Source organism: Colius striatus, chromosome 7 (assembly GCF_028858725.1).
Source record: "Colius striatus isolate bColStr4 chromosome 7, bColStr4.1.hap1, whole genome shotgun sequence".
Lineage (NCBI taxonomy): Eukaryota > Metazoa > Chordata > Aves > Coliiformes > Coliidae > Colius > Colius striatus.
Window position 1 is genome coordinate 30,562,250 of NC_084765.1, and position 125,017 is coordinate 30,687,266.

At 48.4% G+C, this 125,017-nt stretch overlaps 9 protein-coding genes across 14 annotated transcripts in view; 3 read left to right on the forward strand and 6 right to left on the reverse strand.

Annotated features, from left to right (window-relative positions):
• The window catches only part of CILP (cartilage intermediate layer protein), a 9,449-nt gene extending 46 nt beyond the window's left edge, over nt 1-9,403 (forward strand). Inside the window, exons 1-8 of the mRNA XM_061999030.1 lie at nt 1-25; nt 1,218-1,301; nt 2,232-2,285; nt 3,575-3,760; nt 4,750-5,064; nt 5,174-5,282; nt 6,204-6,361; nt 6,983-9,403. The exon at nt 1-25 is cut by the window's left edge and continues 46 nt beyond it. Of these exons, the coding sequence (XP_061855014.1) occupies nt 1-25; nt 1,218-1,301; nt 2,232-2,285; nt 3,575-3,760; nt 4,750-5,064; nt 5,174-5,282; nt 6,204-6,361; nt 6,983-9,324 (3,273 nt within the window). The 3' untranslated portion in view covers nt 9,325-9,403. The remainder of the gene's footprint in view (nt 26-1,217; nt 1,302-2,231; nt 2,286-3,574; nt 3,761-4,749; nt 5,065-5,173; nt 5,283-6,203; nt 6,362-6,982) is intronic.
• Nucleotides 9,404-15,906: 6,503 nt separating this feature from the next.
• MTFMT (mitochondrial methionyl-tRNA formyltransferase) lies at nt 15,907-23,317 on the reverse strand. The gene is made up of 9 exons (XM_062000429.1): nt 23,169-23,317; nt 22,013-22,225; nt 21,506-21,628; nt 20,341-20,443; nt 19,696-19,771; nt 18,057-18,148; nt 17,438-17,519; nt 16,737-16,819; nt 15,907-16,435 (listed from the first exon to the last, which is right to left on the reverse strand). The coding sequence occupies exons 1-9, from the start codon at nt 23,315-23,317 to the stop codon at nt 16,235-16,237; spliced, it is 1,122 nt and encodes a 373-aa protein (XP_061856413.1). The 3' UTR covers nt 15,907-16,234.
• A 10,301-nt stretch (nt 23,318-33,618) lies between these two features.
• RASL12 (RAS like family 12) lies at nt 33,619-46,897 on the reverse strand. 3 transcript variants are annotated; one of them, XM_061999025.1, is made up of 6 exons: nt 46,869-46,897; nt 38,330-38,446; nt 38,159-38,215; nt 36,151-36,224; nt 35,879-36,069; nt 33,619-35,119 (listed from the first exon to the last, which is right to left on the reverse strand). In XM_061999025.1, the coding sequence occupies exons 2-6, from the start codon at nt 38,436-38,438 to the stop codon at nt 34,723-34,725; spliced, it is 828 nt and encodes a 275-aa protein (XP_061855009.1). In that variant the 5' UTR covers nt 38,439-38,446; nt 46,869-46,897; the 3' UTR covers nt 33,619-34,722. The 3 variants fall into 3 exon arrangements, with proteins under 3 accessions (XP_061855009.1, XP_061855007.1, XP_061855008.1); XM_061999023.1 differs by lacking the exon at nt 46,869-46,897 and adding an exon at nt 39,675-39,744; XM_061999024.1 differs by lacking the exon at nt 46,869-46,897 and adding an exon at nt 39,154-39,223.
• On the forward strand, nt 40,692-42,095 carry KBTBD13 (kelch repeat and BTB domain containing 13). Its single transcript, XM_010203365.2, has one exon. The coding sequence runs from the start codon at nt 40,692-40,694 to the stop codon at nt 42,093-42,095; it is 1,404 nt and encodes a 467-aa protein (XP_010201667.2).
• UBAP1L (ubiquitin associated protein 1 like) lies at nt 44,771-57,139 on the reverse strand. Its single transcript, XM_061999011.1, has 6 exons — nt 57,089-57,139; nt 55,100-55,251; nt 52,292-53,032; nt 51,032-51,241; nt 46,869-46,970; nt 44,771-45,694 (listed from the first exon to the last, which is right to left on the reverse strand). The coding sequence occupies exons 1-6, from the start codon at nt 57,102-57,104 to the stop codon at nt 45,560-45,562; spliced, it is 1,356 nt and encodes a 451-aa protein (XP_061854995.1). The 5' UTR covers nt 57,105-57,139; the 3' UTR covers nt 44,771-45,559.
• Nucleotides 57,140-58,690: 1,551 nt separating this feature from the next.
• PDCD7 (programmed cell death 7) lies at nt 58,691-63,103 on the reverse strand. Its single transcript, XM_061999013.1, has 5 exons — nt 62,339-63,103; nt 61,553-61,691; nt 60,285-60,521; nt 59,598-59,685; nt 58,691-59,245 (listed from the first exon to the last, which is right to left on the reverse strand). Exons 1-5 carry the CDS (start codon nt 63,092-63,094, stop codon nt 59,128-59,130), a joined length of 1,338 nt encoding a protein of 445 aa, XP_061854997.1. The 5' UTR covers nt 63,095-63,103; the 3' UTR covers nt 58,691-59,127.
• Nucleotides 63,104-63,276: 173 nt separating this feature from the next.
• Nucleotides 63,277-85,275, reverse strand: CLPX (caseinolytic mitochondrial matrix peptidase chaperone subunit X). 2 transcript variants are annotated; one of them, XM_061998995.1, is made up of 14 exons: nt 85,138-85,275; nt 80,862-81,022; nt 79,280-79,388; nt 74,643-74,797; nt 73,680-73,839; nt 72,425-72,466; nt 71,114-71,290; nt 70,087-70,251; nt 69,702-69,790; nt 68,987-69,151; nt 67,744-68,043; nt 67,170-67,262; nt 66,178-66,284; nt 63,277-65,131 (listed from the first exon to the last, which is right to left on the reverse strand). In XM_061998995.1, the coding sequence occupies exons 1-14, from the start codon at nt 85,205-85,207 to the stop codon at nt 65,041-65,043; spliced, it is 1,884 nt and encodes a 627-aa protein (XP_061854979.1). In that variant the 5' UTR covers nt 85,208-85,275; the 3' UTR covers nt 63,277-65,040. The 2 variants fall into 2 exon arrangements, with proteins under 2 accessions (XP_061854979.1, XP_061854980.1); XM_061998996.1 differs by lacking the exon at nt 72,425-72,466.
• Nucleotides 85,276-87,204: 1,929 nt separating this feature from the next.
• Nucleotides 87,205-99,069, forward strand: SPG21 (SPG21 abhydrolase domain containing, maspardin). 3 transcript variants are annotated; one of them, XM_061999019.1, is made up of 10 exons: nt 87,205-87,298; nt 89,171-89,338; nt 90,542-90,637; nt 94,659-94,820; nt 95,650-95,730; nt 96,354-96,499; nt 96,964-97,072; nt 97,548-97,655; nt 98,043-98,183; nt 98,493-99,069. In XM_061999019.1, exons 3-10 carry the CDS (start codon nt 90,575-90,577, stop codon nt 98,613-98,615), a joined length of 933 nt encoding a protein of 310 aa, XP_061855003.1. In that variant the 5' UTR covers nt 87,205-87,298; nt 89,171-89,338; nt 90,542-90,574; the 3' UTR covers nt 98,616-99,069. The 3 variants fall into 3 exon arrangements, with proteins under 3 accessions (XP_061855003.1, XP_061855002.1, XP_061855004.1); XM_061999018.1 differs by lacking the exon at nt 89,171-89,338; XM_061999020.1 differs by lacking the exons at nt 89,171-89,338; nt 94,659-94,820.
• Nucleotides 99,070-99,693: 624 nt separating this feature from the next.
• Nucleotides 99,694-112,055, reverse strand: ANKDD1A (ankyrin repeat and death domain containing 1A). Its single transcript, XM_010210666.2, has 15 exons — nt 111,997-112,055; nt 109,438-109,541; nt 108,687-108,785; nt 108,028-108,126; nt 107,475-107,579; nt 107,252-107,350; nt 106,729-106,827; nt 105,563-105,661; nt 105,117-105,215; nt 104,782-104,880; nt 103,731-103,829; nt 102,396-102,491; nt 101,114-101,315; nt 100,360-100,491; nt 99,694-100,144 (listed from the first exon to the last, which is right to left on the reverse strand). The coding sequence occupies exons 1-15, from the start codon at nt 112,028-112,030 to the stop codon at nt 100,083-100,085; spliced, it is 1,527 nt and encodes a 508-aa protein (XP_010208968.2). The 5' UTR covers nt 112,031-112,055; the 3' UTR covers nt 99,694-100,082.
• Nucleotides 112,056-125,017: the final 12,962 nt, after the last annotated feature.

A 125,017-nucleotide genomic window follows, 5' to 3' on the forward strand; every position in this document is an offset into this window, starting at 1 on the left:
CTCCTGGGAGTCACATCCATTTTAGGTGAAGGTTAAATGTTTCTATTCCCATCCCAACGCTGTCCCCTGCCCTTGGGCATGCTGGCATGAAGGCACATCCGCCAGCAGCTGCTGAGCCAGCACACATGGGTTCGACACCCATGCCAGGCACTGCTCTGGGTCAGCATGGCCTTCACTCAGCCAGACGGCTTCTAGACAAGGGCTGGAGCGTGGGCAAAGCCCATCTGTGAGCCAGACAGCCTCTGGTCAGCCAGGGATGAGCCCCACTGCCCCTCAGCCATGCTGAGACCCTATCTGCCCACCATCCCTGAGCCCCCACAGCCTGCTCCTCAGCTTCCACCTTCTCTGCTCTGAGCAGACCCACCCTGGCCAGTGCCTCATCCAGCACCTGAGCACAAACCAAGCCCATCCTCTCCCCTAAGCCCTCAGGAGGCAGTGAGGTCTCTCTGCAGGACAAGTAGCTCAGGACCAGCCAGGTCTGTCTGCTGCTGGCTCCAGCAGGTCGCACACACCAAAGCACTGAGTGATAAGCAACCTGCTCCTCTGCCCTGGATCTGCACAGAAAACCTGTTTGCAGTCTCTTTGGATTTATTTTACAGGGCTATAGAGGAATTTTGCCCTGAAGTGCTCTGGCCAGATGCCCAGAGATAAGAACAGGGAGAGTCCATTTGTCACTGGGGAGGTGCCCAGACCCCTTCTGAGCCCCTGGGAACCGGGCACAGGCAAGAGCTGGTGGTGGGCAGCTTCAGACTTAGCATCCCAGTTTAAATGGGACTGGTCCCAGTGAGTACCTCAGGAACCATCCACCACCAGCAGCCATCTTTGGTCATACAGAAGTGCAGAAGATGGTTTGTGTCCCATAGCGACAACCAAACTCATCCAGCTCAGGTTCATTTCTCCCTGCACAGAGAGAGGCAGGATATAATTTAGATATATTTCAGATCTCCAGCTATAAAAGAATGACTTGATCTGAGCTGCTTTCTGTGTTTCCAACACAGAAAGAGAAAATAAGTTTTTCTTAGGTGACAGGAGCAATGGGTCAAATTTGATGATGCTGTGGGACATCTCCATCACACCCCTCACTTGGCATCTCCTGCCAGATGCATCCCACAGGAACTCTATCCATCCCACAACCTAAAGGGGAAACTGTAAAACCTCCCTTGAGTCTAATTGTTTAATTATTAATCTAATTTAACCTCTAATTGATTTGCTCTTAGGCCAGAGGCTTCTGAAACCAGCTCTCAGCAGGATCCAGATAGGACAGAGAACCTTCAGCCCGTTGGTAATGCTCAGCTTGGACAGTAAGTTATTTCCCATGTCAGTAATCAAATTAAACAGCCTTAAGTTACCACCAAAACAATATGATGTGAGTAGATGAGGACATTTAGGCAATGGAATAAATGTTAATCATCCACAACCTCTTGTAGGGTTTTGGCTGTTGCTGACACACTCTGTTGGCTCCTCTCCTGGAAAAGTGAAGGTCAAGTGTGTGACCACAAACCCGACTCCTGCGGGAGGCACACAAGGGTGAGGAGAGCCCAGGGGTGGGCAAGCACAGCCTCCCACCTGCCTCTCCCCTCTCCCCACCCCAGTGTGGTTTGTGACACCACTGCTTGATAATTAAAGCCCATAGGGGATTAATTACCTACAGAACCTGGTGTAGGTAATCCCCAGGAGATGCCCCAACCCCTCGAGCTTTGCCGCCCAGGCCTTGGGATTTAAATTCCAACAGGGATTGAAGGGCCCAGATGAGCTGATGCCACAGCCCAGGGGGGATTAGCCCAGCCTTCCATCCTGCTCCCAGCAGCTCTCTCAGCTTCTGGGGAGAATCAAAGCATGGAAAACCCTGAGAGAGAGGTTCTCTTCCACCTTCTGAGAGGTGTTTCTTTGAAAACTGACAGGGAAGTTGTTTCCCCCTCCAAGTTTACAGCACAAGGCAGTGATGCTGAGGCTGGGGCTCAGGTTGCCAGAGCAGGGGGTGACTCCTGCTTCTCTAGAGAGAAATAAAGCAAAATCATGAGGTTCTGACCCATGCAATTGGAAACTAAAGCGTCTGTCCTTGACAGCAAGAGCTGCAAACAGTTTTTACCTCCAGGAGAGGGTGTGCCAGAGCTGGCTGAGTTGGGCAGTGCAGGGGGAGGTTGTGCTGCTGGGCCAGGGCACAGGGAAACCCTGCCCCAAACCTCCCCCTCCATCCCCCTGCCTCAGTCAGCCCCATCCTCTGGCCACAGGTACCAGGAGCAGCTCTCGCCGAGGAGACCCGACCTTCGTCTACGCCAGACGCAGTACGTTCCTGTGATCCTTCCCCATGTCCTTGCCAGCCCTCCAGCCCCTCTGCTCCTCCCTGTCCTTCTCTTTCTGCTTCTTCTGCTGTTGAGGTGCTGCCCAAAGCTCTGTTTTCCTCTGCAATACTCTCCTCCTCCTTTCTTATCACCAGCCCTGCAGATTAAAGCAGCCGATCCCAAACAAGCTCAGAATCTCACCTTCACAGTGTGTCTCACCACTTCCCCATGCCCACCTCCTCCTGCATCCCCCAAATTGCTAGATGAGGTCTCTGGAAGTGCCACTCAGGTTGCTGAACTGGAGATGGCAACGTGCCAAGAGACTAAGAACTCACCCATCTAAGCCAGGCACTCTCTCCAACCAGACGTGACACTCCCGGGGCTGCTCTCATTTCAATGGTCTTTTTTCTAGCCCCCTGCTTTTGTAAGCTGGGGTTTCAGTTTTGACCATCACTCTTGGAGCAGAGAAGCCTCTTGCCCGTCTGTCTTTCTAGGAAATAACCCAACCTGGTTTATTGCAGCTGGGGTGTAGGTGTGGGAGATACCGCGGCACACAGCTCCAGTTAACCTTATTTTTAGCCACTTCAGTCATAAGCACGTCCTCATAAACATGATGAGAACATTGTCTTTTAAAAATAACCCCAAACCACAGACTTGGGAGTGGATCTCATCCATTCCAAGCAGCTTAAATTAATACCATCCAGTAGCCCAGTTAAAGACATTCCTTTTAAAACCTAACCACATATTAAACCCTCAATAAACCCTCTTTGTGCTTTAGGAATCAACCGGCCCCCAACATGCTTGTTTTGCACAGTAAAACTGCTGCTTGCAATGAGACACACACTTCCCTTATAAAGAACATATGTTGAAGTATGGTTAAAGACATTCAAGATGACCATAGCAACAAGTTTACTCCTTTTGTGTGGGTGGTTTATTATTCAACCACATGTGAAAGGCTGGTGTTGCCCTGCAGGCAGCATGAAAAGGACAACGTGTGTTTGATTTCCTTTAAGCCAAAGTTATTCAACACTAAGCATGAGCTCTGTGCACGTGAGTTTACCTGAATCATCCTGAAGTTGGTAGCCCACGGAGAATTAAGTCAAAAGGCTTCAGGCACCTTCTTGTGCTTTATTTCCAAGCTGCCTGAATATGCTTTGAGTTCGTTTGATCCTGGTGGGGTGGAATATCCAGATGTATCATCCCAGCTGTATAGAAGCTGCAAAGAAAACAACTGCCTGGTTTTGGGCAGCTGTACTGTGCATCTCAGTAACACCTCACTGATATTATTCAAGGTCCTCTGGTGCAAGATTCCAAAAGGTATTTGTCTCCGTGGTCAAAGTGGAGCGAGTGCTCGGCCCAGTGTGGCCAAACCGGGGTGCAGAAGCGCACCAGGTCCTGCGTGGCTGAGCGTCTCTGGGGCGTGCACTGCAACGAAGCGACGGAGGAAGGGAGGCTCTGCATCGGACACATGTGCTCAGGTCTTCCTCTCCTCTCACCTTCAGGCAGGGAATGATGTCCTGATCTCCCCGCTGCAGAGCTGTTGCGCTCCCTTTGCTGAGATTTTACTGTGTTTCTCTCCCTTGCATGAGTTTTGTGATGCCTGTGCCTTCCTGACCAAAGTTTGGGAGCACAGCACGGAGAGTTTATAGCCAAGATTGGGGGGGGGGGGGGATCCAGATATAGGGAATCATCAGGAACCCATAAAGATCCTGGGGATATGGGAAAAAAACCTCATTGAGTTTATTATAAGAGCAGTTCTCAAGGTGGAGTCAGAAATTGCAGGCAGCTGCCTCCATACACTGTCCAGGAGGGAAAGGATTGGGAATATGAGATTGTCACAGATCCTGCCGAAAGGCCTCGAAATTAAGCATTTTATTCTTATAATCCCCTTTTAACCAAATCATCTGGAAACAGGCTGTGGGGTTGTTTTGTTCCAGGAAAAACATTTCAGGTTTTTCCTGATTTCTTCCATTTATTTCCAGCTCTAAAAGCAATTGTCAGGTACCTGCTGTACAGAGATGCCCTGTGACTGTAAAAGGGAGGGGAGACAGGTTTTTAGACAGACATAAGTCAAGACTTTTGGATACAAGTTGGTAACAGACACCTACAAAATTTAAGGCATTTGGCTTTGTGATTTTGCCAGGGTTGAGCTAAGAGCCCAGATGCTGACCTGGATTCAAATTTCCCTGAAATTCAGCCCTTTGGGGAAGGCAAGGAACAGAGTGGAGCAATAATTACATCCACGTGGCTGCTCTCTACTAATTGTGATGTTCCAAATGCCACCGGCCCCGTGTTTCTAACACACAGCTGTTGATAATCAGGGAAGATATGGTTTGGATACAATTTGTTCCTTACGCAGTTATCTGCCTTAACTGCAATGTAAATGAAAAGCAGACAGGAGATGGTGCCCTGGGGTTTGTGGGGACTGAGAGGGGCTGTTTTCTGACCTTCTCTCCCTCTCCTCCAGCCTGTAACCTCACCTGCCCCATGGGCCGTGTCAATGCCGACTGCGACTCCTGCATGTGCGAGGACGTGACCCTGCATGGGAAGGTCTCTCTGGAGGATGGGTCTCCTGCTGCTGAGGCCAGGGTCTACCTGCAAGCCAAGAAACTCAAGCTGTTGACCACAGTCGATAGCAAGGGAACATTTAGGATCCCAGGGATTTGTCCTGATGGCAAAAACACCCTTAAAATAAAGAAAGCCAAATACGCGACGGCAACCGTCACCGTGCCTGAGAGCAACAGGAGGAACCTGGCGATCCAAGTGCAGCTGCAAAGATCAGGTAGCCCCAAAAAAGGTGGAGGGGGAAGCAGGAGGCTTTATGCAATAATCAGAAGTGAGTCATGATTTTAGGAGAGGACTAAGCAAGTGGCTTTTTCCTCATCTCACAGGCAAACCCTACATTACCAGGAGCCCCGAGGACAAAGCGAGGAGAGTGGGACAGAGCGTGTCACTGTGCTGCGATGCCCTGGGCAGCCCGGCCCCCGACCAGTACCTCTGGTAAGGAACACGAGTTTCATCAGGCAGAAGTCGGGTTCTGGGCTCTCCAGCTCAAGAGGGATACAGGGAACTGCCAGAGAGAGGGCAGTACAGGGCTACCAAGATGATCAGGGGACTGGAACATCTTTTATGTGAGGAAAGGCGGTGGGACCTGGGGCTGTTCAGCCTGGAGAAGGCTGAGGGGGGCCCTCAGCAACACCTGTAAGTACCTAAAGAGGGGGTGTCAGGAGGATGGGGCCACACTTGTTTCTGTAGTGCCAGGACAAGGGGTAATGGGCATAAGGTGGAACAGGAAAAGTGCCACTGAAACACAAGGAACAAGTCTTTTGGTGCTGAGGTGAGAGAGCCCTGGCCCAGGCTGCTCAGGGAGGGTGTGGAGGCTCCTTCTCAGGAGGCTTCCAAACCCACCTGGACACGTTCCTGTGTGACCTGATCGAGAGGAACCTGCTTTAGCAGGGGCTTGAGCTGGATGAGCTCTGCAGGGCCCTTCCAACCCCCACCATTCTATGATTCTAAGTCTTAGCTGTTTTTATCTCTCTACTATCTCAATAGAGGTGGGGTTTTAGCTGTAAACCATCTAAACAAACCAAGAACAGCTTGCTGGAAATGATGGTTTCCTTGAGATGTGCAGAACTGGGAATGTCATCTGTAGAGGAACTCACTGGCAAAAAAAAAGTACAAAGAGCTTGAAAATCTTTCAGCAGGCACAACTGGCAGCTCTGGCTGTCTGGCAGCTGCCTGGCAGCACCATCTCAGTGCTGCCAGGGGAAGGGAAATAACTTTTAGGTGGTGCCACCTCACCAGGATGCAAATGGGGAAACTGAGGCAAGAGGTCTGCCAAAATCTCCAGAACAGGATGCAGGATTAGGCCATGGCAGTCAGTTTCTGTGTCCACCTTAACTGCCTGCCTGTTCCCCACAGGTATCACAATGGCTCTCTGCTGGATCCCTCCTTATACAAATATAAAAACAACCTTATTCTGAAGAACTTGAACAGAGACCATTCTGGAGAGTATTTCTGCAAGGCCAGCAGCCCCGGGGGCTCAGCCAAGTCCCAGCCTGCCAAACTTGCTGTCATAGGTGAGAGAAAATGGGCTCAAAGCAGCTGGGGAGGTGGTGGTGGGGCACAGAAACCAGAAACTGTGACACATGTGGGAAAGAAAAGTGGCGGGAGAACTCTCTGGGGTTTATTTCAGGCCTCTGTCAGCAGAGAAGCTTGTGTGAGCTGCTTAGGAACCAGAAGCTCTCTACAAACTGGAGCTCTGGATTGCAGGTGACCCACCAAGCTCAAGCTGCTGATTTCAGCAGATTCCTCACGGTATTTGCTGCCTGACACGTGGATATTTCTGTTTGTTTCGGGTTTTTTAAAACCTTGGGTCACATTTTAGCCTGTCCCTAGGCAAAAAGCCAGGTAGCTGCAGAACATCCAGCTGAGAGGGGTGTTGGATGGCAGCAGTTGGTAGGCAGGAGCTGGGACACTCCTGCAAAGGACACTGCTCTTAATCAGATACCTAAAATTGAAGCTGAGCACTCGCTTCAGCGAAACCGAGGCCAAATGAACCCAGCTAACCAAACCCCTCCAAACCATCAGTGCAAATCTCACTGTTCCTGGAGGCAACGTTTAGCTCTGAGGGTTTGAGCCCCCATGGTGATGACTGTACAGTCACATCCCACTGCTCATTACAAAATCCCCTTCAACAGGAAGACAAGAGGCACCCTGCAACTCCCAGCCCCAAAGCCACCTCATCCGCCTTCCTCACGACTGCTTCCAAAGAGCAACCAACTCCTTCTACTACAACGTGGGCAAGTGCCCAACGAAGACCTGCGCTGGGAAGCTGGACAAGGGACTCCGGTGTAAGGACAACATCGCCTACTGCTGCGGGGTGTCCAGGATGGAAACCAGAGACATCTCCTGCGATGGCTACACGCTCCCCACCAGAGTTGTCGTGGAATGCGGCTGCAAAAAATGCACCGAGACCAAAATAACAGTTAGAGGCAGAGCCACGGCGGCAGACAACGGGGAGCCACTGAGGTTTGGCCACATCTACATGGGCAACAAGAGAGTGAGTATGACGGGCTACAAGGGAACCTTCTCCATCCACATCCCAGCAGACACGGAGAGGCTGGTTCTGACTTTCGTGGACCGGCTGCAGAAGTTTGTGAACACAACCAAAGTTCTGCCCTTCAAGGAAAACGGAGGTGCTGTGTTTCACGAGATCAAGCTCCTGAGAAAGCGAGCCCCCATTACGCTGGAATCCAGCGAGACCAACGTGATTTCTCTGGGAGAGATGGAAGAAGAAGATCCAATTGCCGAACTAGAAATCCCTCCCAACGCTTTTTACAGGAAAAACGGAGAAGCCTACAGAGGCAAAGTGAAAGCCAGCGTGACGTTTCTGGACCCGAGGAACATCTCAACAGCCTCTGTGACACCGAGCGACCTCAACTTTGTAGATGAGGAAGGAGACATCTTTCCTCTCCGCACCTACGGCATGTTCTCAGTGGACTTCACCGACGAGAAGGGCACCGAGTCTCTTAACGCGGAAGAGGTGAAGGTTCACTTGGATGCCGCTCAGGTCAAGATGCCGGAGCACCTGCAAGAGATGAAGCTTTGGTCCCTGAACCCGGAGACAGGATTATGGGAGGAAGAAGGGGACTTCAACCTGGAGAAAAGCAGACGTCGCAAAAGGGAGGAGAGGACTTTTTTGGTCGGGAACATGGAGATCAAAGAGAGGCGGCTTTTTAACCTGGACGTCCCAGAGAGCAGACGGTGCTACGTCAAAGTCCGAGCCTACAGGAGCGAGAGGTTTCTGCAGAGCGAGCAGATCCAAGGGGTCGTGATTTCCATCATAAACACGGAGCCGGAACCGGGCTTCTCCTCCAACCCCCGAGCGTGGGGCCGCTTCGACAGTGTGGTCACTGGCCCCAACGGCGCCTGCGTGCCCGCCTTCTGCGACGAGCAAAACCCCGAGGCCTACGCGGCTTATATCTTGGCGAGCCTGGGGGGAGAAGAGCTCGAGGCCGTGTCCTCTGCTCCCAAACTCAACCCTAACGCCATCGGGGTCCCGCAGCCCTACCTCAACAAGCTCAACTACAGGAGAACAGACCACGAGGACTCCAATACCAAGAAAACGGCGTTCAGCATCAACATGGCCAAGCCGAGCCCCAACTCCCCAGAGGAGAACAACGGCCCTATTTATGCCTACGAGAACCTCCGGGAATGCGAGGAGGCTCCACCCAGCGCTGCCCACTTCAGGTTCTACAGGATAGAGGGAGATCGCTACGACTACAACACCGTCCCCTTCAGCGAAGACGACCTCATGAGCTGGACCGACGACTACCTGGCATGGTGGCCCAAGCCCATGGAATTTAGAGCCTGTTACATCAAAGTGAAAATAAACGGGCCGCAAGAGGTGAACGTGAGATCACGGAACATGGGCGGGACGCACCCGCGGACCATCGGCAAGCTCTACGGCATCAGGGACGTGCGCAGCACACGCGACCCGGCGCAGCGGGACGTGTCGGCCGCCTGCCTGGAGTTCAAGTGCAGCGGGATGCTCTTCGACCAGGACCGTGTGGACCGCACGCTCGTGAAGGTGATCCCCCAAGGCAGCTGCCGCCGAGACAGTGTCAACCCCATGCTCCACGAGTACCTGGTGAACCACCTGCCCATGGCCACCAACAACGACTCCAGCGAGTACACCATGCTGGCTCCTCTCGACCCGCTGGGGCACAACTATGGCATCTACACCGTCACCGACCAAGACCCGAGGATCGCCAAGGAAATCGCTCTGGGCAGGTGTTTCGACGGCACCTCTGACGGCACCTCCAGAACCATGAAGAGTAACGTGGGCGTTGGGTTGACTTTCACCTGCTCAGAGAGGAGCACGGCGGAGCAAAGCATCTTCCAGTCCCAGAGGAACTCGGGCCAGCAGACCATCCTGGTTCTGCCAGGGGAGAGCCCGGCGTACCGACGGCAGCCGGCGAGCCGCCGGATCACCCAAGGCAGGATCCCCACCAGACGCCAACGTTCTCCCTCGTATTAAACCTGCAGGGTCCTGACAAGAGCTCAACATTCTCCCACACACTAAACCTGCAGCAGAGCCTTGGTAAAAGCTGCTCACACTCAAATAAGAATTCAAAAGCAACATCTACCTGACAACAACCTAATTTGAAGCTGGTAGGTGTCATCATTTTTGAGACATAACTAAGGTTATAATTAAGGTGCACTTTTTTTGTTGTGGGTTTTTTTTTACCCCCCCACCAGAAAGACATAAATCAAAACTTCATGTGAGTTCATGCCTTATTCAAATGCACCCATAAAAACCTCCTTTCTGCCTGACATTAAACAGCTTCACACGGTAGCCTCGAGGGAAGACTAAAACACACGATTCAACTGAAGCCGCGTACACGAAAGCTTCTTGTTCTGCACCTGCAGGCTTTGCCAGCCCCAACACCTCTACAGTAGCTGATAACATGAAAAGGAATAAACTGATTTCCTCCTCCTGAATTCAACTGCAAGGTTTTGTACTTGAAATGTAAGTATTTTATTTATTTCTAGCTTGGTTTAGAATGACTCTGTTGAAGCTCAGCTACCAGCAGCTGCATTTCTGAGAACTCACCTGCTCCAAAGCAAGGAGAAGCCACGTAGATTTGTAGGCTCCACGTGGATACATCTACGGTTTTCTTTTGCTTCTTGCATGATTTGACATGAAAATCCACACTCTCTGATAGGGTAGGTCAATAAAAAGCCACTTTGTAACTCCAATGATGCTGTGATGCTTTTTGTGTTTGAAATGAACAAGTAAATAAAGCACCTGCAGAGCTGGCCAACGAATAACCTGCACAATTTCACCTCACAACCAGGGCACAGCTTTATCAATGTGAGACCAACCCTGGGGATGGGTGAGGGGTCTAGGGGGGGACAGCTGGACCTCCCCCAGGCCCAGGGCTTGGCAATGACGTGTTGCTGTGAGGGAATCTGTGCCCGGCCTGAGACACGGAGAGTCGGTAACAGTGCTGGGAGAAGAGGAGCAGCAGGTCTGAGCAAGGAGTGAACTAAGGAGGCAGCAGTAGGGTCCCAGCAGCAGGATGTGGCTGGGCGAGAAGGTACAGATAGCCACAGAGGGGATCAAACAGACTGTAAACCATCTCCAAGTGACCTATTTAGTTGCCTCATCAGACCCTCACTACTTCTAGAGCAGAATCAAGGGCCTCAACAGCACAGAAAACATCCTATGTTTACCCTCAAACCCTGGCAATAAGTTTTAGGGGTGCGGGCAAGCCAACAAGCCTCTGATACAGAAACTTCCACCGAGAGGGACCACAAAAAGGTGAATGACAATTGGAATTCAAACACACACCACAGCATGGACTTCCCTCTCCTAGCCAACCCCCTCCTCTGGCCATGAAGCTGGCTCTAAGTCTGTGCTGTCTCACCTACAGCCTACCAAAGGCATGGACAGCATTTAGGAAGCTTCAGAACAGGTTCTCAGGTCTGACACGGCGAATCCCAGGCATTAAACAGAGTGCCTGAACCTGTGCAGCCTGAATTATGGCAGACTCTAAACAGAGTGCCTGTGCAGCCTGAATTATGCTTAAAAAGGTTTTAAAAAGCCCTTCAATAATCCATGTTTTTTATGCAAATTGGCAGTTATCAAAGAGAAGCAGAAGAGGAAGAGTTGTGGAACACTCTGGCACGTCCTCTTCATACCGATGAATTTAGACTCTGTGTTTTCTTTTTTGTCTAGTCTGCTGCAAGGGCTTGGCAGGAGCTGGGGCCGAGACAGCCAGTGGGGAGCATGAGCTTGGACCTTCCCACAGAGCTCTTGGCTGGTGCTGCAGACTTGCAGAGAAACGTCTCTTCCCTCTCCTCCCCTCCTTCTCTGCAGACAGAAAGCCAAATCCCAAGCTTAGTTTCATCACTTCAAGGGTGAAGTAACACAAATTACTTCTACAGACCAACCCCAGGAGGTACAGGGATGAAAGCAGGCTCGAGATCTGGTCCCTGTGCTGCAGGCACAGCAGAGTACAGGGCTCTTCCTTTTGGGGAGAAATGTCTGTTTGACGGGAATGAAATGGTCACAGTCCCACAGCCTGACCCAGCAGGAAGTTCTCCAAGTTTCCCCAAACTGTCCCCCACTGCAGCTTAACTCCAACTTGGAGGAAAAAACTAATCTCTGCACTGACCAAGTCCCTGAGCTCTCTGAGGGGCTGCTGGCAGAGTACACTGGACACAGAGCAAGACAGAGTGGTTTCAAACACAGCTGCCTAAGCACTATCAACAGCAAAGAACCCTGGCCCAACCACCACCAGTGCTAACACTTCACCAGCCACCACATCAAACACATTCAGGAGAAGAGCTACAGCAGGCCCTGTCATCCACCACTGGCACAAGGTTTACACTGCAGTTCAATGGCAGTTCTGCCTCCTCCAGCTTGTGTTTACTGTCAGCATACAGCAATGACATCTCTGCAATCTGAAACCTAACCCAAACTCCCACTTAGCAAAGGAGAGCATTAGCTGGAGGAATGCACCAGGACTACAGCTCAGCTCCTCCCTCAGCCCTCGCCTTCAGCCCACCAACCTTGAGGAGCAGCCTGAAGCAGCAAACCTGGCTCCCAAACATCAGCAGTTTTGAGGCTAATGGCAAAGCATCTTCCCTTAAGGTCACTTAGTTTCCAACCCTCAGATAAATGTGGTGACCTATCCTTCCCTCCTGTTTTTAAGAAAGGGAAAATATTGCTTCCCAGCAGGGATCAGCAGTTAGGATAAACAAAAGGAGAGATATTTTTGTCTAGCTTCAACCTCCAAATTGTTGCTTTGTAACCAACCTTTTTAAAAGACTCGAATACCCCTGTGATTAGTCACTTACACTTTTTATTTACTTATCTTTTATCCAGCAGAAAACAGGAATAAAGAGGTTTCCTAGGAAGCAGGGGGAGTCGTAATGTTTCAGATCACGAAACAGATGCATCTAACTGCGAGTCACCAGCATCCCAGGAAACATCACTCCCTCTAACATTTATTTGAGATCCAAGATGAAATCATCCCTATCCAACACCAGAACTCTTCTGGTGCCCAAATGTTTTGCAGTTCTACCAGTAACTTGGCTTCAGTGACCTTAAACCGAGTCTGTGAACACCTCTACCGCTCCCCTCATCCCATCTGAGAGGAAGACAACTGCTTCGTTCTGCCAGGACCACTTTGCCTTTGCCAGGGTGGCTGTGCTTGACCTCAGTGGTGCTACTGGGGATTGAATCACTAGGTCTATGTTCCAGAGTCAACCCTGACATGCTATTCCACACCTCATCAGTGAATGCCCTGTTTTAGTTTTGTCTGTTCTGCAAAAGTAATCAGGTTTTCATTACCTACTGAGTTAAATCCCTACAGAGCTAGGTGAAAGCAAAGTTTCCAAAGAGACATTTTTGTGCTAACAGCTGCCTGGGGAACACCAATTCCCTTTAAAGCATCTCTACCACGCCAAAAAGAACATGCCAAAGAATCTCCCCATAACAAAAATAACTGCATTTTGCTCTCTTTTCCTCCATAGAGCAACTAGGTTAAAGCTGTGCCTAGTCAGAGCCTGGGACATTAACTGTTAAACAACTGTCTAATGTTTGATAACCCCTTGCACAGAAAGCAATTCTGAGATGCCTTAAAGCAAACTCTGCACAGATTAAAGATTAAGTTACAGGTGTAGGCGTCCTGGCTACAACATGGTTTAGAGAGGTTCTGCACCAGATCTTCACAATCTTCTGCACAGCTGACCTTGGTTTCCCCTAAAAGAGACACAGCGAGCACCATCTACAGGGTTTTGGAGCATGTCACCTCCAGCTCCCCCAAAGCCACTGGGAAACTCTTCAAACTGCAACTACCACCTGACAGCCATGACTAACAGCAAGAGATCTCACACATGGTGCAACTTAAAGCTGTCAGCAAAAAAAAAGAGATATTCCAATTGCCCTACAAGTTCACCCTGACACAAAGATCCAAAGTAGACATTGCTGGCTGGAAGTTAACAGCAGCACTACTGCCATCCAGCAAGAGCAGTACTTTGCTCCCTGTCATTTTGGAGACACAAAAGGGTAGAAACACAGTTCCTTTTCATTAGCAACTTCCTGATGCCAGAGCAGATTCCAAAAAAAGCAGAGGAGGCTAAGCAACATTCAAAGAATCTTCCTCAAAAATCATTCCTAGGAACAAAGCAGTGGATTTCAGAGTTTGTTCGCCTCAAAACTTTCTAACGTTAAATTGCCTGTGCTTCTGGTCCTGTACTGATAGAGTCCCAGCTCACTGTTCATTTCCTCAGGCCTCAACAAGCCACAATCCATTTGCCACTGTCTGGGGATGTAGAACATCAGAAAAGTTGGCTCCACTGACAGATAACTAAAATACTTCACTTCTCCCAAGTTCAAAGTTATCATTTGTGCTTAAAATGATCTATAAATCGTGGAGGGGGGATTTTGGGTGAGGGGTTTTTATTCTATACTCATTTTTCTGATAAGTCAACCTCTGATCAACCCCTGCTTGAGGCTCAAAACCTACCCTGCAGCTGATTTATGTCAAAAACCCCACTGTCTATGGGGGAAAGGGCTTTAGAGAAAACATCCTTATCCTCAGCAAACACTGAATATCTGAATTCCAACGATGCCTACAAATGTTCTTCAAAAATAACTGGTGAAAAACTCCCAGAAACTCCATCAGGGAAACCACAAGGCAAGCAGCCACACAGCCGAGGCCAGTGATGTAACAAAACCCAAACCACATCCCAAATCCATCCACCATCCCCACACACACACACACACAAAATCCCTCACCCGCCATCCTTTCTATTGGCATAAGGCAGTAACTGACCTTTCCCAGACTGATTTGGACAGAACAAAACCAAAATGACTTCACCACCTTTACTCGCAAGCAGTAGGTGGGAGCAAAACAGAAAAATACATCAAGTGCTTGGAAACAAACTTGCTGGTTTTGTAACTTCGAGCTGCAGGCTCCGGCGTGTGGTCAGAGCTGAATTCTCTACAGAAGCCTCACTTCCACCTTGCTGTTGTTTCCAGTTTTTGACTCTGATTCATAGGCTTGGATGTCTTAGAGGATCATGTGTTCTGGAAAACCTGTCAGAGGCAGATTAATTGTGGGATCAATGGCAATTAAAGAAAAACACTGTAGCATCTGCTTTAACAGATGCTTCTGCAGAAACATTTTAATCCATGTGATGCAATGTATTCTTCTGGGTATTGTTTTTTGCTTTCTTACACTCAGCCAGTCACACTCCAGCACAAGTGCCTGTCAGCATGGTACAAGTGCCATGAATTCAACACCTGACTTGAGCTTTAAGTCCCAGACATCACTGCTTGAAAAGATATGAATGAGTTGGAGAGCCTAAAGAGCCAAACGGAGTTATGGAAGAGGATGTGAGGGCATTTATTGAGGAGCATGAGGAAAACAGAAAAACTGTAACACTAAGCCTCCAGAACTCCTGCCAATTTTTTTCCTTTTGAGGTTTCCAAAGCTTCAGTGATAATGCTGTAAATAGCAACCGACAGAAGTGCTTCTCCAAGTCTCAGAGGCTCTGCTTTCACTCCAGCAGGCTTCAGAAAAAGGAGGAGTTACGTTGAGCAAGTTAACACTAGAGGAGCTCCTGAGATGTGGCTGGCTCTTGTTTTGTTGTTGCCTTCACAGTGCTACACTACTTCTAAGGCAAGAAAGTAACAGAGTTATCAGTCTGAAGGTTCCTCACATGAAATGCTCCTTTCTTATATATGCCATTAACCAAAGGCAAAGCTTGGATTAGATTAACAACTCCTTTAAGATAAAAAAACTCAGAAAGTACCAGAGAACACAAATGTGGTAAATGGATGGCACACAAATAAAAAAGGGGATATGCTCTAGGATCTGAAAGCAAAAAGGAGAAGGAAGAGGTGACAATCACTATGATCAAATAGGAAAGGTTAAGAAAACAATGACGAAAGCTAAAGAAACTAGAGAAAAATATCTACTGGACAAGGTGAAGGTCAAGTTTATAGAGAGAATCAGTGACATTCACACAAGTCACTGGTACTGAAAAGCAAATACACACAGAAAAGCTTTCTGTTCTCAATTTTGAAGGAAACAAAATGATGTGCTGATGTGCAGGTGATTAAAACCAAACAACTGGCATTCATGGATGATATTAAACAGCATTTTCAGAGTCAGGAGGCCCAGATAAACATCATGATGGCTCTAAGAGGACTGGGTGAGATCTCAGACTGGAAGAGATTCAGAATATTCTGTTTAGAAAGTGAATAAATCGAACATTTATTGAAACTGAAAGCCAGCACATGGGAAGTAGACACCTGTAGACTGAGACTACACCAAAAGGATAAGGAGGAAGACACAGGTAATGAAGCAGCTGGTGAGGACTGCATCTAGCTGCTCAGAAGACCTCACCTGGCAAACCCCAGCAAAGGCATCTGATCACCAGGACAGCTCTAGGTATGGCATTACATACAGGTGTGGCATCAAAATCCTGTGAGGAATAAGGATGTTTTGTGTTTAGTTGACTCTAAAAGAATAAAAAACCAACATATCATAGACAGGAAAAGATTCTCTAGGTGTTCCCAGCTAAGGCTCAAACACAAGACTTTAATATTTCTAGATTCCAGTAACTCTGCATGACTTGTGCTTAAAGAAAATGATACCCAAAGACCTCAAAAAGAAACTGAAAACATGGTATAAAAATAAATTTATTACTCATCAGTGGCAACAGGGATTTATTCACTATCTTCAGCACTCAGGAGAGGTGAAGAAGGAACAAGTATCATCATGAACCCACAATGAAAGCATGCACATGAGAGTCAGGTCAGTTCCTTTGGGAGCAAATCCCTTAACAACGTTGAATGTCACAGGTGGGCACTGAAATATCTGATATTACTATTCACTTGCAGGCATCTTCCACATTTTAAACTCCATCTATTGTTTTACATCCTCTGCCAATATTTCCCTCTCCTTCAGAGTCTTTTTTGCAGTGCTAGGTTTGAGTGTTTGAAACCTGCATTCCTCATGAACTGCTCTTGAGTTGTGCTGGAACCAGGAGTGCATGTATCCGTTGTAGAAGTCAATTGCCGTAAGCTTCTTCTTTAACACAACTGTTTTGATTCCAACACAGCCTTCCTGAAAAGAAACCCCCAAAAACGGCAGTGAGTTTCTTCCACGTTTTGAAACCACCTTTGGCTCTCACTAGGCTGGCTCACAGAGCACAACTAATTTCATGTAATGTTTTGCAAGTGAGGATTTGACTTGTAAGTGAAAAGCCTCAAAGTGGAAATTAAAAGTTCTTCAGGGCATCAAAGAAAAAGGTTGTTGCTAATCTAATTCAGTTAATAACAATGGACAGTTACGACAAAAGTTATGTAACATACAAATACTAAAAACATCATCTTTAAGGCAGTGAATATAAGTGGAGAAAACTTACCTTGCAACGAGCTACCAGTGTCTGAGATGCTTTATGGTAGAGTAGTGAACCAGGAACAGCTCCACAGTCATTTGATGTTTGATCTAAAAGGCAAAGCAAGACTGTCTCACATTTTTATGCCTACAAGTAAAGAAGTTTTGAAACACTTGGACATATCTGTTTTTGAAGGATGATGGTCATCTCGAGTCAGTACTTTGCTCAAAGACATCTTTCATCATTCTGTGGTTTATTATACCCAAACAAGCAGGGGAGAATTACAGCTGTCACTCTGGCACTGCTCCCTGCCTGATTCACAAACCACTCTGCCCACAAGGCTCTGACCCACAGATTGCTGCAGAAAATGGTTAAGGGACAGTACACAGGGACAGGTTTCCTCATGAGATCCCCAGACAAGGGCATTAGAAGAGGATCTCCTAACTAAAGGACTCAAATCCACCAGTCCCAAGATTCACAAGATTATATCTGCTGCACTCTCAACAGCACCACAAAGCTGGAATGTCACTACAACCCATTTTATGCTCATCTCTGGGCACAGAAACTTATTGCACTCTGAGCATAGGTGAGACTGGCTTTGTTCTAGTTCTTAGTTTCAGAAAGCAGCACTCAAAGCCACTGCTCAGTACAATTGGTTACTACCTTCAAGTCAACATTTGAAAAGACAGGAAAACGTCACTTCACACATTAATTGAAGAAGCAAATACCAGTAAAACCAGGGATGCTATCCACTTCCACAAAATCCAGAAGCTTAACAGTAGTACCCTTCCAGAGTGTCTGCAGAGGAAACTGCAAACAGAAGAGATGACACATTGAGAATATTTTCATGATTTCCAGGCAACTGTCTAGTTTTTGCCCTTATGCAAGATACCTGTGATGACAATACAAGGAGAAAAATTTGAGTGTATGTCCAGATAAGAGACTTTCCTTATTAAATCTAGTTTTCCTTGCTCTTCCTCATCTCACTGAGAAGCAAACCATTAGGGCATGTACTAATGAGTTAAGCAACTAGCTGCAATAGCTGTTTACTGTCAGGCAAAGATGTCATTATGTCCTTCTGAAACCTTCTCAAATGCATCAGTGGAAGTCTCAGAGCTAAGGAAATACCACAGAACTACTGAGCTGATGCTGGGATCAAGTTCCAGAGAGTTCTCCTCCACTCTAGATCCACTTCTAATGCTAAACCATGCTGGGATTTTAAAACACGTGCGAGGCTTTAGAGGCCAAAACAACTCAACTGCAGTTTTAGTCATCAGTTAAAACACCTACAACACCAAACTCAGACATGCTAGAGGACAGAAAAGGATTAAATAAGAATCCACTCACCATACTTCCTATTGCACGATGCAGCTGAATGACTTCTGCAGCTGTTTGCTCTTCCCATTTTATACAGCTTCTGGCTATAGATATTTTAGGAGCTGGGGGGAAAAAAAAACAAAGACTTCATATTTTGATTTGCACCTTTTTTGCAAACCAACAGCTGTACTATTTTATCCTGCTGCACAGCTGATTTTATCCTGGTTTTGGTAAAAGTCTCAATTTGGATGATTTATACTGCATTCTCAGTTGGCCTCTTACCCCTGACACTGCAAACTGACAACATATTCGCAATCACAGTGGTAACACTTCTGTCTGTGTTACAACCATGAGAAATAACAAACTCAGGTTTTGTGACACCACTGGAGATTTTGGTATTATGTGAGCAACTGGAATTAAAAAGAATTTGGAAGCATTTTAGAATCATAGAATTATTTGGGCTGGCAGAGATCTTTCAGCTCATGGAGCACAGCCTTTGTCCCAGCCCTATCAATCACCAGCCCATTGTCCTCAGTGCAACACCCACCCAGGTCTGAAACCCCTCCAGGGACAGTCACTCCAGCACCTCCCTGGGCAGCTGTTCCAATGCCTGACAGCCCTGTCAGCAAAGAAATTCCTCCTCAGATCCAGTCTGAACCTCCTCTGGTGCAATTTGAGGCTGTTTCCTCTTGTTCTATTGCTTGTTACCAGGGAGAACAGACCCACTCCTGCCTGGCTACAGCTTCCTTTCAGGTAGTTGTAGAGAGTAAGAAGGTCTCCCCTGAGCCTTCTTTTCTCCAGGCTGAACAGCCCGAGATCCCTCAGCCCTTCCTCAGCTGAGATGTGCTCCAAATCCTTTCCTAGCTTGGTACCCGCCTCTGGATCCTCTCCAGCACCTCAACGTCCTTCTTGTAGACAGAGGCCCAAAACTGGACACAGTATTGGAGGTGCAGCCTCACCTCCATGCTTCTGCTGACAACACTGTTCCTGACACAGGCCAGGATGTCCTTGGCCTTCTTGCCCACCTGCGCACACTGCTGGCTCATGTTCAACCAACACCGCCAGGTCCCTCTGCCTGGCAGCTGTCCAGCCACTCCTCCCCAAGCCTGTAACACTGCTGGGGACTGTTGTGGCCCAAGTGCAGGACCTAGCACTTGGCCTTATTGAAACTCATGGTGTTGGCCTTGGCCCAGAAATCCAGCCTATCTAGATCTCTCTGTAGAGCTTCCCTACTCTCAAGCAGATTGACACTTCCACCCAGCTTGGTGTTATCTGCAAACTTATTCAGAGTGCACTCTATCCCCTCATCCAGATCATTAATAAAGATGTTAAACAGGAGTGGCCCCAGCACTGAGCCCTGGGGGACACCACTCGTGACTGACCACCAACTGGATTTAACTCCATTGACCATCACTCTTTGGACACGACCACCTAACCAGTTTTTCACCCAGGAAAGTGTCTGCCCATCCAAGCCAAGAACAGCCCATTTCCCTGAGAGAATGCTGTGGGAAACTGTCAAATGCCTTCCTAAAGTCAAGGTAGACAAGGTAGACATTTTCCCTCTGTATGAAGCCACAGAAGGCAGCAAAGAGACCACACTGAGAAAATTATTTTCCCAGCTAATAAAAGCAAAAAGGAACAAGTTGCATGACATATGATGAGCACCTACCAAAGGTTACTCCTTCTTTTGGTTGCTCTTTTTTATTCTTCAGACTTTCAGGCAAGTTTTTCAGAACTGCTATCAGCTGCAAAATTCAATTTGGTACAGAAAATGAGCAAACTGAGAGGCTATTTATTAACTGTAACAGTAAATCCAAGGCACCCAAATACAGTGCTTAAGTTTTAACCAGTGAAACTTTCTTGGGAGCTTTTAGAAAACAGAATGAGTGTATTCAGAAGACTTGTACCATACAAACACACTAAAAGCATCCTCCCCACTGAATCGTAATTCAAAATAACAAATACTCTCTTATGGATCCTCTCCTCTCTGATTGCAATTGTGGAACAGGACTAAAGCTGATTATCAGGACAAAAAAAAAGCAGATACTAACTTTAATGAAAGGTGTAACTGCACCATTTCCACACTAAGTGCTTGAGTTCTTCACTGTGTTGAAACAGAATGGCAATGCACAGGACCAACCCTGACAGCTTATCTCATACCACTCAGCTTTCCTCTCAGCAAGGAGGAAAGTCTCACTTGGAACACTCTTCTCTTAACAGTAGCAGTCAACTCAGAACAAGATTAAAAGGAACCATTTACATGTGTTACAAGCAAAGTAGTGATCAGCAGAGACACCAGCTTGCCTGACTTTACCATGTTTGCACCCATCTTCGATAAGATCACCTCCAGCTCCTTTGCAGTACAGCGGGGAGGAACAGCAAACTCTTCCTGCTTAATAATTGGACCTACATCAAATCTATAAGGCAGAAAACATACAAGCTTATTGGAGGAGCAGCTGGAACTCAATTAGCAGTTCAAAAGCCTACATTCAATACATTAATTCAGTAACTACCCTTTTCCTCTGAAGCTTTCTTTTTCACACACCATCAAATAATGTTTGGCTCACAGAGAAAATGCCGTTGGATATACTTTGTCAGGCAAGATTCCCCTCAGCATGCAGAGAATGACATGAATGCACGATTTACAGCTCAGAAGCATAAAATGTCCAAAGAAACAACCTGAGGTATTCAGAATAAGTTTGTTTCATAGCATCATAGAACTCTTTGGTTGGAAAAGATGTTTAAGATCATGGAGTCCAATCCCTCACCTCATACTGCCAAACCCGTCATTAACCCATGGCCCTCAACACCTCAGCTACATGACTTAAATATCTCCGGGGATGGGGACTCCACCTCCCTGGGCAGCCTGGGACAGTGTCTAACAACCCTCCCAGTAAAAGAGTTCTTCAAAATCTCCAATCTAAACATCCTCTGGTGTAACTCGAGGGCAATTCCCCCTGTCCTTGCTTCACACTTTCCTGAGATCTATTATCGGACAAGCACCTAAGAAAGAAAAAAAAACTGTGACAACATGTTTTCACAGGCCTTTGAAGCCAGAGTTTGTGTTGAAACTAAAACATATCATCTCTCATTCCTAGATAGGAAATTGCTTGTCCTCTGTTTCATTCACAGGCAGTTACAGGCAACTCCAAAGTCTGCTCTGTCACATCACACCAAGTCCACCCATTTATCTCTGTGACTGTTCTCTGTCTGCTCCCTGCACTGATGCTCAGAATTAGTAAACAGCCCTAGAGTCTAGAGGGAAAACTATCCAGTCACTAAAACACTGTATTTGTGGGTCTCACGTGGTCAGGTGAATGTTTCTAATATTAACATTAGAAGCATTTAAACACATACACATCTGAAATAAAATAGTGATGACATGGAATGATTTGAAATGATGACTCAAATGGTAAAAATCTGAAGTCCTGAGAGGCAAGAGAAGCAGCAAGTTGTTTGGGGAAGCACATCTAACCCACCTTTTTGGTCTTATTTCCATAATCGTCACCCCCGTGACTCGATCCCCGTGAAGCACCGTGTGGACGATGGGTGCAGGACCGCGCCATCGTGGGAGACAGCTGGGATGGACATTCAGCACACCACTGGGTTGAAATGTGTTCAAGTCAGAAAAGGAACAGCAACCTGAAGCTGAACCCATTTGTAAATGGGTGTGCAATGTTTATTACACTTTAAGAATTAACTCCTTGGGCCTTCTGAAGTGTTACCGGTTTAAAGGAAAATTCACACTACGTAACCTTCAGTTTTTCAGTGAACATACAAAAAGAGATGAGAAAAGGTAAAGACATCAGGGTGAACACTTGCATAGATCTCCATCAGCATATTAAAGGACATCAGTTAACCTGACAGCAACAGAAGGAGGGCTCAGACTACGTCAATGAACCGAGGGAAGAAGACAACTTCACAAGTGTCACAAGAGCAGAGCCTGCCTTTGCAAATGAAGCAGCCTGTTCCGTCAGCTCACTTACTATGGGAACTGTTGAATAAGGTCCTCACTGAGGAGACGTCCAAATGATGCCACCACAGCCACATCAAACTGCCCCACGGGTCCCGTGTGTGGCCACTCGTGAAGAGGCAGCTGGAGCTCCCGGGCACAGCTCTGCACAGGCAGCTCCCTGAGCAGCCGGGAGGGCAAGGTCACCACCTCCAGCCTGGACACAAGCGAGGCCTCGCTGGGCTCCCTGTAGGGGGACAAGGCAACCGCCAGGTCACTTCCAAACCTCACTGTGCTCCTGTGCCCTTCCACATCACCTGCCCCTGCAATCCTATCCCTACTTGGTCCCCAGTCTCCCCTTACTGACCCAAGGCTCCAACCCCTTCACCATCCCTGGCTTCTCTCTTTCAAACCCAGACTCCTCTTCACTCATTTCCCAGTCTCTGCCGCGCTCCAAGTTCTGACCACCTCCCCGTGATTCCTCTCCACTGACTCACTCATGATGCCACAGTCTCTATCCCATCCTAAGGTCCCTGCCAACCCAACGCATGGTCCTCACCCCTGCAACCCCAGCTCACCCTCCTACAGCCCCTCAACCCCATCACGGACCCTCATCTTCTTCATTGTAGCACAGTGCTACCAAGATGATGAGGGGACTCAAAGGTCTTCCTTATGAGGAAAGGCTGTGAGCCCTGGGGCTGTTCAGCCTGGAGAAGAGAAGGCTGAGGGAGGACCTTATCAACACTTACAAATGCCTAAAAGGTGGGTGTCAGGACGATGGGGTCACATTTTTTTCTGTAGTGTCCAGTGCCAGGACAAGGGGTGATGGACATAAGCTGGAGCATGAAAGGTTCCACTGAACACAAGGAACAACTCCTTTGGTGCTGAGGTGAGGGAGCCCTGGCCCAGGCTGCACAGGGAGGCTGTGGAGGCTCCTTCTCGGGAGGTTTCCAAACCCACTTGGACACGTTCCTGTGCCCCCTGAGCGAGGGGAACCTGCTTGAGCAGGGGTTGGGCTGGATGAGCTCTGCAGGGCCCTTCACACCCCCATCTGTGATTCTGTGATCTCCTACTCTCAGTGCACAGCCCTCCCTCACCGTCCCCAGTCCCTCCCTCCACAGCTCCCGTCCCCTCAGTCTCCACACACCCCACACGTCCGCCTCGGCCCGTGCCCGGGTCGCGTGCGGTACCTGGCCGCCTCCAAGGCCCGCAGGGCGGTGACGGCGAAGCGGTCGGTGCCGAAGAAGAGCACCCGCCATGGCGGCGGCCCCGCGCGCCCCGCCGCGCCGCGCGCCGCCTTCAGCGCCTCGCGCCAGACCCGCAGCAGCCGGCCCCGCATCGCGCCGGCGCCGCCTGATGACGGCAACGGGAGCGACAACGGGAACGGGAACGCGGGGCGGGGCGGGACGAGCCGTGTGCCGCGGCCGCTCCTCCCCTCGGGCTGAGGCGGCGCCGCCGCCGCCATCTGGGTGCCGGGCAGCACCGGCGTGGTTCGGGTTCGAGGCGCGCCTCAGCGGTAACGCGTCCCGAGTGCGAGGCGGTAGCACCGCGCTGAGGGAGAAACCAAGCGGTCTCAGCCCCGGTATCAGTCTCCAGCTCTGCCTCCTGTCTCTCCACAGCGTCAGTGCTGCCCGAGGCGCTGGCCCCGTTAGCCTCCCGGCCGTGAACTGCCCGCGCTGCCTCAGCGCAGTGATGAGGCGGAAAAACATGAGGGGCAGAAACGGGCCTTGACACCACAGGCGCTGATTATCCGCCGGCTCCGATGTGAAACGCTCGTTTATTGCCTCTGCGGACAGCTTTTTTGTTTTTAACAGTGACGATACTAAAAACAATGCTTTCGTATAAACTATGGGGTCAGTTGAAAGAACTGCCTTCTCCCATAAGGAGAGAAAACATTTCATCATTCTGCTGAGAACGTTCTTTTCCCCCGTGGGAATGGTTTGTGTGGCTTTTCATTTAATGTACATCACATACACACGTTCCCTACGTGTCTAAATGACAGCATGTCCTGAGGTCTTTGGCACTAGGAACTGCTAAAAACACAGAATGTGAGAATCTGGAAACATTTCCTAAGTGCCAGTGAAATATATGTAAATGACTTGGCAAATGGATTGACAGAGTTTGTCAGATGGATACACGAGGGAAGGGTGGTTAAGGAAAGTGGAATTTTGTGCTTTGCTGTGTGGCGTTGTGGATATTCCCTTATTCACGTCTGTTTTGTCCATCACTGGGGCTTCCCCATCTCCAGCAGTAGAGACAAAGGAAGGCTTAATTCTCTCTTACTTGGAGACCCCCATGAAAATCCTCAGTTTAGTCCCATTCAGGACACCCTGTGCAGTTCCAGCTGCCTCATCTCCAGGTGTGTGGTCAAAAGGATCAAGTGGGGAAGAAAAACAGAAACAAAAGGGGAACAGGGATGAGAGGAAGGATGAAGGAATGGCTTCTGCTTGAGGAGAGATGAAAGCAGCCAGTCTGTCGAGCTCTCTGTGGTATCATAAATAGGATGGAGTTGGTAAACTCAAACTAAACTAAACTAAAGCAATTAGTCATTGCACAATAACTAAGTGATTACAGGCACTTAGGGGTGTCAGGCCCCAGAAGAGCAATGTTCACACAGGATGTGATTTGGCCACTTATCTCAGCTGCTGAAAAAATAGGGTTTCCAGAAGCAGACAGCACAGTAAGGCAGGCTGAAAGGAAATGTCCCATGAATACCAGCTCTCTGGGATCTTAGCTGAAAGCCTGGATTTATCAGCAGCACTTCAGAAAGCCTAGGGAGGTGCCATGTGTATCTGGATGGCCCAAACGCTGTCCAAGATCTGAGGATTCGCACCTGGCATCCAGCTGCTGCTCTGTGTTGATTCCCAGCCATCAGATCCCAGCACAGGAGGCTCTGAACATGTCAGCACTTCACCTGATGCTCCTCGGGGGCTTAAACCCGCTGAGGATTCTCAGTTAAGGCTCCTGAACACACCAAAACTCCATGCTGAGTTCTTGCCAGACATGAAGTAATTAATGTTGCAGTGAGTTTCTGAAGTAGACTAAATTCACTCCTGTGTACTTGCTCCCAAGTAATTCTTCCGCATCTCTGATTTGACTGTACAGTCCAAACAGCTAATGGCTGGTTAGTATTATGTCTTGGCCACAGTGTACATGGATTTAAACTGCAGATTTGATGTAAATTTCTCCAACAGAATGAAAACAACGTAATTTTATTATTTCACAAAAAAAAAACAAGCTGACAAATCTTTCTTTCCTGCTGCATTTGAACTCTGCTTTTGTACATTGCAGGGAGGAGGGGGGGAAGCTAACCATGAATGTTTAGTTATTCTGTAACCAGGCATTTCAGGTCAAAGACACAGAAGGGATCAAAAAAGATAAGCAAAATTAAAATGCCAAGGTCAGATAAGTCCTTGTAAGAGCAGTGAAGAGAAATCCCAGAAGGAAGCAGAACACAAATCAACATCCTATCTCTACTTTGCTTCTGAGCCAAAGGCACTGAGCGTGTCTCCAAGAAGTAAAGAGATATCTCAAGCCAGAAAGTGCCAGAGTTGTCAGGGGAAATCCGAAATAAAACACAGTCTTTGCTCAAGAGTTTGCTCCCGAGTGCGTTCGTGGTCCTCTGACAGTGAGAGGATTCCTGGGCCAACTCTAACCAGTGAGAAACTGGCTTTATCTGCATGTACATCACACTGAGTCCTAAAGGCGTCTTGGCAACCTGGCTGCATCCCAGTGCTATTTTTGGGGGGGGTCTGAAGGCTTGTCCCTGATCCACACCAGTGCCCAAGGGGCCTCGGACCTGCTGGGGCTGCAGGAGGGCTGTGGGGTCTTCTGGCCAGGAGGAGCTGTCAGACATCTCTTCTGAAAAGCTGGACAGGACCCAAATGAACACTGCAGAGCTGCCTGTGATTTCCCAGAGGCTGCAGGCACTCTGTCTCCTCTGATCAGGTTTCTCCTTGTGTGTAAGAGGAACTTCCCATGTTCCAGCTATGTCCATCACCCCTTGTCCTGCCACTGGGCACTGCAGATAAAAAGTGTCCCCCCATCCTCCTGACACCCACCCTTTAGGTACTTGTCAGGCTGGAATTGCCTCCCTCAGCAGCAAGGAGCTCTTGTTTCCCAGAGGATGTGTTTCTGAGTGTGAGCTCCAGGCTGAGGCTGAACAGTAGAACATGACTGGAGAGGATGTGTGTCTGCGTGGTGAAAGTTACCAGTGGCAGCTTGAGGAAGCTCTCAATCGGATATGAGGTGGTATCCAAAGGATTAATTGCACTGGAACACAGCTCCAATGCCAAAAAACACTTGATTTCAAACTGGAAAACACTGAGAAAGAGGACAAAGGAAAGGCTACTGCACCCATCTCCCGTGAGGCTTCAGCTGAGCAGTGCTACCCCTGTGCTCCAAGCCCTTCCTGGGGAGGTTCCCACCTTGCTTTGCTGTATTCAGCTCCATCCAGGGAGGAGGATTCCTCCTCTCCACACGTGGCTGGCACAAAAAGAAATCACATCAGCCTTGCAAAGCCTCTTGGCAGCCCATTGCCTTAGCCTTGTGACACCAGGATGGCAGAAGCTCTGGGAGGTGGTTTCTGCTTTGCTTGCAAAGTCAGTTGCTCTTGGAAGATGCTCTGAGAGCCTTAGAATGAGCACTGAAAAAGAAACCAGAGCCAGTCTCTGCAGCTAGGTCTGGGCCAGGCAGAGTGAACATTATCAGCTGTTTTAACCCCAGGGATAACTTATTAGTGAGTGTCATTCTCCTGGCATTGCTCTTTTAATACTGAGTGTGCCAGCAGCTTGAGCAAATGAACTGGAAGTTCCTGCAGTTCACTCTTTGGGAAAGGTCGTTCACCCCGTGCACTAAATAACCCTTTTTTTTCAGGGGCTGGAGTGAACCTCACCTGCTTGGCCTGGCCTTCACACATGACTCTGGAGCAGAATGAATCACAGCAGAGGGAAAGCCAGCATTGTCACTGCTGCAGCTCCTCCTGGGAGGTGTCTTCAGGGCTTAAAGAAGAAATGTAGCTTCCTCTGTGCTGGGAACTGCGCTGTTTCTGGTGAGTTAACTGAGATTAATGGGCATTCCTGCTGCACTAGCTGCTGGGTTAATTTATATAGCTGTCTGTAAATAAAGGCTTCTTTATTTATTTCACTCAGAAAGCTCAGTTCCTTGGACATTTCAAGCAAAGGCTGTGTGACTGCTTTAAGGACAGACTGAATGGCAAGTGAGAAGCAGGGTGGGATAACTCCTGGGTATAAACAGCCTGGAAAGCAATCAAAGGGAAATATTTAATGTAGCTCAGATCTGCTCCTTAACTTTTACCTTTACAAAGGTTAAAAAATGGTACAGTCTGCCTTCTTGCTCTAGTGCTTTAAATATTAACCATGTACCTTTATAAAGCACCCCATCCATTTGTAGCTCTGTGGTGTGCAGCTGGGTGTCCTGCATAAATCCCAGAGATGGGACATCCCAGTTTGATAATGTCTTTGGAACAGCTGGTGCATTTTAAAACAACCAGTTAAGATTAGATTAAGCACCAGAGAGAGAGTCTGGATGGCAAGAGGAGATTATTTTAGGAAGACTGGGATGTTACAGGTGCTTCATCACACATTGTGCAGAGAGTATTGAATAGTACAGGGGTGTGATCATCTTAACAGGAGCTGTGTTTGATGGTCTTTCTAGAAGACTTCTTTCCCCTCCCCCATCTTTACTTACATCAACATAGCAAGTATCTCAAAGCTCCTCAGTTGCAGAGTGAGGACAGTATCTGTCTTGGTAAGCAACTACTGAGTGTTAGACCTGACCAAAAACCCAACACAGAGAGCACGTGGTGGTTTCACAGCACCGTGTGCTCTGCCCTGGCCATGCATGTCCCCATGAGGGACAGGCCCCTCTCTGGGCTGTGCTACTCTTTGGAGCACCAGCTCCTCAGCTCTGCCTTGTGCATCTGATGGCTCTCACATCTCCAAAGGCTTCATTCCTGAGGAAGGGTTGTACCATTTAAGTGGTGGGATCAATATGTAAAGCAAAAAGTACTCACTTGCCTCTTTATTCCCCTGTGTTTTCTGGAGGTTTCACTGGCTGCCACCAAAGCTGCTGGTTTTGAGCAGGGGGATTTGGGACAGCACTGGTGAGTGACTCCCTCTTTGTTTACTGGGGAAACTGGTGGTGCAGGCAGCATCATGGATCCCCCTCTGGCTCCCTCCTGGGGTATACACACTGACCTGTGAACACTTTGTGTTGTAGAATTGAATGAATGAAACTCCCAACCTCATTTGGTCTCTAGTATAACAAGGGAGGTTCCTTGAAAGTCTTTTACCTGAATTTCCTGTTACCTCACTATAAATGTCCCTTCTGCTGCTGTGTTGTACCTGAGAAGGTCTGGCCTCTCCAGAGGAAGCAGTGAAGTACTTCTGTCAGCTTTCTTGCCTCCCTGCTGTGTGTGGCAGCTTTAGGGCAGGTGCCAGGAGGTGGCCCCGCAAGTTATGAAACACCTTAGAAGAAAATCAGCAACATGCATGTCAAGCAGTCCTCTTAGAGCAAGGGATTAGGCAGAAGCCTTGCGCAGAAAGATTTAACACCTTCCAGTGGCACTTATTAGGGTGTAGCAGACCTGTCACTCCCTTTCATTGGCACCCAGACTGTATTTCCTCTTTGCTGAGGAGTGATCCGTGTGAATCCGCTGAAGCTGCCCCCAATGGGAAGGCAATTGGCACAGCTAACTGCAGGGAACAGCTTTACCCACATTGTCTGAGATACAAAGTGGACCAGGTATTTGAGAGTTCTGACCTCCAAGAATTGCTAGCAGGGGATTTTCTGTCAGCAGGGAGCGGGCCTGCGTGCCTGCTTGGCTGTAAAATGTGAACTTTGTCTTGTGAAGATGTTGAGAAGGAAATGGGGGGAGGGGTGGGAAATAGCAGCAATCATTAGGTCTATAACCCACAGGACAAATGCTTCCCTGAGGAGTCAGCATGGAGCTGTTGACACCCTTGGCACTGTGGAACATGCCACTGGGAGTGATTTCCAGGGAGAGGTTTCAGAGTGCCAGGCCACATTACAAAGGCAGATAAAAGTTGAGAGTTATCAGTCATAAAAGTCTGAGTCTTCATATAATAACTAATGGCCTGTGGGGACAGGATGTCTGAGGGACACACACACACGTGTGTGTCTGGAGGGGGGTCATTTACCTGCAGGACAAGGCCAATGAGCAGTGGGCTGGGGAGAGCCAACGCAAGCAGCCCAGAGCAACACCCAGCAGCCAGGCAGGAAAACCCTTTGCTCAGGTCAGGGCCCTCCAGAAGGGGCTGAAGAACCAAGCTGGACAAGCAGCCATGAAAGCTGGATTGATGTCACAGACAAATGAGGGGCTAAAGGTCAGGGAGGAGATTTCTGCTTCCCTGAAGGATGGGAGATAGATACCTTTGCCTCAATGGCAAGCTGGCTTCCCCTCCTCTTGGAGCTGAGGGCTCCACTTCCTCACCTCCACACCCTTATTCTGCCATCTGTGGATCACCCACAGAGTGTGAGTCCTCCAAGGAGCCTGGAAGGGGAGCAGGGAGGGAAGCAGCAAGGTTGTCTGGGGAGGGACCAGCTCTCAGCAGCCAAGCTCACATCTCCACAGGGTCACTTAGGTAAGGAGTCCAACCCCAGGCAGCAGCCCCTGTGCCAGACCCACTCTGTTGCCCCCTCCATGGCTCCCAGGATGGCTGTGCCCTGTCCTGGCAGCTCAGACTCACCTTCACACGAGAAAACAGATGCCAGAGCTGCAGGTCCCCTGGCTGAATGCAGAGCTGGAGCAGGGAGAGGAATGGACAGGAACACACAGCTGTTTCAAAGATGATCACTTCTACTTGTGGCTTTGTCTCCTTTTGCCTGCTGTAGGCACCAGAGGAGAAACACACTGTTCTGCTGCCTCCAGTCCCCCTGAGGAGTAACCTGAGGAACTTCAAGGGCTCTCACTAGCAAAAGCAGTGGCACCGTGGGAGCTGGCAGAGGAGACTGTGAGATTATCCCTCACTTCTCTCTGTCTTTCCCAGGCACCTGTGCACTGAAGCAGCACTGCTGCAGGTGTGATCCAGGTGCACCTGCAAAGATGAGGTTCTTCTGGATAATCCCATTTCTCCTGCTGCAAGGTAGAGTCTTGGCTTAGAGGACAACAGTGCCGGTGAAGCAAGTCACAGCTGCTGAGGCTGCGTCTCTTCACAGGCCCTCCCCCAGAGCTTACCACAGGACACTGTTGGGAGCTGCATGTTGTATGTTGTATGACCTTAGGAGTGCCTCAGTGGCTGAGGGCAAACACAGACAGACAGTACCATGGCAAATGCCTGCATGAAAGACCTGAACATTCTGGAAAGATGGTTTCTTCCTCTCCATGGGCCCATTTTCCTCAGGATACCCCAGCAGCAGCCTGGCTCAGCTCTGGGGAAAGCTGCATCCGAAGCCTGTTGCAATCCCTCTGAGTGAGGAAGACACCTGACTTAGGGAGATTTGAGTTTGTTAAATCCAACATCAATATCTGTGGGGATTTTCTGCACCTCCACCATGCAGAGGAACGTTCCATCTGACACATTAAGAAGCTGGAAAGACCGGAGCCCCAAGCCCCTTCCCCCTCTGGGAAGTGGGACATCAGGGGATCTGTCCCAGAGGGATAGCAGAAGCCAGCAATGGGGCTCACCCAAAGGTCTGAGCCTCTTCTGCCTCTTGAAACAACCCAGGAGAGCAGAAGCAGTAGGAAGGGGCCAAGCACGGGCCAGGCTGCAGGGTTGAAACCTCAGAGAGGTTCTTCCCCTCACCTCTGCTGCAGACAGAGCCGAGCAGCGGTGGCTGGGGCACGGGGATCCCCTCACTCGCACGCTGCTTTCTTTGCAGGCATTGAAGCTTTTCTGATGAAAAATGCTAAAGCCAAGCTGTGTTTACAAGCCAACCCTCTGGATGGGAGTTTGTTGCTGGAGGACTGTGCCCCAGAGTCAGCCCTGCAGGACTGGGCTTGGGAAGGCGACTCGCTGGTGAACCGTGGCACACGGCGCTGCCTCGCCGTGGCAGAGCCTGACCATGTGCACACGGGGCCCTGCCACACCAGCCACACGAGCTGGGCCTGCACCACCTCCCTGCTCTCTCCTCTGGGCAGCAGCCAGGGCTACCTGGTGGCAAACAGGAAAGGAGCTGCTCTCAGTCATGTCAGAGGTCTCAAGGCGCAATGGCAGGATGGTGCAGAGAGGAGCGTGTGTGAGGAGGAGGCAGGTGAGCGCTGTACGCCCAGGGACTGCCAGCACACACGCTGCTGGGGAGGAGGGGAGGGCACAGACATTCTGAGGTCTCTCCAGCCCTGGGTGCCTCCCTTTAATGGGATCTCTGCTTCTCAGTGCTTGAGAAAAAGCTGTGTCCTCACAGCTGCCTTCTGTCTGCCTAGAGGAACGTGTGAGGCAACCCTGGGAGCCGAGGGGAGGGCTGTGTGTAGCCTGAAGTGTGAATGATCATTGGATCTTTCTGCTTTTCTCCTCCACAGCCACGGCAGAGGCAGCCAGGCCCTTCCCTGCAGCCCTTGCCAGCACCCACATCTATGACCACACAGTGGGAAACGTGTCCCTGGCACTGGGGATAGATCAGGAGCAGCTGGAGGAGCTGCTCTGGTTCTTCCGCAGAGAAGACCGTAAGTCCTCCAGCCTTGCTGGGTTGGGAGTTGCAAGAGCCAGAGACAGTCCCTGCCTGTCAACTCTCCTGCCTAGTGGAGGTGCCCGAGGGGATTACCTGAGGATACATACCCCAGATATATAAGCCCTGAGCCTCACCTCCAGAAGCAGCAGGGCCTTGGCTCAAGGTAGTGTCTCCTCGCAGTGAGGGGTTCAGCCTCTTTCCAGGCACAGGCTGCTAGGAGAGCAAAGGTCTGGGCTGACCAGTGGGCTTGGAAGGGTGGAGGGAACAGGTTGACACGAGCAGGTCAGTGTCGTCAGGAGCAACTTCAAAGCCACAGAGATCAAGGCTCTGCCATGAGCTGCTCTCCCTGCTGCACATCCACCTGGTGCCTGAAGGCAGGCTCCACCTGCTGAATGGGATGGTGGTGAGGAAAGCTCAGAGAGAGGAGGGAGGAGCCCTTCTGGCAGTGCTGGAGGGGGCTTCTGCAGCTCCTGGCCCTCCCCTGCCCAGGGGCACATCCTCATGCAGCCCAGGGAGGCTGAGAGGCTGTGTGTGGCACAGGTGGGCACAAGGGGGCCAGAGCCCAAGAGAAGTTGTGTAAGTCTCCTGGCCAGGGCGGGAGAGTTGCCTGAGGTTATCCCCCAAAATGGGATCTGGGTGCTGAGCTGGACACCTGAGAACCTCTGCCCTCATCCTGCAGCACTCTGGGCTGGGTATTCAGAGGCAGCTGGCTGGGCTCTGCAGCTCACAGCCCGTGCACACTGACCCTGCCTCTGCTCTCCCCCAGCATCCGCCTGGAATTACTCTGTCCTTGTGCTGTCCTTAGTCACCATGCTTCTGGGGCTTCTCCTTCTGGCCATTAACATTGTGCAAAACAGGTGAGTCAGGAAAATCTGGGGGTCTTTTGGGGTTTGGTGGTGTGCCAAAACCCTCTGTCACGGTGTGAGGGGTGGTTCATGGCAGGACAGGCCAGGACAAGCCCCAAGTGATGGAGAGAGGAGCAAAGACAAACCCCTTTCGAACTGTGCTTTGTTATTACATCTCGCCTGGCTTTCCGCTCTCCTCTGTCCCTCAGAAGCAGCCTCTTGGTGGATTCCCACTGGTGTCTGGGGGAGGGGAGTATTTAATGTGGGGCACAAAGGGTTCTCCCTGAATCGTGGGGGCTCTGGGACATGGCTCCCTGTCCTCACCCCCTCTGCATCCCCCCATGTTCCCCTGCACCACAGCCCTGCAGCCCAGGACAGGCTCACTCTTTCCTACAAGAAAACTTACACCTGGGTCTTAAAACCAGAGGAAAAGAGCTAATGTCACAGGTCAGCTGTGCTCTCCCTGTTGAGGGGGACTCTTCAGGTGTCTCAGCACTCTCAGGGCCGAGGTGGATGCGACCACCCCAGGGGTAAAGCTGCTTGCCCCCAGGCTATGGGCTAAGCTCCCTGCTTCACTCCTCTTTTCCTTTCTATGCCTTCCCTGTAGGAAAAGGAAAAGCCCCATGTACAGAGCAGCAGTGCAAGGCAAGGAGGAGGCTGAGCTGGAATGCAAGCAGGCCCTGATGTCTGTGCAGGAGCAGTACAGCCCAGCTGAGCCTCAGGAGCAGGAGAGAGCAGGAGAGGTGACGGTGCAGTGGAAGGACGGGACCATCACATCGCTCTACGCAGAGAGGGCTGAGGACACCATGTAACTGCAGCTGAACTCCAGCCCTTCAGGCCCTGAGGGGTGTGTCAGGGCCTCTGGGGTCACAGCATGGAACTTGGAACAACAGGAGTTTAAGAACACAGTTTAACCTGGGGAAATGGAGAGAAACAGCGATTGGCAAAGCAGCCCCTGCAACCAGGGCTGGGGGCTGGAGGCAAAGCCCTCCCTGCCCCATGTCAGTCACCTTCTCCCCTGCAGCAGCTGCACCTCCTGCACCCACAGGCAGGCAGGAGCCAGGCCTGGGCAGGGATGGGGTTCCTCAGCCCCCCCTGAGGCAGAGGAACTTGTGTTCTCTTCAGAAATCACCTTTATTAAAAGCTTTTCCAATAGGGTTGATGGAAATCCCCTGTTGAATCTCTCTCCCCCTCAGCAACACAGACATCTCTAGATGGAGATAGGTACAAACACACAGGGGGTTTCCCTCTCCAGAGCAGCTGCAGCTCCCAGGCTGACCCCAACAGAGCCTGGTGGGTGCGTGGCCCAGCCCCAGGACCCACCTCACGCCTTCCCCAGGCACACACAGAGGCCACCAAGCCATTTTTGGGAGTGCATCCATCTGAGGCAGAGCCTGTCCTTGTCTGTGAAGCTTCTCTCCTTGCAAGGGAACCTCCAGGTGTAAAAAGCCCCATCAGTTCTGGGGATCGGTTTCAGGACACCCGAGGCCTTTAATCACCTCAAACCAAAGCTGCACCTTTGGGTTAGAAACAATGGCAACTCCTCCTCACTGCTCAGGGCACCAGTGAGATGAAGGAGATGGGTCCCTCCATGCTCCATTAGTGACTAACTTCCCCTCCCTGGCACCCATGGGTGGGCACCCCCGGGCTGGCCCCAGCCCTCTGGCTGCTGCCCGTGGTGGTGGTGGCTCCAGCAGCCGCAAAGGTGGGCTGGTCCTGGCTGGTCCCAGTGAGGTGCCAGCACAGAGACACAGCACCAGGGCAGCCCCCAGGCAGGGGCACAGGGGCTGGGAGCAGGCAGGGTCATGCCTCTGCTGATTTCGGGCTCTTTCCACCCTGTTCACTTGACAAGTGGCCAGGGCAGGCTCCGTCCCACACATGGACCGGGGCCACCCGCTGCCAGTGGCTGCTGCGGGGCTGTGGGGCTCCCGTGGGTGTCTCAGCCCCTGCAGAGCTGTGGGGCTGTGGTAGGTGTTCCAGCTCCTGCAGAGCTGTGGTGGGTCTCAGCCCCTGCAGAGCTGTGGGGCTGTGGTGGGTCTGAGCCCCTGCAGAGCTGTGGGGCTGTGCTGGGTGTTCCAGTCCCTGCAGAGCTGTGCTAGGTGGTCTCAGCCCCTGCAGAGCTGTGGGGCTGTGCTCGGTGTTCTAGCCTTCTAGCCCCTGCAGAGCTGTGCTAGGTAGTCTCAGCCCCCATGGAGCCAGGGAGATGGGAGGAGTCTCTCATTGCCTCCTCCACAGCCCACAGGGCCAAGTCCTAAAAGATCTTGAAGCCCTTCAACAAGGTGAGTGTGGGAGCTTTCCTCTTGCTCTGAGCCCGCGAGGACTTGACGGTGACCAGCTTGGCCTGGGCCACCGAGGGCATCTCCTTGAGGCTGACGGTGGAGAAGGTGTTGAAGGTGCAGGTGGCCAGGCCGTGGCGGGCGGGCAGGGGCAGCGGCGTGGGCAGCAGCGGGCAGGGCCGCTCCTGGGAGGGCAGGGCCAGGGGCAGGGGCAGGGGCAGCGGCAGGCTGTGCTCTGCCCGCCGCCGCACCTCCCGCACGGCCTCGTGGAACACGCGCTGCACGGCCGAGAACTCCTGGCACGCCGACACCTCGCAGAACACGCACCCGAAGCTGTTTGCCAGCGCCAGTCCCTCGGCTGCGGGCACCTGCCTGGCGAGAGGAGAGGGGACGGCTGCAGCGTCACACCCCCCAGGCCCTGCGACTGCCTGGGAGGGGCTGCGACAGACCCCACACCCTGCACCTGCTTCCCATTGAGCAGCAGCCACTCGTCCTGGGGGTTCCAAATGGGTTTTGCCTTTCCCCACATCCTGGAGTAACGGACTGTGTGGGTCCCTGGGCAATGATGCAGCCCCCTGTGCTGGGGAGGCTGCTGGGGATGTGCGCCAGGGGTATGTGGGGCTGGAGGTGCTGGGGAGCAAGGAGGACATGGTGCAGGTCCTCGCTGTGCTGGATGTGTGAGGGGCTTGAGCAATGCCTGTGACTCGGGACCCGTGGGACCAACACACAGCACGTCCCCAGAAAGGCACAAAAGGCTGGAAAACCACCATGGGGACACCCAGTGCTGGCAGAGGCGAGAGAGGGCTCCAGGGAAAGGGCACGTCCAGAGGGGAGAGAGGGGCTGGGGTGGGCTCAGGCCCTGCCCAGGGATGGGGCTGCTGCCTCACCACACAGCCAAAACTCATCCTGCTTAAAACACCACAGGGCTCAAAATAAACACATGCCCTGCCCCCCCCCCAAGCAGGAGAGCAGGACCCTCGGAGACGGGGGAGGATGCAGCAAACACCCATGGAGGGTGGAAATGACCACCAACAAAACTCAGCTTTGGGTTTTGCATCTCAGCTGGAGGGATGGGGGGGATCTGAGAGCTCTCCCCCACTGGCAAAGCCCCCCTCACCCCTTGCCCCATACCTGTACTGCTCCATGTCCAGCTTGTTGCCCAGCAGGAGCACGGGGCAGCGGCGCTGGCAGCCCCTCGCGTGCAGGGCCAGGACCTCCAGGTAGCCCCGGCAGCCCTCGAAGCTCCTCCTGTCGTCGATGCTGTAGACGACGAGGAAGGCGCTGGCCCAGCGCAGGTACCGCTCGCAGTTCCCAGGGCCGTCCTGGGGAGCAGAGCAGCGGCTGAGCCACGGCGCGCCGGGTCCTGCCGGGCGCTCGGCACCGGCACAGCCACGCTGCCTCACCTGGTCGGCTGTGTCCATCACCTTCAGCAGCACGGGCTGCTGGTCCACCAGCTCCTCCGAGGAGTAGGTGTCCTCTGCAAGGAGAAAGAGGGGGGTGAGGAGGGGCAGGGGTGTCCCGGCTGCTCCAAAGCCAAGCAAAGCCCTGGATGCTTGGAAAGATCTTGGTGAGGAGCATCCTCACTGAGCAAGATCTGGGCAAGCTGAGAGTTGGGCACAGAGGAACCTCATGAGGTTCAACGAGAGCAAGTGCAGAGTCCTGCAGCTAGGGAGGAACAACCCCCTGCACCAGGGGGCAGGCTGGGGGTGACCTGCTGGAGAGCAGCTCCAGGAGAGAGACCTGGGAGTGCTGCTTGATAAGAAACTAGACATGAGCCAGCAACATGCCCTGGTGGACAAGAAGCCAATGGCATCCTGGGGGCAGCAAGAGGGTGGGCAGCAGGTTGAGGGAGGTTCTGCTCCCCCTCTGCTCTACCCTGGTGAGGCCTCATCTGGAGTCCCATGTCCAGTTCTGGGCTCCCCAGCTCAAGAGGGACAGGGAACTGCTGGAGTGAAGCCACTGCAGGGCTACCAAGATGATCAGGGGACTGGAGCATCCGTGTGATGAGGAAAGGCTGCGGAACCTGGGGCTGTTTAATCTGGAGGAGACTGAGGGGCAACCTTATCAATCCTTAGAAATACCTAAAGGGTGGGTGTCAGGAGGATGGAGTCACACTTTTTTTCTGTAGTTCCCAGTGACAGGACAATGGGTGATGGGCACAAGCTGGAACACAAACAGTTCCACTTAAACATAAAGAGAAACTCCTTTGGTGCTGAGGTGAGGGAGCCCTGGCCCAGGGAGGGTGTGGAGGCTCCTCCTCAGGAGGCTTCCAAACCCACCTGGACACATTCCTGTGCCCCCTGAGTGAGGGAAACCTGCTTTAGCAGGGGCTTGGGCTGGAGTAGCTCTGCAGGGCCCTTCACACCCCCACTCTGCTGGGATTCTATGATCCTCCACAGACACCTCCCACCTCGCTCCTTCCTGAGACAACGATATGCTGGGGGCTGGCAGTGATGCTGCCAGGCAGCCCAGTTTAGGAGCAGCTCTTTCCCATGTGCCACAAGTGTGGGCTTCCACAGGAGCAGAAGGGAGGGGAAGGAGCCTGATGCAGCCATCGCTGTGCCCAGGGCTTGGCCCTTGTCTAAATGCCATGACCCAGGGAGATAAGGTTGAGCTGGGGACTTGACACGGGCTGTTTCCTAATAAATCAGATAAAAGCTGCACCCCTTTGTTTGGGAAGGAGGGCAGGCAGGGAGAGCTGCTGAGCTGTTCCCCTGGGAGCAAGATGCCTTCTCCCAGCCAGGTCCTAATGGATGCGTTTCGGAAAGGCTTTGACATGGGAAGATAAAACCACATTCCCAAAACAGCTCCGAGGAAGAAGGGATTTATCCTTCTCTCTGAAGAGTCACTGAGTTATGAGGGGTTGGAGTTAGTTCCTGGACAAGGTCCACATCTCCCTAATGTCCCCGATAAATCATTTATGGTTCTTCCCCGTGCCCTGGAGTCAGGCCTAAGAAAACAGTTATTAATTACTCAAATGAGTGGGGAATAGAACAAACATGCCCAGAACTGCTCTTGGCAAAGTGCAGCCCCTGGGGCCGCTCACTCTGCAGCCCCTGCTCTGCCCCAGCCCGTCCCAGCACCAAGAAGGAGGCATGAGGTGCTCCCCACAGATCCCAGTAACTCAGCTTCTGTGGGGAGATGTGAGGAGCTGACCTTCCCGCTCCGTGGGATGTGCCCATGGAGACAGTGCTGCTCTCACCTCTGGTTTTACAGGCGGCTTTGGGTCAAATCCAGCCCTTTCATTGTTTTTAATGTCATTTTGAATGCTCTGGGTTTGGTCTAATTTGGTTTTTTCCCCCCTCAAATGCCACATCCGTGGGAAATGCTGGAGATGGGAAGGATGCTCCGTGGGAACTCATCGGGGACAACCCGGGGGAGGAGAAACACCCGCGGAGAAAAATCTCTTACCCAAGTTTGGGTCATATTCGCTTATGAACCTCTTGGTTAGAAACTTCACGGTGAGAGCTGTAGGAGGTGAGAGAGGTGGGTGAGGAGGTGAGAGAGGTGGGTGAGACGGGCGTCCCGCCCTGCCTCCCTCCCCCCGGCACCTCCCCGATGCCCGGCCACCCCCCGTCTCACCTGACTTGCCGGCCCCTCGGCAGCCCAGGATGGCCACGTTGCACTCGGGGAGGGGGCTCAGGGGCGGCCGCTCGCCGCCGGCTCGGGGTTTGCCGAACATCGAGGACATCCTCGGTCCTGCGGGAGAGAGCGGGGTCGGATATGGGGCACCCGCTGCCGTCCACCGGCACCTTCTCGGAGACGGGGGCTCAGCGGCACCGGGGAGGAGGATCCACTCCCATCCGTCCGTCCGTCCGTCCGTCCGTCCGCCGCGGAGCCAGCGGAGGCGGCATCACCGTCCCCTCACCCATCCCAGCCAAGACAGGGGACCCCCCTCCAGCCCTCCGCACCCCACAAAGAGAAGCGAAGCGCAGGCTCCCACCTCAGCAGCCGCGGCCGCAGGAGCCGCGGGGCCGTCAGTGCTGCGGGGCCGGGGCCGGGGCGGGCGGGGGCGAGCCGGGTCCCGCCGCTCGGGCTGCGGCCAAGCTCCTTGTAAGGAAAGTTGCGGCACCGGACACGTTGCTCCGGCCGCCCCGACCACCGTGACGCCGGCCGTCCGAGCCCCGCAGCCCTCCGTGCCGCCGCTCCCCGCGTCCCCGGCACCGAGCCCCGGGAAGGAGACGCGGTGCCGCTGCGCCCCTGGCTGAGGCCGCTGCGCTCATCGCACGTCCCGCAGCGCTGCCGCCTGCCCGCCCCGCCACGGCTCCTCCGGCTGCATTTCGGCACGGACACCGTCTGCTGGTGGCAGGGGCTTTGCCGGGGCGGGAGGAGGGGGAAACAACCCTCCTTTTCCCACCCAGAAGGCGCAATGCCGAGGGGGAAAGGGGAGCACGGGGAGTACTCACCGCTGCCCGCACCGCGCCATTAGCCGGCACCCGGCGGGCTCCCAGCCCAAGTGGGTGGCAGAGGCTGAAGTCAGCGTTGTCATGGCGATGGCAGCATTTGGGATGGGGCTGAGCGCCCGGGACCGAGGGATACGGCCCCCGGGGCCGGCCCCGAGGGGCTTCTAGGAGGGGCCGGGGGCTGGGAGGGGGCGAAGGCTGCCCCGCGGCCATGCAGGGCTGCCGTGCCTCTGGGATTATTGCCTCTCGATGCAGGCAGGATATTTTTAAACCTTCCCAAAATAGTCTGGGAGTGTGGAAGTCCCTGCAAGCCCCAGGAGGACAGAGAGGATGGGGATCAGTCCCCTCCAGGAAGCAGAGCCCCTCTGGGGACCCCCAGACCCTCCCTGGACACTGCTCGAGGGTGTTCAGGAGCAACCGGAGCTAAACCAGAGAATCATCGAATCACAAACCACAGAATCGTAAGGATGGTGTTTGAGTACCCATAAGGATGTAGGACAGCAACACCAGCACAAAGCTCTCACCTTCTCTCCTAAACTGAGGTTTCAGGAGGATCTGCTGAGGCCACGATCCCGAGGCAGGGGCTCACATGGTGCCCTGGGAGCTGTTGGCATCAGGGGCTAAAGAGGGAGAAGTAACAGCCCTTCAGCAGGGCGGGCTGCTGGGCTGAAGCTCTGCACCAAAGCTAACCAGTGGGTGCAGGTGGCAATGGGGAGGCTCAGGGAGCAGGCCCTGGGTGAGCCTTGTTGCCAGCCCTCAGCACCCTGTGCCAGTGGAAAAATGGGATTTCTACCCAGAGAAAGCTGTGGGGAGCACACAAACAAGCAACGGTAACCCTCCCCTTCCCCACTGACCTCTCTGTGGGGCACCGGGGCCTGTCCCTGCCTGCAGTGGAGTGTCACGGGGGGTTTGGTGAGAAGGGGTCATTGCACTTCATCTTCCTCCCCAGGGGATGAAGCACAGGCTGGTTTTTGGCTCCTTGTGTCCAGGATGGATGTGGCCTGGCTTGCTTGATGCCTCCCCCCTGGGGAGGATTGCAGAGGAAAGGTCTCTCCCTGCTCCTGGCCTCACTCAGGGGCTGCAGAGCCCCTTTCCCACAGCTGGGCTGCCCAGCACAGAGATCTGCTGTTCCTCAGCCAGGTACCTCTCCGTGGCCACAAATCTCCGTTTTTAAGGGAAAAAAAAGTGCAGTCAAATACTCTCCCCAGCCACGTGCTGCCCTCCCTGGGACAGGGATCATCCCGTCAGGGCATCCTGAGCGCTGGGACAGCAGATCCTGTGTACCCTGGGCCGTGCTGGGCTCCCTCCCCGGGCTGAGCTGTGCTGGTGTCACTGGAGCCCTGGGCTGTGCCGGGCTCCCTCCCCGGGCCAGTCACGAGCCGGCCTATCTTTAGCCCACGGTATTTTTACACCAAGGCAGCACGGCGAAGGGTGCTGGAGGCGGGGGGGGGGCTGTGCCGGGACACGGGCTGGGGGAGCACTGGGTGCTGCCACCTCCCCCCTCCCTGCCGACAGCCGCTGAGCCCCCCAGCCCAGCGAGGATGACCCCGGGGGAGGAGGAGGAGGAGGAGGAGGAGGAAGGCTGCCGGCCAGGGCCCCCGGAGCGGGTGTGTATCTGGGTGGAGGAGCAGCCGTTCTGGGTGGAGAAGGCTTTGCTGGTGCAGAGCAGCGAGTACTTCCGTGGCCTGTTCCGCTCGGGCATGAGGGAGAGCAGGCAGGAGCAGATGGGGCTGGGGGAGCTGAGTGCCGCCGGGTTCCTGGCCATGCTGCGGGTGCTGGCGGGTGAGAGGCCCGTCCTGGGCAGCGAGGAGACCTTCCAGGCCGTGGAATGCGCCGCCTTCCTGCAGGTGAAACCTTTGGCCGAGTACCTGATCCACTCCATCGACTCCGACAACTGCATCCTGCTGTTCCAGGCCGCCGCCATATTCGGGCTCCTGGACCTGTTCCACCGCGCTGCGCTCTACATCCGCGACAGCTACGCCGAGCTGGAGCCCGACCTGCGCTGCCTCTCCGACGACCTCCTGGCCTACGTGGACACCCTCCTGCCCAGCACCTTTGTAGCAGTAGGAGCCCACACACCCACCTTCGAGTTCCTGGAAGACCTCTCCAGGACCATCTGCTACCTGGATGAGGAGACCAACACGTGGAGGACGCTGTCCTGCCTGCCGCTGGGCGCCAGCACGTTCCTGGCCGGCATGGCCACCATGGATAACAAGATCTACATCGTGGGTGGCGTCTACGGGGCCAGCAAGCAGGTGGTGGAGAGCAGCTTCTGCTACGACGCCGACGCCGACGCCTGGAGCGAGTTCCCCAGCCCTCACCAGCTGCGCTACGACGTCAGGTTGGTTGGCCACGAGGGCCACCTCTACGCCATCGGCGGCGAGTACGACAAGATCTCGCTCAAGTCCGTGGAGAGGTACGACCCGGCCTCGGGCACGTGGACCTTCGTCTCCGACCTGCCGCAGCCCAGCGCCGCCGCGCCCTGCACCCAGGCCATGGGGCAGATCTTCGTGGGCTTGTGGAAGCCGCTGGACGTCACCGTCATCTACAAGTACGAGAGCCGTGGGGACGCCTGGCTTCCCGTCACCGAGCTGAAGCGGCCGCAGAGCTACGGGCACTGCATGGTGGCCCACAGGGACAACCTCTACATCATGCGCAACGGCCCCTCGGACGACTTCCTGCGCTGCGTCATCGACTGCTTCAACCTGAGGTCGCAGCAGTGGAGTGCCCTGCCCGGGCAGTTCCTCAACAGCAAAGGGGCCCTTTTCACCGCCATCGTCAGGGGTGACACCGTCTACACTGTCAACAAGGTGGTGACGCTCCTCTACTCTGTGGAGGAGGAGACGTGGAGGTTCAAGAAGGAGAGGGTGGGCTTCCCACGCCCCGGCTCCCTCCAGACCTTCCTCCTGCGCCTGCCCAGGCGCGACCACGACCTTGCGAGGTAGACGGCCCTTCATCCCACCTCGGGCTGCTGCTCTCCTCGCCCCCGGCCTCAGCTCCGCTCCCCGGGCTCCTCTCCCCCTCGCTCAGGTCCCGGGGATGCGTCGTGTTGGATCTCGGAGGTGACACTAGAGCCTGTGGCTGCTGCCTGTCTCTGCCTGAGCTGCATGGGCTTTGGGCAGAGCCCTGCCAGACGTGGGCTCACGAGCCACCCATGTGCAGGGCTCCCTGGCTGCTGCAGAGGACAGATAGCAGAGAGATGCAAACACGGGGTGTATTTATCCTGACCACAACTCTGAAGGTGTGCTGCAGCCCGCCTCCTCTCTGCCCCCCACGGGAAACCAGCCAGTGTACCCTACCATTAAAAGGAAAGCTACCAAAAACCCACCCAAACCCTACGTGTGTTTTTCATTACTCTTGGGCCTGGGGTTTTCTTTTTCCTCTCTCTCTGAGGGCAAAGGTCTCCTAACAGGGACCCACGTCAAGCCACGCTCCTCCCCACACAGTGCTTGCTCAGCTGCAGCTCCCTTCCCAGCCCTACGTGGGAGTGTGGTTCCCACGGGAGCTCCACGGCCACAGCAGGGTCCTGGGAGGAGGAGGGGAGCTGGAGGGGGAAGAGGAGCATCTCCTGGGCAGTGGGTGCTTAATGCACTGAGGGGTTTGTGAGAAGCATCTGTCGTCACACATCCCCCCACCCCCCAGCTACTGTCTCCTCCAGGCTTGTCTTGGCAAACCTCAGCAGGGACCCGAGGGGCTGGGAAGTGCTGCTGCTCATCAGAGGCTGGTCTGAGCCAAGAAAGGGGTCTTTTGGGGACATTTTGGGAAACAGAGTGCAAAGAGAGGAGGAGGGGAGCACCACCAGCGCACGGTGACACCAGGCTTGCAGAGACCTTCTCCGTTAGCTGAGCTCTGTAAGCAGAGGAGCTGCTTTCAGGAGGCACCACAGCCCCGTGCTGGAGGTTGGTAGATCTCCAGGACAGCTCTGGGGATGGCTGGAGAACACAGAGCTCTGCTGGGACTCCTGCAGGGACCAGGACAGCAGCAAACCCGGCAGATGGCTCAGCTGGGTCCCAGCCACGGGGCAGGTTTTGGGCTGGGATACCTCAAACGCCTCCACTGCTCATCCGCTCACCACGTTCTGTGCTTTCAAGACTGTTACCACAGCTGAGAAGAAAACTCAAACACAGCCAGAAAGCAAAACAAACCCCACAGCTGGCGGCCATGCCCAGGCTGGAACCCACTTGTTGGAGGGCTGCAGCCGTGGAGGTGGTGCAGAGGTGGCACTGCTGGGCCTCACCCAGCTCCACCCCATCAAGTCAAAGCCAATTAGCATTTCACACTGCCTTCTCCCAGCTGAAAGTGGAAGCACACTGCTTTCAAACGCATCTCAGTGGAACAAACAGCTTCAACCCTCCATTAAAATAAAGTTAGAATAACTCTGTGACTAAAATACTTGTGTTGGGCTCCCGTGGCTGAGCCAGGAGAGCTGAGCTTGGCAGGCTCTGCCCTTCCCTGCAGCTCCTCTACCAGCGAGGATGCAGCCTCTCCCCTCACCTTCACACGCTGTCTTTCTGACAGTTCAGGGCTCTACTGAGCTATTTGCAGACAAGATGCAAAAGGTCTTTAAGTGTAGCAGCTGGGAGAAGGAGCAGAGCTTGGCAGGGTATGGCAGGGATGCTCCGGAGAGGAGTCACCTGCTGCATCCATCACTCCTGGCCACGATGCAGGAAAGGAACGAGGTCTTTTTAGGTGCACAGGGCAGAAGAAGAAAAAAAGTCCCAGTTCTTACCTCTGCAAGCAGGGAGAGGGGGAAGAAATGATGAGCCAGGACCCAAGGGATCAGTGAGAGGCTGCTCAGCCCTTGCACAGTGAGTGGGCACAGTGCTGTGAACACACTTGGCCCCCTCAGGACTAAGCCCTCACTGCTGGCAGGGGCACAGCACCCTTATCTCCCCCTTTCCATCTCCATGGGGTTTGCTCTGCCAAAGACCACAGTTCCATCCATCTAATCACAGCTTAATCTTTTGCAAGTTTCTTTTTTTTAAGGTGACATCATCTTGGCAGGGACAAACGCAAGGAAAAGCTGGAGAATGGACTTGCCTTATAAGGGCTGCAGCAAAAATAAAAGCTTGTATAACCAAAGGAAAGCTGGTGGAAAAACAGGGCTGGCAGCTCCAAGGAGAGCCTGGATCCCCCCTCTGTGCACCAAGGGCAGACCCCTGGTGCACCCCTGGGATGTGGAGGAGGAAGCTGAGACCATGGTTTCCTGCTCACAGTTCCCACTTGATGCAAGAATGTCAACTCCAAGTCAACCTCCATGAAATCCAGAGCAAGATCTGGCTCAGCCCACACCCCTGCACCCACACTCTCCACATTTTCCTTTTCAATGCCATGGGTAGGGATGGGGCAACTCCCTCAAAACCCAGATGCTCAGCTTCCTCTTTGTATCTGGGTGAGGGCAGCCACAGAGGGCTGCACCTTCCTGCTGGGGTCTGGCACCTCCCCAGAGGTACAGCGAGAAGGGCCACAGAGCTTTAGCTCCCAGCACGTGTGGCTGGGAGATCCTTTGGAAGGACACAATGGAAGAATGGTACCAAGGCAAGGAACCAAGGGTGTTCTCTGCTAGGTTGTGCCAGCTGGCATCTTCACAGGGAAAGACACAAGAACAACCCCTCCAACCATCTTTACTCAAAGAAATTACATCTGCGTCTAATTCACAGGAAAATAACAGACTTTTGTGTGAAAGCACTGTCCTCTGTCTCACTGCTGTCCTCTGTTCTACTGCTGTCCCCCGTTCCACTGCTCAGCCCCCTGTCCCACTGCTCTGTCCCATTGCTGTCCCCTGTCCCACTGCTCTGTCCAAGCCAAGAGACACGGCCTGTACGGTGACCTGGGTCCCCTGTTCTCCATCCTCTAGTTCCATCCCAAAATTCCCCTGGGCATCCAGATTGTCCTGATCCTGACACTTGTGCTTAACATCATTTGGAGCCACTGTCTGCACAGTTTAGGGAAGCAGCCCCTGAATTTGCCTGATGTGAGTCACCTGAGACTCTGCCCAAGCAATGACCACCCAACGTTTCTGCAGGAACCTTCAGTTTTTACACAACCTCTTCTGTTGGTTTATAGAATCTTTTAAGAACCCACATTTGATTGTAGTTGAAAACACAGCACTCATCACCCCCAGGTGCAGGGAGCCAACTGTGCTTTGGGGTTTGCAGCATGGAAGCCAAAGGCGTTGGATCTCGTTGCATCTGATCTCAGCAGCTGAGAGGAACAAAGGTGGAGACGTGGGTGAAGAGAGAAACACTCCTGCTGTGAAGCCTCTGCCTTAGCACAGTGACAAACAGGTGGTGGCCATGAAACAAGAGGAGTGTGCCCGTGAGCTGTGCTGCTGGGGGCTGCAGCAGGACGGTCAGAGCTCAGCCATCCAGCCCAGGCCTCGGGGGCCCCTCTGGGGAGGGGAAGCTGCTCACTGGGTTTTCATCACGAGCTCTTCCAGTGCCTTCTCCCTCTGATTCCCACACAGCAAAAGAACTTCTTTGATTTCGTTTTGCTGGAAGCCCATGTCGTTAAACTGAGCTAACAACCGCAGGAACTCAGCTGCCTGGAGGGAGGGGGAGGAGAGAGGAGTGCTGTTAGCATGGGCTGTGAGGCTGGCAGGATGGGGCTGGGGCAGCAGACAGTGCTGGGCCTCGAGGGTGCACCCAGATGACCTGGCAGGGTGATGTTACCACTGAAGGGCACACACCTCACTGCTGGCAATGGCACTGTGCCTTCACAGCAGCTTCTGAGATGAGAACTGTTGAAAGCAGTCAGCCTCTAGCTTCACTACCTCCTTCTGAAGTTTAATGTGAATTCCATGTAAGTGTTTGCCTGTGTTATAGAGACCAGGGCACCACAGAAAAAAAGTGCTGCCCTATCCTTCTGACACCCACCCTTTGAGTACTTCTCAGTATTGATGAGATCCTCCCTCAGCCTTCTCCAGGCTGAACAATCCCAGGTCCCACAGCTTTTCCTCCTCACACAGATGCTCCAGTCCCTTGCACTGGACTCTCTCCAGCAGTTCCCTGTCCCTCTTGAGCTGGGGAGCCCAGAATTGGAAACAGGACTCTAGATGAGGCCTCACCAGGGCAGAGTAGAGGGGGAGCAGAACCTCCCTCAACCTGCTGGCCACATTCTTCTTGCTGCCCCCAGGATGCCATTGGCTTCTTGTCCACCAGGGCACGTTGCTGGCTCATGTTTAGTTTCTTATCAAGCAGCACTCCCAGGTCTCTCTCCTGGAGCTGCTCTCCAGTAGGTCACCCTCAGCCTGTCCTGGTGGAGGGGGTTGTTCCTCCCCAGGTGCAAGGACTCTGCACTTGTCGTTATTGAACCTCATGAGGTTCCTCTCTGCCCAACTCTCAACATCTTTAATAAATCCCCTGCCTGGCATCAGGACCTAGGCACCCTCCTTGTGCCACAGTGCTGAGCTCACAGCCCTCTGTGCTGTTGGCATCAAGTCTAAACACTCACAGCCCAAATTTCAAGCAGTTCTACCTGACCCCCCAGACTCTTTACCCTCAGGAGGAGATTGCTGATGGAGCCCAAGACCCAGTGTGCCTCCACAGTTCTTGTCTGTGGGGGGTGAATGCAACAGGGGAGTGGAAGGGAGGGAGGGAGTAGACACTGGTGGGCTCGAGGTGGTGGGATTCCTGGCACAGGGGCTGAGTGAGCACCATGCTTGTGCTTGTACAGAGGTGAGAGCATGGATGAAAGAGAGTGATGGAGTCCACACCGACCTTTTTCTCCGAGTACTGGAACATTTCCATGGCCTCCTCCACCTGTCCTTCCTCATAGCCCTGCTTCAGCAGCCGGTCGCAGGCACCCAGGTAGCTCAAGAACTGCAGAAGAAGATAACCAGGGTTAATCCAAGCTCAGCGATATAAGCTGGAACACAAACAGTTGCACTTAAAACACAAGGAACCACTTCTTTGGTGCTGAGGTGAGGGAGCCCTGGCCCAGGCTGCCCAGGGAGGCTGTGGAGGCTCCTTCTCGGGAGGTTTCCAACCCCACCTGGACACATTCCTGTGCCCCCTGAGAGAGGGGAACCTGCCTTAGCAGGGGCTGGGGCTGGAGGAGCTCTGGAGGGCCCTTCCAAACCCCACCATGCTGGGATTCTGTGATTCTATGGGGTGCAAGTGCATTCAGAAGCCCACTTGCCACCTCCCAGGGACACACCAGAAGAGGACTTGGGCCACCAGCATCCTGCTGGCTCCTGCCTGCTGCTCGGCCAGGGTGGTCTGTCCCTCACAGGACTCCCACTGGGACCACAGCACATCTCAGTGCCCTCACCCTCCTGGAGTGGGAACAGGAACAAGGCAGAGTGAGGATAAGGAGCAACATCTGAACCATGTGAGACACAAAGCTGGGCCTCCAGGCTGTGGGGTGAAGCAGGGCCTGTCCTGGTGAAACTCATACCCTCGGCCGCCTTGGCATCCCTTTGATGGGATGGATTTGGGGCTTTTTGGGCTCACTCCAGGGCCTGAGCACAAAACTCACCCCAGGGGAGACCCATGTGCTGTCATTACTGAAAGTAAACAGTTATTTTTGGCTTTCCTCGTTGTTCTTGGAGTGCTGACAGCACTATTCCCAGAGGTATCTTTTAAATACCACGAGAAGCACTCGCTGCCCAAAAACATATGGGATGGGCATTAAAAATGAGCCACACAACAGCAGAGGGAATAAAAACATCCCATGGGTCACCCCAAAGCTAGGCCATCTTCATCCAAGGAGAGGCTGATTCCTGTCTGCCCAGATCCCCCAGCAGTGCCCAGCCCTCTGCCCTCCCCAGCACTGCTGTAGCAGAGAAGGATTCGCTCAAAGACCATAAAACATCTAAAAAAGCCCCTCAAATGTTGAGTTGCTCTCATGGCAGAACACAGGCAGCCCTGGCAGTCTGTTCAAGCTCTGTATGAAATCTGTGCCACTGTTAACTTAATGATTTATATCACTAACTATATATCTATATTTATATATACCCTCAAGACTAAATAAAAGCAGGTTTTTAAACACTATGACCTGTTAATTCTTTGGGTCCTGAATTAGCCCCACAGCTCACTGGGGAGGAGGTGCCCTCATGAAGCTCCTTCTACTCTTGTAGCTCTGCAGGAAGCTCCTTCAGCCCCTCTGCACAGCTCAGCTTTACCCACTACACAGCCAGCCCAGTTGCCTTTTCAGGATCTGTGTGTGTGTGGGAAGAGACCTTCAGGCTCTGGTAGATGGTCTCCTGCTGGTTTAGCTCTTCTCTCATTTGCTGCAATGTAGCTTTTCACATCAAAGATGTGCATGTGCAGTGATATAAAGGATATCTCTCCTGCAGAGGGGGTTTTATCTCCCATGTCCCTGGACTACTGTGGCTGACACCCATTGCAAAGTCCCTGAGAGATGCCCACTTCACGTGCTCCAACATGAGGCTGCTTGAGAAGAGCAAGGCTTTGCCACCAACCACTTTACTGCCCACCTGCACCATATCTTACACACTGCTAGCACGGAAAAGACTCTCCAAAAACCCCACTCAAGCCCCAAATGATGAATCCATTGTGGAGGAACAGGGTAAGCATCTCCCCAGCCTAGCAGCAAGGCTCCAGCCAGGGATGATGCTGAGCCTCCAGAGGCTCCCTGGGGAGACAGGGGGACCTCAGCCAGCCCCACGGCAGACAGCCCTGCTCAACTCGCTGCTGCAAACCCCACCACTGAGGACACAAAGCCTCCTCCAAGCATCTGAGAGGCTCAGGGAGCCAAAGCTGGTGGGGATGGCTGATCCAAGGCTTGTGGGGAGTGCTGAAGACTGGGGGAGGACAGCAAACTCTTGTGGAGGAGGAAGGAGGTGGAAGAACATTACAGAGGCACAGCTGAGCATGTGTTTTACTGCATGATTCACTTCAGAAAAGACCAGCAGTCCCTAGGCAGAGGCTCCTCACCCTGCATGGCCAGGAGGTGGCTGGTGCAGTGAGCTGTGTCCCCTGTTCCAAACCCTGTGCTTGCAGCTCTCTGAGGAGATGGGTGCTGGCCAGCTGCAGCCCTCTGTTGTGTCTCGGCTCCCAGGCACAGCAAGAGCTCCATGGATCAATGAGGCATTTCTGACTGACCATCAGAAATGATTGATTCTGAATGTCATTGACCAAAATGCAATGAGCATTTTTTGGTTTAACCCTTGGCCAGATGGTAATCCTTCTCAGGTGATGAACCTCCAGCATTTTGGGGCAACAAATCCTGCTTGAGCCTTTCAGGGAGGTTCTTCCACCAAAACTGAGAAGGCATCACCTCCCTAAGGCAGCAGCACACTTGCCTTCTCTACCAGGGTGGCCAGTCTGAGGATGCTGCAAAGAAACTGAGCCTGTTTTGGCTGCCATCAGGCACTGCAATGAATCTTCACAGGTCACACACTGTCATTGCTACACACTGAAACCCTGTGTAACACCAGCAAGCAAAAAAGAGCACCCACAGCTCTTGTTTTTAACTTGAAAGATGTTTTCCAGGAAGGCTTAACCCCATTTGGTAGTTTTGTACTCGATAGAGATGCACAATGGGCCAGGCCTTATATTTCATCTTGGCTGTATTAGGCATAAATAGGAAAAAAACAGGAACTTATGGTGAAGAAGGCAAAGAATATAAAGCAGGCCTTCTATCTTGGTGCATTAATCATCTCTCTAAGAGGACGGGAGTCCCTGTGTTCACATAGAAGGAGCAGACTGTACCCACTGCCATCCTTAATAAGACATGCTGCTCCTTCAGATGGAGACAGCAGTTGCTACAAGACACCCTTGCACACAAAGAACGTGGGCTGGGCTCTGCCCATCTCCCTCTGCCTAAATGAAACCTTCAGCAATTGAAGGCAGAAGGCTTCCCTTCCCACCTCAGCGTGCAGTGATGCTCGTCTGAAACCCCAGCGAGGGCCTGGGGAGGCTGGTCCAGCCAGGGCTGACTCAGGAGGGAACCAGAAGCTGTGGGATGATGACTCAGCCACAGAGCAGCTTTGTGTACCCACCAGATGGGCAAGAGGTGGCCCACGCAGCATAGGCTGCTCCCAAGTGGGAGTCTGGCACCCAACAGTGGCTACTCACACCTCTGCCCACGCTCTGCTCCTGCTCCCTGACACCACAGCCCGCTGGACATCCCTCTTGTTACAGTGTGATCAAGCCCCTTCTCTGTCTCTGCAAGAGCTACTTGGATAATTTAGCCCTATTAAATGCTCCACTGGGATGGCCAGCTCTGGCTCCAAACATGCCAAGCCAGAGAGTCAGAGCCAGCAGCATCTCTCATGGCACAGATGCTCTGAGCCCACCTGGACCATAATGGGTTCACCTGGGAAGCAGAGACCTCAGGAGATCAGGATGCGGCACAGCAGGCTGTGATGTACTCAAGTACCAGGGGTAGGAAGAGGTTGTACATTCATTATTTTCAATAAACTCCCACTTATTATAGAGAGTTCCTCAGGAAAAGAGCTCTGGGAACCAGCCACAATGCTTGCATGGAGTCCCTGGCTGCTCCAACATGGGCAGCTTGTGTTTTGGAGAGAGCCCCGGGGCATTCCTACAGTCCTGCTCTGACAGGATGAGCCGTGGCAATAATCATATGAATCTAACAGCAGGCAAAAATGATGTGCAAAACGTTTCCATACACAGGGCAGGTAAAACTGGTACTTCAAAAGGCCAGTTTGCTCCAGACAACAGAGTGAGCAGATAACACTGCCTGCTGTCAGCACAGGCAGCAGAGCTGGCAGCAGCTCACTGCTGCTTCCTTACAGCACGAGTGCAAACGTCTGGTCTCATGAAAAGCCCTGTCAGCTGAGCTCTGCTACCAAAGTGGGAAAGCCAAGGCCATCAGAAGGCCACCCCAAGCGAGACAGCCTTCCCTTTCTCCACCAAACCCCAAGTCTTTCTTTCCCGGCAGCTCCACTCACCTGAGTCAAGCTTTGCCTCCCTGTCCTCTGCAGGGTGAGGATGGCTTTGCGTGTGGGGTAGCCCAAGGCTATGACAGGCTCAATGAGGTCTCTCTCCTCCTGGCTGAGTGCAGAGAGCAGGTCGGCAGCCGAATCCGGGTGGGATCTGTGGGAGCTGAGGGGTCGCGCTGGCGCGGCGGCAGGGGGCAGGCAGGTGTAGGGGCTGAGCGACTGCAAGAGGGGAACAAACAGCAGATGGTCATGAAATGATGCTGAAGGACCCAGGCTGAAGCAATGCTTTTGAATGCTGGCAGTTGCCTTGCCCTCTCGAGATGAGGAAAGTTCCCATACCCGGAACAAACACATCAATAGAGGCTGGACTTGATTAAATCCAGGCTCAGCTACAGATACAAGTGAGAAAAAAACAGTGCTCATAAGGGTTCTGTAAGCAAAAGCTGCTTCCTGTCCCTGGGAATCCTGGTCATGTCCCCAGCAATAAATACCAACCATGCTTGCCCTTGACTGGCCAAGCAAGAGGCAGGAGATGCAGCAGCCTGGGCAGGATGATGCTCCCCGACACCCTGTTTATGCCCATGATGTTTGTCAGAGGTATTTAGGCTTCTGTCATAAAGTCATCCTCAGAAATGACCTTGCATGTGCCTGTGCTTGCCTGGCCTTGAGGCTTTGGCATGATGCACACGTAAGAGCACCCAAGCAGGGAGGGCCATGCACAAATACGCATGGGCATTTCATCTTCCCTTAACTACTCCATGGCTAATGCAAGTACAGATAAATAACCCATCATCCTTTCATGTGTCTGATGGCTTTCATTGTGGGGCTTCTCAGTAACTCTTCTCCAGGCTGAAAAGCCCCAGGGCTCACAACCTTTCATCATAAGAAAGATGCTCCAGTCCTCTGATGACCTTTGTAGCCCTATATCTGATAGAGCGAGGAAACTAGAGAGGAAAGAAGGGACAAATCCCATTTTCACTCTTTAGTCTTTCAAATGAAAGACAAATAACACCCCTTGCTTGTTAAGAAAACCAGAGATGTTTTCCTTAGAGCAAGTAAAGGTGCTCCCAGAAAGTTTGCCTTTAAACCCCAGCAGAAACCCCTCTCCCTTCACTTATGAAACCGTTGTCAGCAGCTTCTCGCGGGCTGAGTGTTCCCAAAGCCCCATTTCAGTTCCGTTTCCCTGGCCAGAGCCCAGCCAATTTGACACCCTCCACCTCCCCTCTGCCTCAGCAACCAGCAAAGGGCTACCAGCAGCAAACATCTCACCGGCACTGTGGGCTTATGCCGTGTGATGGGGGGGATGGGGGCAGCTGGAGGAGCTGGCACCGAGGCCCCCGGCTGTGACACATCCAGGCTCAGCCCGTACTTGGCGCTGCGGGTGGTGGGGGGGGGCTGGGGGACCGGCCGTGGCACCAGGACCCCTCTGCTCTCCGTGGCTGCTCTGTTCAAAGGATGCACCAAGGCTGCCAGCTTCCTCCTGGCCGCTTCCAGCTCGTTCTTCATGTTGTTAAATATCACCATGGATCTCCTCTGCTTGCTGGGGTCGGGGCTGGCTGAGCTGTGGTTCCTGATCTCCGGGGAAGGCTGCAGCAAGCCGGGCGATGTCTTTGGTCGGGTCTGGTAGAAGCCAGGATGTGGAGCCATGCTCCTCCCACTGTTTCTCCTCCTGGAAGCCTTTTCATCCTTGTCGTTCTCTTCCCAGGAGGTGGAGGAGTACTCATCATCCTCTGAGTACCCATCCTCCTCCCCTGAGAACCAGCTCTCGCTGTCGGTGTCGGCCAGGCCGCCCCTGCCCTGGCCGTGCCCGTCGGCCGCGCTCAGGCTGATGCAGCGCCGCATGGGCCCGTCCCGTGCTCTGCCCACGCAGCTCTCGCTGGGCTCCACCAGCAGCAGCCAGCACGGCGGGGCCGTGGGCACCACTTCCGAGGTGACCCGATGCCGGGAGGTCGGCTGTTGAGAGGCCGCCTCCACCCAGTAAAGCACTTTTCTTTCCAGGGAGAAGTCGTGCTGCAGAAGAGAGAGAAGCAGCTGGTGAGGGCATCTGAAACCAGACCATGTGGCATGGCAGCAAACCACATGCTTCATGAGGGCACCTCAGGGGCTTGCAGCCCTCTCACACTGGCTCCTGAAGCACCAGCTTCACGAGGGCACCTCACGGGCTGCAGTCTACTCATACCAGCTATTTCCCTGAGCACCAGGGCTGGCTGTGGGCACTAGGGCTGTAGGACTGCCAGCCATCCCTGCAAGGAATCCCCACAAAGTTATACTTGAGAAAATCCTGGCTATGAAGTTATTACTATTTTGAGTTGTATGTCCAACTCTTTCGATGGGTGTTTTATGCTCAGAGGTGGATTTGTGTCAGTTTGGCTGCTGTGGAAGGGGACAGCACCCATTAGGGGCCCCTCGCACTAATGAGCTCAGGAGCTCGCAAGGGGAAGATGCCGCTTTGGGCAGAGGCAGACTGGAGCTGCAGGAGTCTCCGGGGGCTTAGTTGCTCCCAGAACAGAGTCATCATTTCCACACAGTCCAGCTTAAAATATAAGTGTGTCGGAGACTGAAATCTGAGGGTTTTCCTGGAACAAACAAGCTCTGCCCTCCCAGAACTCTCCAAACAAGGTCTCCTCCGGACAGGCAGGCAGTACATTCACAGCCCAGGAATGCTGTTTTTACGGCTCTCTGCCTTGTTAGCTGTGGACTCAAAGCAGCCTCCCTGAGGAAAATGCCACCACGTGCCACCAGCACTGTGGCTTGGCCTTGGTGGGGGATACCAACATGTCCCAAACAGGGAGAACCCAGGGCTGGGGGGTTTCCTGGGGCAGGATGGGGTGGTGGAACACTTCAGCTGGTCCATGAGGATGCAGACCATCATCTGCCTTTACATGGGGGACAAAAACTACATGCATTAAGATTTCGCTTGGACAAGTTGTTTCAAATGAACAAAACTCTTCATGTTAAACACATCTTGGGGACTTGGGATATGTCATTTTTAGAGGGAGGGACGAGCAAAGCTGAGCTAGTGACAAGCCAGATGTGGGGTTTACTGCTGGTTCACCATCAGCAAGAGCAAGCAGAGGCTGTCTGGGGTGGCCCAGATGGCTTCTCCCCAGTGAAATGCACTGACCCCATCTACAGGTGAGACTTAAGGCTAAAAATGCAAAGTATTTCTCAAATCATCTTCCAGTCCCTAAAGGGGCCTGCAGGAAAGCTGGGAGGGACTTCTGACAAGGACAGGTAGTGAGAGGACTCGGGGTGATGGCTATAAATTGAAAGAGGGGAGATTTATATGAGATATCAGGAAGTTCTTCCCTGTGAGAGTGATGAGGCCCTGGCACAGGCTGCCCAGGGAGTCTGTGGCAGCCCCATCCCTGGAAGTGTTCAAGGCCAGGTTGGATGGGGCTGGGAGCAACCTGAGCTAAGGTGTCTCTGCCTATGGCAGGGGGTCGGAGTGAAATGTGCTTTAAGGTCCCTTCCAACCCAAACCATTGTGTGGTTCTATGACTGGAACTGTGCCAACACTACCCCTAAGCCCAGAGCGCCAACTCCATGCCTTCAGATCAAATGTCCTGGGCAAGGCTCCCTACCCCCTTCCAGAGCACAGAGAGCTCCAGTCAACTGCTGTGCCAGGGTTTAAAATTGGTGACAAATGTAGATTAAAAGTGGTTTAAGGCTGAGCAATGTGGAAGATCATATAACATCACAGGATGTTTCATATGCTGCCAGCACAGGTAGTGTTGCCTGCTTCCATTCCCATTAGGTTTATTAATAAATATTACTAATAAATAAGACAGTAATGATTCCAGAGTAGAAACCAATCCCAGAGCAGAGCCTGAAACTTGCCCTCCTATCTCAGAAAGGCTCAACCCTCCTGCTTGGATAGGATTAAAGAGAAATCATACCTAAACTAACCTCACTGTTACCCACCACTAATCGTCCTCACCTCTTCCCACTCCTGTAAACCAGCCAGTTGAGAGGAGAGGAATTAGGAGGAGATGTTGCCCTCCCCTTCTTTCACAAGAAAATGCAAACACCTTTTTGGAGTGAAGCTGAGCAGGGACATGAGTGGAGGGGACTTACCATGGTGCTCATGAGGATGTCAGTGCAGTCAGGGAGCTCAATGGTTGGGGCGGTGACTAAAGGAGTTTCTGCCCCTGAGTCCCCGTTGAGGCTCCTGGCAGTCCGGAAGGGAACCTCATCCAGGTAGCTCATCACTGCAGCCTGATTTCTTGCTGCTGGAGGAAGGGAAGAAATAAAACTGTAGGTAGGATCAGCACCTTTTCATTTGGGTGGAAGGAGAGGATGATGAGCTACTTGTCAGGCAGCCCTTACAGCTCTGCCAGCCCCACAAACACCACTGTGTGCAGTGCTCAGATCTGCAAACTCTTAATTACTGATACTGGGAAGATTTGTCTGAACTAACCTTTGCTATTCTGAGCTTGAGCCAGCAGGTCCTGACCAAGCTTATAATTCACTTGGCAGAGATCCTGAGCATTTTTCTCCTCCATTTCCACCTCCTCCTGCTGCCTCCCCCTCTGTTGCCCATCACATGCTCCCTTTCCCAAGCCAGGGACGGCTTTCCTTTTCTCAGGGAGAGCTTCCAGCAATACCATCAGGCAAAATCATTTCCTTTATATGCTGTCAGCTGGCAGGAGCTGATGGTCAGTCCACGTTCTGTTACCTACAGCCTGTGCCTGTTCAGCCCAAGGTCCCCACTGATCACCCTCAGAACAAAATCCTTGGTGTGACAGCCCCAAGTGCTTTTACCAGTTATTGGGTTTTATCCTTTAAAACAGAATGGCTTCTATGACAGTGAGGATAAACACTCCACAGGAAGGAAACAAGCAGATGAACGTGTACAAGGAAGAAAAAGCTGCCCGTGTAATACAAAAGTAAGAGTCTGCAATGGGAAATGGCACTCAAGAGAGTTTCTTATGTTGGCAAAGGACTAACAAAGCACTTGCAGACCACAAGGAGTGACACGTGCAGTCACTGGGTTCAACTCAGTTGCTCTCACCAGCGTTACAAGAGTTGTCACCCTCCTGCTGACGCCAGGAGCCTTTAATACCTGGGCTGCAGAGCAAGCAGAGTCTCTCAGAAGCTCTGCAGCTCCTGCACACGTGCTGCTGCCAACACGCGATGCGCCGGGAGCCCGCACGGAGCCAGGCCATCTGCTCCCCCACCTAAGAGGGCTCAGCCTAACTTACCATCCACGTCAGCACTGACAAAGGAAACGCACTAAAACATCTGTTAGCCAGGCCACCTCCTCCCAGGCTTCCTCCAGCACCTTCCTCACAGCTTAAGACTGTCAATCAGCCCTTCCCAAAAGCTATGCAGCAAAGGTGCAAAGCAAGAAGGATCTCGTTGGCAGCTTCACTTGTTTTTAAACATGACTTTCAGGGATGGAGATGAGACATCCCACAAGCGCCAATTCCCAAGCCCACTACTTAGGAGAAAAGAAAGTACAGTGGCGTGAGGAGTGATGACAACAGAAAGACTAAGAGAGGGGAACAGAAGAGGGTCAGTGGTAAACACCAACTTACACCAGAAAGCAACTCCTACTGGGGTTCTGACCTTGCTTCCTGCCAACCCTGCCTGCTTTCACATCAAATGAGCAAATTTGTATCCAGAAGAGGACGGGCCTTAAAAGGCTGAGGAAGCCGGACTGCACTCAGAAAGCAGGGAAGGGAGTAGATGCAGATGAGTCTGGGAGGCTCAGAGCCAAGCCCCTCTGGGTTCCAGTAACTTTTTAAAACTTTCAGACAGTAGGAAATGCTAGACTCAACTTTGAATCTCAAATCTGAACACAGAAAGGTTTTTTTACACCCTGTCCTCATGCATTTAATCAGTTAAGATTTCAAACACTCCTCTTCTGTCTGTGCCTTCAACGTCTTCCTCGCTAGAAGCACATTTCATGCACATAAAACACACAAAGCATAAAAACCATTTAAAGGTAGACATCATTAGACAAGAGAAGATGTGTAGAACAAAGCCCAGCAAGCTTGAAGGAGTGAAATGCCCCCATGCATTTTGAAGCCCTCTGTATGAAGAATAGGAAGTTGTCCCTACCGTTGGACGGAGTCATGGGCTCCTGGCGCAGCGCAGGGGGAACGCAGCTGCTTCCACCTTTATCTACCCCTCGGCTCTTTCAATTCTTGCAGCCTCAGCCAAGCATCTGCCTTGGACAGTTTGAAGATTAAGGCAGCTTAAGGGGTTAGCCTGTGCCATGAGACATGCTGACAGGATAAGGAGCCTAATGAGTTAAGCAGAGCATCCTGCGGCCACTGAGCAACCCAGGCTGAAAGAAGAGTGTGCATCCAGCAGGGTGTGGGCAGCAGGTCCAGGGAGGTTCTGCTCCCCCTCTGCTCTGCCCTGCTGAGGCCTCATCTGAAGTCTTGTGTCCAGTTCTGGGCTCCCCAGCTCAAGAGGGACAGGGAACTGCTGGAGAGACCCCAGTCCAGTGCTACCAAGATGATGAGGGGACTGGAGCATCTTCTCTATGAGGAAAGGCTGCGAGACCTGGGACTGTTTAGTCTGGAGGAGACTGAGAAGAGATCTCATTAATAAGTATCTAAATGGTGGGCGTCAGGAGGTTGGGGCACTTATTTCTGTTGTATCCAGTGACAGGACAATGGGTGATGGAAAGAAGCTGGAACACAGAAAGTTCCATTTAAACACAAGAACAACTTTAGTGCTGAGGTGAGGGAGCCATGGCCCAGGCTGCCCAGGGAGGGTGTGGAGGCTCCTTCTCAGGAGGTTTCCAAACCCACCTGGACACATTCCTGTGCCCCCTGAGCGAGGGGAACCTGCTTTAGCAGGGGCTTGGGCTGGAGCAGCTCTGCAGGGCCCTTCCCATCCCTACCATGCTGGGATTCTATTAATGTGTTGCTCCTGCCATTGTATTTTGGTTCTTTGGAAAGCCCCAAGTGTTGAATTTGGGCAATTATGTGGTGCCTCCTCCTTGAACGACACAACGTTGAGACACAAAGAGTGAACTGGAGAGATCTGGTCCATTCCCACACATTACGGCCAGTAAGAATAAGGAGTGCCGCTCTAGGAAGTTGCCACGACAATCTGCCTCGACCAGCAAAGCCCCAAACCCTGTGGCCTGTGGCTGTTCCAAGCAATCTGTGAAATCAGCTGTGAAATCAGATGGCTTCAGCACCTCGTAGGAGGGACAAGTTCCTCCACAACAACCTTTTGCCACCAATTCTCTCCATATTGGAGTCGTATTTGATGCCAAGTAGTAAAACAAATCCCTCCTTTGGAGCAAAAAACCAAATTCCACTTTTCTCTATTTATTCTGTATAAAAATCCATGTCACCAAACAGAGATGTGTTTTTTAACCAAGTACGACAGGCATGATCTGTCCCTATATGAAAACACCTATGTAGGCAAACACAATTACAGCAAGTTAGGCTTTAGGTTTTATTGAGTCGTTTTCCAGCAGGCTTATTCATCCGATTTCTATATAGTCACACAGCTGCCTGAGCTATTTCACCACAAACTGGCAATTTTTTCCATGCTGCAGTACCACTTTTAGTCCACAAAACTAAAATGTCAACAGCTGCTTTACTCAACCTTGAAAGCCCCTGTCTTGTTTGTACTTGCAATAGGTTCTACGCACAAAACCACAGGAACTATTTTGACAGTGATGCTTGACAGGCTTCATTTAAGAAGAAAAACATGTTTATTAATGATGTCTTCTTTAAAAAAACCCCGTATTTGTGGAGATTTCATCATCTGGATTTAGGCTTATAAAGCTAAAAACCACTAAAAATGGGCTGTTAATACTGGCACAAACGTCCTCGTCGATGGCATTTTCTTTATTCAGAAATAAATCGATGTTTCTTTATCCAGGTTGAGATTACTGAACAGAAACCTCATGGCAGGATTGTCATTCCATGCCATGAGAAAGGCTTTGGGCTTGCTCAGCTCATTCCCTGCAGAGTCATGTGGCAAAACCAGTTCTTACACTTTTTCCTTCAAGACATGCCAGTAGCTGGCTACCAAAACAGAGGAGGAGATTTCTTCTTTGGACCCTTTCCTATTTGCACACACAGCTGTAATGAAACGTTCCTCCAATGTAAAAATCATTTGTTATGAAATTATCTGACAGCAGTGGCCCAAGTGTCATTTGTGGGGAGACTTGGGAGAACCCATCCTGGAGGGATGCAGCTTCCTTCAGGGTGATCAGCTGGCACCAAGTACTGATCCCATTCATGCCTTTAACAGAGAGAGCGTGGGTTGAGAGGAGAGTTGGGAGGAGTTCAGCAACGAGATTTATCACATACCCGCCTGACCTGATCAATACACACAGAACATTACAAACTGTACCCTGAAACTTGTTTTTCACAACACAAATGTGACAATTAGATGTACTTTTGTATTAAAAGGGACGGTTAATGGTTATGGGCATCTATTGGACACAACTCTGTCTGAGCCTTAGCTGAAAAAAACCCCAAGGCAATTCACTGCATTATTTGGAACCATATTTGGAAGTTAATGAATCAAAAGTGAGCATAATTGTACCATCTCAACCTTGGATCAAAAAATAAAGGCTTTGTTTGGTTTTTACCTGATCTGGATTAGAGCTGCTACAGAGTGCTCAGCTTGTAAGTAATACTCTCTGAAGGGCTGCAGTAGGTGGGCTAGAGGGAATTCATCTGTTAAAACACAAACAGGGAAATCCTTCAGTAAATCAGAGAGACACCAGACTGTAGAAAGCCTCAGAAGCTTCTAATTTCCCAACTGATTTGCCACCCCCCAGCTGTAACTTGAACTCACTTCCCTAGATGATCCAATAAGGACCATTGCCATGTTTTGCACGTCTGCAGAGCTGGCAGAAGCACGTCAAGATCAACAAATCCTTTCCTGCCTCCATCCTCTAAATAAGGGGAACATATGGACACTGAACCTTTACAGATTACCTGAGTCACACTTATCAAATCACCAGATCGCTGGGTGCTGGGAGGCTTCAATCTATTCTGTTTGCTCTCACTTCAGCTTAATCCAAAACCTCTTCTTGCAAACCAAGATGAAACCAGCTCAAGATACACTGCAGTCTACACCAAAGAGCTAAGTACTTCCTCTCACATCACAGGTGTTAACAGCACATCATGCATATCCCACCTTTTCCCCAGACCAGAAATTACTCCAGTGGATGATTTTTCAGCTATTTTTGCACCTACATTTTAAACTCAGTGTCTATGAGACAGGGGTGTGGTGTGGAGAGATATTGTTAAGAATGACACACAGACTTTACCTGGGTCCCCAAACAGCTTGGAATCAATTTCGAGCTTCTGCTGTAGTAGTTTTTCCCGTTCCTTCTTCTGTTTCTTTTCCATTTCTCTCTTCCGTTCCTCCTCCTGTTCACCCTCCAACATAACTCTCAATGCTCTCTCCTCAGCTTCATAGAGCTCTGTGCGATCCTTCAGCAACGTTTTGAGACTCTCCACCTGGCTTTCAAATGCTTCATCTGCTGAGGGGGGTGGACAAACACCTGAACAGAGGCACAGAATGTTAAGGGTTGGAAGGAATCTCAAAAGATCATCCAGTGCCACCCCACTGCCAGAGCAGCACCACCTAGAGTAGGTCACACAGGAACTCATCCAGCTGGGTTTGAATGTCTCCAGAAGAGACTCCACACCCATCTGGGCAGCCCCTTCCAGTGCTCCCTCACCTCAACAGGGAAGAAGCTTTTCCTTGTATCTCTTTGGAACCTCTTCTGTTCCAGCTTGTACCCGTTGCCCCTTGTCCTGTCATTGGCCATCACTGAGCACAGCCTGGCTCCATCCTCCTCACACCCACCCATGGTGGATTTGTAACATGAATGAGGTCATCCCTCAGTCTCCTCTTCTCCAAGCTAAAGAGCCCCAGCTCCCTCAGCCTTTCGTCACAAGGGAGATGCTCCACTCCATCATCTGTGTGGCCCTGCACTAAACTCTCTCCAGCAGCTCCCTGTCCTTCTGGAACTGAGGGGCCCAGAACCGGACACAATATTCCAGATGTGGTCTCACAAGGGCAGAGCAGAAGGGAAGCAGAACCTCTCTCCACCTACTGCCCACACCCCTTCTAATCCACCCCAGGATGCCATTGGCCTTCTTGCTCACGAGGGCACATTGCTGGCTCATGCTCATCTGGCTGCCCACCAGGACCCCCAGGTCCCCTTCCCCTGTGCTACTCTCTAAGAGTTCATTCCCCACCCTGTGCTGGTACATAGGGTTATTCTTTCCCAGATGCAAGACTCTACACTAGCCCTTGTTGAATTCCATTAGATTTCTCTGCCCAGATCTTCAGTCTGTCCAGGTCTTGTTGAATGGCAGCACAGCCAATGGTGTGTTAGACACTCCCCTCAGTTTACTACTGTCAGCACAACCATTGTACTCAGGACTCTTTAGCTTTCTTGTAACAAAAATCACTAATAACCAGCTTTTTCAAGCTGCACCACGCCAGTCAGCACAGGGCACACACATCATCTTCTTTCCCATGTGCCAAACAATCAAAAAGTTTGGTAAATATGTCATCATTAACCTTTCCTGCCAGCAGCTTCTTTTCTCAGTTTCCGGAGCTTTTCTAAGGCGTGCAGGATGTCCACCATCCTCTTTGTGTCTGCTTGTTTCTTCCTCACCTCAGACAGGACACTGTCTGCTGCAGCCTTCAGTTCTCGTTCCTACAAAAGAAAGAAAAAAACCCAGATCTGTGAAATATCTCAGAGACAAGAATGAAACGGTAGTGACAAAAATCTCAGCGAAGCGCTTGAGATCAGAGTAACTCCCCAGTAACCGCCCCACAAGTGGCTCCCACATTCATTGAGCCTGATAATCTTTAACCACAGAAAGTTAGGAAAAGCTTTGAGGTTGCAAAGCCCAGAGGCTGCAAATGTGATTCACAAGAACAAGGGCAGCAGGTTAAGGTTTATGGTTACTGAAATGGCACTGAGCACAAGGTAGCTGTGAGCTCCGTGGGGCAGGCTGATAGCTTAAGAACGCAGAGGAGAGTTCAGAAACCACTTAACCCCCAACAGTCAAGGCCTGCAACATAAGTGTGGCAAAGCTGAAGTGTCCAGCAAGGATTTTAAGGAGGAAGCTGAGCTATGGGCCTTGGACACAGTGTCTCTATGTGAGCTGGTCCCATGCAGCACCCAGCTGGCACCTACTGAAGTGCAGGGGCTAATGCCGGGCGCCGGGCTGGCACGGCTCGCTGTGAGCCCGTTACCCACGGGTCTCCCTGGGCTCCCTCCCGATGCCCTGGGCGCAGGAGGCCCCGGGAAGCGGCGCTACAGCGGCTCACGCAGGGCCAGGCCGCTCGGAGCCGTACCCGGTTCTTCTCCTCCACCTCTTGGATGCACTTGGCCCTCCAATGGTCGATCTTGGCCTCCCGCTCGGCGGCCCGCGCCGCTTCCTCCTCCTTGGCCGCTTTGGCCTCTTGCTTCCTCCGCTGCAGCCGCAGCCTCCTCTTCCTCGCCCTCTCGACTTTCCTCCGCAGCGCCTCCCGGTAGCCGGGCTCCCTCAGCGGCCGCACGGCCTCCTGCAGCTCCCGCCGCGCCGCCTCCGCCTCGTCCCGCGCCCGGGCCCAGCCCGCCTCGTCGCCCTCGTCCTCCCGCCGCCGCAGGGCCCGGCACAGCGCTGCCAGCCGCGCCACCCGGCCCAGCGCCCGCACCGCCAGCTCCCGGGCGCTGCTGGGACAGGCGGCGGCGGGCGGCGGCGGCGGCGGGGGAGCGGCCCGGCGCCGGCCCAGGAACTGCGACAGCCACAGCTCGTCCTGTTGCCGCTGCGCCGCCGCCGCCTCCCCCTCCGCCCCCGGCCGCGGCGGGAACGGCGCGACCGCCGGGAAGAACGGGCCGGCGCTCGGCGGGAAGCGCGGCCCCGCGTCGCCCTCGGGCCCGGCCGGCGGCGGCAGCGGCGGCAGCAGGAAAGGCGGAGGCGCCGCCGCCCCCCCAACCGCGAAGGGCCCCGGGCGGGCGGCGGGGCCGGGGAAGGGGGCGGCAGGCGGCGCGAAGGGCCCAGCCGGCGGCGGGAAGGGCCGGAACGGCGGCGGCGGGAAGCGGCCGGCGAAAGGAGGCGGGTGCGCCATGTTGCGCCCTCAGCCCGCCGCCGCCCGCCCCACGGCGCCGCGTCCCACAGCGCCCCCTGGCGGCGGGGAGGACCGCGCCCCCTCACGGCCTTCGTCGACCCCAAAACGCCTCGAAAAGCCCCAAATGCGCATCGCAGTGAAAGCCGCTGGGGATGACGTCAGGGACGACAAGTCTCCACTGCTTGATTATTTGCTTTGTTTTATTCAAACGCCAGAGGTGAAGTACAAACTGTAGTTACATGGCATTTTGTTTCCTTAAAAACAGTTCTTGGTTACAGAATTCCAAACAACTTTCAAAACTAAGTTGTTGAAGAAGAGTTTTCACGTAAAAGGTTGGTTTTTCCACCCATTTAAAAAAGGACTGAAGGATTCATAAGTAAAAGCGGTTACATGGGTTTTTTTAATTCACTCTACAAAAAGGAAAGTGAGGATGCAGCTACAGATAGTTCACCAGAGATTCCCATTGCAAGGGGACTAAGCTGCTCCTAGAAATATTCTCAACTCCAAATGCAGATTTTTCTGAACCATTAAGTGAGTCACCTGAAAGAAAAAGAGTCATTTAACCTGAAATCCTGCGGGAAGTATCTGTTGCATCTGGCTACAGCTGCAGGTCGCACTGCTTCAAGGCAAGACCACAAGGACATCACATTTACATGACAAAACCAAACAAAAATAGGGTCAACGCACCTGCAGTATCCTTTCCTGACCTAAAACATCTACGAGACTGAAAAGAGCGATGAAAAGTTTTATCTGAACAGTGTAAATTCAAACTTTAGGCGGAAAAAAAAAGTAGGTTGGTAAAATATAAGTCCACATATCACCAAAGGACAAAGAAAAGTTGAAAGTAAGGATTTTTAATTCCCCAAATGAAATCAAAACCATACACAGGTCCTTTAGCGTTTGTGGGTTTTTTTATACAAAGGCTTTCCTAAAGGATTGAGTGAATTTTGGTGTGGAACAGATGAGGGAGGGTTGTGTTGCTGCGAGACTAAAACAACTCAAAGACGAACCCACGAGACGCAATAGTAGCATTTGGAGCTTATAACTTAAACAGCACTGTGTCATGGGAACGGTCACCACCCATTACAGCAAAAACCTTATGATACATTTAACTTCTTTCGTCTCTTAACATTATAAGATAGGTTGGGCAAATACCTGGCACCAAAAAATTGATGCATGAATAGTTAAACAAAATGTACTATAGTAGAACATTAAGAGTTAAAAACATGGATTGTGGACTTCTCGTCCAAATTCAGCTGGATCACCACCTCCTAGAAATCCTGTGTACCCTTCTGGGAAAATCAGCAAATTACAGGCTTCACCTCCTTTCACAGTATTCCAGGTGACTGAAACTTACTCCCAGTGGAGAGGTGAAGGAAAGGATATAATTCGAGATTGCATTCAAATCACTGTAACAAACTAGTGTCACATTTTTAGCAGAAATCTCCCAGCGGTGTCATAAAGTGTGGCCCAGTTTTCCCCAACCCCTGTGGCCAGGGGTTCCTTCCCCACCCGTGTAACAGGTCACTCCAGCACCCAGTAGCGTTCAAACACCAGCAGAAATCTAACACTGACCTGAGCATAACCCTTTGTGAGTCGCATGAGGAGCTAATTGTTTAATCACCCTCTGCTAATTAGTAATCTTGATTTCCCCTTTGTAGAGTAACATTATTGTCAAATCTAACTATTGGCAGCACCTAAGTTGCTGGTTTAGCTTCTACAAAGAGCAACCCAGGTGCTGCTGTGTTTGCTATAGGTTTTAATTGAACAAGTGGAATACACAATTCATCTCTGAAGTCCACACAACGTCCATCAAAGGAATCAATGTGATGTTGCAGTAAGATACACGATCTGATTTAGCTAATGAAGCTCCTCATCAGGTATCATAGCCGAGAGAGATCCAATGCCTGTAGGAGACAGCCCAGCGTGCTTTGTGCAGGCAGCATTTAATGGTGTGCAGCATCTGCTTGTCGAGGCCATCCTTCCTCCTCAACGCCAGAGTCGTATTCTTCTTCAGATGAATCTTTAGTTGGAGCCCTATAATTAAAATGGACTGATCAGACACTTTAGAAATGGAGAGAAAAAAAACCCACAACCCATGGAGACAGTTTCCATAGCTTCTGGTAAATGTGTCACCTGCACGGTGCCCCATCTGCCAGACCACCTTCTGACCTGCATAGCACCCTTGTCACGTTTACACTGCTACCAGTGTGCAGTCTCCTGACTGCATTCAACTGTAAAGTCAGTTGATTTCATTCATAAATGTTAAATCAAACAAGGGTGCTGGTGCTTTAATAAAAATCCCTTAAAGCCACCATCAGGGGAAAAGTGGTACTTCCCACCCCAGTCATTCCATGAGAGATGTTAAGGTGTGCTGAGCCAGCCTCCAGGCACACAGATGAGTAAAAACCACGTACTCAAAGAAGTTACCAGAGGTGGAAACCAAGCCAGAGTTTCTAAATTCCAGGCCTGTTTTTAATCTGACCCATCCCCTCTCACCTCCATCATTTCTTCACTAAAATTAAGATTCATTGCTTTTAAAACCCAGATTTGAGCAGTACCTTCAGCATTTCACCATGTCATGACCTTAATACAACATTAAATTGATTATTTAACAAGAGTTCAGCAAATCAGCAGATGTGCCTCTGTTGGCACAGAGCTCTCCACTGCTGCAAGAGAGGAGAAAACTGCAGCAGCCTGGACCTTGCATCACATAACCTAACCATCTCAGTGGGTGACGGTAGGAGGAGGAAGGAAAATGGTCCATTTCAGAAATTTCAGTACAGTCACGATTAGTTTTCAGATTGTTACTGTTAACTTATGATGCTTAGAATTTACTCTTATTTCTACAGGTACACACAAACGGCTTAAACATTACTTCACGTTTATTTTTCAATTTCTATTTAAAAACTAAAGCAATACAACCCCAAAGTCTCTAGTGCAGAATTCATCTGCTTACAGTACACAGAGAATTAGATCCTTTTCAGGTTGTGTGCATGGTTTTGTGTTTATACACTTGTTCCTACAGAACATCTGTCCAGCTGTGTTACTCAGCTGCTCTCATACATCTGTTACAGCTTTACCTAACGTATCCTGGCTCTTTTTTGCCTTCTACAACATCTTTGTCAACTTCCACACATACAATGTCAGAATTGGGCACTTCAAACATAGGCTCCAGCAACAGCTTTTCCTACAAGAAAACAGAAGAAAGAAACCATTTCTATGTGCTGCCTTCTATGGAACAATACGGCTAGGCATTTTTTTCAGAGCTAGAGGGTTTCTTGGAAGAGCCCTGAATACCCACAGTGTTAGACTTATTGTATCCACAGAAGACCCAGCACTAAGTGAGGTTTTGTCTGAAGATTGGCATGATTAGGTCTATACAGAATCACAGAATGGTAGGGGTTGGAAGGGACCTCTAGAGATCATCTAGTCCACCCCCTCTGCTAAAGTAGGTCCACTTAGATCAAGGGGCAAAAGAACATGTCCAAACAGCTCTTGAAAACCTCCAGAGAAGGAGCCTCCACACCCTCCCTGGGCAGCCTGGACCAGGGCTCCCTCAACAGTGAAAGAGTTTTTACTTATGTTTGAATGGAACTTTATGTGTTCCAGCTTCTTCCCATCACCCCTTGTCCTGTCACTGGATACAACAGAAAAAAGTGCTGCCCCAACCTCCTGACACCCACTATTTAGATATTTGTAAATATTAATGAGATCCCCCCTCAGTCTCCTCCAGACTGAACAGCCCCAGGTCTCACAGCCTCTCCTCATAAGGAAGATGCTCCGGTCCCCTGATCATCTTGGCAGCCCTGCGCTGGACTCTCTCCAGCACTTCCCTGTCCCTCTTGAGCTGGGGAGCCCAGAACGGGACACAGGACTCCAGATGACGCCTCACCAGGGCAAAGCAGAGGGGGAGGAGAGTCTCCCTGGACCTGCTGCCCACATACTTCTTGATGCCCCCAGGACTCCATTGGCCTTCTTGGCTTTTTCCTCACACATTTCTCACACATGCTCATAGCGTGTATGGGTCTAATTCAGTGATACACTGACTCAATATGAGACTTAATTTACTCACCATTATAGATCGAAGACCTCTTGCACCAGTTTTTCTGTCCAGGGCCAGTCTGGCTATAGCCTTCAATGCATCTTCAGTTACATTTAATTCACACTACAGAGAGAAAAATGGTATGTTTAGTCTTTTACTTCAACAGCAGACGTATTGCTGAACACAGACAGTAGTGATTTATTTGTTACAGACCTAAAGATTTAACACTGAAGCTACATACCTAAAGCTTCAGCTACATGTTGGTTTTGATTAATGTCACTCGTATCTGCTACATCCCTTTACCTACTGTAAGTACCTCTATAATACATGAAGTGGCTCTTGGAGCCCATTAGGCAAGGTCATGGATGTTCATTTGAACATTCAGATGAAGAGTGGCTCAACTGCTTCCAGATTACTTGCCCCACAAGGCCAGTTATGCAATCTAAACCAGTCAGGTTTCAATGACTTAGTTTACTTTTTTTTTCCCCAGAGTGGGAAGCTGCACGTGTAGGGGGAAGAAGTGATTTCAACTGCTTATTTTAGCTCACTTTAACACTGCGTTTCTAAACAAGAATACCAAAAAGTCACCAAATAAAGCTCTAACCTTGTCCATGCTGAAGAGGGCCTGGTACTGAGGGACCACAGCGTTCCGTGGCTCAGTAAGAATCCGGACGAGCGTCTTCTCATCCAGGCTGTGCAGAGGAACCACCACAGGCAGCCGCCCCACGAACTCGGGGATCATGCCAAACTCAATGAGATCTCTGGCTTCCACGTGGCGCAGCAAGCGATCCTTCTCCTCAATGTCTTCATGTGCATCAGATTCTCCACTTATATTAGCAAGATCAGCTGCTGCTGCAGCCCTTCTGCCTTTTCCCATATTAGATGGTGTCCCAAATCCTAGATACTGCAAAACAAACATTGCGCTTACAGAACTCATAGTTGAGTGTTCTTCATGTGACTGAATACGTCAGTACGTATTAAATTCAAACTCAAAAAGTTTCTTATGGTAGAATTAGACACCTTGCACACAGTCAGTTTCTGAATATCATTGAATTCCCTCAGTGAGGTATCAATATATCAAGCTTAAAAGCAGGTTTTTCTTAAAACAGAAGGTTACAAACAAGTCCTGGTAAGTTTATAAATACCAGCGACACTAAAAAGGGCCCTTCAGCTGCAAAGCAAATGCATACAAGAATGCTGGCATGAAAAACCACCTCAATTATCACAAACAGTAATCTGGATTTCAGTCACTCCTCTGTTAGAAACAGGGTGCAGAGAGCTGTAGCCAAAAGAACTCTGCCCCTAGACATTAATACACAGAACAATGAACTGCATGACTATGAATTTTAAGATTATGATACCTTTTAGTACCACTCGTTCAAATTGTCTGAGAGTCAACAGTAACCCTTTGCATATCACAGAAAACACTTTTTCTCAGTTTCATATTTGGTGCACTGCAACTGAAAGAAATCCTGTTACAAGTGCTAAAACTGTTTCATATATTCTGGTTTTGAGAAACACAGGACGTGACAATCATGTAAAAGTTTACCACTTCAGTATGGACAGCAAGCCCTCTACCAACAGCTTTCAACTTCCTCTGTTTCTTTTTTATTTGAATACGTCAAAAATGTCTCTGTGGAAGCAGAAACCACTGCAAGCTACTTAAGTCTACCAATATTAGGCTTGTTCTTTGCCAACTTTCTTAGGCTTGACCTGAGGTTCCCAGAAAACAGAGAGAAAACCACTGCTCTACAAACTTAGTGAATTTACAGATACAGCAAGACTTTTAGGGGACAGTATTGTAAACAGTAAGATATTTTATTTAAAATACAGTCTGATGCACTCACTTTTTCATTTTTCCTCCTGCTGATAATTCTGTCAAGACCATTAAAAGCACCAGAAGCTACGAAGAGGATGTTTGTTGTGTCAACCTGCACCGTTTCTCCACGTAGTTTACGAGAATTCTTTTCTGGAACATTTACTATTGTGCCTTCTAGTAATTTTAACAAGCCCTAAGAAGGAAAAAAAATAAATAAGCAATATAAAACTCCATTGTGTAGCATCATATAAAAAAAGGCAAACAATGCTGTGCTTATTTTCACAGATGTATTTACATCTTTTAATCCCTTATGTCTTTATAGGAACATTAAGTAAAGAAATCAGTTTTCTGTGTGACAAACAATCCCATTCACAGACAGACAAAAACCTCTCTACTGTGACTCCCATGCCCATTATGAGCTACACTAAGCAATGAGTTGCTTTAAGAGTTCTGTCAAAACAGAAAGTCTTATCTGTTCTTGCCTGCATGATGCAACTTGCTATCTGAATGCTGCATAGATGTTTTGCAATCAAAATGTTTCTATGAATTAGTCCTGAATTGCTTTTGAGATGATTTTCTTTGAATTAAGAAAGTGAAGAGGAAAGATGAGAGTTTCAAAGGATAATAATGGAGGAACTGAAGAACTAGGATTCCATACACTCCCTCACTATTTGACATATGATAGGATGCTATGTAGACTTGATGGCTTGTGAAGGAAAACAACACTCCATGGAAGTACTCACTTGTTGAACTCCTTCTCCTCCGACATCCCTTAACTGATGAATGCCAGGAACACTGCCAATCTTATCTACTTCATCCAGGAAAACAATTCCTGCAATTACAGAAAATGGATTTGAGGAAGACTCTACTTTTTTTACAAGAAGCAAGAACTTACACACAGAGGAAGATAGAATTTAGACAGCAGCAGTGTGTTCTACTTCCATACATACACTGTAAGATGTGCTTTGAGCTCTTCTCAGGTTTATTATTTCTGATTTAAAGTGTTGAGAAATTCAAGCACATGCCACAGGATTATAACTTACAGAGATACTAGTGGAGTTAAAGTTTAGAGCCCTTACAGATTAATATAGTCTATGAATGAACTTCAAAGTTACTGTAAAAGTTTACCTTGCTGAGCTTTTTCTACATTGTAGTTGGCATCCTGCAGGAGCTTTGCAATGACAGATTCTATGTCTTCACCAACATAACCAGCTTGAGTCAAGGTAGTACAGTCACAGATAGCAAAAGGTACATCGAGGCATTTAGCTAGAGTCTGAGCCAGCAGGGTTTTACCTGACAAAAAACAAAACCTGTACATTGTAACCACCATACGTTTCTGTACAGTACACAAGCCCAAGTATTTACCACAGCATCATCTGATGATCACACACCACTACTCTAATTATACATTTTGAATGATGCCAGCATATTCCCATACTCATACAAGAATATTTTCCAAGGCAGATAGTTTTCATAAACAGTGTTTTTTATGTTGGAAAGTTGTATTTCTGAATTAAACTAGCAGTACACATTTCAGGCAGCTTGAAGTCATACAGTACCACAAAATGTCACACAATATAAAAACCAGAATACATGTACTTGCATAGATTAAAGACTGAATAAATCAGCAGTCCTTTGCAGACACTCAGGGTGCAGGGCAAAGTCCAGTTGCTCCTGCTTTGAAGTTGGTGAGAAACAGAATCAAAACATTTAGTGAATGTTCTCCCAAATAGCCTGCAAAATGCTATCACTTCAGCACAAACACTTGCAGTTCTGAGGAACATACAAATATAAGTTCTCTTTTAAGCTCCCTGAAACTCATCTGTCCCAGAGGTGAGGCAACATTTTTTAACTGCAACAACTCCACTTGCCAACTAAAGCAGAGAAACTTTAAATGCATTTTAGTTCAGCTTAGTGAAAGGTGAACGTTAGAAAAATAAACCCCAAACAAAACAAACCCCCACATGACTAGACCTCCTTCCTTTTCAAGGCCATTTAGTTCAGCTTGTTACCATGGTACAAAAGCACAGTTTGGAATCCAAAGTTTAGATTTTTGTACACACAATTGGGGTAATCCCAGAAGAGGAAAATCACCCATTGATAATCAACTCCAAGACAAAATTTGACACCTATACACAAACATGCAGCTGTATACCTGATCCAGTTGGTCCAAGCAGCAAAATATTACTTTTTTCAAGTTTTATGTCATCGTTGGGTGAATCTAGTACTTCTCCTCCCCGTTTTTCCTGAGGTATCTGCTGGTTCATTTGTTGCTGCATCGATGCTCCTAAAGCATTCCCATGTGGACTGATTCCAGCAATCTGCAGTAGTTCTGAAGAGAACAGTAACAGCACTGTTTGAGCACTGACAAGGCCTATCATTACCTTAAACATACAAATAAAGCTTGATTCTATTGTTTTGTTCTGCAAATCTATAATTCTATCTATAGAGAAGTTTACAGACAGGACTGCAACAGAAATGTGGCACCATTATTACAAAACCAGAAGTTCCAACTGTATTCTTGCACAAGCATATAGCTGCATCCATGAAAAGAATTTCCAATGGTATAATGAGTTATCTACAAATAATCCTCTATGTTAACAAGAGAATTTTTCAGTCCTTATAAATTATCTCATTTTATCTGTACACTTTAATGTTTTTAAAACATGTGAGAAGAAATAAACCCAGACTGTTGACTGTGTGATGAAAAAGTACAAGAGCTGGTATATGGTAACAATCACAAAAGCAATGCATAGGTCAACTCTCAAGACTTAAAGACTGGTCTTAGGTTCAGCTGTTATTGGTTTTGTCTCTACACTTGGATATAGAGATTGTGTTGGATTTTCTTTTTCAGAGCACAAGTTTTTAATTGGCTTGTTTGAATTTTGAAGATTAAGAAAACTGGTTTGAAGAGGTGTAACTGGGATTACAGATTGATTTACATTTGACTAAGGAAGAAGTTCAAGAGTCAGTGAGAGCTTTAGTGGACTGAAAATATACATAACTGACATTATCTAGACAATACAGAAAAAAAGGCATTCTGAGGTTGAAGGTGACACTGCCTTTTAAGAGCACAAATATCCTGCAGAAAGCAGTTGCACAACTTCCTTTATTATCTCCCTCACAACATACTCTGTGTGACGTTACCAGCACAATCCCACCTCAGAGCTAAGTAAACAATAATTCCATTTCACTTGGCCTACTGAGAATAATTCTGACAGATCATTATATACCCAACTTCATAAAAGGTATTTTTACTATTTGCCTGCTTTCCACATGGAACTAGACTAGGCAAACCCTAGTCATCTCTGTTAGAAACACACTCAGTGTCAGCAATTAAAATTTACTTGCAGGAGAAAAGCAAACAGGATTTTACTCAGCATGTCATACTAGTGGTCACTACAGACTACATTAGCACAAGAGAGTAGATATTGCAGAGGAGGACATGAGGAGAGAGTGCACTTACTTGTAAATCTGTACTCATCCTCCCGTCTTCTGATTTCTAATTCTAAGAGAGAGGATGAAAACAGTAATAAAAAAATAAGTTTATAAAAGCTTATAAATTCTCCACCTCTTGCCCTCTTCTGAATAAATCTCATCACTGTGTATGAAATGTATTTCTAACAAGAAACCCCACATGAATTAGGCTTTTATTGCTGTCAAAATTAACCCAAACCCCAACTTGCATGCTTTTAAAATGACAGCAAGCTTTCTACTACTAAAACCAGTAACAATCTTTTACCTCTGATTATGTTTTCACTTTAAAATCACTTACAGAAGAGGAAAAAATGCAGTATTATATCTTTGTTTTGAAAAGGCTTCCTTAAACTCTCACATTTGTATCTGAGTGTTACAATGTAAGGTTTCACACATTTCAGAATAGTATCGATTATAAACCATCACTGCCAGGCCCTCTGTCTGTGCACCATTTTATCCTCCTGTGGAGAGTGAGGAACTTCTTGGTGCCAGGTTCACAACCACTCTCCTGTCAACACTAGAATAGTGCAACTAATGTTTCCCTCTCAGTTAACATACTTCATTATGTAAATTCAAACCCCAAAGATTTCTTTTTGCTTAGCACACTACTTTTTGCAAGACAGAACAAAACACCTTTAAAAAAAAAAACAAGAAAAAAATCAAGGTACACTCTCTAAATCAGAGACAGTAACTTAATCCTACTTCTAAAAATAAATTAGATCAACATAGCTACACACTTACTCAGCAGCAAAAGTACTGCCAAGAGTAACTCCATCTATACTTGCTAGGTATGGAACACCACCATGGTGACCACCAGATGCTGTACACAGCAGCCAGCAATGTTAGAAAGCCAGCTATTCATCAAGGTACCTATGCAAAATATTCTCTTTGTGATCTACATTGTTGCTTGCAGATTAAACAGCAGATCTTCTGTTAAGTAGTAAATGAGATTAGGTAGAAAGATTTGGAAGGCTCACTTTAGAAAGTTAAAGGAAGATACCTAATAACATGTGTCCATAAAAGTACTGAACATTTAATAGAGTAGGTAATAGCCACAGCACCATAAGCCTTCTGGATTACTACATCAATTAATCAAAGCAGCTCACATACAGTGAAAATTCTTTTAGCCCATTTCAATTACAGAACCTTGAGTGTTGAGGTAAAACCTCTCTCAAGTCTCTCAAGTTACAGCCCTGAAATGGTAAGTCTTATATGACCATAAAAAAACCAAACATCATACAAACCTCTTGGTGTTAAAGAGGTCTGCTTTTCAACTTCTGCTTGCTGTCTCAGGTTAGCTGGGATATTATTGTAGATTCTCTTGTAATGATTGTACACGGCAACTGAAAGCACCTTCTTGGCAAAACACTGACCAACAACGTATTTGTCGAGGTAGTTATAAATCTGAAAAATAACTCCATCTTAGTAATACTTCTAAATCACCTTGCAGCAGAAAAAAAGTTGTATATTGTGCCAAATATGCACTTTGGTCCAAACAAACCAGAGAAACAGAAACTCAGTATCTAAAATACAAAATATACTCCTGCTGATAAGTTTTACAAACACAGCGCTGACACAATCATATCTGTCTGTCATTTATCCCCAAATAACATTTAAAACCCATTTTCACCTTCACATAAATTTGGAAGAGGAAGAGAAATGTCAACAACATATAATATCTTACAAAAGGTCTATCCAGAAGCCATACACAGCTTCAGAAATCCTTACAGTCCACTAGGAACTCAGAAACAATGACCTCCCTTGCTATTTGCGAGAGGGAAACCAAATGACTTAAGATGGCTCACTGCCAAAAGCTAATCAATCACAGTTCTCACGGTCCATTTGACTCCAAAAGAGGTCAAATAAAAAGTTCACAGAATGAAGCTGTCGTGTAAAATATGAGGCTGTAGTAGAAAATAAAATATATTATGGGTGGTGAGGATTGAGGTGAGCCTCAGGATCACAAGGAGAGAATGAAGGTGCTGGACTTCAGTCACAAAGATGGAGAAAAACAAACCCAACTATTTTTACTGGATCTACTCTTTATCAGTGCTCTGCTGGGTCAAGGTAGCTCTCAAAAGTTTAATCTTGAGCTAATCATCTTTCTTGTTGCTCTGTCACAGCACATTGTTACACAACTAACAGAGATCAAGAAGTAAAGCATTTCAGTGTGCTGCAGTACAAGGAAGTGAAATTAAGAACTGTACCTTTTTCGGTGGAGGCGGCGGCTTCTGCTGGAATGCCAGTTTGACAGCTTCTGCTGCTGACTCAGGCTCTTTAATGATGCTCTTTTTTGTGTCTGCCTCTGACAGTACAACAAAAAAATGGTGACACTTCTCACACTTCACGAAACGGGTAGAAGCTGCAGAAAACAAAATTGTAAGAGGAATTGCTTAAGAGAGCATTCATTCAGCTCCACATGTTTGTCACCTGCAGGACAAGCACCTCTAAGACAGCACAGTCAACCCTGTGTTTCCACAACACTTCCCCTTCCTTCACCTTCAAAGATTTGAAAGCAATCTTTGGACTAGGAAATTTTACATAGAGGGAATAAATTTACCTGAAAAGTTGCAATGCAGGGCACCAACCAAACAAGGGATTAAAGAGCAAAAAGCTACTTTTACTTCATAGGTAGCACTACAATTAGAAGAGGAAATTTTGCATGCAAAAGAGATGAGGGCTTCTAGCTAGGTTGGAATTGTTCCTAACTTTCAAACCAGTAGGCAAAATACCCTTTTAGTTAGGGACAGACTACTCTAAAGTGCACAGAAGCAATCTGCAATGTCAAAGGCAGCAGGTTCAGGAAAGGACAGATGTAGTTAACTCCAGCTCTCTGCATCTCACTTGGCTGTGGAGGACTGTGGAGCACACCCGAGTCACCTAAGCCCAGGACAGTAGGGTCACACAAAGGGCTCATCCCAACATGAGGCAGCTGTGGTATGCAACAGATGATTAGGACTTTGATGCTTGGCAAGATCTTTTGCTTATTTATTTTAGCTATCAAGAATAGAACAAATTTCTTTCAAATTCCAGAAGCCAAACCCTCCTGCTGCTGACTTTGTGAACTAGGTCTCCAAAAATCACATTATCTGCAAAGACTGGCTTCAAAAGCTAGTGAACTAAAACTTGCTCTGCTCTGTTTTTTCCTCTGGAAAAGCAAAGTAGAAATAATCAAAACCAGACAATACAGGAGAAAAACTCTGTAATTCAAAATGGATCTTTTGTGATCCTATTACTGTGCTATTAAATGCAAATAATGTGCAACAGGAGTTATTTAAATATGTTAATAAATGTCTTAAATTAGAAGCAAAATCACATAAAAAACTCCAATGTCAAAGCTTGTGAAATCAAAAGAAGTTTTCAGAAAATGGCTTGAACACTGTAGTGTCAACTGATTTTAATAACAGCCTCTAGCACCAAACAAGCTGCTTATTTACAACTTCTTGTCATCTCCCATTGAGGTGGCCTGAACAAAAGAGGAGTGGCTGGGGTTTTTTATTATGACTGGATAAGTAAGACCAACAGGTTATTTTAAGAACATAACACATAACACTGTAACCATCACAGCTTTATGAACTCTACTCCAAAGAAATTTGTGTAACACCTGGAAAGTTCTCCTGGCAACCTTCTAAATTACTGTTACCTGTCTCATGGAATGCAATGGAGAACCACTTGTATGCCCTCCTCTTTCATAACTATTATTTAGCAACAATATTGTAGAGAACAAAACCCCAGATTTTCTCCCAATGCTCACTCAAAACACCTTTGATATTCTTAATGACTCCAGTGCTACGAGGCTGTTTGTTCTTCCTTAGCCAGTCCTAACAGTCAGCTTTATTAGGGTGGAATAGCCATGAGAATACTTGCCCCCTTTACAGATCCATACGAATGGTGATATTTTTCACTGAAAAAAAAATGTGTAGAGTACACTTTTATCAAGTACTCCAAGCAGCACAGAGGAAGGTTATTAGAGATCTTCCAAATTTTCAGCAAGACCAATAGGATCCATGGTTTCAGAGAAACTTTGACCTATGGGTGCCTTGAGGAGGAGAGTTGGTTATCAAAAGAGTGTTGTGAATCTGAACAGTTTCTGTCATCTACACAGCAATCTGAGAAAAAAAGGATCCACGTGAGTTTTAACAGGACCAAAAAAAAGAGAACTGAGAAGGTTTGCTCTGAAATGCAAGTAAACCAAGTTTAAGTACCGCTGCCTCCCTAAAGCAGGGCATTCCAAATTGCTGGTAACTTTGCTGTTCTTAAATACTGGCATGTCTTTCTATGTTCTTTCAGCAAACACATAAAAGCACAAGGAAGTGCCTGCACATTAAATTACCTCACCATCATGAAGATCTCTGAAAATATTTACAGTGTGGTAAAACACAAGTCAACTGCTGGGTTTGATTCAGGCAACACTACCCAAGAGGCTGCATTTGCAAACAGGTTTCTGAAGTCCCTAAGAGCTGACCTTGCCAAAGAGAAAGGCCAGGTTTTTACAACACATACAGGAAGTCAACACAATCAGAAAAACACTTGCAGGGTTGAGATAATGGGCTACTATTAAACAGCTATTACATAAAAGACATCAGGAAAAAGAGAGCAGAGAAGTTTCTTGCCTATTAAGTGTGGACAGTAACAGGGAAGTGTCTATTTGCAGGATGGGAGCCAACCTGACAGCTGTGAGGCAGAGACAGTAAAGTAGTACCTAGATAAAGTTTCTGATGCCAATCAGCTTTATGATGACTGGGTTTCACTCTACATCCAAGGCTCACATCTTGTCTCACTGATCACAAAACTCTCACAACCCGAAACAGTACAGAACTGCTGAGAAAGCATGTCAAAGCAAAATTCCTTTTGGTTTGAGTCATATTCTTCCTTAATTGTTAATTACTGGAATTGCCAAGCAAATCGTTGTGCAAGATTTGCAGATGCACAGTGAAACCCTGTTAAAAACAAATCCCACTGGATAACCAGCCTGTCCCACTGCCACTCAATGGCAATTAATTTACTAATAAATGTGGCTTATATTCAGTATTTTGCTTCCATTGTTCTTTCAAAATGACCGAAAAATCTAAATCAAATACTTTCCTTTGGTTTTAGATATTTTCTCAAGTTGGTTTCTTTTTTTTAAGCTACCAATTAATAGAAACTCGACAATTACTCTTCTCAAGATGAACCAAAAAGTCTGCTCTGCTCCATTATCTGCTGACATGGTGCTTACTTTGAACTGGTAACAGACTCTAAACATGCTCTAAAATCCTAAAGCTGTGGAGCAGAACATGCAAGGATGAGAGAAGCAGATACATTCAATTACTCACTAGCAGACTCCCTCACATTTTCCCTTTGAGGCTTCTCACAAATCTGACCAGCTGCAATGCTGTTTTCACATGTAGGAAGTGGGTTTCCAGTCCCAAGCTATTTTATCTGTGCCACTCTGATGCCATAGTTCAAGGGTAGTATCACTGCTTGTGAATTTGAGGCTGCATATACCAGGTATTTCCTCCCATAATGTTAGTATGACTGAATCCTCTTCCTAAGAAAGTTTTCAAGTAAGCTCGAAGATTCTGAGCAACACTGACATACTAAATCACATCTCTGCTTTCCAGGGATCCAGGGCGATTTTTCTGCTCTGAGGAATGGTATTTCCAGACAAAAGCACAGTAACAAGGGGAGCAAACACACCAGTGAGTTTCAAAATGACTCTGTTTACTTATGGATCATTTGATAAGGTAAATGAGGTTGAAAATCCTCCCACTGTTTTCAACCACACCTAGTCCAGAGAGAGGCCAACCCATCTAGCAACACACAGGGTTGGTATTTCTAGTTCTATCAACTAGTGCCAGATATTTCACAAAACCTTGTGGCCTATAGTTTGAAATTTAAAAAAACTTATTATTTTCAGCAAAAAAATTAAAAAGTGGCTGAAGACTGGTCCTTTAATGTAACCAAATATGTTGTTGTTATAGCCTTGTGATTCATATGTTTGATTAATTTTTATTCAAGAGTATCTTCTCTGAGAAGCAGCAAACAATAGCACATCTGCTCATTGTTTTCACCAACTCTGATATTCACAACTGTATAACAAGTTTATGCTGATCTTGTCTTAAGCTTCTTAGTGTACAAGTCTGATTATGACTTAATACTTTCTCCCTGATCTCCACATGCTACCATGGGCATTTGCCTCCTGATAACTGTTTTCTACACTGGTCTCATTAACACTGAAAATAGGAGAAATGTCTTCAAGTCTGCTAGAATCTAAAGCATTAACTGGCATTAGTTTTGTCTGTATTGCTGCTGGACACCAGGCCTCTGAGACATTTTGGACTTTCTATTTGGACTTTCCAGCCTCCTATATGGAACGTATTATGGATCTGACTTCATTATGGAAGGCCATTCTAGTAAGCCATCTATCATATATTAACTTCTCTGCTGGGTAAGCACTTTGGTTGTAGTAGGTGCAGGATTAAAGTTTTATTATTTAGTAAACAAAGGGCAGATATTACAAACATGCATCAATATATCTTCATTTCATGAACAGGAAGAAATATCAGGAGTTAAAATGGTATTGCTTATGTAAGCATCTCTTCCACTGTATAAAATGTAACTGTTCTAAAACTGCATATTCCCAGTCGCAGTCAAAGTTCTGCTACTGTATTCTACTCCACCACACATTATAGGGCATTCCAGAGAGACAATACACATGCCAACGTGGCCAAACTAAGCAGAAAAACTTTTGACACCATATAATTAGGTAAGCTAAATCAGAGCTATCAGGACCATATTAGATCACAAATACATTCACATCTGTGCCTATTTAAATATAAAGAGAGTATTCATTAAGACTTACACACAAAGGTCTCCACGTGTGTGCACAAGTCACCACACTTCGGGCATCGCAGCTGGTTCCCTCCTTTCCCAGAGCTTGACTTTTTACCACCTCCCTCACCGACAGACTTCTAAAAAGAGATTTGCAGCCAATTAGTCACAAGCAACAGAGCTGTCACATTAGGCACCTAAGGAGTGTGTTTATGGAATCCAGTAATGTGAATATGGCAATAGCTGAATGACAAAGTAACTACCATGGGGATTTTTTTAAAGGCTTTGTAAACTTAGAATACCACAGTATAAATGTTTCGAAGTGTGGGCACACCTGCATTTCCGAGGTCTGCCAGTTCTGGATGCCCACAGAAGCAGCATCCTGTATCTACGTTACAACTGCTTGACTGGGACTAGAACAGTAACAAGCTAAACTGTATCAAGAATGTTTAATAGTGTAATCTCAGTGTAATTTATTCTAAGCCCAGAGAAGAAAACAAATCATACTTATAGAACGAGTAATTTCATTATCTCAACTGTGTTGATTCTAAGGGTTTCTGAAGCCACAACTCTTCTGGCATCCTTGACAGATGGAGATATGCTGGCAGATGGCTGTAGGGCAGGTATGGCCTATAAAACAAGCATCTCAGAAATTGCTTGGAAATATTTTTTTACTTCTAAGGCAGAGCTCCCTGACAGAGACCTATTTGTCTTTTTCTGTGTTACAGTGCTTAGTGGTGTTTAAGGTTAACATTTTCTATCTATTCTACACCTTTGTACTTTGATTAATAATAAAAGTTATTTATTTTAGGAAACAGCAAATATATCTCCCCTTTTCTAAGGCAGCTCACTGGGTTTTTTTTAAACTTTGCCTACTCATTTCTCCCTGCAACTCTTCAAGGAAAAAAAAAAAAAGACTATTATAAACACTTTACCTTCCTAATTTTTTTATAGAAGTTTAATCTGAATCATCAGAACATACCTGTGTCATCTGGACAGTTGCTCAAATGCCACAACATGCCACGCTAAGGCAAAGTTATTGCCTGTGTACTGAAAATCTTATTTGCTGACTGAAGAGCGTTTTTATTCTCAGGTAATCATTTATCTGAAGAAGATGTTTATTAACTATAATAATAAGGACTAGGATGAAAATAGATTACCATTTAATAACAAGAACAAAGCTACTCTTCTCACAGACTTGTCTTACTTAACAAAACTACCAAATCAGCACTGAAAACATTTTCAAACATACCTACTTTAAAAAGCCTGCTTGGGAGTAGTGGGCTTTTGAAGGAGAATGGTTCTGATTACTACTCTTTCCTGAGATCCTGAAAACCTGTTGTGGATTTATAACATTCTACAAAGTTTCCAAGTGTCCCTTTAAGTGAGGCAAAAAGATTTATAAAACTGCAAAGACTGTTATGAAAGTTTGTGTGCTAACAAATTCACAACACAGTTCTTTCTTCACTGTCAGTTGCAGCAATTTGAAGGCTCACAAATGACAAGACTTAGTAAAGATTTCAAGAAGACTCTATTTTTCAGTAGGGAAAATACTAGAAACATTTAAGAAACATTTTGTATAAACTATTTAAAACCAAATGTGTGGATATTACCTTGCTTCCATCTCCAGAACCATCCTTGCTTGCACCATCCTTTGAAGCAAAATATGCTGGTGTTTCCGAAAAGTTTCTAAGAGGAATTCGTCTTAAAGAGCAAGTTTCAAAAGTCCCAAGCTTTCCTAGCACAGGAATGCGGGTACGACCACAAGTAATACCTAAAAAAAACCCAAAACATGGAAATTAAACACTGGAAATACTCTAGTTCTGATCCCAACGCCACCAAACCCCAGAATTTGTTTGCATTAAATGGAGCTCACAGGTTCCAGCATCAAAATGGAACTCTGAGCATCCAAATTTGAGTTGCTCAAAATAAATTATCTTCTATATTTTAACATTGATGTCATTAAAAGTTGCTCATATCCAAAAGTAATTCCAGGTTCTCAAACGTCAAACAATTGAGAGTCCCACTGTGTCATGAGACAGGGAACGTTCCAGTTATGAAATCAATCCTCAGAACGATAAATACAGCCAAATGTCAGCACTTATTGTGCAACAACTCAGCCCCTGAAGGAAAAGACAGACCTTTGAAGCCTCTGCTTATTACGCCAAAAATTCCCAAGGAACTGTCTCAGACTCACAGACAGCACGTCTGGATTTGGCTTTCACTCCTGAACTCTACTAAAAACCAATTTCCAGGAATCTGAGGTACTTGCTTGACAAAAAAAAAAAAACAAACAAAAAAAACCCCAAATCAATAGTTGTCCTGAGGAAAACTGAAAGGCAGTGTCATATTTGGCACACGCTGACAGACATGCACAAGGAAATTTGGCACAAGCTTAACTTTGTTGAAATAGTCTATTGCCAACATGATAAAAAAACCACCTCACTGAGAAACTAAACAGCCTTTTCCTCCTCTTGCAACAGCCGGCAGGATTACATTTCACAACTAGGTATGATGTGAATCAACATATGTTATGCTTGTGATTTCAACATAGACAGGAGCCTGGAATCCATCTCTCGGTTCTCTCTCTCATTTAAAGTGGCAAATATCTCATTTGCTCTCTGGTTTTGATAAGAGCTCTGACAGAAGAGCTACACAACAACACTGACAATCAAAAACTGGCTGATAATATATAGTTTTACTGTTAGAGACATGACAGAAACCTATAGAAACCCACAAAACCTCTTCTGAATAAATGAATAAAACCACTAAGAATGGCAAGAGGAATACAGCTCATCTGCTCTGAAAGTGAGAACAATGACAACAAGAAGTTGGAATCTGAGTTGAAAGAGGACATTCACCTTGCTACCATTAAGCGGAAAATAGAAAAATAAAAGAAGAAAATCACTCTGGATGAGCCTAAATTTAGCAGGAAAACTCACAGGCTTCTGCAAAGTCACAAACAAGAAGATGGTGTCAAATGAGATTTGAGGTTGTTCTATTAACTTACATGCTGCTTAAGATTCCTGAACTCAAAGATGATTTGCAACTATTTAAACATGACAGAAAATGCAATCTTTAAAACATCTGTTAACAGCATTACTCATCTGTAACTATGAGGGAGGAGGAGGAGTAATGCTCAATGTGCTTTCCAATTTTCAATTCCTCTGCTGAATGCCACTGCAACACAGCGAGACACTTTAGATTACACACAGGATAAACAGCAAAAAACCTCACAGTAAACTTAAAAACTACTGGCTCACTTTCACAAGCAGTTGTGTTCTTTCAGCTGAATCTGCAGAGAATTCTGTACCTGTGCCAATGCACTTGTCACTAGAGAATACGCTGTGGTAGACATTTACAATGCAAAAGCTGTTCTGCATTAATTCCCTGTCTCGGGGGCTTATTCCTCATAGATGGTTCCTTTACTGAGATTTGTCTTACCACTTTTAGAGGGAACTGAGAAAAGACTCCTTCACAAACTAAAAAAATCCTACCTACCTCATCTCCCCTGAACAAAAGTCCAAGTCACACAACTTCCCTGCAATACAGGGACATTCCACCTGCAGAGAAAGGATGTAGCACTAATACAGAAACTCTAACATTTTACCACTAAGCACTGCACGTGGACCAAAGACCAGCATTTTTAATCCAGAGTGCCCCTGTGACACAGAAAACACTGAAAACTGTAACTGGATGAACTATGAAACTCTGTACAGAGTCTTGAGTGCTGAGCTAGAAAGTGCCACGGTGCTGACTGTGCCCATCGATCGATGGAAACGAGGCAGTTCTGGAGCTTCACCTCCAGTATCAGACAAAAAGCTGGCAGCAGATGCAGGCTGGTCAGCAGCATTACACCCACACCATAATGCATGTGCTGCTGTTAAATTCACAATCACTGAAGTCTTAGGTGGCCAGACTTTTGGGAACATTAAATTCACCCTACTACATGTGCTGATCTCTAAAGGGTGGATGCAGGCTAAACAAGGAAAAACAAATCATGTTACTGCTCTATCAGCTCCTGGCTAAACACAAACAGACTTGTCCCTGTGTTTACTGTGAGGTCTGAGTGATTTTTCTTTTGACAAAACACCGTTGTACAATTAAACAATGAAGCAGTAAGAAAATTATCACAACTACTTTGTTGCATAAATAAACCCAGAGGCAGATTTTTTCAGGCAGAATCAACATTTGAGCTTAATGCCTGACAACTTCCACTGAATGCTCCAGATACTGATAAATGCTGAAAGCTGCAGCAGCTGGCTAGCACAGCTGTATTTGCAGCTGGCAGACAGGGCTTGGGGGCTTTTTTTAAACAATTAATTTGAAGGACATGTGCCTAACACAGGAATGTTGGTAGCAGCAAAGGCATCTATCCAGGGTGTTCGGATTAGTGTGTTAAAAAAGTGATGAAAGGTTCCTATACAAACTTATTAACCTTTAATTGATACTTGAGGGAAGAAATAATGACTTTTAGGCCAAGCTTCAAATATCTTGGATGAATGTGTGACAGGGAGATCGACAAAAAAGAAGCCTCTGTCCCACAAAACACTTGATGGGCCAAACTAAGTGCCACACACTCTGAACACTTCCAAGTTTGTACCATCCAGCAACAGCAAAGTACCTGGCAAAAGACATGATCTGTTACAATAAAAACGCACCAAAAAAACAGATTTAGTTATTTTTTTAAAGCACTTTTGTGGAAAGCTGTTGCACAAACAATCTCATTACTCTGCATCTGTCTTGTTTGTTCTTTTACACATCCCCTTCAAATCTTAGTTCTGACAGAAAACAAATCAAAATTCTGAAGTTAATTCGCAATGTTACTTGCTTTAAAGTATATTGTTTTGGTGGGTTTACATGAGGCTAGACAGAATACAGTTTAAAACTTTCAACACAGGTGACTTCAGAGTAAATGTAAAGTCAACTGCAGTGAGTTAAGTCACCCCTTGAGGGTAATAAGTCATCTGTGACTCATCAGGCTATTGCTGAGGGTACAATCGTTCAAAAAAACTGCTGCAAAGGTGGCAGCAGTAGGGATTTCAGCACATTTTGGGATCAATTTGCCTTTCATATAGGTGGTACATCAACCCTCACTACCCACAAGAGCATCATGAAAAGGATAAAAGTAGTAAAGAAGTAACAGCCTCCCTTCACTTCAACTTCCAGTAAGCAGTTTGCACATCCTCTCCCTTCTACTAAGTTGGGAAGAATTACTTTTTGCTACCTGGGCCCAAGTCTTTATTAGAAATATTTCAACCTTAAGTTGTAAAAAAGGCAGACTTCTAATCAGTCAGCTAATTAAGCTCGTTTATTAGCACTGCAGAGTAACACACACTGGATAACTGCTGCTGAAAAACAGTCCCGCTCAAATAAACTCTATTCTCGCGTTGCATTACCGAAAGATATTCCAGTAGTCTAATTTTCCAGCACCTCGCACCATGTACAACTGCCTTTAACCCTGAACACGCCACTGTCCGTCCCCTCACGCCGCCCAGGGTGACACCAGCAACAGATTAATAGAAGAAAAACAAGGAAAAAGGCCAAAGCAGCCACCCGTTGCCTAATCGAAGCCCTTATCACAGCGCTGCAGCACGGAACTCCCCAGGGCCGCCGTCGGGCGCAGGGAGGGCTCGTCTCCAGCCCCAGTGAGGGCCTCTGGAGCGCAGCTGTTTCCCGCTGACACCGCTCCGGCGGCGACCCGGCGGGCTCCGCTCCCGGGACCCCTCCCGCGGCCGCGCCGACAGCCGGAGGTAACGGGCTTTCCCGTCAGGGAGGCTGCGAGGAGCTAAAAGGGCCGCCGCGCTCCGAGCCCATGAAGGAGGGCCCATCCCCACCGGAGGCAGCGTCAGGCCAGGCCGCGGCCAGGAGAAGGAGGACAGCGGTTACCTCTCCGCGCGGAGGGCAGCGTAGAGCCCAGAAGGCGGGCGGCGGCGGCGCAGCTGTGGCAGGTGGACATGGTGCGGCCGCGGGCCCGGCTCGCTCCCCCCCCCCGCCACCGACTAGGCCTCGCTGCCGGCAGTACTCCGTGCCCCACCCGCGCCGTAAACACCCCCCTCCCCTTCCCCCGCCCGGCGCCGCACTGACGCCAGTGCGATACCGCCCGCCCGCCCCCTGCCGCGGCGGACTGCCGCTCCCAGCGAGCACCGCGCGGGGTACCGCGCCCACCACAGCCACAGCGCCCGCGCGGCGCCTCATGGGAAATGTAGTCCCATGGTGAGCTGAGCGCCGGTCCCGCCGCAGGGCGTCATGGGAAACGTAGTCCGACCCCTCAGGGACTCCCTCAGCGGCCCCTCAGCCGCCGCCGCGTTGTCTGTGGCGACTCCCGCCTTTGAATTACGCTTCCCACATACAACGCGAGAAAAGTAACTCCCCCGCACCCTAGAAATAACGCTTAGAAAAAGCCTTTTGGAGGCGGCTGTCAGGAGGATGGAGCCAGGCTGTTCTCAGTAATAGGGCAAGGGGCAATAGGGACAAACTGGAACAGAAGAGGTTCCAAAGAAACACAAGGAAGAATGTCCTCACTGTTGAGGTGAGGGAGCACTGGAAGGGGCTGCCCAGATGGGTGTGGAGTCTCCTTCTCTGGAGACATTCCAACCCAGCTGGATGAGTTCCTGTGTGACCTACTCTAAGTGGTCCTGCTCTGGCAGGGGGGTTGCACTGGATGATCCTTCGAGGTCCCCTCCAGCCCTTGAGATTCTGTGAGACAACTGCTGGAAACTTTAGTAAAACAAAACAGCTTTGACAGAGGGATGAAGACGACACTTCCTGTTGGAATGATCCTCAGGCAGGAAAAATTATATGTAAATATAGATGTGATCTGGTCAAACACATCCCCTGGATCTCTCTCAGAGGGCACCTACAGTGCTGCTTCACTGGCACAGAGTGTAGTTTTTAAGCTATGCTAAGCTCCGGACAGACTTTAACCCTTGTAAAATACAGGTTTAACACCACCACCTACAGCCAGACACCTGCTAGTCCATCTACATTAAATCCACCACGACGTTTCCCTTCAGGAGCTTTTTAAAGGAGCTTGGCAGGAACAGCAGGTTAAGCGAGGCTGGGCTCTGGGATGTACTGATGTGCACCAACAGAGGCAGTCTGCCTTTCCATCACATCTGATGAAGGCAGGAGGGAACACCGGTGGCGGATTCAGTGGGTACTGAGTGCTCCTAGAGAGGTTTGTTACCTGATCCACAGCACGTCGGGACCACACACAGCAATAACCTCAGCTCGACTCTCAGTGCTTCCCTTTACACCTGCTGTTCTGACAATAAACGAGCAAAACGCTACTCATAAAAAATTACCTGGATGGGCAACTTTCTCAGCTCAGCCTCACCTGCAAGTGTTTATGTAGAAAAGGCAGGCAGTGCTGTTACACCTAACTTACCTTATATAACTCAGCTTTTAGCACAGTCTTGAATTTACTTTTTTTTTAGTAGATTCAGCGGCTGAAAACATCCAGAATCCGTATCAGGTGAGTAAATGCCGCACAACATCCGGATGGAAGGAGCTGGGTAAAACCTACCATATTAAAAGCAAAACCAAGGCTCGGACACACGCCGTTTCACTCACCAGGGCTTTTACTGAAATCACTCGGGATCTCTCCCGTGTCAGACCAATGACCCGCTCTCCCGCTGGATGGCAGTGGCAGGTCACGCTGACCCCTGCGCTAAGCAGAGCCGCGGCAGAAAGCGGAATAAAGCACCACCAGAAAGCTACTGTGCGTATTCTTTTCTAGGTTAAACCGCAGTTCGGCGCAGAACGGACCCGAAGAGCGGGACAACGGCAGCATCACAGTCTCTGTGCCTCAGCCGCTCCCGCCTCAAGACGCGTAATGGCGGCCGCGGCCCCTCACGACCCGCCGGCCAATCGGCGCCCTGCTGCGATGGGACACGTGACTTCCGCATCGGCAGCGATGGTGCCGGAAGCGCTTTGCTTCTGCCTCGGCAGTACCCGGAAGTGGCGGCGGCGGCGGGAGCCCGCGCCTGGGTGCGGCGGGGAAGGAGGAGAGCGGCCGCCCCGTGTCCCCGCCGGCCCCGCCGAGACGGTGAGGGCCGAGCTGTGGGAGGGGAGGCCGTTGCTATGGGAACGAGATTCGTCCTGTTCTCAGGGCCCTGGACCGGGGAGGGAGCTCTGAGGGGCCGGGTGGGCTCTGAGGGCCTGGGATGGGGGAGCGCTGAGGACAGGGTGGGCGCTGAGGAGGCCGGGAGGGTCTGTCAGGTTCTGTGTCACCATTGCCCCTGGGCGGGTCTGTGTCCGAGGGGTCAGGAGGCTATGAGGAGGCGTCGGGACGGAGTGGGGGGTCCTTTAGGCTCCGAGATGGACTTATCACGACCTCCGAGGTGTCCCTAGGCCGGGGATCTTGGGTCTCAGCCCCACAGGGAGCCCAAAGCCCAGCCCTGCTCTGCTCAGGGAGTTCGTCTTCCCGGGGGACCTCCCAGGGCTGCCTCAGACTGTGCTGTGATGAAAGGAGCCTGGGGTTGAGGGTGCTGAGTGGGGTTCTGGTCCTTTCTCTGTGTGTTGCTGGTGGAACTGGCTGCAGTCGATGGGAACAGCACTGGGGAAAAGCAGAAGGCACCTGCTTTCTGTCCCAGTTATCTGCAAGTCTTCTTATCCTTTGCCTGCATTTGATGTTCATAAAGCCTTCATAACACTGGTGTCCCCTCTGCATCTCCTGGTATTTCGCTGCAGCTCTCAGTGCTGATGTTGCTGATTCAGGTCTCCTGGCCTGTGGGAGTGGGTGCTGCATGGCCAGCACAATGACAGAGAGGCTGCAGCAGCCCTGGCTCATGCACACACAGCACAGGGGAGAGGACTGAATCACTGCTTCTGATCCACTCTGACAGGGGTTTTCTCTCTAGTGGCAGGATCAGAGTCTTTCTAAATGGGTAATGAATGGACCCTGGCATTAGTGTAATGGGGATAACTTAACAAGGAGAACATTTTCAAGTGCTCTGAACACATCCACAATTGATTCTTCTTTTAGAGGAGTTGTTTTGAAGAGGTTACAGTTCCTCAGGTGGTTTGGTTTTACTGAAAATGAAACTTGGATCTTTAGAGGCTGGGTTACAAACAGCATCAGGTTTTTTTGTTATTGTTGGTATCTGGTTCCCTGTTTTGAGTTCATGGTTCAGCTTTTCTGTGGCTGGAAGAACACAGAGTTGTTGATGTGAATCTTTGTGCAGATTTAATGCTGCATTTTTGTGACAAGAGGAAAATAAATCAGTATTAGGACATTGACTTCAGCAACAATTTCTATAACCAAAGAATAATTGTCTATTCTTGCTTTAAAAGAGGGACAGTGCTTAGGAGTGGTGGTGACAGATGCACCTTTACAAGAATGGAGCTGGAGGAAATCATCCCAGGTCTTGGTGGCCAATGGTTTGCTTCCAAGTGGTAACAAGTAAATTTGGGTTTCAGATGGAATCTTAACGTGCTGCGGTGTGAGCCGAGGTTCATCTGCATCATAGCCTTTCCTTACTTAGCCTAACCATAGACACCTTTGTGTTCCCAAGTTATGTGCCAGCCCATAAAAAATACTTTAAAGGTGCTGAAAAGAGTGAAGTATCAGGAAAAAGAGATTATGACAGCAGGAGGAAGTTGCTGATCCTTTATGGCAACCAGAATTATTAGCAGAAAGTCTTCCTTTCCCGCTCCTCTTCTTTCACACAGTGATGCCCTGACCATGACTCGTGTTTCTTGGCCCAACTCTAATATAATACTCAAAGAACATGTTGTTTTAAGGCATTTACTGCAATGTGCTTCTGCCATCATTTTGTCACACTGTTGTTTGCTGAATAGCTTTTGCAAAACTCTCCCACGTGTTACTATGGAAAGGAATTAGTCTGAACTGCTGATTCCTTTCTCCAATGACTAACTTACTCCAGTGATGTGTCTTTGTGCCTGCTCTGCTTTGCAGGTTATTGGAGTTGGAATAGATGGTTTTCAGCTCTGCTGTAATTTTACCTGCTGACAAACTATCACAAAGAGCAGAATAGTTGATGCAAGCACCAAAATGAAGCTACACAGAATTGAAACAGAGGCCACAGAGACGAATCTCCTTCCTCAGACTCATGTTGGACATAAGGTGTATCATGTGTTCTGTGGAAGCTGTGTATTGTCTTGCAATTTAGGAAGTCCCTTCTGAGTGTGTTTTAGATTCATGTTTTCAGTACTTGGAAAATGGTAAATGGAGACTGAAAGATAAGGAATTTGGGAGTAACTGTTAATCCAGCTGTAACCCTATAAGCTAGTGAAGCCTGCACACTGGCAGTTTTCCTGCAGGGAGAAATGGAGTGACTCACAGAACATACCAAGCTCTGTATTTATGAAGAATTAAGACACAAAACCTATTGATTTCTACTTGGCAACTGTTAAGTAACAAGAGCAAAAGTTGCTTTGCTTTATTATATTCAATGCTGCATGTGACTGCAGGAAAATAATCTGAGGCAGTTGGCTTTCAGGGTGAAGCTATTGAGTCTGCAAGCTTCCAAAGTGTTTGATGCCATTTGTTGTATAATGGACGCTAATGGTCTCTTGCTGCTTTAAAAAAAGAAGTTAAATCTGGAAGTTACCTCAGTGTTTATTACTAATTAATGGAGTATTATAAGACACTCTTACGTTTGCCAGAACATTTTGACTTCAGAGTGAATTAATGGTGTTCCTGTGTGGACCCAACTCCCAGTTTGTTCTGTAATAATTGGTGTGCATCAAAGATATCTTTGGTAGGTTCCTGACCAGTCAACTTCTGTGTGTATAGACCTAAAACTTACAGGACTCTCCAGCCTCAGCTCAGCTGATGCTCCTGATGTGCTTCTGGGCTCCTTTGGGTCAGTTATACTGAGAATGATCTGAATATTTATGCGGTGGGTTTATGAAGTATTAAGTCTATTGTGTGAACTGCTGAGTGAATTGTATTAATATTTATAGGTTCAAATGTGGAGTGCTTTATCAATTAAAACCAAATCAAATCCCATGCTTTAGGTTTTTAAGGCACTTGCAGCCTGCAAGCAATGCTCTTTCTCTACAACAGTTACACGGGAATGCTGTTACAAAAGCATCATCATTTCACAATTAGGCCAAGATAGGAAGGCAGTTGGGCCTCTTGGTAGAGTAATTAAATGGTCTGTGATGAAAAATAAAGATAGGTAAACTTGGCATGAGTCAGAGGTAATACAATCAACTGATAAGAGTGAGCTCACCCTGCTTTCCCGAGGCATAGCCTTGAGTGCTGCCTGTGGTAAAGCTGTTGTATTGATTCCTGACTTTTTTCTCTCTTTTTTTCTTCCAGGCTGACCTAAACTGAGGTTTTTTTCTAAACATCATGGGAGAGATTAAAGTCTCTCCTGACTATAACTGGTTCAGAAGTACAGTTCCTCTTAAAAAGGTATGTCTGGCTGTTACCAGCTTGTGGGTGAAATGTCTCCTTTTGCTTTGTACTGGGGGAGACTGTGCTGTTTGGTGAATGCAGAATGGTTGTGGCTGTGCTGGTGACTTGGCCTATCTCCTGAACTGGTGTCCCATGTGTCATACAAGGACGTGAAAGTATGCTCTTGACTTTCACATGCTTTTTGGAGGTCACTTCTGCATGTAGTAGGAAGCAGAGTCTCATGGTGTGAGCCATGGCAGCAGTGCTTAGAGTTTGAGTGCCAGCCATGCCTGAGACTGAGCAAAACGCGTGTGCTGGTGACCACATCCGTGGCCTTCCATGGAGCTGCCTGTGTGCATGGCACCACACCAAGGCAGGGCAGCTTACCTGGTGGCACTGCAGCCAGAGCCACCTCCACTGTTCCTACCCATCATGCTGAAGCTGAAGCAGTGTTTGAAGGCACCTCAGCAGTTGGGCTGCACATAAGGTTCTCGTGAGTGGAAAGATGCCACAGTGGAAAAATACAAATCGTTTCTTCCACTAACTTGTCTTCTGCTTAATCACACTGCCCAACCACTTTCTCCTCTCACTTGGATTCCTCTACTTCCTTCCTCTGAACCGTGGCAGTGTTGGAAGTGTGCAGTGCTCCAGCTCGGGGTGTGGAGTAGCAGAGGGTGCGGAGCAAAGTGCTGGTCCATAGCGCCTGACCTGGAACAGCCGTCATGTACCCGTGCAGCTGAGGCTGTGCTCACAGACTTGTTGCAGATACACAATTATTTTAGTTAACAACTTATCATCACAATAAGTAGTCAAGCACTTGTTAATCACCTAGTAATAGTTCAATCAATTAGCTAAGCACTTGCAAATAACTCAAACACCTATTGATTAAGTAAGTATTCATTTGAATCACATAAGGATCAAACTGCAAGAGTTATATACCACACCTGATGGGGACCTGTTACCTTAGCTACAAGACCCTGGTGAATGTATTTGTTAGGTTACCTTGGCTGTTACCTTAGTTGTTTCTAAAACAAAGGGACTGATATCTTTTTTGACCAATCACTGTGATTTTGGAAATGTTGTGTTTGTTGGGAACCAATCAAGGTGAAGGGCTAAATTGATAGATGGACATTTTATGCATGCTTGTGTTGGCAAATTGGATTCTTTTGTTTGAGCTGTATAAAAACCCTGAAAATGGTAACTAACAAGGTAACTAAGGAGGAGCTACCCCCCCCCCCCCCCCCCAACTTTCCCAGCGCTGCATAATAAAGAAGTCAACAGACTCACCTGAGCAACAGCCCAGGCTCCTGACAGGCTGAAGGACACTTTTGCCTTTATACTTGTTACTTGTGTAACTGTACAGGCTGAGCAGAGTTGGTGACTTGTCTAACTTGGGGGTAGTTTATAGTTTGGTTTTGGTCTAAGCCAACTTGAAACTGGCTCAGTTCTCTAGACTGTATCTTCTGTTCAGGGCTTCTCATTCACTTTTACCAGTCTGTGTCTTCTGGAAATAAGATTGCTTGCTATTGACTGTACATACTATGTCTATCCAGTTTCTTTCCATTTCTGACCAGCACCAGACCTGGTGGGTGTATTTGTGCCATGCTGCTGCCTCCAGGCAATGCCTCAGCAGGTAATGCCTCAGCAGGTATTACAGTTCTCTGAGCTGCTGCTTTATGGGATGCAGTATGGCAAACGAGAGGAGTTGGAGGTTGTGGTTGCAAGGGGACACGTTGCTGCTGTCGTGTGGACTGTGGGATGCTGCAGCTCACTGCCAGGGCCTCTGCCTTCAGCTGCTGCTGACTGCGCAGGAGTTTTTAAATGGGGATGTGTAAACTGAAGCTACTGCTGACCTGCTGACCTTCAGACTGAGGAATATCTTACCCTTTTGAGTGATTCAGTCTGCTCAAAAAGTAAAGCAATGCCCTAGTGATGAACGTGGAGCATGAAGAAAGTAGAAATAAACAAAGTGGTCCTGGTTTCTGGAGGGAGAAGAAAAAAAAAGGCCCAATTTGAAGATGTAATTAACCTCTGAAGCAGTCTTTAGGGATACATTTGCTTGCATTATCCCTCCAGAAGCATGGGCAAAGCACATACAGTCCAGAGGAAGGCATGACCAGCCAGCATGCTGGTGAGCACGTGTTACTGCTGTCAGTTCAGCCTCGGGAAGCAGAGACAGAGCCATTTGTTTGCCAACAGGCTGAGATGCCCCTCCTGACAGGAAATGCACAGCTCCATCGCCCTTCCTGCTCTTGTCAGATGGGGGAAACAGCACAGAAAATAATATTTTTAAATTAAGTCTTTAACTTTGCCTGCCAGCTTCCATTTGCACACACCACTTGCTGTCCTTGACAAGTCCTTTCTAAAAGTCTTCAGCAGGGGACACTCTGGCTCTTCCAGGCTCAAAGGGGAAGTTCTGCCATGAATTTAAATACAGTGTAGATTTGACCCTTTATGTAAACTGTAGGCAACCTTGATTGATCAATCAGAACAAGAAAAAGGCTGTTGACCTACCAAATCAGCAGTTAACCATGCTGCTGTCAGCCTATGCAGTGCTCAGCTGTGGTTGGGAGCTGGAATTAGACTATTGGTATGTGGCTAGAAATCAAACAGAGCACTGTCTAAATCCATTGGTTCATTCTGGGCTCAAGGAAAGGTTATCTCTGTGCTTCAGCTTTCTTAGCCTGAACTAACTTTGTGATTTCAAGGAGTATGGCTCACCTTTGGATATATTGCTAAAGGTAAATGACAGTCACTCCGAAGGGATCCACATTGCCAGTGGAGTCAGAGCCGAGAACGGCCAGGCCTGGAGCTCGGAGTTGTGTGCAAAAGGGTCATTTGAGGGGGAAATCAGGAGGGCTTTTGCACCAGGTTTATTTTTAAATGGTTTCAGTGGTCTGGAAGCTCTGGTATGCAAGCTTTCTTTTATTTTCCTAGAGACTTTACAAAACAGCAGCAGCATGTGATTTGTCACATGCTCCCAGAGCCTGAAATACTGGCTTTATTACAAGCAGATTTGTTAGTCAAGCAAATCTGAGTTGCAGAACTCTGTTCTCCTCTCATTCCCTGAGCAGCTTAACTGCTATAATGGAAAAGTGAATCGTGCTTGTATGTGGCTATTCAGAAAGCTGTAAAACCCTGATGCACAGGAGATGAATTCCTGCTGTGTGATACAGTTTTCCCCAAGGTTTGTGCTTGATCTGATAGGAGCTGCACACCTTTGCTAGGCTGGAGTGTTGAAAGAGTGTCCTAAATAAACTGCTTCATATATTTAGGTTCCAACATTGTTAGAAGACTTTTCCCTAATTCCTGTAATTTTAAAGATACTATTTGTGCTAAGGCTTCTAGCTTTTGCACTGTGTGAGGAGCCACTCATTAAGGATAGCAGCCCACGTGTGAATAATCTGCTTCAGCCTAGACACTCATGACTCTCCCAACATGCTGCCAGATGATTTTCTGTTCCAGGTCAACTCTGCAGTGCTGCCTTGGGAGTTGTGTGCATCTCTGTTTCTGGCAGCTGTGTAAAAACGTTTCAGATCAATAATTTGTGGTGTTAGCTGCTTAATTCTATCAGCTTGCCTGTATCCAGACCTGTAACATCTTTTATCCAGTGAATGCAAATGTCGATGGTTGTTTAAAAAGCTGCCCTGGGGGCAGTGCTGGCTCTTCCAGCCTAGAGCTGTTGCTCTCCATGCCAATAACTGACCTCCTGGATCTCTCCTGGGCCGTGGCACAGTGACTCCTTTCCTGAGGTGTGATACTCATTAACCAGCTGATGTCAGGACACACGAAGCACTTGGTCTGACAATGCATGGCCGCAGTTCTGCTCCAGCTGTATCCACACTGACATTGTCATTCCAGTTAGTAAACAGCCTTAGAGAAGCAAGCTGTTGTGAAAAGGAGTAAAAGATGCTCTTTTCAAAGGACTCTTGAGTATTACACTAGATGACAGAAATTTAGTAGAAGCAATCCTGGAAGCTGGCTGAAGAACCTAATTTGTCATGTGTTGCTTCTCCCCACTGTGCCTCTCTTTTCCCAGATAATAGTGGATGATGATGACAGTAAGGTCTGGTCACTCTATGATGCGGGCCCCAGGAGCATTCGGTGCCCTCTCATATTTCTCCCTCCTGTAAGTGGAACTGCAGATGTGTTTTTCCAGCAAATTTTGGCACTGACTGGATGGGGCTACAGAGTTATTGCTGTGAGTATTCTCAGTCCCGTGTCAAAGTCAGCACACGTGTGCTTTTTCCTCTAACCAAGGTCAGATAATGAAGGTGACTTCTTAGTTTGGAAGAATAAGGAGAATCCACAAAAAACCTGATTCTGAGTTGTACTTAAGAGGATGTAGCTTGCAGATCTAGGCAGAAATCTGCTGTAAGCTTATGGCAGAGCCTTGTGCATACTCATTATTAACTTCTTAGGCTATTTTCTCCCTCGTGTGCCCTGGGCAGCAGTTGTTTTTGCCTCCAGATGTATCTTAGTTAGCCATGAGACAAGCATATGGGTTATAGTCTGGGGTTTTGTGTTTGCTGTAGGGATGATGGATAACCTGGTGCTCAGCCTGCCGAGCTGCAAATGCTAAGACAGTCCTTAAAAACCTAACTGCAAGCTGGTTTGTGGCTTTTCAGCTCCCCAGCCAAACTGAAACAATTGATTTGTGTTAACAACATTTATACTAAACAGTCTGGCTTTAGTAGTACTGCTTTTTCTCTAGCAGCAGTTAATGATTTCTGTACCTGCCAACTTTACATGCTACAAAATCACTGAAGAATCATTCCAGCCTCTCCTGCCCCAGATTAGCAAATGAAACACTGCTTTCCCCAACAAACTGCCTCTTTGGTGCTTCTGGTTGTATTCTTGTACAAGCAGGGGGAGGCATTCCCACCTTGCTGAGGAGCAGAAGCCTCATGATGCAGGAGGGGCAGTTTGCTGCCTTCAAACCTTTCCTGTGAGGGTTGAGGTGACTTTCAAGGGGACAACTGACAGGTACTGATCAGAGATCAGCTTTTTCTAACTTTGTATTGTTTTAGTTGCAGTATCCAGTGTACTGGGATCACCTTGAGTTCTGTGATGGATTCAGAAAACTGTTAGACCACCTTCAGCTGGATAAAGTGAGTGCTCTGAGATGGGGAAATGGAAATAGTTGCAATAAAAACCCAATGTTTGAAAGAGTCTCACTTAAGAGCACGTGTATAAAATACAACACAAAGTCATGTGGCCTATAGATAAAGTGGTGCTGTTGCAATTTCACTCCTGGAACAAGTTTATTTTTGAAGGTGAATACCCTTAAAAATTGTCATACTTGGCCTAAATTCAATTGCATGGGTTAACTTCAGTTTTTCTTGAGATCCCATGGAAGTTCCCATGGAGATCTCCCATGGAGATCCCATGGCTTCCCTAACTCAGGTAGTACAAAACACCACAGTAAAGGGTCTTGGACTGGGATAATTGTTGAAGACAAAGTGAAATGTTTAATTTTTTTCCTTAAGCTTGATGACAACACAGAAAGATGACTCATGACCTGGAAAAGCTGCTTTTTTTTCCAGTATTTATCATGTTTCTTTCATACCTATAACCAGAAGCTGAATAGAAGAGTTTGATCCTTTTAAAAAATGGGTTATGAGGGCAGGGGGAGGTTTAAATGAGTAATTTTTGTAATGAAACGTCATGCTTTGACATCACTTATTTCACAAGTGTAACATGATCTTTTTGCTTTTTTTGTCCCTTGGATTAGGTTCACCTTTTTGGAGCTTCTCTGGGAGGCTTTCTGGCTCAAAAATTTGCTGAATACACACACAAATCTCCCAGAGTTCAATCTCTGATCTTGTGCAATTCCTTTAGTGACACTTCTATCTTCAATCAGACATGGACAGCAAACAGGTAGGAAGGCTGAGACAAGCTATCAGATTTGTGGCATTAATTTTTTTGGCTAAGAAATGTCATGCTGATCTGGTTGGACATGTGTTAGACCTGTTTCTAGCCTGGGTGAGGGAGGTGTGGGATGGAACATTTGTGACTTTTAAATCCATGGAAATTTTCACAACTGAGACTGTGGATTTTGACAGATGAGTTGTTCCTTGATCCTCTGTGGATATGGGGTCAGATTTAAGAACTAGCAAAACTATTTAGAGTGAGAAAAGTGTTATTTACACTCTTGCAATGTAAAACTAACAGCTTTCCAGAGCATTTCAAGCATCTAGCTGCTGGGCTTTCCATCTCTCTGCTCTTGAAGCTTCTTCAAGATTTCTTTTGGAGTTAAAGCTTCCAAGTTAGTGGAAGGAAAGGAAGCGCTTACAGCAAAGCATCTGAATGCTGGAGATTGTTACATCTTGTTTCTGTTGTAGCTTTTGGCTGATGCCTGCTTTCATGCTGAAAAAAATTGTCCTTGGGAATTTTGCATCTGGTCCTCTAGATCCTGAAATGGCCGATGGGATTGATTTCATGGTGGACAGGGTAGGTGGCTCTGTACTCTAAAGGCTCTGTACTCTAGTGGCTGTTCTATCATCTCTGTGGAAGATGTACTTAGCAGGAGGTTGTTGGTATTTCTGCTGCTTCCTTCATTTACATAACCAGAAGGGAGGAGTGGGGAAGGGGAGCTTTAGCAGGTGCTGTCACAGCCTCAGTGAAGCCGTGACTATCTACCTTACCATTCTGTTTCTGTAGATCAGGGGAGAAAAAGTTAAGAACTGGAGATGGCAGAGGAGGAAGTGCTGGAGCACATCTGCAGGCCACACTTAAGAGGCAGGAGCAGCTAACAGAACATGTTTTAAGCATTTGTCTCATGCAGAATAATACCAAGTTGGTACTTTGATCTTCATCTGAAACACAGTCATGTCTCCCTTTAAAACTAAGTTAGCTGTATTGTTAATATTGCATTAAATCCTTGCTGTGATGTATGGTGTTAATTGATGTTTCTCTCTGCTGAAAGCTGGAGACTCTGGGCCAGAGTGAGCTCGCTTCCAGACTTACCCTCAACTGCCAGAACTCCTATGTAGAGCCTCATAAAATTCGAGACATCCCCGTGACCATTATGGATGTAAGTTAATCTCAACATAATCCTTGTATTTAAACCTTGCCAGGTGGGGCCTGGGTATTCTGCTGGCAACTTAATAAATCTTTGCAGCACCTAACTTCATATATAGATAAACCTTCTACTGCCTGGGCTGCATCAGGTCTTGTGTGTATTAAATGATGAGTTGGATATCCTGTGCAATAACACAGCCACACATGTATGTATCACAGCATTACCTTTCTGGCTGTCAATGCCCAACCTATTTGCTTGTTTGCCATTTCATCAATGTTGTTCCATAGAGAAGCTGAGAATTGCTTCTAGCAGCAGCAGCAGCAGCAGCATATATCCAGCCTGATTCACTAAGCAAAAGCTAACTAGATTCATGACTAACTGCTGTGACTTGTTACTCAGGTGTTTGACCAAAGCGCACTTTCCACTGAAGCAAAAGAAGAAATGTACAAGCTTTATCCTAATGCCAGAAGAGCTCATCTCAAAACAGGAGGCAACTTCCCCTATCTCTGCAGGAGTGCTGAAGTCAACCTATACATTCAAGTGAGCCTCTGCATTCCAACCCCATCTGCTAACGTGTGTATCTGAAAGGGCAGCAGGAGACTCCTGTGCATGCATTTGTCTCTGAACCTGCCCAAGCTCTGTGCACCCTGGCTCCTGGATCACTGATGCAGAAGGCAGGGCTGGCTTTGGGGTCCTGCTGTTGCTTGTTTTCCTCTGTCCCTTCTCTGAACTCTCGTCTTTCAGAGCCATGATTTCATCCTCAGAAAAACTACCTGGAAGGAATGTTTCCCTCTTACCAAACCCATATGCCTCTGTACCTGTTTCAGTGTCATTTTCCATGTCCCACAGATCCATCTGCTGCAGTTCCACGGTACCCGCTACGCAGCCATCGATCCCTCCATGGTCAGTGCAGAAGAGCTGGAAGTCCAAAAGATCAGTCTTCACGCCAGCCACGAGCCAGAGGAGCAGTAGGTTTTGAGGAAAACGAGGTGGTCCTTCCTGTGTACAATCAACTGTTCCCACTCTGCCTTGTCCCTTGCGTTAGCCGACTATCACTGTGTGATTCCAGCAGGATCCGTCATTAGTGAAGTACCCGCGGGCAGCAGCCAGCAGCGCCATGGGATAGAGCTGTTTTAGTCTTGGAATTCAAGTACCTTTGAAGACTACAGTTTTAAAAACAAAGACAGTTTTGCTACCAAAGTCTTCACTATCATGTTCTTAAGCAGAACAAGATTTCTTTTTATATTTTCCACTCAGCTGTATATATTGCCCTCACCTGCAGATCACGCACTTCGAGTCTGACGGGTATTTTTGTTGACTGTTTGGTTTGGAAGATGTTGAAGTGCCAACGTCGCCATCACTTATTTGCGTATTGCGTTGCATTGTAACTTAGTTTCTATTTGAAATAAAGCATTTGGATTTTTAACTTTCTTGCTGTTTAAAAATGGGTTTCAATAAAACTTCAGTTTCATCTCGTGCCTCTTGTTTGAAGCCCTGAAGAGCAGCGTCTTTGTCTCCGCAGCCACCTCCAGGCATGAGGAAATCCCATACCTCCAGCTTGAGTTCACCTCAAGCACGGCCCAGCTCTAATTACAGGGCTGCATTGGTTCACACTAAGAATTATGCAGTATTTTTTCACAAAGAATGTCAAGTTTAAGGGTAAAATCTGTATTTATTGAATTACAGCCATTATTTTCCCCTTGAAATGACATAAAAATAAATACAAAGTATTAGGTGACAGGCTCTGTGTCCTTGTCAGAGGCTGTGGAGGTCACCAGTGACCATTATTGTCTGCAGCCTCGGGATTCAAGAACTTTCCTCTTTGATTTACAAGTCACCTCTATTAATGTACCTTTATAATCAGTATCTGTTGATGTTGTTCTGTGAAACTTTTTGTGAGGGCTCAAACATTAAAGATCACAACCCCTAAGGTACCAAAAAAAAGGACCAAGTGTGGGCCTTGACTTTTCTCCAATTCCTCCCCAACAGGGAAGTTATGAACCCCTCCAAGACCAGTGACAAGACAATGCCTTCCCGGAAAAACAAGTAAAGAACATTCCTGAACACCAAGGCTTTCACCTCAATAATTAAATAGACAAAACTTTATGTACACAAAAGTTGATATAAACAAGGTACAGTAAACTACTGTAGTGTTTCCTGGAACTCCCATGGTGCCAAGCAAGGCTCACTCACTCAGCTCCTGCTACAGTGCTCACACTCTATGCAAGGGCTGATAAAAATCTGCATAAAGGGGCATTTTAGACCATTGGTGTTTGCCTAAAACCCTTGACATTTCGGCTCAAGCAGGAGGGCACTTGTTTCAGACTAACAGTGATGCCAGCTGTTGATGACAAGAAGCCCTTAGGTTGCAGCTGCGTTCTGAGTGGTAGGACAAATGTCTCCCCTGTACCTCCACCCCAGAGCGGTGCCCTCCCACTGTTACATTGCAATGCACTTCCGTGGCGAGGCAGAGTCTGCATTTGCCTTTTTCCGAATGCTTTCTGTAAAAGAGAGAACATTCTGCTGCACAGAAAGTGTAAAGCTGTCAAAATAAAAGGGAGAGGAAGAAATGAGGTGTAGGGGTAGCAAGGGGGCAGGGCAGGGTGGCTTCTCACTTGTGTGAGCTGGCCTCAATCTTCCTCTGTGTGTGTGTGTTGTGTAACCACAGAATCCAGGTCGTGCTCCCTGTATGTTATTTGAAAGACAAAAGCATTACCTGCTAAATCTCTTCTTCCAATCCCCACAAGGCCTTCGTACAGTCCCTTGATTGGATTTTCTCCTGTGGTGATCACACCGTGGAGCCAGATAAGCAGCATCCTGTGGCCATGCTCCCTGTAGCTTTTAGTGCCTGGCAAGATCAAAGCCCAGCTCAGCTCCTGTGCTTACAGTGCAGGGCCCTGACAAAGCCGCTTCCTGAACCTCTTTGGATTTTACTGAGACTTTATTCCTGGTTGTGCGATCACTAGGTCAATGTTAAACTGAATGGAGTGGCCACGGATGAGCTTGGGCTCATCAGACCACTCTTCCTGGCAATACAGAATTCCTGCCCTCAGACTATAGCTCAGCCCCTTGCTTGCATCATGCCAACTACAGCAGTCCCCGCCCCTACGGTAACCAAGCAGCAGTGATCTGCTTCCAAAACTCAGAACTTCAATTCTAAATGGGACTTCACTGCCTCCTTAGTTCAGCATTTTAAAGGAAAAAATAAAACTCGTTTCCTCTGTCCTAAAGAACAAGACTTTTTTTACTGAGTTTCTGTAGCAAGGACTAACAGTTCTGTCAGTATTAGCAGTGGGCCAGTAACCCCCATGCTTGTCTGCTTTACCCCTAAACACATTCCAGTGTGTAGATACTGGATTTTTAACCTAATCTCTTGGCTTCCAGTTGGATTCCTTCATGATTTACTATCACTGTAGACTCATCCCCTAGTCCAAAGTAAGGAAGGAAAATATTTGTGCAGTGTTTTATACCTGTCCACTGTTGCTCAATGGCTCTAATGTGGGCATCAGTGAACTTCCAGTAATGTGCCAGCTTCTTCCATTCTCCGGGTTTGAGGTACTTGGTAGCTAACCTCCATATGACCGAGCGGATGTGCTGCGTCTCCAGCCTGTGATCTTGCTTAAAGGTCAAGTGCTTTGCCACCCAGGAGTCAGAGTCACTGTTGAGGTTGTCCTGCCAAGCCAGAAGAGGGGTTTCAGCTGCAGCCTCCCACATCCCCAGATGTGTGGGTTGCTGTGAGTTCATTCTGGCACAGCACATTCTTGCTATTCTCGTGTTTCCCTCTGTTCTAATGCCTCATGGTAACAAAGCCCGCTAGCAGCAGCTTTGCTGCAGAAGCCCATGCGGATCGCAGTTTGCATGTTTACAGTGCCTTTCATCTGGGCCTTGGACACAGCATCATTTCATTAAACCTCTTTGCTCCCCTGCAGCACAGGCACAGCTGCTCACCCCACTTTACATGCCAGAGCACAAAGAGGCTAAATGATCTTCCCAAGGAAGCCTGTGCAGGAAGGGCCCGATACACACGGCATCAGTCCTGACACTGCACCTGAGCCGAAGGCATTTGCCCTCCTTTCCTTCATTTTCTTTCCCTGCTAGAACACCGTCTTTCCTGGTATGGAAGGATGCCCAAAGTCTTAGGAAGATGCAAGGGATGTGGTTGTACTTTCATCACACCCTCTGCTCAGATTGGTCTGGGCAGAGGCTTGGGGTAGGCAGGGTTTCAGATGGGGGACTGGGAGGAGAGAAACTGCTGGGCCACACTGGGAAACAGGAGGATCAGCCTCTGCCATGGGAAAGCTTGCGAGGGAAGTCAGTTGTGTGACTCCAAAAAGAACTGATCACTCTCCTCACGAGAGGCATCTCCTTTCCACTACTAAAAAACTCCCCACAGGAAAAATCCCCAGGCATTTTCCTGCTCAGTGCTTTAGTTTCTCCTCTGGGAAAAAGAACCAATGCTATCCCACTTCCTTCTATGGGGCTTTGGGAAGAGCTGCCAAAAAAATCTTCCCTTCAACACAGCCTGGGTTTTAAAAATAGAGACTTTTGTAAACCAGGAAAGCCTTAAGTAGATATTGGCATGGTGAGGACTTTTGTTTTTCTTAGGGAAGGTGATGAAAGTAGAAGTCAGGCTGTCAGAGGATGTCCTGTATTTCTTTTCCTTTTGACAGCTGGTAGTGTGGAGTCCCAATGGAGAGGATAAAGCTACACCTGCCTTGGAAAGCACAGAGGACAGTAGTGTCAGCTGCTCACCTTTTCCCATTTGTAAAACCGATCAGCTTTGATAATCATGTCTGCCAAGTTGATGTGATTGCCTCGGGCAGCGACATCCAGAGAGGTTTTCCCTTGCTGAAATCAGAAGGAGAAAAATGAGCTGGAAAAGACCTTACATGATTAAAAGGTACAATCTCCATGCCCCATGGCAGTCAGGCAGCATGCAGCATGGCCTTCTGAGCACTGCATCCACCGGCATGAAGGGCCCCTGTTCTTCACCTGTAAAGCCCTTGGATGTGAAGTAGCTTTGAGCTACCTCAGGAAGGCAGTTTTGAGGCTCTGCAGCATCTCCTTTGCCACAGATGGTGGCAGGGTGCCCTCAGGCTCCCAGCAACACAGGTGCAGTGAGCAGAGGACCAGCTCAGCATGCCAATCCAAGGCATAAATTGCCTTGTGCTGACACACTAAACTGAAGTGATTTATACAACCTCATTAACTTTATAGGCTCCACATACACATGGTTAGAAACAGTCTCCTAGGAGAAGCACAGGCTGATAAGACTATGAAAATATAACTGTGCTCCTTACATGAACATGATTTTGGACTGGGCAGGGAGGGGATTTGTATTCATATCTAAAAGCATAGCAGAAAGGAGCAAGACTTTAAAGTTTCATGAAGGAATGCAAGCCAGCTCAGTCATCAGCACACTAGGGAGAATGGTTCAAGGCTCAGATGTGAGCAGAAGCCCTATTTCATACAGCCAAGTGCTGTGTTTCCTGCAGCAAGTCTCACTGCGCTTCCACAGGCTGCTGGAAGGTGGCAAACATTCACTGCAGCCGAAGGCCTTGCCAGCCAGCAGGGTGCTTCCAGCCTGTACCTGCTTTAACCCAGCAGATGCTATTTTCATCTCTGCTCAAACTCTCTTCACCATTTTCCGCTCTTTCAGGCTGCATGTAACTTGCTCAATTCCTCTAGAATTCCTTTTGTTGATTTAATTGGACGGTAAAAGCCCTGGACACTGGTGCCAGATCTATACCAACCAGATACTTTTAACCTACTAAAACCTGTGTGCTGTAATACTTGAGGTATGTTATTTACCATTATTTGAGAGGATCTTTTATATTAACATGCAGGTAGAAACAGAAGGAACAAATTTGAGAGGAAAACGTTTGCTCATTGTGTGAAGTGTTTTCTACCTTTCTAAAACACAGTCACTTATTTCTTGGAAAACATGAAATAACCTACTCAGCAGCATTTCAAGGCCTTTCCCTGGAAATCAAGGAGGGGTAATAATAATATTAGAACAACACAAAGAGCATCCATATTTTCCCTCCATATCCCCATGGAATCTGCTCAGATCACAGAGACACTCACCTTGTCTATTAGCTTCAGATTAACCCCTGCAATGAGGATCATCTCAGCAATGTCCTGCCTGCCGTGCTCCGCAGCAATGTGGAGTGAGGTCTGCTGCCTCTGCAAGAGGGAGAAAGGACTAAATTTCAGAGAGGTACAAGGGTGAAACTGGAAGGACAGGACAGGACAGAACAATACCAGAAGGAAGTGCTGTTAAAATGCTGTTAGCTCTGCCCTCCTTTTTCCTTTCAATCTCTGTATAAACTGAGGGCCAAACACCCTTCTACCTCAAACTGAGTTGGGTTCCTCAGGCTGTGCGGAACAGATCTGCCCCAGCAAAAGCACTCAGGAGCCTCCCTGATAACGTTTCAGACTAAAGAAGGAATCTCTTTAGTTCCATAAAGCTCCCTAGAGTCACTTACAGGACTGTATTATATCCTCTTATTTGAACAATTTCTGTAGGCAGATAGTTTGGCCAAGGGAGGAAAGGACCTGTGCCAGTTCTTTGTTCCTAGGACACAGCTGGGTTAATGTGCACGCACTGTAAACTACAGGTACCTTGGGACTGGTTAATGGGAAAGACTAAAATCAAACAGAAAATGCAGCAATTTTATGGTGTCATCAGGAGAGAACATCACTACAGGAATGAATGTTAACCAAAACATAATAAACAAGCTCCATAAAGCCCCTAATTCACAAAATCACAGTATGAGGAGAAACCCAGCTACCCCCAGGTTTGCCTCCCATTCACAGTGCTCTAAAACATTTTGCAGAACATCTTCCTGCCTGAAATTTCTCCCATCTGCCTCCAGCAGGGAGGAGAGTGCCTGACAATGCAATGTCATGGAGCATGGGTCACAGGGACGTGGCACAGCCCACACATTGAATGCCATCATGCAGTTACCTCACTGCAACACTCGGAATCATTTCACAGGTTTCATGTTTCCTATGTTGCACTTTCAGGTTTTCCCCATTTTAAAGAACTCCTATTTAATCCTCTCCCCAACGTGATCAAATGCCCCATGAAACTGGTTCATATTTCAAAGACAAAGAACAGGAGCTATGGTCTTACATTATCTGGAATGTCAAGGTCACACTCTGCATCAATGAAGAGCTTCACCATGGCTGGGAAGTTCTGTAGTACTGCAATGTGTGTTGCTGAAGAGTTTTGCTGTGGAAAGAAGACCCTGTGCTCAGGAAGAGCTTAGCTAGTGGCACCCAAAGGACCATGCTGTGCTCAGCATGTCTTAGAACAAGACAGCTGCCAGCCTGGACTGGAGACAGACTGGAATCACTGCCCCAGAAGCACAGACTCCACAGCAGCACTGGTCCTTGCAGTGTTGCTTTGTGCTCTTGAACAGTCCACACACTGTCATTTTTGTGAGGAAAGCATTGAGCAGGACTTACATGGTTCACAATGTCTGTGTGGATTCCTGCATCCAGAAGGATCCTGGCCATCTCCTCATAGCCATGCAGTGCTGCGTAATGAAGGCAGTTCATCTTCTTCTGAGAGGCACAGAAGAGATGAGTTTCAGTCAGTGATTCTTCTCAGAAGCTACAGTTCTTATGCACTGTCCACAGAGATCTCCCCAGTCCCCTCCTCCAAGAGCCTCATGCCCTCATACTGACAAATAGATTGTCTTCCCAGCCAAACCAGTCCCAGAGCAGCCTCACCCACCTCTGTGCAAAGCCACAAAGCATACACTTCCCTCTGGACTCCTTGCACTATTTCTGAAGTGCTAGACTCCATACAGCCTCACCCAATAATGGGGGGCCCTCCCTGAGAGGCCACAGCCCCAGGCAAAAATCCACAGAGTAGTGTCTGCAAATGGAAGAACCTCCACAGAGCTCACCTGGGTTTGGGCATTGATATCAGCACCTGCTTCCAAGAGCTGCCTCACACAGGCGCTGTGGCCCCCCTCAGCAGCCAGGTGCAGAGCCGTGAGTCCTTCCTGGACAAGGCAAAAAAGAACAAGCAGCATTTTTATAAACAAGTGAAAGTTTCTACCCCATCTTCTGAATCCCTGATGTGTTAAAATACCATTTTGAGGGCCAGCAATCTACAGTTGATTGTTAGCAAAATAAGGGACACAATTATCTGCCACTGACATATCAGAGTACTGGCTACAAGACATCACGTTCATCTTTTCTCCCCTTCAGCTCACTAGCAAACAAAAATGGATTTCACGTGGGCAACAAAGATGAACACTTTTCCTGGAGTAGTCCAGGGACACCTGTAGGCAGAACTGGAAACTCATGGCCCTCAACCACTGGTTCTCCCTTCTGAGGGCTGCAAGCTCATTTCTTTACAAGAAAACAGAAACAATCAGGATTCCTAAATTATTTATTCTGGGTTTATTATTGCTCTTTGTATGAAGAGCAGCTCATCTGAGGAAGACAAATGCTGCCAGAGTTACTACAGAAGGTGGCTTTCCCTTCCTTTCAGATATTAATCACAATCAAATATGCTTTTCCAAGACAGCAACTCAGTAAGACCAAAAAAAAAAAAAAAGCTGATAAATTTAATTGGGAGTGCGCCCTGGAATAAATAACAGTGTTACTAAGCCAATATTTGCTACTTAAATCATTAACTGTGCTCCAGACATATAATTTTCCAAAGCAAGTCTGTCAAAGAGAGATCTCAAACAGAAGGTCAGTATATTTAGTGACTAAGTAAATACTATAAAGCATCATGAAGTTTAGTTTAACACACTCAATAACCATTTAGGCACCTGAATGTTAAAGGGCTGGGGAGAAAAAAAGAGACAGAGTGATAAGGTAGGTCAGCAGGTACAGCAGGAAGAAAAGGCTTTAGAAATGGATATTGGTCCAAGAAGGATGTTGCCTCTCGTTTACACTCTGCAAGTATTACCTGCATTTACACACATACTTTAGATAACATCAGCTCTCTTCTAGGCCTCTCCTGTCAATACTGACTATTCGCCTGATGATTCCGGCAGGAGACTGTTTGTAGGGAACGGGCAAAACTGTGGCGTGTATTTCATTTAAATGTACTCACTAAATTCTTTTCATCAAGGTCCACTCCAACATCTATGATCTTCTGCAGCACAGAGAGGTGTCCATTTTTAGCAGCTAAATGCAATGCTGTATTTTCTTCCTGAAAGTCAACATCGCTTCATACATATACATATCACAGAGTTGAGTAGTCATACACCATAACTTTGCACAAAGTATATCCAGCAGGACTGAAAAAGAGGTTATAACCAGCAGCACAAATCTGAAACGGTCTTCTCATGGGAGGTAAGGGAGGTAAGAGGTAGGGAGGTAAGAAACCCTTAAACTGGAGCATGGTCCACCAATCTCACTGCCTATCCTGTCTGAAAAGTCCTCAACAGAAATCCAACGTGGATTGAGGTACAAATGGTTTGCAAAATGGCTAAGGAAGAAAAGCCCTGACATATCACAACCATAGTTAGAACTGCTGAGAACTTGTCTGCATGAGCCTCATTTAGTATCCTGTTCCCTGACTTTCACATCCTCTAATCCTTGAACTTTATCTCCGTTGCATTTTATGCCCATACCTTGTCTTTGGCACTGTGAGAACAACCCAGTTGAATTAGGAACTCCACCACCTCCAGCTGCCCATGCTCTGCAGCCAGATGAAATGCTGTCCTGTCCATCTTGGAAACAAAGAAATACAGTTAAAAAAAGGCTCAAAAAGCACAAGATTAGATCATCAGCTACAAGCAAAAATGCCTTGGGCAATAACCCAGACCACAGGGGGAAAGACTGCTGCACTCCTACCTTGTCTGTCTCATCCACACACATGTCCTCTAGGTCCTCCATGATGAACTCCACCACCTGGATGTGTCCTCTCTGAGCTGCACAGTGGAGCAGGTTCCTGCCATTCTGGAGAAGATATAAAGGACAACTAATTTAGCAAATCCAAAACTGTTGGACAGTCTCTTTTAACAACCTGTTAAAGACCCATTCCATACCTCTCTGCATCTCTAGGGCTAAACTAGCTTGTGCTGCAGACAGCAAGTTCTGACTAAAATCTTAATGCTCCTGTTCCCAACCAAGGCCTATTTGAAAATACACAGACTGATTCACTAAACCCACTTCCCATTTCTGTAACACCTTCCACATCATCACAGCACAAATGGAAGCTGAGAAAGCCACCTGTATCTCTGCAGCTACAGTTATTACACCTGGTTTAGGAATAAGGCAGAAACGCAGGTGACAGTCCCCACAGCAGATGCTGTCCTACACCTTAGCTCACAGGTAACTACGCCCTTCTCTCCCTCCTGTCACTGTCTAGAGCCCATGAGGGACCCATGTAGGGAGACTCTCTCACCCTATTGACACAGTTAATCTTGGCCCCAGCATTGACAAGGATCTGCAGGACACGGAGGTGGCCGAACCAGGCAGAGAGGAGAAGCGCGTTCATTCCAAACTGGGAAGAGAAGAGCAATACTTACAGCTAAACTGCAATCACCACAACTCCCACCTGGAGGGAAGCTGTCCCTCTGCCTTCATGAAGTTTCCCATCTACTTTTGTTTCTCTCTGGTTGTTTTTACTCCCACTTTCTCTGCCTTTTGACTGCCACTTTCTTGTCAATGATGCATATTAGTCTGGTTGTTATGGGGGAGAAAGAACTGGCTGGCTGGCACTGTCTTCCCTCAAGCCCCAACCACATGACCAGAAACAGCCAAGTATCCCCATGCAATACTGAAAACCTTATAGATTCTACCAGCCTACTCCCTAGTCGCTGTGCATGGAAGGAAAAGGCTAAAACATTTTAGCACAGAAACATTTGAAAACAAGGCTTGCTCCAGAAAGGCACCGTACCTGCCTCAGCAGTGAGGCCACAGCTTCCCAAGCTCTGCAATGCTTTGTGCCACCCACCCAGGGCAAAGGTAGAGTCTTTAACTGCCAGCCCAGAACCCAGGCCCCATCTCTCTCCTTACACAGAACACATTTGCAGGACAAACAAGGGAGATTGGCCTTCATACACTGTCTTTGTCATCCACTGGGACATCGTGATCCAGGAGCAGTCGCACAGCATCCATGTTCCCTGCTCCTGCAGCCCAATGCAGGGCACTCCGGTCTGTCTGGAAAGAAGGTGAGAGAAAAGTGCTGTACACAGAATGCTTGTGTATTCACCAGCCTCCCTGATAGCCAACATCTCCTTTGCCATCCATGGACCCAGGGTTTTCTTTGGACATAGCCCTCCATTGCTTTGCTTTCTTGTCAGGCACAGTTGCTAGTCACCTTCTACTCAGAAACTCTAGTTCTAGACTATAATGACAGCAGAGAAATGAGAAACATCTCTGACAATGGATGAGCAGATTGAAACAGTAGGGATGGGAGCAAGCCCATATTTCCAGGAACCTACTGGTGAACAAGAGGAGACCTGCACCAGGAACTGAGTTAGTCCCACAGCCTTGGTATACAGAGATAGCAAAACCAAAGCCTTTAATTGCAGCCGTGTGTTTCTTGCATGCAGGTTCCAAGGACAACCAAAAATTATCACTGTCTCTCAGCTCTTGCAACTTTCCAGCCTGGACAAGATGACAGGGCTGTGGCTTTCAGTGTGCTGGAAACTACTCAGTTGCCACGGGCCCTATTTAGCACTGGGCAGTGTATTTTAAAGCTTTGACCCATTGGGCAAGATAATGAGAAGAGTAGCATTAAGGAGCTGCAGTTTAGAAGCACAGGATCAGCACTCCCTGAAGCTTAGAGGTGGAAAAACCCAGGACTTACATTGTTTTTGGCTTTGATGTCAACCCCTCTCCTGATGAGCTCCTCCATCCTGGCCGTGTCATTACGCTTCGCCGCATTGTGGAACTCCTTCTCTGAATGAAGCACTGAAACAGAGACAGAGAGCAAGTATTAAACCTGTGCTGGCAAGAAGCATGGAGCTGCATGTCTCAACAAACCTCCCCTTCACCTCACCAGATCCTGTGGCTTCAAGAAAGGGTGAGTGCAGACGGATTCTTCCAGTAAGAATCCCAGCCCTAGCAAACATACCAAACATCACATCGGTATGTTTGCTGGGTTCATCCTCTCCCACTATCTCCCCTTCCCTGAGCACCCCTGTGCTACATCAGTGTTCTTCCAGTCCCACCAGCTTCTCTTCTAATTCCATGTCTTTCTCTGCATGGGCTTGCTCCGGCTCCAAAACCTTTTGATCTGGGCATCCTCCGAGGCCCAGAGCTGGTGTGAGGGCTGGGGCAGATGACACAGACCCTTTCCTCCATCCCTCTACTTTCATCTTAGTGCTCTACAAGGAGGCCTTTACACCTGGTCCTGATGTGCCACTCCCAGCAACCTGAATCAGCCGACCAGAACAAAACTGTTAGCTTGGCCTGTGATTAGTGTTTCATCTCTTAATAGACCATGGCAGTTCTGCACATAATTTACCACAACTGGCAGTTATTTGTCCTGCACCGTTAGGCACAATTTAAAGAGGTTTACTCCTTGCCCCAGCAATCTTCTCCTCGATGGAACAAATCTTCCTGCCAGGAAACAGAGCAAGACTGTGACTCTGGGCCTTCTGTAACCCCACAGGGGGGCTCTCAAGGTTTTGAGGTGTTTTTTTTTTTGCAAATCTGGTGTCTGGTTTTGCAGGATTCAGTCTTTGCCCTAGTGCTTTTAGGGAATTCTTTCAAGAAGTGTTTAAGGCAGACCTTCAGCTCAGTACATCTCACTGAAGAGCTGTCTTCAGATGCTCTGCTCTTTTCCATGTTTCTGCAGATCCCAGGCCGCCGTTTGACGGCAGCACAAGTTCAACTTCAGTTTGTATCAATGTATCAACTAGACACTAACCACCTGCCACAGAAGGGGCACAAAACATATAATTGTTCCACCTTGTGGAGATAAACAGGAGACTTGCTGTCTAAATAGGACTACCCCATTCCTCTCTGGGGGGCACAAAGGCACCTCTACCATGGACTCTTAGGGCAGCAGAGGCATAATTGCATCCTCAGATTTCTGTTCCACTTATCTTCAAACCAAACCCTTTATCTCAAGAAAAACGTGAATAACACACGTCTTAATACCAGACAGGGTCATTTAAGAGTGTTGGACCTGCTGCTACAATGAAGGCAGCAGGATTTGGACACAGATTTCTGCAGGAACAGGATTTTCTGTACTGTACATTGAAACTGTTCTCATCTGTTCAGGTGTGTTAATGGGATTGCACTTGCAGACCCGTCATTTGAGAGGAACTTGGGAAAAACCTGTGGAGTTTATGATAATTATTAACACCAATGACTACACACATACTACCTCCTTGGAAAATGCTTATCTTGGTTCAGTGGAGTAAACCATATGTTTCAGTTGAGCAAATGTTGCTGCCTCTGCTCTCGAAGTGACAGAAATGTGTTCTTTCATTTTATGATAAGGCAAAGATCAGGAGATGAGAAACTGCCCCTTGACTTGTTCATTCTTTCATCGACCTGTAAAGATGTAGTAACAAATTGTGCATTGCTATGGCTGTAGAAGCCACAGTTTGTTTATTCAGCAACACATGGCAAACCATTTGATGGTCAGTTTCCTACTTGGTGTCCACAGTCGTGAACCTAGCCCTGTAGATGTAAATGCTCTCCTCATCATGGCATGCACCTGTCCAACAGCAGCATTTTACTAGATATTTAGCAGTTTTTTCGTTCTTTTTTGAGCTCAGGTTCAAGCCTTATGGTATTGAATTCAGAGGAGCATTGGAATCAGCTGCCTAGATGGGCTGTGGAGTCTCCTTCTTCGAGGACAACCAAAACCCACCTGGATGAGTTCCTGTGTGACTCTAGGTGATCCTGTTGTCAAGGGGGTTGATGATCTTTCCAGGTCCCTTCCAAGCCTTAAGATTCCGTGAAAATTCTTCCCTCAGCCTCACCCTTAGCGAGATGCACCAACTCATGGGCAGTTTATTATGCAAGAGATTTTCCAAAGGAGGTGAAAGGTATGCAAAGAAACACACTCAAAGGGTCTGCTGAGCAATATGAGGCTGCAGGTCACAAAGACAACCCAGTGCAGCTGGGGACTGCCGATAACGGGGGCCAAAATGCCTAAGTAGGGGCTATTTGTGCTATACGCAGCATCTTAAGGGTACAAGATGCTTTGAGGCAAAAGCAGTCTCGATTCCCGCGCTACCCTACACACCTACTTTGTTTCTGAATGGATTTCTATACGTTTTGTAATTCTTTAAAGCCTCCTGGCCCTGCTCCTGAGCCCACTGCGGGAAGGCCAGCGCCGCCCCTGCCCTTTACCGCGACACAAATCCCCCCTCATTGCGCGGCCTGCCCCGATCTCGCCCACACTCACGGGTGTCCGCCTCAGACGCTAGATCGTCCTCCATGCCACGGACCGCCGTCCCGTCAACGCCGCCTCAGGGCGGGCTGAGGGGCGCGTCCCCGCCGCCTCACGGGCGCGTCCCCGCCACCTCACGGGTGGGCTGAGGGGCGCGTCCCCGCCGCCTCACGGGCGCGTCCCCGCCGCCTCACGGGCGGGCTGAGGGGCGCGTTCCTGCCGCCTCACGGACTGGCTGAGCGTCGTCGCCCCACCGCCTCAGAGCGCCTCTTTTAACTCTTATTTAAAGGAAAATACCACATAATCGGTATTTTCGGTACGTTTTGGGATGTCTTGAGGGGGAAAATCTAGCTACCGCCATTTTGGTCAGGGGGCTCCGCCGGTGCCAGCGTTTACCTCAGTGTTGGCTCAGCTAATTGCTGCTACTTGGAGGCTGTGAGTGGTTTAATTCTGTTTCCATATCGATTTGTGAGGGGAGGAATTCATATTCTGTGGGAAAGGGGTTGTTGTTTGGGGTTTCCCCCTCCCTCTCCCAAAAGCAGGGTTCAGGGTTTGCTGTCCAGGGGATAAGTGTTCTCTACCACGCAGCCAGGGCATGGCAGCAAGTAAAGATGGAAGTTAAAAACAGTCTTCGGTCAAACTTGTAGTTAATGCTCCTGTTTCAGCATCTCGGTCTGGTTTTGTCATATCCATTTTGATAGAATGAGGAGGAAGGAACTGGGCAGTGGCTGAGCTAAGGTGATGGGGAGAATCAAGTCTGTTTCAGGGAGGTCTGAGGCAGGAAAAAACCCCTCCAAAACAGCCATAAAAATTACAAAACTGGGTGCTTAGTCCTGTCAGTGTTGGAGAGATGCTGCTGCTTTTTCATGGAGGACCAGGTAGTGGCTTTGCTGGCAGCAAATCTTTCCTGGAGCTACACAAGGGCCACTGTTTGTGCCACAACCATTTCATATCAGCCTGTGTAATATCTCTGTTGTGGGTCTGGCCCCCACAGCTTTCTCCCAGAATCTAATAAGTGTGGCACACGAGTGAGTGTTCCCTGCTCCTTGTGTTTTCTCACCTTTCTTGTTTGCTTGCATTCAGTCTTGCCATGCATATGGGGTGACATGTTGAGTAGTGCCTTGGGTTGACTGAGTAAATGCTGTTTATTGGCCTTCAAATACAAAGGAATAACTTGTTCTGCACACCCAGGATGAGCAGGACTGGGAGACATAAGCTTAAATCATGGTGAGCAGGATTTTGCTTTCTCCTATGTATGGCTTCCCAGGGGCCACGACAGCAAAGGGGAGTTGTCTGCAGAAGAGGGGTTTCATTGCTGTTGATCAGAGGATAGTGGGATGACCTTGCAAGACCCCTTCCAGCACCACTACTCTGATTTCTCAACTTAATCCTCGCAGCATCAGCTCTGCATTCCCTCCCTCCACCATGCTGGCCTACAGATCCATGTCACACTTGGTTCTTCTCATAAGCCCCTCTCTCCTCAGCAGGATTCTCCCTTCCCCTGCTCTCTCTCCTGCCCATACCATTTTGTTTTGGCTGCGAGTACACACTCATTTCAGTGACCACATGAGGGTGCCAGTGCTGTTCACCTGCTACGACTTGCTGCAGTGAACAATGAACTCCAGGGTGTACTCGAGGCTCTTCCCTAGGCTCGGGACAGTTTTGGGGGACATCCCTGTCTTGAGGACCCTTATGCGGGTCTGTGCTGCTACTGCTAGAGGGCACGGAGTGGGAGATGCAGGGAGGCAGGCAGTGTTCCAGGGGAATGTGGAGTTGCGAAGACCCTCTCCTACTTCAGAAGCATCCCTCTGTGGACACAGCTGCACCAGAGCTATCTTCAGGGCAAGGAGCAGCAGGGCTGAGATAGCAGTTTCCATCTCATGGAAGCCCACCACCGAGGGTCTCTGTAGCCAAACGCTGTGCTGACACAGCTGACCCACTGCATGGAGCACAAGCAGGGCTTGGCCTGTCCGGCTGTGAAATGGGAAGATTGAGCCTAAGCTCTTGAGCAAACACATTGTGTGGGGATCTGTGGCTAGCTGGTGGTCTCAGAGCTTTGGATTTGGGTTTTGTTTTCCTTTTATTCAAATTAAATTAGAAAGAAAAAAAAAAAAGGTACCCTTTCTGGTAGAAAAAGCAAACATAAGGTCTGCCTGGATAAAGAGGAAAGCCCTTCTTGTGTACAATAGCTCAGTGGGCAGAGCATCTTCCCCAAGGAATGGGCAAAGCTAGGTTTGATTCTTGCTTCTGCCGGAGGGGAGATGCAAACCCAGCTCTCCACAAGACTCCAGGAGTACCATGAACAGCAGGCTGTGGGCATGTCTGGTGCAGAGAGTTTTTCTTGCTTTTTCCTCTTATTTTAAATAATTAATGATTTGATGGAGCAGGGAGTGGAGAAGGCAGGTGTCCTGTCTCCCAGGAGAGCAGTCTGTGCACCCGGCAAGACCCGAGTCTTGCTCTCTCCCAATGAATATTTAAGCGTCTTTTAGACAAATTGGACTGACGCCAGCAGGAATGACTGAGAAGGGCTGAGCCCTTCCCACTGGGTACTCTGCTGCCTGAGGAAACAACCCTGAATAGGGCAGAGAATAATCCCTGCTTGTACAGAGTATCCCAGCCTTGGGTGGGACCTCTGGCTCTTGCTAGTCCTTTGTTATAATGGAAGAAATCCTTGGATGGAAAGCTGTCCGGATTTAACCTGACACTGTTAATATCATTGTCTGCACCTCTTCCAGATATTGAGTCAGCCAGGACTCATCACCTTCAGCTCTTCTGCTGCTTAATGATGACCTTTGGAAGAGAAGTACTGCAGATGCAACAAAAGTTTGAATCTGTTTGTGGGCTTGGATGTTTCCAGCAGGCAGAAGAAAAAGCAGTGTAGGCAGTTCCTTCTGTCTCTACTAAATAGGTATGTGTTCAGGGGTGGAAGAGACAAAGACTTTCTGCTGATACTAAGTACAGAGTGCTGCAAGGATTTATTAACCACACTGAACACTTGCCTGGTGATCCATTTATTAACTAGCAGACCTAAAAGAGCCTTTAGATTTTTCTGCTAATGTTATAGCTTAACAGGGGGAGGTGGTAATTTGAGCTCCTATTACAATATATTCCAGATATTGACCTCCATCTTCAGAAAGTTGTCAGAGTCTTCGACTTTATTTCACTTGAAGAATAATTTTAACTAAGCCAGCTACGTGCGCATTTTCACTGAGAAGGGAAGCTCTCTGGCACAGCATTTTGAACTCTTGCCTTGCATGCACAATTTTTATGTGTTAGTTTAGGATAATCATTATTTTCAAATCTCCAGCTTTCAAAAATCATGAGTCAGGCTGCTGAAATCCATGTCATTTTGAAATGTGCCTCTGGTTGAATTGTATACACTCTGATTTTAAAGTCAAGTTAGATTTGCAGCTAGCCATGAAATATAGCCCACAAAGAGTATGTGTTTATGTAGAAACAGTCGCTTACCTAAAGGTTTAGCACATTGGACTTTTCCTCTGGAAACAAAACTGGAAGGTGACTCCTCCTGCCTGCAGTTGCCCATAGTCCAGGAAGCCTGGCCTTTGCTTCCCCGGAGCTGCTCACAGTGGGGGAGCTCAGCTCAGGGAGATGCTTGCAGCCTTGGAGGATTCTTTTCCTGCCACAGAAAGTGAATATTGCGTGGGACAGGGGGTGACCATGTTCCTCTTTCAGTGCTGGTGGACTGTTTTTACATGACTAGGTGTCAAATGGCACAATGTGAGGAGATAGCAACCACAGGCTCTGTGTGACAGCACCTAACCAGATCCTTTGGGCACTGTGGCACACAGCTGCTATTGATGCCATCAGGAGTTGTGTATTTGTCCCGCTTTAAGGCCCTGCTGTGGGTATGAAAGGGTTTAACCCTTCCAGCTCTCTGCTTTCAGACATAGCCCATTAGAATGGAGCACATATTACATATCTGGCTTCATGTGTGGCTCCATCTTATTTATTTTTTGTCTGGGCTAAGCTCTTAGTTGTCCTGTCCACTGTGTTATTTTCGGTGCTTTCTTTGATAACTCTGCTGCTGTAACATGCTGTGAAGACAAAACCCCTCTGGGAACATCCCAGCAATGCACACAAACATCAGTCCTGTAGCTTGTAACAGTCAACATATGAAGTTTTCAGAAGCCCTGGACACCTAACGGGACTCCACAAACCCACTCTGGAAGCCTGAGAAGGGATCCAGCGCTTTCCTCAAAGGTTACATTCATCTCCTTGCAAGGCTTCCACAGAGGAACAGCTTGTTAGAGGAACCTGTGGAGCCTGGAAGCTTTGCCAGTAATAATTCAGGCCCAATTCTGAAGTCAAATATTTAGTTAAACAGAGACTGTCTGATGACTGGATTAAACACAGGCAGCATCTGAGTGAGCTCAACGCTTCGGGTTTCTGTCAGTATCCATTTCAGGAGGCTGTAATTCTGTTTCTCCTGTCTTCTCAGACTCTGCTCATCCTGTGTACTGTGTCAGTGCAGAACAAGGTATTTCAGCAGAGCTGGTGCTCCCAGCTCAGGAAGCTGTCTGTGTCACAAAGTGATGTTCTTTGGTTTAGGTTTAGGAATAATCCAGTATTATGGGATTGGGAGGAAACCATGTGTTAGAGAAACTGAAGGGTTTGTTTGTTTGATTGTTTGTTTTTAGGGAAGGGTCTCAAGTAAGCCAGGAAATGTCAGCGAGGATGAGTGAGCAAGTCTTCACCAGCAAAATACAGGTAGTTCAATCCATGATTAACAGCAACTGGAAGTTTCATGTGGTGATTTTGAACTTCCCTCTGCCATCACTCTCACTTCCCAAAGCCGATAGGCCTTTAAATCCCTTGAAAAGATAAACGGGCTTAAGCTGCTCTGGAGCTTTGAAAGTGAAGCTTACACTCAATTAGCAGTGTGGCTGGGGTTGTTCCTGACCATCGGGTCACTCCTGTTGATCCCTGACCTTCACATAGCGCTTACTGACACAAGTTCACTACCTTTCCCAGCTCAGTATATTCTCCTTCCAGCTGTGGAGAACTGGGCTGAGATCTATCTTGCAAGAATACAGGAGAAGCAAAAAACCCACCTGCTCAGTATCTTAGAAAAATACTGGAGGAGGGAGGAATTTGTTATTTTTGGGATGCTTTGCTGAAGGAGGTCTGTATGAGCTCATTGTGTTCAAACTCTCATGATGCATGAGTGACAGGCTTGACCAGTAGCTGGGACATGACTGAAGTGACAACCTGTGTCTCACAGCGATGGTCAGGTCACAGTGGTCACCCTGGCCTCAATTTGAACTGCATGTCTTACTGCAGAGTGAAGGCTGGTGTTTCAAATCCAGGAAAACAAGACTAGCACGCTCTTAAAACATCTACTGTGTGAATGCACGAAAGGATCTAAAGGGCTGAAAACCTTTTCTTGAATTTGAGAAGGGAAATGGTGTGATGGAGCTGCGGTCCCAACTCTCCCTGCTTCAAATGCAATGCTTAGCTGAGCAAGGGTTTGGTTATGAGAGATGGGAAGGCTGTATTGTATAAACCAAGCAATAATCGGACACCGAATCCTAATCCCCTTGTTGACATGCCTGCAGGCAATGTTTTTATTCTCACTTTCTGGCATGTATAAGAAGGAGGATCCTCTCCTTCCTGGGCCTCTGAGCAGTGTCTGGCTCCTAAAGGCAATCTCTTCCCTGCTTTTTTCAGGACAAAAATGCAGCTGAAACATAGGATCTTAAACCCATAAGCCTGGAGGGCTGAAGCCCAGTGCCAGGGGCACAGCCTTGAGCTGCTCTTATGCCACGCTGTAGGACTTGATGCAAAATACAAAGTAAAACAAAAACCTTATGTTTGAGCATTGAATTAAAAGAGGAAGCAAAGGATCTCTAAGCTGTGATTCCATCGCTCCCTTCTTCTCTGACTCCACAACAAACCACTGAGTGTGACAGGAGCCAGCGAGCACACTATAGGAGGCAGCAGGGCTTTCATTTCTCCCTCTCTTACCAATTTTCTTCCAGAGCCTGAAACATCTGTCTCTGCCTCCAGCCACATGCAAGTGCTCCAAAAGAGTTTTGTTCCAAGCTTAATGAGTAATTTCATGGTCTTGGAATTGGAGGCAGGGAGAGGGGGCTGGGACAGCAGCCGGAGTCGTGTGCTCTACAAGGAGCTCTACTGATGTCAAATTGCAGCCTGATGACTTTTATTTTATTGCAGCCCACCAGGCTTCCCTTGAAAGCCTGCTGCTAGAGCTGCTGGTGATCAGTGCAGGCACAGTTCCTGCATGGGCCGCTGCCTTCCAGGGGCTTCCACACTTGTGGGCACAATGAGCAACATGGAAAACAATGACATCAGTGCAGAGGAGGTGGGGGAGCTCAGCTGGGCATCAGCTCTGCTGTATTTGTGGAGAAAGCACACATGAACACAGCGAGCACTTTGCCTCTCCTGCTCCTGGCTTTGGTGCAATGTACTGGCAGAAGGAGGGATGAGAGAAGAAACAACCCTCAGGGCAGACGTGCAATCCCTTTGCTCTCTGAGATGTGGTGCTGCACATGGTCTGAGAACAGAGAGAGAATAAGCTGATTCAAATTGTAGCTGGTCTCAGCAGCATTTCAAAAGCACAAGCTCCAGCTTTCTCTTTGAGAAGGGCAGGGATATCTGTAGAGAGAGATAATCTGTGCAGAGCACAGGAAGCAGAAGGCAGATATTGTCATATGTTTATCATATGTTTTCACTACAGGGTCTTCCTTTGGGACAGCCTTGCAGATCCCAAGCCTTGGAGCTGGACTTGCACAGCTCTGTGGTCATACCATGCTGTGTTTATCTAGGGCAGAAGAATATACAGAGCTCTTCCTCGACCTGCCCAGGTTCTCCTGGTCTGAAGAGGAAGTTTATCTTTGCTTGCTGTGACTCAGCTGCTGAGCCTGAATCATTTTCATGCTGTTACTCATAGAAAGAGAAAGCCAAATGGCAACCAGTCTGTGCCTGTAGACACCTGCAATTCTCCAACTCTCTGCTGTTAATGTCTGGAAGAGTTTCTGTTTATCGGCACCAACAGACTTATCCTGATGAAGCTTTTAATGATTCTCTCTGCAGAGAAAGATTAGAAAATAAAGTCTCTGCCCTCAAAGCTAAGAGGAAGTATGATTCTATATTTCTATGAAGTGTGCTGAATCTCCACGGCTGCTTGTGGAGTCCCCTAAATGGGACTATTTCAAGTGAATGCTTCACAGGGGTAGCAATGGGCTGGGACCAGATGGAGCAATGACCAGGCAGAACTCTCTGGAGGTCTGGAGGGACTTTGTGAGATCTTTGGAGGGAGTTGCTGGTAGTCTGTCTCTTAAAGGTGCTTGAAGATCCTACTTCCAGTGATGATGGCTTGCTGGTGACCAGAAATCTGTCTCACCAGCTCTCTAGGCTTCTGTCCCATGCCTTGACTCCCCACTGGAGCTGCGTGGGGTTGTGTAGGCTGCCAGTCCTCAGAGGAGGGGATGATCTACTTTGTGTAAGCCTTTGTTGCACTGCCAGCTCAGGAGTCTCTGCTCCCTTCAGGGAGAAGGGAAGCACTGGGCCCTGGTTCCTTCTCTTGCAACGTGGTGGGTGGGTTAGAGACCACACGAGCATGAGTCAGATTTGGAAACCTCAGCTGAGGTGGGAACTGGTGCCTGCTGCCGCTACAGCTGAGCCAGACCCAGCCTTTCCCGTTTCAGCCTCATTCCATGTAAAAACCACAGTGCAGCTCCAGGTGGGTGGGCTGTCCAGAGGACAAAGAGGGACCTTGGGCCTGGAGCAGAGGCTCTGTTAGAGTTAAGGCAGTTTCTTCTGGGTGTTCAGAAGCTGAGGTTCAAGTCACTGGTGTCAGCCTTGCAGAGGGTGGCTTGGCCTCAGACCTGTCTCTCTGTCCTCAACAGCCTGCTGCTGGGCAAGAGGCCACCCTAGGCTTCTGCTCTCCTTGATCCCATCTAAAGTGCTTTGATCAGAATTGCTCCATGGACTCAAATGAAAAGCTGGGGTTTGGGTTATGTTCTGGTGGAAAAACATTTAATTGGAAAAAATCCTGCGTGGCTTTGGTATGCTTTCTGCTGGCATCCTGCCTACCCTTCTCTGAAAACATTGCTGATTTTGAGTGCAAGTGCTTCTTGTGAGGCTAGTTTCTTTGGTTGCAACCCCTTATTTGAGTTTCTTTTTACCTTGAGCAATTGGTAGGAGTTGGCCTCTTGTTACGTGGCACTGAGGCGACCTTCTGGGTCTGCCCACATGTCCTGCTGCCCTTTATGGGAGAGCATATGGGAGAGCATAGCATTTAAGGAGCAGCCACTGCTCTGCTGCTCCAGGCTGACTGCTGTTAATACTCATTACCACCCCCAGCTCTAGCAGTAGTGTTTGCACAAAGCTCTGTGGGCAGTAGAAGCAAGCTGGTTTCATCATAACCATGTAGTTATCCTTTTAAGGGAAAATTCCCTCCGGGAGCCAACCCTCAATTACCTCCTGCTCCAGTGCCTTCTTGCTGGAGATGGCTTGTAACACAGCTGAGTTACAGCCACAGTTACTCAGTGGAGCACCTAGCTGCTCTAAACAGAATAATAATAATTAAACTCTGTTGGCCTCTTGTTTGCAGAATCTAGAAACTGGGGTCTAAATCCAAAGGGCTGCCTCACCTCATCAGTGCATTTTCACAGAACCAGTCTGTGGACATCACATCTCCAAATCCAGATGCTGTTCCCATGGGATTTATGGTCTCGTGTGCAGATTCCGTGTTCCTCCTTAAAGCAGTTTGTGGCAACATTGGGCAGCTCTAGGTAATCCCCAAGTGGTGATAATTAGCTGATGCAAGTGTCTGCTAAATGCCAGGAAACTGGACTTAGGCAGTGGCTGCATTTCAATTTGCTGTTATTCACTGTGCTGAATGGGAGGGGTCCCCCAAGGGTCCTGATTCCAGGCCCAAAAATTCCTTCTGTTTTGCTGACAGGTCTCATAGTCCACAAGGGTGATGTTTAAGTAGGACAGGGCTGCTCTGGAGGTTGCCCTCTGCCTCTGTCATAAAGAGAGAACAGTCTGTGCTCTTTCTGTTCTATAGGAATGGTGGCTTTGGCTGCAAGCCCCCAAATTTACATCTCTTGTGTTTAGCGATGAAAATACTTTCATTCTAAAGGTGCTGCTAACCAGAAGAACATGACACTCTTGAATGCAAACTTGTCACAGGAATGAAACCAGACTCCTTCAAGAAGTTCTTGCTTCTTTTGGCATCAGTGAGTTTACTGTGACTGTCTGAGAAAGTGGCATTTTCTCTCTGGGCAATGACAGAGTCATTTAAAAAGATCACACCCTGTACCTGTGAGGCTACTGTTGTCTTGAGCCAAAAGGAATGGACCACAGCCCATGGCCTGACTAGATCCTCTGAGAATGAAATTATGCTCTTTGGAGGAACCAAGGAGCCAGGCTGGATCCCTATGCCCCATTTGGAACGAAAAGCACAGGAACCCTATTCTGTATACCTAGCTTGGACTGAAAGAGCTTTCTTCTCAGCCTTCCCAAGGGTTGAAATTCTCTTCCCCTATAGAGCAAGGGGGGAAAAAAAAAAAAAGGTAAAACTTCTGTAAAGAGACAGGAAGCAATCAATCCCATGAGCTCCATCAAGATGTGTCATTTCAGACTTTTAAAGACTCTTAGGGGGTATTAAAAATCTGAAGTCAACTAATATGTTGAAATTGTGTTTTCATGCTGCAGAGCAAAACACTCTCCTTTGGAAATGTCAGCTTTTCAAAGCTTTCTCTCCTTTTTTTTTGTATACTACTTTAAACCAGGACACTTTTCCACATCTGTAGTCCTCTGTTAACAGTTTTGGGTTGCTGTTTTGCGCTGAAAATGTTTGGCCAGAAAATTCCTCACCAGCAATTCACAGAATCTTAAGAGTTGGAAAGGACCTCAAAAGATCATCCAGTGCAACCCCCCTGCCAGAGCAGGACCACCTAGAGTAGGTCACACAATTCCTGTCAGGAATTCCACCCTTGGAGGTGGGTGCTTTTGAGCCCACCTGGATAGAGAAGCAGGAGTGTCGTGAAGCCGAGAGCTATCCAGCCATTTGAATACATCATTACTATTTGAACTGATGACCTTTCAGAAGTTTGTTAGTTCTTGGCAGTCAAAACCAAATGGAATTTATTTGCCTCGCTCGGGAAATTCAACCCACGCTGTTGAAAATTCAGTGTTGCTCAGAGGAAGAGCTGATAGGAGGCTCTGTTGCTTGAATAGGAAGGCTATCCATGTGCTGGGGACAGTCACCAAAGAGCATAGGTTCGAATCTCTCCTGTGATGTCCCATGTGACATCTGCCCATGTTTTTCTCCTTGAGTTTCATTTCCCCTTCAGTCAGCGTTTCTTGTACAGCCATACGATACATAAAGAACTGGGCAGTGCTCTGCTGTCATGGTGACGTGGTCTAAACAAACCCAAAGTATTTTGCCAGTGTTTCAAAACTGACTTCTGGTTGCAAATGAAACAGCAGAGGAGCTTGAAGCTTTGTTTGCACAGATCCTCGCCCAGTTAGTCATGCTGGCTTGTAGATCTGTTGGAGTTTTGAAGATCTTATGGTGTTTTATCCTTTCCAGTGATAAATAACCCAGTGTGTGATGGTGTGCTAGATAACTTGCATCTAAAACTGATCAGCATTTCTACTTTAAGAATAACTTATTTCTGTGCAAGGTATGTTTCTCCAGAAGGAAAATATAATTTTCCTCCAAAACTACTTCAGTGGTTTTGGATGGCAGGGGAAAATATTAATATAGTTTAAAAAAAAAAAAAAGAAACTTCACCAAGGATCTGAAACTATTTAGAGAGCGAGAGGGAATTACATGCTTCAATCAGGGCTAAGGAAAAGTCTGGATCTGACCCTGCTGTGTAGTTCTGAGGGGAAGGAGAGTCTGGATCTGTTTGTGTTGCATCTATATCCCATCCTTACCCACAAATGGGAGCTGGTACTTAGCATTGCCTCCCCATGTCTTGCCCTCCCCCTGTCTCTGACCTCTCCTCTAGTCCATCCCCTTTTACAGTCTCTGCTCCAGATGGCTTTGTCTTTTCCCCCAGAACATTTTCAAAGTTTTTTCTTATTTTAAACAAATGATATGGTAGATTTAACAGCTATCTGTAGTATTTGTACAGTATGTTTTATCCACTTATGGGCTAGAAATAACAATTCTTTAACAGCTGTATCACCCAAACAAAGCAGGACTCGGAAGTCTGTTCCTATCCCCGTCAAGGAGTAGAAAAATCATCAAAGGACAAATTCTCAGAACTTTTTTCTTTGTTTATTTTCTGGTTTTAGGAGCACTTCATCTAATGGTCTAATATTCAGGTCATCTAATGTTTGCTGCAAAATGTCACTGCTACAGCAATTAAAAGCATCTGCTGCAGAAGAATGGGTTTGGAGCCCAGCTCTTCGATGCTCTGTGCCTTCATTCTGCAGGGTGAGAAATGAGACTCTCCTGGCTGCAGAACAAGGTGGAATTCATTCATGGCCACAAAACACCTCCAAGTCTTTGTTCTGGAAGATGCTTTGAAAGAACAACCAATCCTCCCCAAAAATGAAAGTAGCTCTAGCTTGAGTTCCAAGTATTTTGATTCCATTCATTCACTTGTTTTGAGCAAAGAATTTTAAAATTCATTTCCTTTGAAAAATGCCCACGTTCCAAAGTGTAAACTGATCCCCCATGGGGATGTGGAAACTGGCTGGTGAATCTGATGGGGGTGAGGACTAAGAAGGTTTTCCTGGCAGCAACACAACTAAAACTTATAGACAGTTTCTATCAACACAGTGCTGAGCTTTCTAGGAATGAGATGTTCTGGCAGAGAAGGGGCATGAGATGGAAAAGTGGGGAGAGACGAGCTCTGATTAGAAAAGAGAAGGGAGCTGGGGAGAGCAGGCCAGGCTAAGAGGTGTGAGCAGGAGCTGAGGGGGATTTCTAGGGCACTACATTTATCATCCCACAGCTCCCCAGAAAAAGAGAAAACAGGGTTAAAAGCCTTGAATAGCCTGTGGGGTTTATTAGCCCCTGAATCTGGTTGCTCCAAGCCACGTCCACCCTGGCCTTGAACACCTCCAGGGATGGGGCAGCCACAGCCTCTCCGGGCAACCTGTGCCATGGCCTCACCACCCTCACAGGGAAGAACTTCATAAAATCTCACCTAAATCTCCCCTCTTCAGTTTGAAGCCATCACCCCATGTCCTCTCAGTACCCGTCCTTGTTAAAAGTCTCTCCCCAGCTTTCCTTTTGGCCCCTTTAGGGACTGGAAGGCTGCTGAAATCGAAGTCTTCAGATTTTTTTTGCTGCAAATAAAGCTAACATGGTTTTCTTCTCCTCACCCTGTCGATGCAATAAGCTGTTAACAGCCATCCCTCCTGTAACAACTTCTTACCAATGCCATTTCACAACACTCCACAGTGGGTTTTTTTCTCTAGGTGTGCATACATGTGCTTTAATTTAGTAAAGATGCAGCAAGGTGAGATCCCTTCACCTTTTCCTCATGTTTTGTCCTACAACCTCTGAACTGCCAAGCTGGGGTGCTCAGGCAGAGGGGACTGAGGCTGTGCATCAGGAGATGAGGGCTAAGGCTCCAGCTGCTCTCTGGAATGAAGCTGCTGGACCTGGGCCTCCCATACCCAGGAGGAGATGGAAAATACACAGCTTAAAGTACCTCACAGTGATCCCAGACAGCAGGATTGCTGCTGAGAATGAAATGGTTAATGCTTTGTAACATCAAGTTGGCGGCTGTCACAGGAATATTGTGGCTTACTGAGCCATGAGGTCAGGCACTAGAAGAACAGGATGACTAAGTTTCCTGGAATAAATGAAGCACTGGCTTTCTGAAGTGTGTGAACTTGCAAGGCATAACAACATGGGGATCTCCATTCTCAAAACATGGTGGATATCTTCTGCGACTGCAAACTTTCTGATTCTTCAGCTGGAAAAGGGAAATCTTGGAGAGTTTCACTGTTGGTGACTCATATTTAAGATAAAACACACTTTTATTTTTAAAGCAAGAATAACTACTCATCAGACTAG

Coding starts and splice junctions, on each gene's coding strand:
- MTFMT (XM_062000429.1), bottom strand. CDS start 23,317: ATGCGGGGCCGGCTGCTGCGGGTCTGGCGCGAGGCGCTGAAGGCGGCG. Junction 22,226..23,168: donor CGGGCCTTGGAGGCGGCCAG/GTACCGCACGCG, acceptor GTCCCCCTACAG/GGAGCCCAGCGAGGCCTCGC. Junction 19,772..20,340: donor CGAAGATGGGTGCAAACATG/GTAAAGTCAGGC, acceptor TGAATTTTGCAG/CTGATAGCAGTTCTGAAAAA.
- RASL12 (XM_061999025.1), bottom strand. CDS start 38,438: ATGTCCTCGATGTTCGGCAAACCCCGAGCCGGCGGCGAGCGGCCGCCC. Junction 38,216..38,329: donor CCGAGGGGCCGGCAAGTCAG/GTGAGACGGGGG, acceptor CACCTCCTACAG/CTCTCACCGTGAAGTTTCTA. Junction 36,070..36,150: donor TGATGGACACAGCCGACCAG/GTGAGGCAGCGT, acceptor TCTGCTCCCCAG/GACGGCCCTGGGAACTGCGA.
- KBTBD13 (XM_010203365.2), top strand. CDS start 40,692: ATGACCCCGGGGGAGGAGGAGGAGGAGGAGGAGGAGGAAGGCTGCCGG.
- UBAP1L (XM_061999011.1), bottom strand. Junction 46,971..51,031: donor GGAGGCAAAGCTTGACTCAG/GTGAGTGGAGCT, acceptor CTTCTTCTGCAG/TTCTTGAGCTACCTGGGTGC. Junction 45,695..46,868: donor TCCAGTACTCGGAGAAAAAG/GTCGGTGTGGAC, acceptor CCCTCCCTCCAG/GCAGCTGAGTTCCTGCGGTT.
- PDCD7 (XM_061999013.1), bottom strand. CDS start 63,094: ATGGCGCACCCGCCTCCTTTCGCCGGCCGCTTCCCGCCGCCGCCGTTC. Junction 60,522..61,552: donor AGAAGCTGCTGGCAGGAAAG/GTTAATGATGAC, acceptor GCCTCTGTTCAG/GTGTTTGTCCACCCCCCTCA. Junction 59,246..59,597: donor GCAGCTCTAATCCAGATCAG/GTAAAAACCAAA, acceptor TCTCTGTTAAAG/GCATGAATGGGATCAGTACT.
- CLPX (XM_061998995.1), bottom strand. CDS start 85,207: ATGTCCACCTGCCACAGCTGCGCCGCCGCCGCCCGCCTTCTGGGCTCT. Junction 71,291..72,424: donor GGATGAGTACAGATTTACAA/GTAAGTGCACTC, acceptor TGTTCTCTTCAG/AACTACTGCAGATTGCTGGA. Junction 70,252..71,113: donor GCTTGGACCAACTGGATCAG/GTATACAGCTGC, acceptor GTTTTTTGTCAG/GTAAAACCCTGCTGGCTCAG.
- SPG21 (XM_061999019.1), top strand. CDS start 90,575: ATGGGAGAGATTAAAGTCTCTCCTGACTATAACTGGTTCAGAAGTACA. Junction 96,500..96,963: donor CAGACATGGACAGCAAACAG/GTAGGAAGGCTG, acceptor TTTCTGTTGTAG/CTTTTGGCTGATGCCTGCTT. Junction 97,073..97,547: donor TTGATTTCATGGTGGACAGG/GTAGGTGGCTCT, acceptor CTCTGCTGAAAG/CTGGAGACTCTGGGCCAGAG.
- ANKDD1A (XM_010210666.2), bottom strand. CDS start 112,030: ATGGAGGACGATCTAGCGTCTGAGGCGGACACCC. Junction 107,580..108,027: donor AGATTAACTGTGTCAATAGG/GTGAGAGAGTCT, acceptor TATCTTCTCCAG/AATGGCAGGAACCTGCTCCA. Junction 104,881..105,116: donor ACACAGACATTGTGAACCAT/GTAAGTCCTGCT, acceptor TTCTTTCCACAG/CAAAACTCTTCAGCAACACA.